The sequence below is a fragment of the Accipiter gentilis genome, chromosome 30 (genome assembly GCF_929443795.1).
Source record: "Accipiter gentilis chromosome 30, bAccGen1.1, whole genome shotgun sequence".
Lineage (NCBI taxonomy): Eukaryota > Metazoa > Chordata > Aves > Accipitriformes > Accipitridae > Astur > Astur gentilis.
The window spans coordinates 17,415,621-17,559,799 of record NC_064909.1 but is presented as its reverse complement, the minus strand read 5'-3'; the positions used below and the strand labels follow the sequence as shown (position 1 = coordinate 17,559,799).

The following is a 144,179-nucleotide window of genomic DNA, read 5'->3' as shown; positions in this document are numbered from 1 at the left end:
AATTAGTCAGTGGAGTAAGATAAAGTTCACTCTTGGATAAGAGCTTATAACTCTGCCTTCTGCTATTTCCACTAGTTCCAGTCTGCCCAACATTAGATACTAAAATAATTGTTGTCAAACATAGACCTCTCTCCTTTTGGCCCAGCATCTTGGCTCTCCCAGACCTAAGGAAAGGATTAACTTGCAAGCAGAAGCTGCTTTTATTCTCAACATATTGCTATAAGTGTTCGTACCATGATATCTACCTACCCCACAATCACAAAAGACTTCCTATTTTCAGTACCTTTTCAAGGTGAGGAACTGCTACTCTTCCTCTTTTACTAATAGGGAAATAAGGCACAGAGAGGGTGTTGAGAAGCTGGCTTTGCTAGGGCTTTTAATTGCACTATTTCAGGCACTTCTGCTCGTGAACATATGTGTGTTTTTCACCAATGCCAAAATTTTCACTCGGTGAGTGTCACTTCCTTTGTTAGCTCCAAATGTGCAGAGGTTGAAAGGGCATCTTTACTAGTGAAAAATCTTTCAAGGACTTCTATAAATCATTCAAACTTCTGGCTGAAAATATTTCCTTTCACACACATCTTAGTGCCAAATACAGGCCCATCTGGAATCATTATTAATTCTGTTGAACTGTTTAATTCCAAGTGTTGTTTTTTTTTTTTTTAAGAAAGACTTGATTCAGTATTTTATAACCATAATTGGAATAGCGCATTAAGACTCAACAGCTCATTTTTTTATTCTGGGAAATGGCAAGCAACACATCTTGTACTCTATCAGTTACATTAGTAGAGCAATGCTGAAAAATCTTGCACCATGTAGCTACCCCCAAGTTTAATTCTTCTTACACATCCATTTTTCCATACACACAGAAATTAAAATACTCTTTGGAGGCTTAAGAAAGCTTCTTAAACAGTTTGGAGGACTTTTCTATGCATGCCTCATTGAGCACATCAGCCACAGAATTAGAAGAATAGATGCCCTGCCACTGAAATGCATACTCCTCCACATACAAACTGACCTCAAAATGGTTGTTTCTGGTTCATCATCAAGAATGAACTATTAAATCGAGTTTGCAAGCAACCTCCCATTCACATTTAAAAAAAGAAAAAAGGCAAAACTTGTGAACAATTAGCTTTTTTGTGAAAATCTGCTTACACAGTTTATTCTTGCATTAAACATTGCCTTTAAACTTGTGAATTACCTTTAGGATTTGTATGCACACATTTAAGGGAGCGGAGCTGTGAAATCTTGCTGTCACTGATATCAGCAGCATAAGTCCCCTTGACTCAAACTCAGGTCAGCTTGGAACTTCTCTGCATACTTCTCCATATGCAAGTGACATGGGAGACACAGGTTGTATGTTTGGCTCTTTGACAGTTGTGCTGAAGAGCAGTCACTTGTCTTCATACATACGTGGGGTTGCGTAGCCTTCTCGGTGCAGTCAGGCAGGCTGCAAACACAGAGCCAGCATGTGTGGCTGGCCAGTGAAGGGCAGAGGTTGCATCCACTGCAACTTGTAGATTAAAGCACCAGAAGGTTTTCATCCCTAGAAGCAGGTGATTAATGTTCAGCTATAGAGATCTGTAGGTATGGAACCAGTCAGTTTTTTAGAGTGATACAATTATAAATTCATAGCCAGACTGCCATGATACAAATTAGTCTCAGCACTCATTTCTTTGGCAAAACTCCCATTCTTTGGATGCCTTTCTGGTAGAATTTACTGTGACATGAAAGATATCCAAAATACAGATAAAAGGAGTACTTTTCCAAGTGCAAAATTCACTACAAGTGTTCGCTATAAACTCAACATCAAATAAGCTGGAAGGGAGCTTTCATGTGTCTGGTCCATACCCCTGCTCAAAATAGGGTCGGCTTTGAAGTGAGATGAGGTTACTCAGGGCCTTATCCAGGTAGGTTTTGAATATATTCAAGCACAGAGAGTCTACAACCTCTTTGAGCACCTGTTCTAGTGCTTGATCACCTTTACTGTGAAGCTCTTCTCATATCTAATGGGGATTTATCTTGCTGCAGCTGGTATTCACTGCCACTTGCTCTTTTGCTGTGCGCCCCCAAGAGTCTGGCTCCATCTTCTCTATAACCACTTGTTAGGTAGTTACAGAGAACAACAGGATACCCCTTTAGCCATTTCTCCTCCAGGAAGAACAACCAGCTTTCTCAACCTGTCCTTTTCCAACATGTGCTCTAGCTGCTTGAGCGTCCTGGTGGCTGTTGCTGAACTTGTTCCAGTATAGAATCACAGAATCATAGACTGGTTTGGGTTGGAAGGGACCTTAAAGATCATCTAGTTCCAACCCCCCCGCCATGGGCAGGGACACCTTCCACTAGACCAGGGTGCTCCAAGCCCCATCCAACCTGGCCTTGAACACTTCCAGGGATGGGGCATCCACAGCCTCTCTGGGCAACCTGTTCCAGGGCCTCACCACCCTCACAGTAAAAATGTCCATGTCTTCCTTGGAGTGGGGAGCCCAAAACTGGCCGCAGCCCTGCAGACATGGCCTTACCATGTCTGTGCTGAGTAAGGGGGGAGTAATCACTTCCCCTGAATGCTCTTGCTAAGAAAGCCAGTATGTTGCTGGCCTTCTTGGCCATGAGGCCACACTGCTGACTCCTGTTCAACTTGTTGTCTACCAGGACCCCTGGGTCTTCCCTTCAAAGCTGCTTTCTAGCCAGCTGGACCCCAGCCTGTGTGGTTGCAGGGCATTATTCCTTAGTAAGTGCCGGACTTTGCACTTACCTTTGTTGAGCCTCAGGAAGCTTCTGTCAACCCATTCCTCCAGCCTGTTGAGATCCGTCTTCAATGCCCTGCCCTTCAGTGCATTGACTGTTCCCCCATTTTGGGTCATCAGTGAACTTGGTGGAGGTCCATCCTATTCCATTGTCCAGGTTTAATGAAGACATTAAATAGTATCAGACCCAGTAGTCACGCCTGAGGAACACCACTAGTAACCGCTCACTAGTTCAACTTTGACCTGCTGCATGCTATTCCTTGAGCCCTGTGGTCCAGTCAATTTTCCATTCATCTTGTCATTCTCCTGATCAGTCCTCACATATCCAGCTTAGCACCCAGGATACTACTGGAGACTGTCAAAAGCCTTGTTAAAGTTCAGGTAAACGACATCCACTGCTCTCCATTCCCTGCGGAGATAGGCATTGCCCACTGGCACTGCCCATTTCACTGCCCATTGGCATCATTGCCCATAGTGTTGTCCACAGTGTTCGCCACAGAGACCACGTGAAAGGATCCTAATGAAATTGGTTTCCTGGTACAGCTAATATAGCTATGAGGACTTGATTGAATACCAATGCCAAGAGACAACGGCAAAAAAAATTTTGTTTGAAAATATTGCTGCAGAGTCATCATATCCATGGGGAAGGGTTTGATGTATTAGTAATCAACTTCCCTGGAATATTCCTATGATTGTTACGGTTCTTTAGGCATAAGGAAATAATTTTCTGGATTTGGATCACTATGTTAGTTAGTCTGACAAGCCCAAAATAAAGTACATTTTCACACATCAATCATTAGCATACTTGCCTAAGAAACAGTGTGCAGAATTCATGCAAAATCAACAGCTTATTCAAGTAAATACATATTCATATTTATTCTATGTGAAATATTGCTTTCTGAGTTTATTCAGTGAATACTAACTACATTCCTAACAAATATACCAAAATAACAGTTCCCCTGTTACTATGGAGAGGGAGAGGAGAAAGTACTGTGCTTGAGGACTAATTGTAAAATCTTTGGAGTAAGAACAAGATAGTGTGATTTCCTCATATACAGTAATAATTATTTAGCAGCCCAAGGTTTTACATTCAAGGTTCTGGAGAGAGAAATGAAAAGTTGCTGATGAGTTGGTCTAGAGACGTATCAAATGTTTGTTTTATGGGAGGGACATTCTCTGTCATTCTGAGATACAAGAAGGGTAAGCGTAATCTCAGCTGAAGTGAAACAAACATGAGAACAGATTTGGCATTAGCAAATAGGCTACATCTTAAACTGATTCTAGCTCACTGGACACAACCGTGGCTATCATAACCAGCCCCCTTCACATCTCCTGCAGCCCAGCTAGCAAAGCCAAGCAAGGATACATATCCTTGAAGGAATCAGTATGCACGTGTGCACATACACACCTGCAGACACACGGCCATTTGATTCCTCATCTCCTTAATATGATTTGCTTGTAGCAAGCAAAATGCAATTGCTCCACTTCACTCCTCTGATGCATTGGAAAGGACTAGCATTATATGTTTTATTACCTTGGGTGTGAAAAGACTAGACTGCAAGTCACATTGATCAGAGAGCCAATAAGGCGAAGAACGCTCCCTGCAATATGGAGCCTGCAGAAGCATTGCCAAGTAGTGATTGCAGCACTGCCAAGTGTCACTGCAGCGAGGCACAGAGAGACTCAGTACTGTGTTAAATAAAGGACGGGGCATGCTGCATTTCATAATGCAGCTAAAAATAATATTTTATACTTTATCACCTTTTTGCCAAAGATTGCTAAGCACTTTGCACAAATTAATGACATTCAGGTTCCAAGCACTGTATGTGGTAGTTTTCCATATGGCAGAGGGGCTTTTTCATCCCTAATAATGCCCTGCACTCATTATTATGCAGTAGATTTTTTGTTTCTGTACACCAGGCCTGGGTTCTTACAAGGAAGTGATTATACTTGCCTAAATGGAGATTCTGGTGACAAGATAATTTACAACGCTCTGTTGCATAATCATTCAGCCAAGGTCAGGGAAACCATTGATGTAGCATTGTCAGGGCAGTTGTAAATAAAACACGCATCACGAAAGGGTTCACTCTCACTGAGAACAGACAGACAAGAAAGAACAGACAAGAAAGAACCTCCAGCACTCTTGCCATGGTAAAATCTTATTCCCCTCCCTTCTCTCCACAGATCCTGTGGTTGGCTAATTAAAGAAGGAGGTGTAACTATCAATCTAATCTCACTTGTTCTCAAATTTACCATAATTTCTACACTTGAGAGGCTGGTGAAATGAAACAGCACTGCTGCAGTTTTCCATTCATCCGCAGGAAGCAGAACAACTCAGGGAACTGTGCTAAAAATAATTAAGAAGCAGGATCAGGTGCTACGCACACACATCTGTGTCTGTACACGGGCATGCAGGCACACGAGCATTTACTGGAGGTAGCAGCAATTGCACAGGGGGAGATGAGCACCACCAGTAATTTTATCTCAACGTATGAATGCTTGCAGATGTACGTACAGCATACTTACTACAGAGGTAAAAACGCCCAAGAAAACTGCGATCAAATTATGCTATAAACAAAAGCAGGTTTTTAAACAAATAGAATCACCAGAATGATACCATCAGCAGTGCTGCAGGAGCCACTTGGGAGCTGCTGGGACAACCACGGCACACAGGGTGCTCAGCACCTGGCCCTCACCCCAGCGCACTGCAGGTACGTCAACTTTGAGCAGGAAGCTTGACATTTTCTGGCAGCATCGGTGTTATTTCACGTGTGTTGCCATTGCTTTGCACTTGTGCAGTAACACCAGAGCTTTTCAGAAAGTACTGGAGTGACTTTTGTACCTTTTCCATCCAGGCACGCTGGGAGTGAGGCGCAGGGCTGCTGGTGGGGGCTCTGCTTCGCACAGCACGGATGCAGCTGGTCCAGCACCTCTTTCGAAAGACAGGCTTGCCAGACACACAGATATCCTGGATCATCAGAGCTGTTCTTCAAAATCCACTCAGATGAGAGAGCTGAGAAGGAAGATGTACCTGAGGGGCAGGCCTAGGATGGAGGATTGAACTAAATAAGTAGCTCTTACCTGAGGAATCAGATATCCAGCAGAACAATTTCTGAGAAATATTCCCCAACATTACTACTAGTCAGTCTAAACATACGATTAGTTGCTGTGTTCCAGGAAAAGCCTTACCTAGTTTGCAGCTCCTCTAAAAAATGTATAAAGAAGCAATAACAGGCCAAATCCTCAAGCCAGTGTAAATCAATGCTATTTGCTTGCCTGTGCTGGAACATCCACTCTTTACTTCAGTTAAAGAGCTAACACGCAGTATTTTTTTATGCATTATGTTAATATTTGAACTTTGCAGGGCTAGGTAGGTTTCACGGCTGGCACATGTCAGAATAAATGTCACTTCCAAAAGCTAAGGGACCTAACTAGAAACTGCCATTCAGAGTGACTAGCTGACAACATGTGGAACCTCTCCAGAAAAGCCTTCCCACCTCAAGCACTTTCTTGTGATTAATCTTTCAGATAGGTAATACACATTACTATTTTAAAAAGCTGAATTTTTAAGGACAGAATACATTAATGAACAGAAGAAAATGTGAACAAATTAGCATCTTCAAGCACTGCGAGACACAGGGAAAGAATACGTAGATAGAGTAGCCAGGTCCCTTCCGAGACCACAGCTGCAGCCCCTCTCTGCAACTTTGTGTCCTGGCAACAAGACTGGATCCGGCCCCAGAATCCGGACTCTGTGCCAATCACTCCAGAGTGTTATTAAGATGCATGGCACCATGGCAGAATTCAAATCAACATTTCTTTCCCACACACTGGAGTGGGATAGGTAGCAAAGGTTGACAGGAAAAGTGACCGAGCTGCCCCGTAATGATGGGGTTTTGTATCATGCAAGCTTAGAAAATAGTCTGGAATAAAAAATGTGTGCATTATTGCCTTTCACACTGTATCTGATCTTGCACTGCTATACAATTTAAACTATGAGTATCTGGCAAAACTCGAGATGATTTTGCAAAGACTTGTCATCCTCCTTCACCAGATCACTCTCTGTAAGACATGATGGAGGGGGAGTTGGAATACATCATATTAGAATGAATATAAATGATAACGATCATGCTCCTCAACAACACTTCCACTCTAAGGAATCAGTTAATTAACCCTGAATCAAGCAGGCTTGCCGGTCCGGAATACAGCAGTTGAATTGATAACAGCTTCCTGACCTCTACTTCTCAAGGACAATACTCGGTAACCCTTATTCGGTAACATCCAGAGGGACCTTGACAGGCTTGAGAGGTGGGCCCATGCGAACCTTACGAAGTTCAACAAGGCCAAGTGCAAGGTTCTGCACATGGGTCAGGGCAACCCCAAGCACAAATACGGGCTGGGTGGAGAACGGATTGAGAGCAGCCCTGAGGAGGACTTGGGGGTGTTGGTTGACAAGAAGCTTAACGTGACTTGGCAATGTGCATTCGCAGCCCAAAAAGCCAACCGTATCCTGGGCTGCATCAAAAGCAGCGTGGCCAGCAGATTGAGGGAGGTGATTCTCCCCCTCTGCTCCGCTCTGGTGAGACCCCACCTGCAGTACTGCGTCCAGCTCTGGGGTCCTCGGCACAGGAAAGACATGGACCTGTTGGAGGGGGTCCAGAGGAGGGACACAAAGATGATCAGAGGGTTGGAGCACCTCTCCTGTGAGGACAGGCTGAGAGAGTTGAGGTTGACCAGCCTGGAGAGGAGAAGGCTCCAGGAGACCTTATAGCAGCCTTCCAGTACCTAAAGGGGGCCTACAGGAAAGCCAAACAGGGACTTTTTCCAAGGGCATGTAGTGATAGGACAAGGGGTAATGGCTTCAAACTGAAAGAGGGTAGATTTAGATTAGATATTAGGAAGAAATTCTTTACTGTGAGGGTGGTGAGGCACTGGAACAGGTTGCCCAGAGAGGCTGTGGCTGCCCCATCCCTGGAAGTGTTCAAGGCCAGGCTGGATGGGGCTTGGAGCAACCTGGTCTAGTGGAAGGTGTCCCTGCCCATGGCAGAGGGGTTGGAACTAGACGATCTTTAAGGTCCCTTCCAACCCAAACCCTTCTGTGATTCTATGATTATTTATGTTAAACATTAGCTTACCCTGTGAGGAACCTCCAGAAATCAATAGGGATTGTGCTACATGAGTAAGACTGGCAGAAGCTGATACCAATTATAAACTCAGATTGGCCCTCAGCTGGGTATTTCTGTCTGCTTTTTTCTTTTTTATTCTGCCTTTCCATATTCCTCCTCCCCCATGTCTGCACCCAAGAAAATACAGAACCTTCCCTCTTATAGAAGGCATTTGAATGGTTGCTTTCCCTCTTTCTCTTTAACCCAAAAATATGAATATTTCTTGTTAAAGGAAGGTAATGTTTGACAAAACTTGGCAGATTTTAGTGTATTTCTAAACCTGGAAGGAGCCCAGCCTTTGTGACAAAATGGAAGCAACAATTTGTGGCTTTTAAATGTGAAGTGGTTTATTTCTTCTTGAACAAAAAAGCATAGCTGAAATCACTAGAGAAAGCATTAAGGGAAGCAATCTGGGCTTAAAGAAAAGGAGATACAAGATCTGCATATTTTTTTTTAAACCAAAGTGTGTGGGGGAAGAGGTGGATAGAAACAAGGGGACGTATCTTCCATTTGCAATTCCTGTCCCCAAATTTTCCCAGAAGCAGAACAGACTGTAGTTGGGTAAAGAAACTGAAAGCCTAAAGATACTGGTATAGAGAAGAATACCAATGTGATGTAAAAGGGAGGTGGGAGAGAAAAATCCTTCAGCCTTTTATTTTGAGACAGCTCAAAGCTAAATTACATCTTGCTGCACAGGGAAACCATGTTCCCTGAGAGCTGCAGCTTGGGTTTCTGTGTTTCCTTTCTGGTCTGGCCCTCTGCATTGGACTCCTCCTAAAATGTCACTGCCACGCACCACCTACAGCAATCTCCTTGCCTCAGCCCAGCCAGAAAAGCACATTTTGCTGTTGGAGCAGTAGTTGGGCCAGGGAAGCTGGAGGCGAGGGAGGGGCAGTTTCCCACTGGTCTTGCAGGGAAGCAACTCAGCCTTCAACCTTTTGGGTTAGCTCAATGCACTGAAGTAAACTTAGGTTAGGCAACCCTAAAAGCAAGCCATTTTTTTACATCTCCCAATGAAAGACTTATTAGTGTGTCAGAGTCGTTCATGTGGCAGAAACTGCATTTTGGATCAAAAACACTGTTTTAATGGGAAATTTAGAAGCAGGCCTATTCTTGCTGAAAAGCAATAGTCAAAAAAACCCAAACCAAACCCACACAAAAAAACAACCCCACTGGGATCTCAGGAATGAAATCACGCAGAAATCATCCTTCCAATACTGATGTGCCAGCACAATAGATACCAATGTTTTCTGCTACTGAATGACTATTGTTCATTCTGCCTTTTTCAAAGCCAAGTGACAGATTGTGCTGGAATTAGATGGGAGGCATCACTACCTTGAAGCTATATAACTGTCTGTGACTTTGCAACAGCGATTAGTTTTAAGCCTCTATTTCCCCCCAGTTTAGTAGGTACTTTTCTGTATGAATTAGATGTTTCCAGATTTTTTGAGCTTGTTTTTCACACCAGACACTGTCTGACTGCCTGAAACTATTGGATACCTAGGAAGTTTAAAAAAAAAAAAAAAAAAAAAAAAAGAGCTGCGTCTGGCTCTGGTGTTGTTTTCTGCTTATGTCCTAAAGACATGTCAGGTTGAAATAAGGTACACAGCATCTCTCCCATCCTCCTTCTTCAGCAGTGTCCTGGTTTCCATGGAAAAGAAAACCTGAAGCATATGCTGAAAGGGAATTGCAGCATGGTCAAATAGGTCCCTGATGTAGATGAGGGGGGCAGCGGGTCTGCAGGCACCTGCCCGGCTGTAGAGACAGAGCTAGCAAGTCAGGAGTGTCTTAGTCTTTCTGTAGATACAGACAAGAAGATTTATTGCTTAGTGTAGTATTGCCTCTGGGGTTGGAATTGGATTTCTCCCCAAATTGTTACTTCATTTCATGTTCTTTTCAAGCTCCTCTGCTGTGCAGAAAATTTTAGAAGGAAATGCCACTGGATTACACAGCTGCTGTCTGCCTGGGCTTTAAATGTGCCAATTTGCATCAGTCTGTAGGCAGTGCTGAGAACAGGCTGGGAGTGCCTGCAGCCTTCCTATGTTACTAGTGGCATCTTACTTGCAAATCTGAAACAATTGAAGAATAAAGGTGCAGTAGAACTAGAGGCAGCCAGCTCTGAGCTACAAAAAAAAAATTTAAAAATCCTTCTTTTCTTCCGAAAAAAGGCATGTGTGAAACACAGTACTCTTGAGGGATGCCCTACAAAACGTCAGCATGAAGCTACAGTAATTGATGGAAGAAAAATGAGGTTCACAAAGTAAAAATGTCTCCATTTGTGTAACTGAACAGGCTGAGAATGAAAATTGTTGAGAACAAGCCTGTCACTAAACACACTGAAAACTTTTTAAAGATAAATGGAAACAGTATCAGTGTACTATGAGAAAGCTGATTCCTATCCTTGTTTTGCAGACACAAATAATTTGGATAAGAACCCAACTGCAGAAATGCTGGTCAAAAGTGAAGCTCTAAAGCTTTGCAGTTACCTTTTCTGTTAACAGATAAGCAGGCATATCGTTATGGGAAGCATCACCAGGTAGCATCACTACAAAATCTTCTAATGTTACCTTTACAGTGTACGAGCAGGTTTTCATCTCTTAGAGAGACCTGCTATCTTGCTGTTCAGTCTTCAGGTTATGCAAGGACTTTGTACCTTGGCAGACTCAGAAGAAGAGGAGGCAATGTGAACAGCCTCAAAATTGGCTGTCTGCCTTGCCTCTTGTTAAATCAATTCTGGTGTTAACAGTTGTCCCTCGGGAACCAGACAGAGATGTTGGTCTAGGATTCCTACATGAAGGAACTGCCTTGCATGTTGGCTGCACATCCTCATTTTGGGACTGATATATATGTGCGAATAAACCGATTCAAATTTAGAATGTCCTCAGACATTTTTTTATGCCCAAAAGCAAGGCATAAGCATCTGCTAGTGATGCATAGAGCACACAGATGTTAGAAGACAAGTCAACAAAACCTCAATTTTCTGCCATTTGCCCTTCTTCATATGAGAGATTTTTAAAGGGTAGAGTACAGGAAAAACACTGTACGTGCTCAGTGCTTCCTTAGAGGAAGGTAATAAACCGTTAAGACACATGGTCTGTTGAACCAAATTAGTAAAGCATAAGATTATTTAGTAATCACCATTCTAGAGATGCCAACCTTTGCTGAGCGGTAACTAATGTTATTTGAAAACATTTCTAAATATTTATATCAACAATATCATGATTGCAATATTGGCTACTCATGAGTGCTTCACTCCTCAAGGTTACGTGCTTCATTTCAGTTGGCACATTTCAGGAGCTCAGTGTTCAGTATCACAATCTGAGCCTCGGGTAAAGCACTTAAAAGGCCTTAACTAGTAAATTAACATCCCTGTTTTCAAACGGGTGCGTGAGAGGAAGAAAAAGGCAGACTCTCGAGTTAGCACTTAAAAACTTAAGTAAAGATCATACAGAATTATTTAGAGAAACTAACTTGGACAGCTGCTGCTATGATTATCTTGTGGGATTCATTAAGGCCCTGTTTGACATTCAAATAAGTTCTTGTTTCTGGTGGCAAGAAAGAAAGAGAATATGTACTTTAAAGAAATTACAGGATTTAGAAATGAAGATGAAAGATTCAGAACCATCTTGTAGTTACTTTCTGCTCCCTCTGCCCTCTTATAAACTGGAAATATTATGACAAGAGTTACAGTGGCCTCTGATGTATGGCACAGAAAGAAATGAGAAAGTTAATAGGGGAAGCACCAAATTAGACACCTAAAAGAAGAGGATTAAAAGATGAATAAGAATATTATATCGCTTGTCAGCATGGCATTACAGAGCCCAACCATTTTTTTTTCAGGTTTCATTAAGCAAATGACTGGATAGGGCTGCTTCTTTCACAGACCTGTGCAGCCTATTAAAAAGGCAGAATACTTTCACTCCAGTATTTGCATGCCAACAACATGCAAGGCCTAAAAATTATTCCATGAACAATGGAAGTTCCTATGGATTTGTATTTTACATCTCTCCCCCTCATCCTAACTGGACATAACTTTTCCATGGAGCCCATTCTGTGAGTGGGACTGAGCAGAGTCCCTCCCCTGCTGCTGAGCATCCCCTCATAGCTGCTTCACAGGCATTTCTGCAGCCAAGGCACAGATGCTCCTTGTGCTTACTTTATTAAATACATAAGTGAATGGGGTTTGTATCACCCTTCTTCCTCCTTGACTCTACCCACAGTCATCCCATGACAGCATGTAAGATCAGCTAGAAGTTTCTGCTATAGCTTTAAGGGAACTGAAAACGTGTGTGAATTTTGCTCCTTATTTATCATTCAGCAGCACTCAGGCTTAAGGTGTGGACCTTACTAATGCAAGATCAGAATTTGATGCATCTTGAGCAAATGTTTGCAAGTGTTAAAGTTGTCGTTAGCCATTCAGGCTTATTCCTCTTGGACTCCCATTTGTTCCTGAATATCTACCAGCCATATACAAGACTATTTCTTTCCATATGTGGGCTGTAGGAGGTAATGCTCAAATACCGTGATGATGAAGATAATCTAAAAATATATAAAATCTGAGTAGATTAGGCTAAAATAAACACAGACGAGGATGTGTTGGGAGATGATCTTTCTACTTGAAACTTTCACCTCAGTGTGGCAAGGATTGAGAATTTTTTGCTCTCTTGGTACATTATAAATCCTGCATTTTTCCCTAGGCAAAAAGATGTATTGAGAACAGCCTAAGTGGGTGAAAAATGTAAGAACTGGCAGATTGAAGGGTCACAGAAGATGTTCTGTTTTTTATCAGCTTATTATGTGAATTTTATATTTGGGTTTGTGCTGGTTGTATGCCTGGAAAAGATATATTTTATAAATAAAAAAAAAATAATCAGAAAAAACCCAGCATATTGCAATATATCTTCGCCTGTTGTATGTAGGCAAACTCTTCTTAGGAACAGGTTCTTGCATTCTGAGTGGTTTTTAAGAAGTTGATTTTGACCTTTAAAAATAATTTTAGTTGTATAGAAGTTTTGAAGCTACACACATTAAAGACTGAGAGGCTCAGATATTGTAGTAACTGGACTGACTGGTACAATATATAGCCATCAGAAACCAGTAGGATTTTCCTCTTTCTCTTCAGTTCATGCAGGTTTGTATTGCCTGGCATCTTGCTTTAAAATTTAGCTGGAAATAAAGCTTAGTCAAAAATCACTCTTATCAGAGTGAATTCCAAATGGTTTGGAAGATGGTTTTGTATCCAAGTGCCTCCATTCCCTCAAGCACTCCTTTCTAGAAGAAATTGAGTTTTAAGTTAATTAAAAACATTAGACAAGATTCCAATTGGTCTGATTTTCCTTCACAAGACTTGATCTGCACTTCACAATTTCTGGCACATCCCCCTAAATAAGCAATATGTCACATCCCTGTTGCCATGCTGCATCTGTGGGACTGAATAAGTAAAGCCTTTCAGTTACAAAGGGATGTTCAGCCTGCACCACTAATTTCTAGTTCTACCTATATGATCCTACTTGATTTACCAAAGGCTGCTCCCTTAGATATCTGCTCAACCTGTCTGAATTGGCTCACTGGAAACATAGTTTTTGTCATACATACTGAAAAAAATGAAAGGAAGAAGCAGCAGAGTGGAAGGAAAATGATGAGAGAAAAGGCAAAATAACTGTTCCGTACTAGTTAATCCCCGAAAGCTTTCTTTTATCTTGCATTTTGCCACTGTATACCCTCTCAAATACTTAATTACCCCAAATTTTTTTTTTTTTTTTTGTTGTTATTTTTACAGGGGCTGTGCAGATTGATCTGGAGGACCTCTATTTTGGATTCCATCAAGTAAGTATTATTATCTGCTCATTCTGACAGCTGATCTATGACAAAAAATCAGCTGTTATCATTCCTCTGTCTCTCTCAGTCTCAGGCTCAGAAGGAAACATTTCACTTGAAATATTCTCATTGCAAATTTCAGAATTTTTCTTTACACCTGACATTATCTCATGCATTCTGGCCCTCTGAAAAAAAACCCCAGGGTTGTCTTTAACATCTTTCATACAGCCTACGCTTCAAAAAAGATGGAAAGTTTATGTCTTCAACTTCTACGCCTGGAACACATCTATACGACAGGAGAGTGCAGTTACAGAGGTGCTACAGCAAGGAGGTTAAATGCCCACAGACACGTCATGTCACAGAGATTGATTTAGTTTGGTAAGGCATCCGACACTTTCTTTTTACGTGGGGATGTTCCTAAAGGAGTATCTCATACTTCAGGAACACCCTTATCTGCTATGTGATCTGAATTAATCGTCTCTTCCACTACATCCTCTAATTTGCCTTTCCATACTTTCTATTTCTTCTGCTGAAAGAATTTCCTTGACAATCATGGTAAGTCTTGTTTCTTTACTGCTTATCAAGGCCATTGTCTCTTTTAGAATCAAAATACCATAGTGGAAATCTCCAACTCATCCTCTTTTAGATCCAAGATCCACGTGGGCATCAATTTCCAATGATCAAACCCCCTTTCCCCATTAAAGCATGTTTCTTAACCACCTGCAATGACACCAGGAAATCATACGCTGCTCAGCACAGCCTCCTGGCTTCTCTCTAGCTTTTAGCTACATTTTGCAATTATAGTGGCTCCAGAGCAGCCACACTTCCATGCAGAGTCACATTCCTTGCCATCTCTAGCTCTGTGCAACAAACGCACTCCATCAGGTCCTCATTCACTTCAGGGTCACATCCCTCCCAGGACATTTTAATACCTCAAGCTTCATCTTTGCCTGTCAGGGAAGACTTCAAAGCAGTGGTGGGGTCAGGGTTCAGATCCTTCTCTGGAAAAACAACAGATTCTAACTCCGGCTTATGAGGAATGATGCAAAGCAATTGATTGCATTTTGTCAAGGAGAACAAACTACACACAGGCTGTCCAATAAACAAATCACTTAAAACAATTTGCAAGCCATATTGACTCCACGTTCTTTTAGGAGGTACCCTGAAGGATTTTAGAGAGACATTTATAGAGGAGTTGTATGTACCACGAAACAAAGCACTGACTGATACACTAGAAGGCTACCAGAGAAATCTAAGCAATTCCACATTGGAGGGAATTCCTTCCTTTTCTTGAAATACAGAAATTTCAAAGTGCAAAGGGATTTCTAAAGCACAAGCAAAGACAACAATAGTAGGATAGCCTAAATCACTACTTCAGGACTTCCAGACACAAACTATCATGGAAGGAGGTACTCTCACACAAAACAGCAAGGAAGAAAAATCTTGCAGAAAAGGAAGAGGAATGCATAGACCTAAATGCTAGTCATATACATTAGTCCATTGATGAGTTACGATAATTAACCCACAGTGACACCAGAGGGGATTATTACTCTGTAGCCAATCTTGAGAATATGAGGAGACCTGACCAAGTTCCCAGATAATGACCAGACCACACAATTTATCCCTTGTGCCTGGATGAGACAAAGCAAGAAGAATACAAAATACCCTAAAGGATGCTAAAATGTTTGAAGGATGTTTGCCACTTAGAATGGAAAGCAACACAGGCAAAAGGGCTGGTGATACAAGCCCGACCCAAGATAACTGGAAGAAAAGCTGGTATGGGTAAGTTTCTCAATGATCCTTCTGATGCCACGTGCTTACAAAAATAATTAAAGACAACCTTAATTCCTTGGACAAAATCCCTTGACTTCAGGCCAATTTGCTCTAATGACATTAAATCTTGTTTTGAAACTGATGAGGTTATATAGGGTAAGGGCAGAAACTGGATCTCTGTTCAAGGAGATGCTTACCATTCTCCAGAGGATGACAGGTAATAACACAAATGCAGCTTTTACCCTTTAAACTTGACATTAATAATGCCATGCTATTCCCCTTTCCACACTTATTACAACAAGCTGTTTTTGTTATTAATAGTAACAATTACTGATAGTGCAGTAGTACCTAGAGATTTTAACCCAGATCAGCCCTATTGTACTATGTACTTTGCAAACACCTAATGAGATGGAGCTTGCAGCCTCTCCCTGCCCGGGAGCTCAACTCTAAAAAGACAAAGCAATCAAATGGTAGGAGGAGACCAGAGCGCAGAGAGAAGGGAAGGGAATCAGCCAAAGGTCACATCTCAATGTCAGAAGGAAAAGCAAAATGAGGCGCTGGGCTGGATGATTGCCAGCACCAGCCTGTGCTAGCAGCAGCCTCTCGAGCCCCGGCTGATTTGTGCTGGTACCTTGGTGATACTTTTCCACTGATGAGGCTGGCTCTTTCAAAACAAACTTGCACAAAATCCCCGGATTTCTTGCCCACGCTTTCATTTTGTGATGCAGATGTTTATTGGCCTCTAATAGGTAGCGTAGGTTACCTAAACAACCTGATTGATTAAATTTTACACTGGTATCTGGTAAAACATTACTGAGCAAAATTTGAGCCCAGGGTACGGTTAACGAGAATAGCTTTGTCGCTTTTTTGATCCATGCATCCTCAGTTCTCTCCTGTTATAGCTTGTTATTTGACACAGGCAAACAACTGTTGGTCTCCTCTGCTCCAGCTGAAGGCAATGAATGTCCAGTGAGAAATACAAAGGCATGTTTGATAAGAACAACTACAGTCTGAACATCAGCCTCTCATCTGAAGGGATCACAGAGCACTTTCCAGGACCGATTAAAAGCTCCACTCAGTTGCAGGAGGCTGGGAGATGGCAGCCAGGCTGACAACTGGCACATCCTCACTGCAGAAGGATGGGGAGGTGGAAATTTCGGTCAACGATGTGAATGCAAATTCTTGTTGCTACCAAGAGTCATAAAATCTGTAATGGTGAATCAGGGGAGAACAAACAGGTTTTGTGCCTTTTTTTTTTTTTTAATCCCTTGAGAGAATTTCGGCTGTTTCTTGCCTGTAAAATACATGGAAAAAAACCTGAACACCCTGAAACAAGTTAAAATAGATATATTTCAGAGAATCTAAATGTTACAATGTTGTTAATCTCCCAAACCAGAAAAATCACTAAATTTTAAGAGAAGTCAATTATTTTTCTTTGGGTTTTTTTTGGCACACTGCACTCATGTTTTCCAACTTCTCAACTGCAGATACCAGAACTTACTTTTTTCCTAGAAAGCGGTATTTTAACATTATTGAATTATTGTTAAAGTGAGAAGCTTAGTAAAAACACCAACATAACATTTAATAAAAACACCAACAGTGAGACAAATGCCAATGCTGGTGATGCAAAAAACCACTAAGCCATTTCATCTGACTAAACAGTGCACGAAACAAAGGCCTTTGAATTGCTAACAAGTTAAATCACAAATTGTAGGTTTCGCCATTAAATATAATATACCACAAGAAACTTTATCACAGACGATTAGAGCTGGCATTAATTTGTGCTTAGCTTCCACCACCTAAAGCCCAAGTGCACCCCTGAGAGGGGAAATCCTTTTGCCTGTGGAAAACAACTGTGAACTTTGCCCTATGGTGAGTTTGCAAGAGGCTGACACAGGAAAAAAGGAGTGAGTGGAAAGGATCTGACTGGAAACACAATAGCAGACTTAAAAGGCTCTGATAAATGAAAAGTCATTCCAAGATTAGGGTCTCATTCAAAAAAATAACAAAGACATTTTCTGGTATGTGGTTGAAAATAGATTCCATATGAAAACGCTTAGTAGAGCATATCAATATTTTTCATTCTCAGCTCTCTTTGAATAAATGCAGCATTTTTAAAAAACTAAAATGGTATTTTTAAAACTTCCTGAAATTTAGATGCAGAAGCTACACAATTATGTTTTCATTTTTCAAACGAATAATGCAGTTTTAAAGATTTTGATGTTGCAATTCCTTCACACTTTTTCTTCCTTCCATCTGCCTGATCTTGTCCTCACTTCTCGTAAAAATACTATAACCGAGGAAAAAGAAAACAACTTTCCTTGCCTGAAAACCGAGCTGACTTAGAGTCAGTTAATTCAAATGTTCCAGAAGCTTTGTGGAAAATTTAGAGAAAGCACAGAGAAATGTTTAGCATTTTCAGACCATCTCTAGTATTCAATGAATCTTTAAATCTCTCTTTTCAGGACATACCTAAGATTCTGAACTCTGTAAAAGACTGTTGCAGACAGAATTTGTTTTCCTTTTCTATAAAAAAAAAACCCAACAAAACAAAACAAAAAAAACCACCCTTATGGAATGAATCTGAAATGCAATTTTAAAAAGACAAAGCAAATGAAAGAAAACTATATAAGTTTTCTCAGGTTGCCTAAGATCTGTTCATGGTACAGAATATACCAATCAATATAATAATTCAGTTGTTTAACAGTAAAAGCACACCTGGGGAAAAAACTATTATTCTGTTGATACATTAACTATTAAAGCCTTGCAGCACAGAGTTAAACTGCTTGTAAGTACAGGCTCAGCTCTACCAAGTTTCTTACAGGGTACCTTAACCTGGGAGCCGAGATAGTCATAAATGGCACACGGGCAATCTCTCATTTCAGGAATCTCAGCCCCCAAAATAATACCCAGTCTCCCTAGAGCAATTTTAGTCTAAAAATTCACTCCAGTCCAAACGGACGAGAGATGTTGCTGTCTAGCTTTGTAACTCCCTCACTTCCCTTCCAAAAGAAACTCCAGCAGAAAACTTGCAGCCTAGGCCACTCACGCCCTGGGAACAGGAATGCAGAAGACCATGTAGGAGAGCACCATCTAGTGACTAATACCACAATAATATCACTGCTGAAAACCGCAAGAGGAAGAAAAACACCAATCTTTTAATAGTAGTGTGCCATGTCCAGTTTCTTTCTACATTTGTTGTCTCTCTGTCCTTGGAGACGTCTCATTTTGACCAAATATTGTTGTAAGTCAAGAGGCACTTCAGTTGAAGTTCAAAACATTGCATTCTGGTAAAACATATCCTCTATGTTTTAAAACAGGCAGGTCGTCTATTAGAATTTGCACTTTAAACATCGTAAATAAGCAGTGTAGGAATCTGGGAATCCAAAACACCGAAAACTCAATTCTGCAACCACGACTCAAGTGAATAATCATGAGACATCTGTGGGACTACTTCCAGGAGTAGGAAAAGCAGCATATGTCTCTGAAAGTGCTTAGAGCAGTACAATTCTGCCAATTTTATCATGAATCTTCTATCTATCTGCTGGTTGAAGCCGCAGCTTCTGGAGTCAAGTGCTTCCATGTGAATCTGAATTTTAACCCAAAAAGAAAAATTACTTTCTAAATCTGAAGTTCAGAGAAAAAGCTCGGCGAAGTGTGAGACACATGAACCCCCAAAACTAGAAATTACTAGAATGAGTAATAAAGTAGCATATTTTAAAATCTGAATGCCACTGAGAGACCGTGGGCATGGGTGACTGGAGATGACAACACTGAGCAAACTCTCTGAACCTCACTCTTGGGTGCGGTGACTCAGGAAATCAGCCCTTCAGGAAAGACCACCGCACCCAAACTCCACAGGCTTGCTCTTCTGCCGCTGCCTTCTGCTATTTCCGAACAACCCCGTGCAAGAGGTTGGAAAACAGTTCTGCATTGCTTTGGGGAGGAAGGGGGAGGAGAGGGGATACTGACAAATCCTATTTGTTTTCACAGATGCAATGTGGCAACCGCGAGTAATTACAGTTGTGTTAACTCGTACAACTTGTAACTACAATGCATCTTCTTCAGCAGGGAAGTAGCCTAAATGCATATACAGCCGTGAGATCACCAGGTACTACTGTACTACTCCTCTTTGTGCTTCTATTAAAAATATAAACTAACAAACAAATCTAATTACATGGCTTGTTTCTTCCCATTTCCACAATGATCCCAGGTTTTCTGGGACAATAGAATGAAGCAACCTGAAGTAGCAAATGTTTCCTCTTCATCTGGCAGGTCATATGGTTATAATATGCTATAGGAAACTTATTTTACAGTGTTTCTGTTGGTGTTTTCACCATTACATGAATTTTTTATTGCTGTTCACGCCAGTTTGTATCCTTCAGTGAGAAGTCAGCATAGCATCTAGACTCCACATCTTCAAGCAAAGGACTTTTGCAAGGTGATGGCCACAGTGGCTCTGTTCAGATGTTTGCTCTTGTGGGGGAGCAGGCAGGTCTTCCTCCTAGTTGCTTCTGAAAGCATCTTTCTTCACTGCACTTTCGGTCTGCACTCTCTTTTGTTTACCATTAAAGTCAAGTCTGTGTGGTTTTCCCACTCTGCCTGTTGCATTAGTGGCACTCTGACATGAGACTTTCTCTGGATGGGAAATGTTTGGTGAATTTTTAAACACCATTATTGATTTCACATTAATTTTCTTTATGAACGAGGAAAAGCTCTTATGCGAGGCTGTAACAGCCAAGAAACACTTGACAAGCTGTTTAAAATCTACTGCCTGGAAGCAGCCTGATAGATCAACTAACTTATTTTCCTTATTTAAGTATATTCTTTAAACATACCTTATCTTCACTGATTAGTATTATCCACCCTGAAGTACATAGCACAAAAGTTGATTGGATATTACCTGCAGCAGAGGTGACTGCCTCTTGGACTTCTGCTACAAGAGGTATGGATATTTTGCCCAAAGCTGTTTTTTTTTCCTTTCCTTCAATGGCACATGATTAGAACATAACGATTTTGCCTCTGCACCAACCAACACCACTTCTGTGGCTTCTGTTTTAGGGCATCAAAGCTGTAAAGGGGCAGATTCTTTTATATAAGCAAACTTCTTGCCTGTTACGTCAGTTTATTTCACATCCTGTAAGTCTCCTTTTGGATACAGATTATTGACTGCTCTTCAGTGAGTAACTTTTTAGTCATTCTTTGGCCTCAGAAAATTACTTTTGAAATGTTTTATGCAAGAGTATTCATTATGAACAATTAATGTACTGAAAACGTCACCACCTCGAGAAGGCATTATATAAAAGATGAGTAAATTTGTGTTCACACATCATTCAAACTTCCTGCACTTTTCATTCTTTAAAATGTTTTACATTGTAGTACAATAGCTTCTACGAATTTGATGACCTGAATGAAATAATTTCAAAACCACCTTACTGTGTATTTTAGAAAAGGAAAGCAATCAATTAAGAGTTTTCTTTTCTGTACCATTATTTTTAGGTAAGACATCTGGCAGCTTGATAGTAATTCAAAGTACTTATCCTGGAACACCTCTTTGCATGTTTTTTAGCCAGAAGCAAAAAAAAAAAAAATATGGTTCAGAGGAAGCTAAAGTCCACATAGAGACATTAATGTAAAGTCAGAAAAGTCTTTTGTATCAACTGGGGGGTGAAAGGGTTGCTTGTACCCAGTTATTCTGATATTTATTAACTTTTAAAATGTAGAACTATCTGAATTTGAAACTCTTAAACTTTTCCCCTTGACATGTGGGAGGATCTCAGATTGTTTCACATCATTTAGTAAAGTTTAAGCCTTAAAAATGATGGGTGTTTCACACCACAGTCCAAACGCTCTAGAAAGTATTTTAAAGATACAGCCAGCTAATTAAACAAATCCAGGAGCAGCAGATTCTAATCTAATTTACAGTAACATGTGAAGTAACAGCATCGGTCACTGCAGTTGGTTTGCACTGCTGGAAGGGAGATCAGAGCATAGGTAACTACCTGACTAGCTGCAGTCATGGGTAGCACATACCTCTCTCATCATGTCACAGCACCACACCTAGGAGAAGATGAGCAGAGAAGTTCAATGGCTCGTTCCTCCTTGGCAAGAACAAAGTCCCCCAAAACCCAGGAGAACCTTCAGCTCTGAGCTCTCAAAGTCATTGATTGACTTCCTTCCCTGGTGACAACAGTTGCTCTTCCAGGACACAATACGAGCGCCGTCTTTTTACCTTTTTAAGGGGAGAGGCACAAGAAGGCTTGTGTTCATGAGAGAAAGGTTTCTTAAGTGGGCTTTATTAATTTTTTTGGCTGACAGAGTAATTGCTAAGTTTAATACTGAATTAATAGAAGCATGAATTTTAGACAGAAGTCATTAGATTGCAGACAGATTAGGGATAAATATAATGCCAGCTGTATATCTCTCATACACTACAATAAGGGAAATACTGTTGGAAATTCGGATGTATGTGGCAGGTAAATTAGAATTGCTTGCTAACTATAACACAAATACTTCCTCTTTGAGTGTGCTATAGTAATGAATGTTTTTCCCCTTTTATCTCACAATACGAGTGATGAACAGGATGATTCTAATTAAACCAATGCCAAACATTCCATTCCCCAACCTTCATCTTTTTACATTCCTTCACTGACTACTATTCCACACCTCCAAAAAATTTGCCTCATAAATCAGACTGCTACCTTCTTTCTCCCACACTTCACAGGCTGAGTATGGAAATACTACGCACACATAGTCCAACACAGTGTCTTGCAACAGAATGTAGTTAGCTGTCAAGACACTCATGCAGGCTGTGGAAACTCTATGATTGTGACAGCTGGACCTCCCCTATCCACCCAAACACATTCAGAGCTATGCAAAATGCGAGCAGTGGGCTGCCACAGCCCAGCACTGCCCAACATTTGACTATTTCAACTAATGTCATGGTGGAACAGAGTTTATATATAGAAAATTGTATTTGATGCTTTTCTTTTAGTTGTTTTCTGCATCACATATCACTGAAAAAAATGAAGTAAAACGCCCAACTCCATTTTTTGTTGCGAATAAATATTATGCTAGTCCATACTGAATGTGGTTCACAGAAGTAATGCTATCTACACAGATGTAAACCTAAAAAAACCCAACTCACATCAAAACATGCCTGATTTTGCCAAGTAACGTTACAAGACAAAGTCATCCATTTAATCACAGACAGTAGTAAGATCACCAGTTCAATAAAAAAGGAAGACAAAGATCAGCTGTTAAGAAATTAAGATTACAAAACAAACAATAAAGGTTGAACATTTATAAACTTCTAGAGCAACAGCTAGTCTATCTATCTTGAACATGCACTTGCAGTGACTGTCAATAACCTGTATACACAAAGCAGCATAGACACATCACTTCCCTTTATCCCTTTCCTAACAGGAAAATTCTCTAAAATATTAGACTAGTCTTGTCTTACTTAAGTTTTCTGTCTCATCTTGGCTAACTGAGACTTGAAAATACAGGATAATCTTGATTTTCCATTTTCCTCTTCTGATTTGCTGTGAAGAAAACAATAAAAACTTAAGCTGAGGAACAAGACGATTTACTGTGTCCCTGAAAGTTGTACATCTGAGTTTGTAGTACTGGACACAGAGAAGCTGAGGAAAAAGAGAATTTATTTAACATACTTAAACTAGCTGTTTTGTAAGCTGTCCTTACAGTGAATATGCATTTACCTACACTGTATAAATTTCTTCAAGGCCTAGATCACACTGATGCTCATCACCAGTAGTCAGTGGAGAGGATTTTACACGGCTATTTATCTCATTTACACACACATTCTTCTTAAGGGATGACCTCGTCTCCATCTCTGCTGGTCAGCATAAAACTGATGAGATCCTGAGACATCAGTCAGTTATAGGCAACCAAGACAGAGCATCTTCCATATACAGCACAGTTATTCTTTATCAGTTAATTTGGGTGAATTCCTGTTTTTATGTCCTTTGCATAATAAAAAGGTCACGTATCTTTTGGTATTTATGTTCACATGCTGGGTGATATGTAGTCAAGACTAGAGAATACACACCTATAAGGCATATACCACACACACTGCTAAAGAAGCAATGCAAGCACAAAGTTCCCTTCCACTGCAAAATCCTGGAGTCTTCCAGAGATGCAACCTACCACTCCACCACTCACCCTGGCAAGCATAAACACCCATCATCTCCAGATTAGCTAGTTAGTGGCAAATAAACATTCAAGACTCGTTACAAAGATTGTCACCCTGAAAGTGAAACGGATCAATATTCCACACAGAACAGCCTTTACTCAAAGTCCTGGAGTCTCAAGAGGGACAGAGATTAAACACTATGCTTCAGCCAGCAATGCCATAGTGAAAGGCATCGAGAATGGTATGACTGGAGAAGGTGAGAGCTGACCTACTGAGGACAAGAGAACAGAGTTCAGATCTTACCAGAGAAACAGGGTCACTGGGGATACAAAAAGATTACAACCAAGGCTTTGACTGATGTGATAAAGATGGGGTAGGAAAACCTTCTAGATCTAGAATAACCTAGGATGACAGCTACGCAATGATTCAAAGGAGATACTTGCAGCATGGTACCCTGAAAATCTATTGTATTTTGTCAGTTATCCTTAGCAAAATACTTTATGCTGTTGATTAGCTGACCCTGCTTAGGTGTAGGAATGTTTACATGTAAAATGGAGTACAAATAGGAGGAAAAATGTCCCCACCATGTGGGTAACTGCAAAAGCCATGCAGCACTAGAGAAAGTCATCCGTAGGTATTGACCTGTAAGACACTCCTTGCCAACCTATCTGCCACTTGCCCTCAGCAGTGGAAGTCCAAAGCTCCTGGAAGGCAACCACCACCATCACCACCACGTGGCAATGAAGAGAAATGAACTGCTTAAAGTCATTATGTAGCTTAAAGGCTATACTCACTGTGTGATCCCAAGTTGGTCATCTTTTAAGTCCATGCTGCCACCTGCTTAAATGAATAGCTCAATCAAGAAACATAATGTGGTGCTTTATCAGCAGCCCAAACAGATCCTACAGCAGAGCAGCTATGTCTGAGAGCGTTCCAGTAAAACATATCTAATTAAAGATGACATTCACCCAAAGGCCCAGGGAAATGCTAAAGGCATGCTTCCAGGATTACAGTAAGCCAATCTGTATGCAAGCTTCCCTCACCACATAGGGGCCATCCTTTCCCACCACCTCTCTGCACTAACATTTGCACATGTGCCTGAAAAATAGCTGTGCTTTCAGCAGGATTAGTTTTCACTTAGATTACCTCCTTGATCTGCCTAGCTGTGCTGCTGCTGCTGCGTAAATGCTAGTTGACAGAACAGGGGACAGGGTAGGGGCAGCAAAAAGATGCCTGTGAAGAGCACGATTGCTTCTTAATGGCAATCACGCTTTAGACCCTAACCGCAAAACACTCTTCAGGACATTCAAAAACCCTTTCTGGAGAAATATCTTTCGGTCACAAGGATAACTAAACCTTTTACCCCCACTCATCAGACAAGCCATGACTGAGAGACCCAATGAGACTGCGAGATGGATAAAAAGGACCTAGACTCCTCTTTTCTAGCTGCCCAACACAGAAAAAGAGTGTCATGGTTTAACCCCAGCCATCAACTAAGCACCACGCAGCCACTTGCTCACTTCCCACCCACCCAGTGGGATGGGGGAGAGAATCACGAAAAAAAAAGTAAACCTCATGATTGAGAGAAGAACAGTTTAATAGGACAGAAAGGAAGACAATAATAATGATAATAAAAACAATAATAAAATAACAATACTAATAAAGGATTGGAATACACAAAACAAGTGATGCACAATGCAATTGCTCACCACTCGCCAACCGATGCTCAGTTAGCTCCTGAGCAGCGATCCGTCCCCCCCAGCCAACTCCCTCCAGTTTATATACTGGGCATGATGTCACATGGTATGGAATACCCCTTTGGCCAGTTTGGGTCAGCTGTCCTGGCTGTGTCCCCTCCCAACTCTTGTGCCCCTCCGGCCTTCTTGCTGGTTGGGTATGAGAAGCAGAAAAATCCTTGACTTAGTAGAAACACTACTTAGCAACAACTGAAAAAATCAGCATTATCAACATTATTGTCATACTAAACCTAAAATGTAACACTGTACCAGCTACTAGGAAGAAAATTAACTCTATCCCAGCCAAAACCAGGACAAGGAGCAAACTGGCAAGACATACACATCTGACTTGCTATACCTTCTCCCCCCACCCCGCTCCCTGGTTGGGTTAATGGGAATTAATTTCACAACCTTTCTATATTTGAAGAACACCTCTATAGAAAAGGATACAGTTTTGGAGCAAGTCATTTAAAATGGCATTGGTCTACCAGGCAGCAAAGTGAAAAACTGTAAAATTCCTCATATTCTCCCTCTTTAGCATGAAGAACTTGTTCCCACCAGTAAACAAGATCAGTTGTTGGTAGGGTAAAATTGTCGGATAACAGTAACAGCACCCACACCCACCTGCTCTTAAGATTTGAAGTGAAGGTTAATTGTACCACATGTATTCCCGTGCTGATGGCAAGACTACAGACACTTTTGGTTTCTTGTCTCCAGGACCAAAAAGTACCACTTCTCACTGCTGAGCTGCTCTGCATGGAGATACTGAATCCCATTCAAGAAGCACCCTTTGGATGCTCCACAACGCCACCAACAGTTTGACACGTTGAAAACAAAGACTGGAATTTCTGGTACTCATTTCAGATTTGGCTGCTCATAATGGAGATAAAGCAAAGTGTCCTTAACCGCTCCTGCCACTCTAGGCCTGTCTTGGATAAGCACCAGGGAGCATGAGTGCTTTGTAAAAATGGGGAGCTCAGAATGCCACTGAGAGATCTGGGGGGAAGAACTATCCCCCAAACTAGCAAAATCTTCCCTAAAGCAGCTAATTTTTTCTTTGGTAGGTCTAAATCTGGAGACAGGCCCTCGTACAACTCCAGCCTCTTGGTATAAAATGATTGATTTTTCCAGTTGGTGGTACTGGAGGTACTTCTTGTAAGCCTTTCTTGTTTGGGGCCTAACTCTGACTCAATTCATTATGCTGAAAGAGTTGTTTAGTCTGTATCCTCTCCAAGGCAATATAAACAACAGATATACTGGCCATATTTGGGGGCAGGAAACCCCAGCTCTAAAGACAAAACTTGTCATATGGACACACTGTTGATGCAATGAGCAAAACAAAAGTAGACTCCAAGAAATAAAAATCAAGTCCAAGACAAATCTGAAACTAGAAACTAACTCCAAGATCTGGGGAAATTTCTTAAATCTGAGCCACTGACTTGAAAGGAACTACAAGTATATGGTGTAGCCCATGCTTTTTTTATCTCTGTACATATATGTTTGAAAAGGAGTAGCAAGAGGCACACCTTGAAGGAATGACAACCACCAAGTCAAAATATTATCTATCTCAGTATTATATGGTGTCTAGACAGATCATTCAGGAGAATCATGCTATTTTGACAGGTCACCCATAAAATTATGTGATTTATACCCAGTGTATCTTTATCTTAGCAATGAACCTTTGTAGCAGTTCAGACTATCTGAAACATCTGAATTCAGTACAATCCAGAGGACCAAGCTTGGGGACTTCAGTGGAGGGCAGTGGGTGTCACTGGGAAAACAAGGCTGAAAACATAGACTGGATGCTCAAGACAGCTCCACCTTCACATGCAACGGATGCCATCCACTCTACCTCCTCAGCATAAATTCCTGTCATTGACTGTAAGCTAGTCTGCACAGTGACATCTCTGCCCCAATGCTACCTTAAAATTGTCATTCAGGTTTCATCTCTAGTAGAAGCAGTTGCTCCTTTCACTCTGAGCTCCAGACCTTTTATGCTCCTGATTTATAGCCAGGACTGAACATACCATTTTCTCAATATTTCATTGACACAAAGGTAGCTATTGACCCCATTTCCCACATGCTCCCATATACAGCGCATCAAGCTGCACAAGCAAGCATGGTACCGAGGCCCACTGCAAGCCTGCTTCTGACTCACAGAGGCCAATGCGTCAGTCCCTGTCTGACAGCCCTGACAGAGGCCAGCACCCAGAGCTCTGTGGTAGCAGCCCACAGGACCACCCCCCCACTCCATGCCTCCCTCCTTGCTAGTGACCTAACGATATAAAACTGGGTGCTTTTCCCATCAGCTGGCATCCCTCAGATGAAAGAGCTTCATACCCCCTCTCCCTCCCCTGAAAATACTCCCAAAAAATCCAGCAGGCAGGTGACATGTACTTATCTACCTGGTTATGAAATTCCTACCAGGAGAGCCGATAATGCTTTAAAATTCAGACACCATCCCTCCAGGACTTTTTTCAGCAGTTATTTTTATTAAAAAAATTAATGAGAACTGAAGTACCATTCAGGCTTCTGGAGAGGTTTTGTTAGGGCAGAATCGAAATTAATGTGTTAGATAAACATGTTGAAACAGTCATGTAAGCTTATAGGAAACAAGACACATCTCCCCACCCCGAGGTCATTATTCTTTCTGCAGAAACCAGGTTGGTACAGCAACAGAAAACATCCTAGCCACAGACATTCACCCAGAAGGCAACCCACTAAGGTCAGCCAACATCAAGCTAGACTTCAGGAGACATGGATTCCAGGTAAATGAAGTAGAGATTTAAGAGTCTTTTTCTGTAGAGTGGGAAGATTTAGCTGCATTAGGTGGGATGTAAAACACAACTAGGAAAAACTGAGGGTCAGAGAAATTGCAACAAAATGGCATTAATATTTTTGAACTGCAGAGCAAGCAGGTTCAACCAGCTCTAGGTATTGCTAACTATTTCTGAAAGGCTCACTCCTTCCAAGCTTATGAGAAACAACCCCCTAGGTTTAAAGAATTTGAAGTCAGTAGTCCACATTGGGTCAGTCCCAAATCTTCAATGCAATATTTTTAGTCCAGGGATATATTAACAGCTTATGAGATGGTTAGAAATAATAGGCAAAAGTCTTATGCTTCTGAAAGCAGTAATGTGACACTGTGGAGAAAGCCTTAGATAAGAACTCCTGTACCCTAGGTTCTATTCCTGGCCCTGTTAATAGCCTATAAATGCTCCTGGGCAAGTCCTTTCAGCCCTTTTTGCTTCACTTTCATCTGTAAGGAGAAGAGGAGACACGTGGCTCCTTTACAAAGCCACTTGAAGCAATTAAAAAGCATGATAAAAACTGACTTGTATTTCTTGTTCAAATCCACAAGCTGTAGCTAAAGGCTCTGCAGTGAGCTTTGTGTAACAAACTGCAATAGTGCTCTCAGAATATTTCCTGTTCTCTCACAAATATTACGAAGCAAGAGCTAGTGAAAATACTGTGCATTTTCCACTTAATTGCAAGCCAGGAATTCAGCGTTTTTTCTTCAGTTTGCAGTTTCTGAACAATTTTTAAACAGAGCTTTAGGCCATCATATACAAGTTGAAGGCTGTTCTTACATATCTTTTGTGAACCCCTTAGAAGTAATCCACAGATCACCATTCACTGAAATCTACTATCCTAGGCTTGTTTTGATCAACTGTTAAAGCAATACTCACATCCTCAGGAAAAGTGAGGACTGTAGCGACTTACATGAGTTTGCCCCACATTCAAAGCATTTCTAACAGTCTCTGAAGTGAGGTTTTTCAGGTTGCTAGTAGATGTGTGCATTAAAGGGAACAAAATAGTGGTGATTCCTGCAGATCACCCTGGGCTGAATCAGCCTTGATGACTTTAACAGTTTACACTGCCCCACACCCATTTCCCAATCCTGCTTATTCTGTGGCCCCACCATCTCTAGTCTCTCAGCTATCCTCTACTGAGATTCTAGAAAAGAAATACTTAACTGTTCTATTATTTTGGCCAGTTCTTCAAGTTGTTTTAACTGCCATGTTCACTTTTGAGCAAGTCAGCTGAATCAAAGTTGCTCTTCTGTCTTTGCACATCATCCTAACAAATAGGAAGCCCTTTATCAGTATTTCCTTCACTACAACTTGCACTACTTCTTTCTATGAAGCTGCCTCATTAGCTACAAAGGTCTAACTATTCTACATTAACACATAATAAACAAGTTACTGTTATTATCAGTAAGTACTCTGTGGCATCCCTTCCTCCATGCAGGAAGGAAGGTGATCTCTTCAAAGCAGCAACCAACTCTTCATGTACATACAGAGAACCAAATATCATTAATGTTTAAATACATATACATTGGAAATTCAGTGCAGCTCAGACAATAGTCTCATATGATGAGCTAGCACTTGACAACTCTGCCCAAATTACTTATGCTGTAAACCGTCCAAGTAAACTCTTCACCCCGGCCCTATGCCTTTCTGTTCATAGTGTGAAGTTGTTCGTGGGTCACCAAAAGGTGATTTGTGGCCAACATAACCAGTCTAGCAAGCATTTATATCATAGACAATTATGAAAAAAATCACAGTATAGTTTAGTTCCACTTTTCATTCCCTCTCTTCCCAATTTAAATAAAGAGCTGTCTTGACAGAGGCAAAATTATCTTGCCAGTATAAATTGCACCCACATCCAGGAATGGTTTATTTAGCACATCACACAGGATGGCTTAAAGCATCTCCACAGTGGTCAATACAATGAAGCCTTAATATTAGTTTGGACTTTCATTGGCATTTTCATCTTTCATTGGCACAGAAGAGTGTTTTTCCTCGCAGAGGCTATACAGCAACAATGGAGACACAGGATGGCCAAGTATAACATTTCAAAGATTGACCTACAAAACCAAAGTTATCATGACCAAGTCCCAGTTGTCACCAGTCAGACAAAATAGATTTAATTTTGTTATGAGAAGAGATACAGAGTTCTAGGCAAAACTGTTTTGATGAGTTCTCAGGTTTTCTAATGTCTGGTCCTCTAAAGCACAGCCTAGAGTATCAGACAGGAGCACTGGTAACTATTTCTCTACTCCATGCCTTGTAGGCTACCAATTAATGCTTACAGGTATCACTTTTGCACCAGTAATTTATTAAGTTCATCAAGTTTCTCTTACTCAGTACATGAGGTTCTCATTCTATCCACTCAGAGCATTTTTCAAGAGCTTTTGCACAACCTTCTATAGGCTGCTCGCAGTGCATTTTGGCTAAGTCAGTGAGACCACATATTGGAACTGCTTAGACACAGACTCACATTCTTCCCATTTACACTAAGTTTTGCCAGACTCCCACCATCACATCCCTAACACAAGTTACCACCTTAAGAAGCCAATTACAAAAAGTGGGGTTTAAGCCAAGAGATCATTTGTTTTCAATCTAGTTCAAGACTTGAGATCATTTGTTTTCAATCTAGTTCAAGACTTTTTAAGAAAGTCTAAAGCCTGCTCTGATTCAAGTTTTCGATAAAGTTTTATTCTAATATCAGAAGCTTTAGATTCTTATACACTTTAGGTGAAAACTAGTTTGTCGTCCATCTTGGCCCTTGAACAGGTTTTCAAAGATTTAGAGTACTAGAAGTTTGGAGTACACCAATATTGAGCCATTTCAGGTAACCCTGCAACACTAAAAATTCATTGGCTATGTCTTGGTGAAGAGAACACAACTAGAACAGTTGAACAGAAATGCAGTTAAACTACTAAAATACTGTATTTTAAAAATTATACGTTTTTAATGATGTGAAAATCTTTAATCATGTCACAGCACGCTTGGCACAGTTCTTGGGTACGGTCATTCTTCCCATTCAAAAGTTAAAGCACATTTTCACAATGCTGCCATCAGAAGAAAAAATATTTTTTATGAAATGTACATGTAATTGTGTAGCTCTACTGAATGTTTAGTACACTAGCCTGGTAATAGTTATGACAGAAACTGGCCCCAGAGTGACATTTATTCTCTTTCCCCATGAAGTTCTTTCCACCAGAGCTTAACTTTATTATTTCTTCCCCTACTATTAGGGAAGGTGGCAAGAATTACTGTTTTCAGGCATGGAAAACAATCCTTCACTGTTGCTCCAGTCATTCCTCAAGGCAACAAAATGCTAAGTCTAAGAAATGCTCCTTAACAGCTACGGCAAGATTTCTGGTCTGATACGAACTTAAAAGTACAATTTTCACTTTACTTTAGAAGCACAAGTATAAACATTTTTAAAGCTGTCATTTCCTAAAGTTACTTTATACCTTCATTTGTCAGCTTTGAACAAGCTCCTGCCTAATGAGTTTTTAATTACAACCATTTATTTACATTTTATACCAGATAACACACTTCTGTTTTTCAGGCACTGACAAGGGCCCTGGTTCCGCAGACTCCAAGTGCTTAGTTTAACTAGGACTACGCACAAACCCACCTTTGCAGCATTAGAAGCAGACTCCTGACCGACCCTGAAAAGAGAAGATATCTTCCTTACTGCTTGGATTTTGCCATCCATTTTATTAAGTGATTTCTGAAAAGAAAAAAAAAGCACAACTAATTTCTTTTTTTTTTTTTTTCCTCCTCTCAGGCCACCGGCTGAGCACCAACATGACCAATATGATAAAGCAGGAGAGAAGCCTCACACGCTGTCTAAACTACCAGCCCAAGATAAACAGCATAGTGTTGTATTAGCAGAAGGCAACGCAAACGCGGGTGTCCACGCTGACCAAGGAACAGATCTATTCCCACCCCCCCCCGCGTGAAAAAGTTGTTAACAACCAGTCAGGAAATAAGCAAGCCGGTCCGTGGAAACCGAAACCAGACGGCACCCCCAGCCCAAGCCGCACCGCGGCTGATCCCACACCCAAGGCAGGTTACCAAGACACACGGCACACACAACAAGGCGCACTCGGCGGCAGCCTCCCTCCCTCCCCTGTCACCCACGGCCTCAGCGGAGGGCGCTCCGGCCCCTCCGCCCTCCCCCTCCTGCTGCCTCACCCGCGGGCAGGCTCCGCGGAGGGCCCGGCGGCCACCCGTGGGTGCGGACCGGCCGGTGACAAGACACCCGGGGCTGCCCTCACAGCACAGCCCGCTCTCCCACCGGCCCGCCCGCCCACTCTACCCTGGCCCACCGGCCTCAGGCGGATCCCGTAGGACGGAACGGGCCCGGCCGGCGCAGCGCGGGCCTGCCAGGCCCCGCGCCTGACGGCCGGCTCCCGCACCCTCTCCTCAAGAAGACGGCGATGGCGGCGATGGCGGCGGCCGCCATTACCGCGCGGCCCGGCCCCCGCGCGGCCACCCCCCCCGCGTGCGCGGGGCCCGGCCCCGACCCTTATATCCTGCTCCGCCACCCCACCCCACCCCGCGCAGCGCCGCTCGCTCGCTCGCTCGCCCGCCCCTCCCTCCCTCCCTCCCCACCCCGCTCCCCATAGAAGCGGCGCGGGGATTGGCCGCGCCGCCGCCGGCCGGCTGTGTGGGAAGCGTTGATTGGCCGGAGCGCGGCCGCCAACGACTGCCTCCCCGCGAGTGTGTCTCTGGCAGTGTCAATGGCTCCTCCTGCCACGGAGCAGCGACGGGCTTGAGACGGGCAGGACCGCGGGGCTCCTTTAAGAGAGGGATTTTCGGGGGGGGCCGGGGAGGGGGGCCGCGGCGCGAACGTCCCCCACAGCCAGCGCTCGGGAAGAGCCAGCGGCCGGCGGCTCCTCTGCCTCTCGAGCTGAGCCGGCGAGGAGGCGGCAGCGGCGGCGGGACCCCCGCCTGGAGAACTCCCCCCCCCCTCCCCTCTCCTTCCCTGCTGCCCGCTGCTGCGAGGCGGCCGCCCCGGGGCTCCCTCCTTTCCCCCCCCCTCCCCAACGAGGCACCGGTTGCCGGAGGATTCCCCCCCTCCCCTCCCGCCACCCACACGAGTCGGCAAATGAACTCGGTCCGAGCCGCCAACAGGAGACCCAGGCGAGTGTCCAGGCCGCGCCCGGTGCAGCAGCAGCAGGAGAGGAACAACGCCGCCGCCGCCGCCGGGGATCGGGGTAAGCCAGGCGCCGCCGCGCCGAGCTTGGGGGGGGTGTGTGTGTGTGTGTGTATGTATGTGGGGGGGCCGGCCTTGCGCGGGGTTCGCCGGCGGCGCCGGGCCCCGCCGCGCCCGGCCGGGCACCGGCAGGAAAAGCCCAGGCTGCTTCACCCTTGGCTCCCGCTCAGGCCGCGCTTTGTTTGGCTTGGGCTCTGCCCCGACTCGGGGCCGCTGGGCCCTGCCGCCGAGCGGGAGGGAGGCGGGGGCTCGGCCCCTTCCCCGGCCGCGCTCCCACGCCCGCTGGGGAGTGTGTGTGTGTGTGTGTGTGTGGGGGGGGGTTGGAGCCGATCGCCGCCGGCCCTAAGGGACGGAACGCGGCGAAGCCCCCCCCCCCCGAGCCCCCCGCCCCGTCCCCGGGGGCTGCGGGAAGGCGAGCCGGCGGAGCCGTTGCCTCCCCCCCGGGGGAACGGCGGCCTGGGCCCCCCGGGCCGGCGGAGGGGAGAGGTGACGCGGGGGGGGGGGGCGAAGCGGAGCCCGGGGCGGGGAGGCGGGGGGCTGCGGGGCCGGGGGTGGGGGGGAGAGGTGGCGGAGGTGGTGGTGGGGGGGGGTTCTCTGGTGTCGGGCAACTTGCGCCGACACCTTCCCCGCCGCCGTCGGCGAAATGGTGTCGGGAAGGGGGGGGGGCGGCGGCCCGGGTCTCGGCGGCGAGAGCCTCCGCGGCCCGCCGCGCCGCGCAATGTTTGCTGCGCAGTTCGGCGCCCGGGCTTCGGTTACAGCGCCCGGCGGGGGGGCGCGGGCCGCGGCCGATCGGCCATTTATTTACCTCAGCCACACCGCCCCCCCAACCGCCCAGCCGCCGCGGCAGCCGTCGGCCCCGAACCGGCCGGAACGGAACGGGGGGCTCCGACCGCCCCCCCCCCCAGCGCCTCAGCCCTGCCCGGCGGGTCCGCCCGCGCCGGTGGGGCCGGGGCCTAGCGTAAAAATGTTGACAATTTGGAGCTAATGGGGGAAAAGCACCATTGTCTGAGGGGGGATGAGGAAGCGGCGAGGTGGGATTCCTCCCCTTAATGGAGCCCGGAGCGGGGTGGCCAGTGCCGGGGTGCGGGGGCGAGGGGGGGTGGCGGTCCCTCAGCCCTGGCACCGTCGCCCCAGTGATGGCTCTTGGGGGTGCGAGTGTGCGTGTGCTCCGTATGTGCAGGGCTGGTGGTGGTTTTTTTTTTTTTTTTTTTTTTTTGAAGGCGAGATGGGGGTGGGATTGGAGGAGACATTTTGCATGTCTTATCTGGTGGATTGGATTTTAATTTTTTATGCATTGGCTGTCACAACTCTGGCATGATAAAGGAGGCTGATCGGTGGTGCAGTTTTAGATGTACAAATGTCTTTTTAAAAATAAAAAAAAAGCCTTCATTGTCATCTGAATGTCTTTTGTTTGAGTATCTAGGATATCACATCGAGAACGAGGTATTTTAACTACGGAGATGCATCGTGATAAATACTTCAGTGCGTTTTGTGCAATCAAAACGTTTTAAGCAAATGAAGTAAAGAAAATTTAATCTGAGGAAGTATTTTTAATTCTCCATTCCTCCCCCTTCCCCTCCCTCTCCTTCCTTCCCCCGCCCCCCCTCGCACACATTGGTCAGAGCAAAGAATGTTACCCAGACCAGATTGCTGTGTATATAACCAGAGGATGTGATGTCTTATGCCCAATTATGGGTCTTGTGTAAACCTTCCAAAATCTTCAGTAATTATATAATTAAAATGACTTCTCTGGTATACTGACATTTAAAGAAAAAAAAACAACAAACAAAACACAAAACCCAAACCCAAAAAATAATGAAAAGAACTTCCTCCTCTCAATGACATGCACTGAGGATTTTCATCATCGATGTTCCATATAGAGAAAATAGAATTTTTTCAACCCCACGGTTTACTTTGTCTTTTAAACAGATGAAAATGTAACTTCTAAAAGGCATCCGGAAAGGTGTGCTTATGGATTAAATGCTGTGATTATTCAGTTTTACATTGGACTGCCAGTCTCAAACTGTTCATATGTTATTAATTTGCTAAAGATACAGGCAGAAACTTTTTCTGTTAAAATATGAGGCTGCAGTTTATTTGTATTACTCTGATGTTTCGTGGAACTCTACATTCACCTAACTTTGGTGGGTTTTTTTTACATTGTTCGTTGCTCTTTTCTACTCCGTGATGATAAAATTGTAATAAAATCAAGTTCCACAGTTTGCCGAAATTACTGTTCCATATGGATCACTGCTAGCTTTTTCCTTGCATTTTTGAAGGTCAGTTGCGCTAGGTCTGACTTGCCCAAAAATATATCAGCAGCATTAGGGTCTTTTGTTGTTAGTGTTATATCTACATTTGGGGTGTCTCTAGTGCAGTTCCTGTTCCTGTCTTAGAACTTGCAAGGTCTGATCCACTATCTCTGGGAGCTAATGCCAGTTTTACCTGTGACTTTGATCGCTTTGTGCAGAGCTGTTACTTTAAAGGATGATGAATAATGCTACTAAATTATAAGCCAATGTACTAGGGTTAGACCATACCGCACACAGCAGTGGTGACTTTTTTCACCTTTATTCCCAAGCAATGTAGGTCATCTTAAAAAAGGCTGTACAAAAGAAGCAGTGTAAGTTATTAGGAAAGGGTTTCTGTTAAACTCAGATTTAAATTCGTTTAAAAAAATTGTTACTAGATAACGTGAGTGCAGCTGTGATTAAATGAAAATTATTATTTGTTGTTATTAATTTCCTCCTTCATATTACAGCACAGTACTTAATAGTACAAATATCATGGAACAGAGTTGATAACGTAGCACAGTTAATCTTTGGAACTTCTTGTTGCTTCATATCATTAAAGTAGATTGTTTAGTAAAACATGTTTTAGGTCTTGAGCTTTATTTATTATTTAATGCTGCGTAAGTAGGCAGTGTTTTGCAACTGTGTAACAGCTGTTACATTTTCACCACTGAGTAAAAATCAAGTTATGACTCCTGTTATTAATAAATAGATCACTAGGAAAAAAATGGTTTTATAAAAACCCTCCATCAAAGGTTCCTTGTAAGGGCTTAAAAATCATACAAAGCTGTGTTTTATACTGTGAAGCGATTCTTGGTTTAATGTATTTTATAGATGTAGTATGAACAGATCTAATGAATGCATAATCATGCTATCTTTATTATACATTGATAAACAGTGTTTGTGTACCTGTATTGTGATTAGTGGGGAAGGGAGATCATAAATGGTTGCAGATAAAAAATTTTTCTCCCCAAACTCACTGTGTTGTACAGCCAAGATAAGATGTCATCAGGATATACTTCCCAAGATGTTTTCCCTTATGTTCTGCTGTTCACACCTCCCTCCATCTAAATTAGCCACTCTGGCTACACTATGTTACTTCTGTTTTACCTTCTCCCTCCTGATCTCTCCCTAGTCACCAGTGGGGTTGCTAGTGGCTTATTCTGTGGGTTTGGAATTCTGCATGATAGATACAGAATAGATGGGTCCTTTCATTTTCTTTAGGACAATGGTCTACCCCAAAGGAAATCTGGACGGGGTGATGTCTGTGTTTAAATATTCCTGTGTTTGCTTGTAGTGCTTTTTTTGTTTGGGTTTCTCTCCCCCCCCCCCCCCTTCCAGGGTATAGGCTTGGCTACAGTTTTAGGAAGAAGGCAAGGTTAGACACTTATTTTTAAAATTAAAAAATCTTCTCCAGTATGCAGCTAAAACTGTCAAGCTCAGAGCTATCACGTGAATATTTTTTTCTTGTTTCTGTTCTTCTCAGAATAATAACTATATTAGTCCATATGTGCTTCATTATAACGTCAGCACAATACTGGATATGGTACTAAAGAGGTTCTGAGCTTTATGTCCAGCATGAAGTGCTTTTAGGATTGGATCCTGTATACTGTTAAGGACCAAATGTGTAGCACCATGGCAGCTGCGTCTGCCACAATCCTGTGCGTTCCTTTTACGTGGTAGCAGTGTCCATGTGACAAGGCAGTGAGCTGGCTCTGGAGCTGCCTGCGCCAAACGCTAACTGCCTTTTTTTTTCTTTCTTTTTTTTTTTTTTCCCCAGGTTGTTTTTTGGCACAAGTGCTGGTACAAGGGAAGGGATAGCACTGAATGCCTGTGGGTGTGGTGGGACTTTGGCAGCTCCGATTTAGATTGGGTTAAGCTGGATCAATACTTTTGGAGTTGGGACATGTTTAATACATACAGCCTGTAAACCTACCTTGCAAGTTTGCTGCTCTCCCTCCCACCAGTCTATTTTCCAAAGAAAACAAGACTTATACACCCGTACAGTCTGTCTGTCTGTCACTCTGCAACTTCTGAACTCATTAGCTCATTTCATCCAGATTTGTCAATGGGGTGTGAAGTTCTTAAGTTTTGTGGAAATTATTGGCTGTGCAGAGGAAGAAAACAATGAGGGAAAAACATTTATAACTTACCCTCTCTACCCTTGCCGAGAAGCAGCAACCAGCTGGCCTGTCAGCACACAAGGTAATTGAATTACTCATTTGTCTGTACAGGGGACATGAGGGCTTGAAGTACTACTGGGAGAAAGAGTAGGTTAGGCTGTGTAAGACACAAACATGTAGAAACTAAGCTCCAGTAGGTTTCTTGCTCACAAAGCCTGAATTTTGTAATGTTGAGATAAATATCTCAGGAAAGTTAAGGAGTCTTTATCTGGCCCTATTTCAAGTGCATGTGTGTAAGCATGCGCGTGATTATTTTTTTTAACTTTTTTTTTTTATATAATATATGCACCAAAAGGCTTATGTTGGTGTGTGCTGGGTTGTAACAGTAACTGAATTAAATGACTCTTATTCTGAAGCAAATGCCCAGACTTGCATCAAAATAACTAAATTGGTTTCAGTTTTTGTAGGATCATCCCTTATGGCAAGAAGTCAAGAAGTCAGGCATCAGTTGCTCCAGGTGGAGAGAAATCTAATTCAGGCTTTTCCATATTCCTTAGAAGAGAGTCCTAGGCCAGGAAAAGATACATTTGTATATGGATATGTAATCCTTGTTTCTGCAATGAAAAGTTTCCAAGGCATGCCTTACAGATAAAAGTTTAGAATCTATAAACTTGGTAATTCAAGTACAGCTTCTGTTTCCCAAAGCCTGATTCTGCACCACGCGTACAAAGGAGTGTCTGGGTACCTCTGTTGTCCTTTATGTAGGACAAGTGCCTAAATTTATGCTAAAGCTTTCTGTCTGATTTGGAGAGATCAAAATCAAGTGCAGTTGTTCTTGGTATACACAGTAATGTTCATTGCCCAGAGTTTTGGTATATTTTGGTCATTCATAAGGCTATTAATATCTGTTATAGTTTCCCAGAAATACCAAATCTTTTTCTATTTAGTTTCTCTCTTGCCTAAACCATTGAGCTCAAAGTTTTTATAAAGAAGTAATGAAATGTCCTACATCAGTCTATTTGATATCTTTCTGCTTTGGGGGAAGGTTATGGCCTGTGCCCAACTCCTGCTCTGGTGCTTCCTGGGAGAATCACAGTTATGGAGTAGACCAAAGCTGTCCAACGTGTGTCAGGCTCTTACTGCAGGTGTGCAGGGCATTAAACATAATAAACATTATGTGCACTGAACATGGAGGATTTAATGTATATGCATACTATTGGAGCACTGTGAGTGCTTTGTCAGCCCAGCAGCTGCCTGGGAACGTCAGGCTTGCAGCTTGCTCTACATCGGCAGTTTCCTCACCAGCATGGTAAATCTGGTGTGCCTAGCAAGTGCTGAATTTGCAGTGCCTGTGCAGACTGTCTGCTGTGCGTGTGTGTTTATTTATTCGGCATGTTAAGCACACTTACTCTGCACTTGCACAGTGGTATCATCCGGGGAGGCCAGGTGGCAGCCAGAGGGGGCTGCCACTGTAGGGAAGACAACTTGTTTGACACCCCCCCCCCACTCTAGTCTGGGTCACTTCTGTAAAGGGAGTGAGTATGCACCAGGTGTATTGTAATGTGGGTCACCTGTGGCAGTGCTGAAACTTCCCCTTAACAGCTCGTGGCTGTAAACTATTTGGTCTGCTAGGAAGAGGAGGTGCTTCCTTAAAATTCCCTAAAATTTCCACGTTAAATTAGATTAAATATATTTAGCCTTATATATTATAACAGGTGGTGTGGGAAAAATAAATCAGAACTGTGCAATGTGTGGACAATAAAAGCAAAGAAGAGAGGAAAACATGACTGAACTCACAGGAATTGAGAAAATTAAAGGTTTGTTCAGTTGACTTTGTCATTACCTAATCCTCTCGTGTTTTCTGGTTGTTAAGTACTTCTGTTTGTTTCTTGCTTATGTGGTGTTTCTCTGTTCAGCACTTGAATGGGGGGGAAGCGTACTTGGTGATTTTTGTTATTGTTCATGGTACTAAAATGTAGTATCTGAATATAGCCTAGGATTTTAGTTGAGTTCTTCAGTTCTTGATGAAATGGCAGGGGGGGAAGAAAGCAAACTAAAATATACAGTGCAATTACAGAACACCTATCAAAATTCTGCTTTTTCTAAATTCTTGTAAAAGAGGTAGAGCAAGTTCTAGATGTAGAAGTAGTAAAGAAGACAGTCTAGAGGAATCTCCTATCATTTAAAGTGTACTTCCTCCTAGAAAGTTTAGTGAACTTTTTTTGAGGTGATTAAAATCTCTGAATCTGGAATACTTCTTAAAAGTTAACTTGCATAGTGGTTATTGTGGTTTTTCTCAATAACTAAGTTTTGCTGGTTATACTGCTGCCTGTTCTTAAAATGGTGTTGTTTGTCCATACATAGAAGCTGGGAGGACACGGACAAGCAACAAATGAACACTTGTAAAACATACAGTTCTTCTAGCAGGCTTCTAGGGACTACTTTTTATGCTCTTCTCTGAGATACTTCCTGTAGTTGCGTTTTGACAAGATAACTAATTTTAGAGCCTGGTTGCTAAAGGAGAAGGGGTCATCCCGTTACTCCTGCTTCTAGCCCTGTGTTCTTATCTCCTGCCCCCAAAACACCCTGAATAGTTAGTTATCTGCTGGTTTAGCTGTTTGAACTAACTGCAGAGTTTGGTGAGTGTGAAAGAGGAGCGGTCCTCAGGCTTGCAGTTGGGAGTGGGAGGAATGAAGTGGGACTGCCCCTTGTCCTCACGGCTAACCCTCTGATCAGTTTAGCTGTCGTGTGAGACTAGAGCCTTGCACAGTGACTGGCGATGGTCCTGTCCATTTGAGAGGAGCTGTCGAAATGCTGCTGTGGCTCTGTTCTACCATACGTGCTACAATACGCACAATGAGATCTACTGTTTGTTGTAATGGAAACCTGCAGTTTCCACTCCATTGCCAGGTTTGTCAGGTCCCTCCTGATGTCTTAAATGTGAGAGTTCAGGCACTGCTTTGTTCTAGGAGGTTGAACTGCTGCATAGTTGTTTTCCGCTTAGAAGCGTTGTTGCTGAGGCTCCTAGGTTTGTTTCTGATAAACAGCTGTATTTTCTTGATTCTACTTAGTTTATTCAGCAAAAGTATATAGCAATACCATTCCGATACATACCATATATTACTGGTATTCCAATATTGAAATAACAGTGGTGTTTATCTTCTTGGGCAACTGGTTCTGTGTTCCAAAAAAACTGATTCAGCTACATAGCTCTACCATGTGAGTGCCAGTCTAGTGTTGATGCAGTATATATAGAGTTTTTCCTCAGTTTTTCTGTCCTGCTTGATTTGGTAGGCGTTTGGATTAGGGTTAGTTGTTTGGTGACTTTTTTTGCAATTATTAGTGAAAACTGATTTAAAAAATGAACTAAACCTCTTGGCAGACATTGCTCTTGGCTTGGGAAAGTACTGGGGATGAACAGTAAGAGTACACATGGGTTATTCCAGCTGTAGGCCACTGGAAGGGTAGTCCTTCGTATGTTTCAGAGAACTCTTCAGTTCCTAGCTCCTGAACACAGCATAGAGAAACAAGCAGTCCTGAGAATGAGGTTGGGAAGCAAAAGATTGGGGTTTGTGCTACTGTGAATTGCCATTACAAGGCAAAATTAACAACTATACTTGGAATTATTACGCTTGTTTTAAATAACCACTGTCCAGACCAGCAGAAGAGCTGAATTTGCAGTCTCATGGTCATCATGCTGTGTGCATGCTTTTATACCAAAGGGCTGGTTAGCATGAATAGGTCATGTTACAGTAACTATTTCCTTTTGGTAATCCCAGTTTGTAGTGTTTGGAAACAGCCTGTTTGCCTTAAGGGCTCTGATTTGTGGGTTCTCTTCTGTTGCTTGTTTTCAGCTTGCACATCTAGAAGCAAAGGTTCAAGGGTTTAGCCTTTTGCTTTCTGAATAGGGGTGAGTTGTAGCTCTATAGCCAGTCTGAATTTCAAGCTATCTTTGTATTTGGGCAGGTTATTGTAGGATGACAGGTTACCATATGTCAGCTGATCTGTGGTATCTGATTCACAGTAATTGTTCATGTGTATGCTCTTAGCCTGTGGCAAATGGAAGGTAATTTGAGTTAGCTTGACCCTCTTTCATTACACTCTTTCAAGGCACTCCCTTCTCCACGTGGATTGTTAGACCTGCTGGAGTGCCTTGGCTAAAACAGTAATGCAGTTTCTGTCCCCAAGCTAATTTGGGTGTATCTATACAACAGTAAGATGAGGACTTCACCACAGTTTCCTGTAATGCTGTTTTGAGACTATACCTTGCTGAAGGAGTGAATACTACAAAGATGCTACCCTGAAAATCAGTCAGATGCTATAATCACCAGGTGCATTTTTCTTTAGCAAAACTTATGAAAGCTTTATTAGTGCATTTTAAAACACCACAAGTAAGTAATTTATTTTGCAGTATCTTGGTATACTTCTAGTTTTTGAAGAAGTAGGTTTTACTTCGAGTTCTTTCAGAAGGTGCTTGGTAATTGAAATCATTCTAACATTGCAATAATGGTTTTGGATGTTCTGATTCCAAAGCTCACTGAAATCCTGGCTAGCTGAAAGATTCCCGTTGACCACAAATGGTGCTTGAATTTGATCTGAAACGACATGAAAGGTAAAACAATTGATTTTCTTTTTAGTGCTTAGTTGAAATTTGATTTTGCGACAGTAAATACATAGCTATCCAATCTGGTTCATCAATAATTATTAAAAATCTAAAATACTACTTAAATGCATGTGGAAAAATACTTTTCAGCAGTCAGATATTGCCATCCTGTCTTGCTGCCTTACTGAATTTCTAAGGCTCCCAAAGAGAAACTCAGAACTGCCTCTTGAATCTAACTCATTTCCCCCCTTTCCTGCAGATAAATCTGGTTAGTTAATTACTGCACTACTGATCCTATGTGTATATGACAAATAAATAAAGCTTCCTCCCAATTTTTCATTCTTATTTGGCCAATGAGAGGTTTTTTTTAGGAGGTATTTGGTAAAATTTACAGTTCCCAAGCTGCTTGTACTTGGGAAAGTGAGTGGAAAAGTGTGACTTTTTTTTTTCTTTACTTGGAATTCAGTCTCCTTAAGACATAGGTCTTGGTGCAGACTTGCTGTAGTCCTCTGATAAATAAATAGTTGTGAAAGTTTATCAGCATACCTTTAGAGAAGACTTTATGCTGCAGAAGCATAGGAAAACTTCCCATTGTAATCATTGTTCTAAGAGCTGAGGACAAAATGGATGCTTTTTGGCTAAATAAGCCTTTCCTGGCTGTTGGGAAAGCAAGAGACCAGAAAGATGACCCAAATACTGTTGGGTCATTAATTTAAATTGTGTGTAGTAGCTGTTCAAATTAATGTTTGGTATTTCCTTAAGTTGTTGCTGTCTTGAAGGAGGAAGGATGGCAACTTTGTTTAGACGGTTGTTATGTTAGTCTTTGGCAAGATGTCACACTTCACCTTTCTCTGAAGATGTAGGATCTGTGACCATCTTTTTTTGGAAGAAAGGTTCTGCCCCTTCACCTTCTTCAACAGTCATTGAAGATCAGTTACTCAAAGTAAACCAGAGTTTACTCTGGAATTTCACTTGCTCCGTTTTGACCTGTATTGACTGCAACTGCCCAAGTCGAGATCATGCACAGGCACAGGAGGTAGCTGAGCCTCCCATCATTTGTGACCTTGGAAGTTGCAAGACTGAAGGTCTAGGGTGGTTGCAGTATATGAAAATGAGTAGCGGGTTTTCCATCGCAGAACCATTTTATTCAGATCCATTTGGAGCTTCCTCTCTGGCTCCATTTTTAACTGTCTGCAAAGCTACCTCGTAATTGAGCCTCTAAGGCATATGCTTCAGATCATTGTTGGGAGAACCTCCTTCAACACAAGTTGTGCAGTTGTCTGTCTAGCCAAGCCTCAGAGGAAAGGCAGGAGATGAATGCTTTGGGCTACTGTTGCTGTCTGGATGATTAGAAGAAGAATGTGTGTGATTGTGATAATGGGTAGTATCTGAATACTTCAGGTGGCCTTTGATAATGAGTTTAGACCCTTTTATATCTTGCCAAATTTCTCAGCTGCAGCTGCTCATTGATCAGCAGCTTGTGATCAATAATCTGCTGATACACTTGACAGTATCAGTATGGATGCTTGCCATTGTCAAGTTTTATCATAATGTAAAAGGTTTAAGTAACTGAAAAAGGCATACCTGAGTAGGTTCAGTGGGTATCTAATGAAGCTCTGTTCTGAAGATAAAGTTGTTGTAGTACATGTCGATGTGATGCTGGCTTTCCCATTTTGTCTAAGTAACGTTTGAACGTCTGAGCTTGTTAATGTTAAAAGTGTTAACAGGAAACAATGCTTTCTGAGAACTCTGTCTCATCTATACCTATTTTTTTAAATGCCAAAAAAGAAGGGGATGTGAAATTATTCTGATTTTCAGTTATAGACAAAATAATATGTAATTTTAAAGTAAAATATGTTGGTCATGCTAATGTTGAAATAAGCACTTTATCTTTTAGGGGCTGCTTGCATTAGTATAGCCATTAGCTATAGTTTCCATAATTGGGCTGAAAATAAAAAGTAAGGATAAGGAAAGTGTTAACTTATTTGTAAAAATGTGGATAATGTGGCGAAAAAGAAGAATGGGAAATTAATTTTAAACAGAATTTTAATTGAAATTTTCAATATCAATATTATGTGGTAGTTCAGTTTAAGATCAGTTTTCACATTCACTTCATGAATTTTTCAGCCTATGTTTTTCTGGATAACTTTTTCAAGAAACTGAAGATCTGAGCGTGCACTCTGCTGTGGGTTGCTCTTATGCTGATTAATACAGTGGAAGTTAAAAATAGGTAGCGTATGGAAAAATCATGATTTTTAACTTCTCTATTTGAAAGGCCTACCAAGCAATACCTGCCATCCACTGGTGCTCTAAGTGGATTCATTATCAAGTTCTTGGGTAAATCCTAGCAGACTGACTTCTTAGTTTGTTTCATTTATTTCACTTGTCTTAATGACAAAGAGTGCTATGAGCTGCCAGTGTATTTTTTGTGTGTGTGTGTAAGACTTCTAGATGTTATACAATCATGTGAAAACAAGAACAGTAGCTGAAACACTGAGCATGCTGAAATCCTAGTGAGTTGGGCACAGTGATTTTCTGATGTGGGTGCCACACCAATATTTCTTCCTTAACAGCAAGGTTGGACCTCCAGCATTCCTCTGGACTACCACTGTTGGCAAACGGGTAGAGTCTGTTGAGTAGTACTGTAATGGCTAGGGAAGGCAGAAATTTTCAACTGTTTCTGTCACTTGAGTGGTGGAAATAATTACCACTTTCACAATGAGTAAGTTTAATGAACAAGTTTTAAATAGTAAGAAAAACTGAAGAAGTGGGCTGTTTTAGTATCTTTGTGTTGTTTTGATGCCAATCTAGTCACTAAAATTGTATGTATATGCTGTGTGTTAAACATTCGCTATAATTATTCTCAGTATTTATGTGTAGGGTCCTGTTGGCAGAAAGGTGATATTTTTCAGTAATATAAATACTGTGTGCGCATTATGGTGGCTGGGGGAACTGCTTGAGCCTGGTTAAGGTTTCTTTTTTAAGATTTCTGGGATATATATTTTGTCTTTCCCACAAATTCTTTAGTACTGCAGAAGTGGCCAAATGTATTACAGAAAATGAATTTTAATTCCTCTAGTTTGTGAAATTAAAATATAGTTTGAGAAAGGGGCAAAGAGGTGTAGATCAGAATAGCAAGCTTTGAGAACTTGGTATCCACAAATCCTGCTTGTGTTAGTTTTGGAGATTAGTTTAAAAAAATAAAAATCAACCTGCTCCTTTTTTATTAATACAGATAAGTGATATATTTCCTCCCAAGGCATGCCTCTCCCCCCCCCCCCCCCCCAATATTTTTTCATGTATGTGGAGACAAAATTCTTAAGTGTCCCTTTCTCCAAACTTAGCTGGCAAAGTCTCCCCACCCAGATAAAATTTCTGCTAGTGAGAGTCTCTGTAAAAGACTAAATGATCTTGGGGGTTTAAATTAACTAAGAAACCACTTCTTCAGTGACATTTTTTTAAGAATAGACTCATACATATGTGTGCATATTTAACTTTTTTTTTTCTTTAAAGTGAGAGGAGTAATTCAGTGGTTCTTTGTTTCCTCTTTCAGTATTTCTAGTAACAGTAACGCAGTGGGTGGAGTGACGCTAGGGAGCAGTTTCTAGTCCAGAAGGTTACTGACTTACTGATCTCTTCACAAAAATCATTATTTTTGTATATGCTAAGAGTTTACTTGGGAAAGAGCTGTTCAAGCATGCAGTGATGTAAAAAGATACTAATCAGTGCACTTCAATCCTTCCCTTCTGCCTGAAGGTCTTGCATCAGGGTTGTGCTAAACGTGGGGAAATGTCTCTTATCCCCCTATTTCTTACAGTGATTCTAGCGATGGCCTAGTTTCAGGTACTGGTAAAGGATCCCCTTTATTTTACTAATTTGGATATTTGTCTTGCAGTACTCTTCTCATGTAGGCTTTCAGTCATGTCTGTAGCTATCCTCATCGCACACCTGGGATGTAGTGAAGTACCATTGTTCTGACTTCAGCAGCGGGAAATGAAAGCGTAAAGAAATGACGTAACTTGCCCAAAGTCACCAGGGAAGTTTGTAGGCATGGTTTCACCACTGGTTTAAGCAGTGGAATTGCAGGTGGCCACCAAAAGGGATTTTCTTGGTGGTGCTTTACTTCTTCCTTCTGTTGTTGGTCTTGGTGACAGTGCACCTGTACAGTCACTGGCCATTGCGTGAGGTAGCTGGTGGAAAAAGGTCTGTACTCTCCTTTCTGGCAGTATTACACTCTTAAATTGCTTTAACTTTATCATGGAACCACATCTGTGGCAAAGCATAGAATCGAACATGATGCTCTTGGGTTCCTGTGGTTGGTAGTCTAGTTTTAAACTATACAGTCTCTCTTGGTACAATACCTGTCTTCTTTCTGGACTTATTTTAGTGCTCAGCTTGTCCCAGGATAAAAACTGGCTTGTTGAACTGGGAGTTGTTGCCCTCAGTTGTCATTTGTCCTGTGCTCCCAGCTGGTCCCTGTTCAAGGCAAGGATCACGGAATGGCTCAAAATATAGTTGCGGTGGTGCTTTAATCTTTCAGGGCAACATACTAAGGTAAACGAGAATTGCAGTTGGCTGGCTTAATTATGCTAGGCTGAAAACTGGAGCCGCTTTTGAATTGCCACGTGAGCTGTACAGCCATCTGTCATTGGGGCAACAAATTGTATTCTAAGGGGCAGCTGGCAGGGTTGAGACTTGCTTCAGCTGGCAATTTTTTTTTTTTTTTAATTTGCCACTGTGTGTCTGTCAGAACCCTTATTTGTGGGTAAGGAAGAGAGTAGGGCTTGCTTTAATTGTTTGTGCAATTAACTTAAAAAATCCCAAGAGGAACAGTGGGCATTTCTGTGAGAATAAATTATGTTCGTATAACTTGTGTTCTGTGTCCTTATAGACTATTTCTTGTGGGTTTGAGATATAACAGTAATGTGACAGTTGTGAAGCCATAGGTGTGCCTGTGGGTGCACTGAACCATACATACAGCACAAGAAAACTATACATTCTTACTAAAATGCAATGTTATATTGTGAAAGCACAAATACTGAAGGAAGTATGCTGAGAGACAACCTACAGAAAGGATTGTGTGGAAGATTCAAACATTTAGATTTTGCACTAGTTCTCCAGAAACTTTATCTTACAGGCTCCTGAGTAAGGATGTGGGAACTCTTAATGGTATTGATCATATGGACACATTGCTGTGAACAGAGAGAAGAAAAAAAAAAAACCCTAATAACATCATTTTATCTGACGAAGGCTACGTAGGTTTATGAAAGGTAATTGTTGGGAAAACAAGTAGTTGGAGAAAACACTACAGTTGGCAGTCAAACAATATATGGCTTTTAATTTGAAATGCTTTGAGTATTTTTATTGGAAGAGGGGGTGCTGTTCCCTCTCTTTTTGTTTGGTTGGTTGGCTTTTTGGGGTTTGTTTCTTCAAAACCAGGAATCAGTTGATAGCTTACTCATTTAGGGAAGTCTCAGGGAGCCCGGGATAGCATTTTACATTGGCTCTTGCATAAGTCTTAACTGCTATTACTTGTTCATCCCATACAGCCAGCTGATACTCTGGGGGTAGAGGGTAGGAAACAGTATAACTTTAGTAATGGATTCTTAGTCCTCAGTCATAATCTGGACTGGTGCAGATGATACTCTGCTCTAATTTAAACCAGCTGCTCGCTGCTCTAAAAGGACCTGTATAAAGATGACGATAGTTGGCATATATGTGCTCTGTCCACTTCTCCCCGCTTTTCTAGCACATCCAGTAGACCAGAGACCATTAAAGGGAGTACATGCAACATGCATTTATTGACTTTGTGCTGGTAAGGGACACTGGTTTGGTCTCAGAATCTGTCTCAGTGTTGATTGTACCTTTCCAATGTCCAGAAAGAATTGGCCAGGCCCCCAGGCTGTTAAGGTTGGAGTCTTATGAACATGCAGTAGGACATGTCTGAAGTATCTCCTCGTTGCTACATGTAGCTCAGAGAACAGTCTGGAATTAAAATTTTCTGTAGAGCTGTCCTACTAAATTATGTCACTGCTTAGATGAAAGTAAATTTTTGATGGGAAACTTTTTTCTTTCCAATGTGGTGGAAGCATTTGTCTTTAATAATTGCTTCAGATTCCCAGGAAATTTTATTTAGTTCTCTGTACTTCTCAATCTGAAAAATATAGTTGATTTGAAAAAAATAAATAATGACTTGGAATAAAAAGTTACGATTTTAAGTACCAGAAAGGGCACTGACAAACTATTGTACTCATTTATAGTGGCAAAAGAAGTTCAGTGGCACTTTAAAAATTACTCCCAGTGTAATTACTTCTGATAAAGGATTTGCCTGATATAATCTGAATTTTGAGATGTTCAAGTCCATGACTTAGTTGCCTTGATTTTGGTCTTTACTTTGGCACCATGCTTCCTAATAGATACATTAGAGACAGCTTTATGTTGGCAGCCATGCTGTCTTGTCTGAGGCTGTCCCATTGTGGGGGGGAGAGGCTGTGTAGTCCTGGTATTATTTATTTTTTTTAATGGTTTTTAACTTTGGTGTTTTAATACACATTGGTCTCCTGTCTCCAGTGTCATTTGTGGTGATGAGTCGGGAGAATGTGGTGGTGGTATGACTTTCTCTTCCCCTTGTTTTTATTTCAAGTCTCTTCTCTGGGAATCCAGAACTCTTCTGTGTTTACAGTGAGCAACTAGTTCACAGTGAGGTTTGGCTATATAGAAGAAGAAAATTAGTTTTGAACTTTGGTTTACTCAAGATGTCTGCAGCTCTGTATTTGTCCACTAAGGGACCAAACTGGATCTTTTTTGGTCTGTGTGATGTTCTTCCATTCCCAACACTGTCATAGCTGAAGGTTTGCGGATCTTCGGGCACAATCCATTACTTTTCATTAAAGGAAAGCTTCTGTCCTTTCCCATGTGTTTTCTGAAGAACACAAAAGATATTTTAATAAGGCTTTTTTCTTTTGCCTAAAAATCTAAGCTGAAGTAGCCAAACTGGATTTTGTCTTTTGAAATGCATGTGACTACTTTTATTTTACTTCTTGAGTTTGAGGGCGCTAGCTCTCAAGTGTGAAACATGGTTAACAAATTTTTCAAAACCTGTTACGTTATCTCAGAGCTCTTCACTTTCCAGGAATGCTGATGTTTTCTGACTAATAGATGGCACCATGTATAGCGTAAATGGTTCTCACCCTTGGAATGTAGAAGAGTGCTGCAGTGAAAGATGGTTTTACTCTTTTTACCTAACTGCTGCTCTTAAAGTCTTGTTAGCATAATACTGTTTTGTGTATGCTTAATTATATGTATTCAACAGTTTACTGCCTGGCAGTAAATCTAGTCTGAGTTCCAAATATGACTTTTACTCTCCCACTCTAGGTTGTTATAAATGTTTAATGTTTAATTTTTTTCATTCTGGTAACTGCATTTGACTAGTGCACTTGATCCAGAAACTATTTAATAGGTAATTGCTGTACACTTTGCTTATTACCAGATGGGAGCCCTAATATATGTGACTTGCTTCTCTATATGTTTAATTAAAAGTAAAAGGAGCTGTCAGCCTCTTGCCTGTATGCCAGACCTAGAGCTGTTTGTGGACTGTTTCTCATACATGGTGCCTACATATGTACTTTTTCTTGTTGAATAGTATGGGCTGCTGTATTGCCCACTTCTCAGTTAAGATACCAGTATGACATACAGCTGTTACCTAGCATGAGCAGAACTCTTTCTCTGAGATTAGGAGGGTTGGTGTGGGGATGAAAGTATGAATAGTAGTTTCTTCAGCTGAAACGACAGGAGAAGTTACTAGAAAATAGGAATTTATAAGTTTGTCTTGAGAAATTCTTCTTCCACCTCATGTTCAGGAGAATTGAACGGAGTACTGCACAAAGAAAAGTGATTTTTTTTTTAAATTTTTTTTTTTCCTTCCTTACAGAACTTTAATTTTTTTAATTGCAATAGGAGTAGAGGCCCAATGTAATTCTTTATTATAACTTAAACTCCGAATGGTTACTGTTAGGTTTTCTTTCTTTTCCATTTCCAACTTATGTCTGTTATTAGTCTTGCACAAGAATTTAGGTCTCGCTTCCTCCTCGGTAGGAGAAGAATTGCCATAGCACTTGTATTGATGCTGGATTCCCTTGACTGTGTTGGGTTGCTTACTTGGTTGGTGTCCCTCCTGTTTCATATTTCCCCCCATGCTATTGCATTTGGTTTTGTTGTCTTTATTGTTATAGCTGTCTTATTTTTAATGTACCATATGTGTACACTCAGATAATAAAAAGTAGGTGGATGAGGATATTTGGTAACTCAAAACTTTGAATGCTCCATGCAAGTGAGGCAGGTGATTTTTTTGCTGAAAAAAGACTTACAGCATCTATTTCCAGTTGTGCCTACAGAGACTAGTCAGCGACTGCAAGGGGGGAGAGGTTTATAATTTTGCAGTTAAGTTTGGTAGGAGTAGAGGAGAATTAAGTACAGGTAGGTGTCCTGATTCAGGGCAGTTGTCTTGTCCTGCAGCCTCTTTTAGTCCTTAAAACTAAATGACCAAATGTAGGAATCTTAGCTTTACCTGGAGAAGTCTGGTTTGTGGTCAGAAAGTAGAGGTAACTCAGTGGTTGGGTGCATCCTAGTGGGGGACAGAGATGCAAACAAAATTGATGAAAAGGCAGAGAAGATCTTAACAGTGTTTTATATTGTTGTTACTGATGCGTGGGTGAAGGCTAAATGTATCAAGCTTCCATGAGAAGGAATTGAACGGAGAGAATCTTAGAAATGGGTGGATGTATTCTGAAGTGTGTTTCTTTCTTCACTTGTTTTTATAATCATTTAGTCAATGTTTAAAGAGGTAGCATATACTGGAGAATTGTGCTGTGAAGGCTTCATCTCTTATTCATGCTTTATGCCTTAAACTTCCTGAAATATTTGGGAACCAGCCACAGCCACTGTGGCTTGTCACTTTGTGTACAGATTCATAGGTTTGGAATCCACCTTTGCTGCTTACCGTGGCTTTTTCTGCAACTGAAATTTGTAGTGCAAAACACTGAAATCTCAAATTTTACAAAAGCTTTGCATTACCTAATCTTATATATATTAATAATTTTGTACTGGTACATTATTTAAAGATCAGATGGAAAAACTATTTCGGATTTCTGAAACAAAAGACAGGTTGCTTCTCGCAGCTTTCTGTTAGGGTATGTGAGCAAAAGTAAGCAAAAAATGAAGAGGTGAGATGGTGGTGGAATTCTTTGTTTTTCATGTTGCAAAAAATGAAGAGCCTCCTGGTAAGGGATGTATGGTTCTCAGTAAATTAATACTAGCCTTCCCTCCTTAACAGAGGTAGAAAGTTCTTAGAAGAAATACTTGTTCTTCCCAATATACTAGTTTTTGAAGTCGGGAACAAAAATCCAGTAATCAGCTAAGCCCCAGAAAGCTAACACAAGTGGTATATTTACAGCATCTAGATATAGGATGGATATTGATACATGTAGAGGTAAAATAGCAAAGGTTGCTGTAGAAAACTTCTGCATTATCTTCAGAATGGTGAGACATGATGGATGCTAAAAGTTAATATTTTAAAGAATTATTCTTAAAGTCTGTATTCTGTATAAAGTAGTCATAGATACTAGGTGTGAACAAATTACTTCAATAAATATACTGGTATTTTTAATATAAAGTGTTAATTTGTTCAGTCTATAGAATATGAACAGTTTGGTCTTTAAATTGGCCATAGTTTGAGAATAAGCGTTTCAAGAATTCAATCTGACAGATGTTTAGAATACATCTTAAGACAATTCTTGTGGCTGTGTTGAGCATGAATGTAACAGAGATGGCTAATATTCCATGTGGTTAACCAAAGTACAGGGGGAAACACAGCAAAGCTCAATGCACTTGTAAAATATCCTTGAGCACTTAGAATATCTCAGTTTTGCCAGTGGTAAAGCAAACAGTGAACAGAGATCTAAGGATGCTGTTCTGGATGGAGCATAATTAATAGTTGACAAGTATTGTATATTTTAGTTCAGTGGAGTAAAACATCCACTTGTTCAGTAGGCTGGATTCGTGACCCGTGGCATACTTTGAGTGCACAAATTATATTTTACTTGCTAAAAATGTTTTGAATGTTCATGATTTAAGAACAATTCATGAAGGATTTTCTTTTGATTATTTAGTGATACTAAATCAGCTTGCGGGTATGCTTGTACTTCAAATATAACAGACTGGATGAATGTAGTTGTGTAATGGGTGCTTTTTATGCTTCCAAATGGACAGTGTCCTATACATTCTGCATGCATAGGACTTGAAACTTACTGTGATCTGTTGTACTGAGGTTGCACTCTATAGTCTCGCTATCCTATGATTGGCGTTGGTCTGCCAAGAAGGTGGAGGTGGCATATGGACTGGCTGTGTAGAAGATAATACCATCAGTCTGTAGATGCTTTGCATGCCAGGTTTTCTTCTAGGAAGACTTAGACACTCTAGAGAAGCTCTCTTTGAGGTAAAGGTGTTAGATGGTCAATACAAACCTGTTGTCTCTCGAAAAGATGGTTAATACTGGATTGGGGCTGAATTGTTGGCATTGACCAGTGTTACCTGAGGCACTGCAGTTCTCCAGGATCCAATTATGCAGGAAAGGTGAAAGGACAGGAGCAGAATGAAGCAGGCTCTGACTCTTCTTGGTATTTAAGATTCTGTTTTACTTAGTGTCAAGGTGAAAGGACAGGAGCAGAATGAAGCAGGCTTGACTCCTCTCAGTATTTAAGATTCTTTCTTTTTTATTATCTAGTATCTGTATGCACACATGCATAGCTCTTATTTTGTGACAGAGGTCTTGAACTCTCCTCCACCAAAGACAGAATCTCCTGTAAATCCTTTGAGAATCTGAGATACAAAGTGGAATGTTTTTTCTCTGGAAATGTTTCTGGGAAATATTTTGTTAAACTTTGAAAACATATCTGAGAGGTGTCTGTTAATGGAAATAAATCTCTATGGTGATGCCTCAGTTTTGTTTACTTGTTCATTTCTGGTTATAACTGGACACTTCCAACTACCATAACGCTTTCCCATAGTACCACTGCAGATAGTGCAGTCCATCTGTCTGCTACTAGTGTCCACTGTGCCTATCAACTGGAAAGAAAGATTAATTCCATCATAGTTCAGGCTCTGGCCTGTTTCTCTTCTTGTGCCAGTATCAGAAATCCACACAGCACTGACATGAAATAATTTACTGACTGTTAAGTATTACACTTAAAAGATAGCAGCCTGATTTCATGCCAGGCTTCGTAGTTTTTCAATCATGGTTTGACTGATGCACGAAAATTTCTTTGTGCTCCTTACTTGTTAGTCATCAATGGTGGCATATGCTCTGACATCTAGGGGAAAAAAAAGTCAGCCAGCTACTGTACAATGACAGGGTTCTTGAAGGTGTAATCTGTATTTCAAGGTAGCCTGCCTTCTAGCCTTGCTGGCTGGAGATGTCAGGTTTCACAGGGTTTGAATAATGCCCACTTGTCCAGCCCTTACTTGGGAGCATAGAGAAGCCACAGGCTGTATGTTTTCTTCACAAGTTTAACTGTTACCCAAAGACCTGTTGTGGGTGGTAGGTTTCTGAAACATATGCATGCTTGTATGGCATCAAGATGCTTTTGTTATCTTTGGGGTGAAGGTGGCCATTCTATGAAAATTTCAATTGCACAGTAATGTGCATGACTGTATAGTTTGCAAGTTCAGTAAAGAAAAATGCGGGATAAATGTGGTTAATGAAATTAAGGACTTTTGGTACTGAATGGATCTCCTAAATATTAGCACAAGGTAAAGTAATTCAGATCAAACACTGGAAACTGTAGTTCACTAGATACTCCTTTATTGTCACCAGTCAGTGACATTTAAATTCAAAGGATTTCATAGAAAATACTTATTCTATGCCTGCTGTATAGCAGTGATGACTGAAAGAAGCAGCAGCTGAAAGCATATAAGCAGCAATGTCTTTTAAACCCTCCCCGCCTTCTTTTAGAAGACATTAATCATTTATGTGCTCATGAATTGGGTAGAGTATCTTGAGATGGCAGCAGCCAGTTCTGAATTGGCTCCATCGGTTTCAAGCAAGTCTTTGAGGGCAGAGCTCTTAAACGATGTGGCCATCATCCCAGATGATCAAGTAGAAGAGATGGCCATAAGCAAGCCCCAGGGACAGAGATGTGAACGTTGTTCACATAACCCCGAAACACTGCACAGTCAATATGGAAGTATAAACCTGTGTGAAAACAAACTTAACGTGATGACTATTTGTGTCTTACTTTCTCCTGTTCTAGTCTTGCTTGCAGCCATGTTCACAAGCTCTTCAGGGTAAGTTTGGGTTTTCCCCCCCTGCTTTAAGTGTCTGAAGTGACTAACTTGGCTGTGTCTCCAGGTGCTACTGCAAATTAATAACAGTGGAACAACTGAGTAGTTTACAGGTGTGTCAGATTGGTAAGTTCAGAACAGGTGAAACTGACAGGATGACTCGATGAAGGAAACTGAAACTAAGACGATGATTACAAAGACTGACAGAAAATAGGGCCAGGAAAATAAATTCAATTTGCTGATGTTATATAACCATCTTAGTGCAGCCTGTAGATTCATTAGTTTGAGAACATACTTTGTAAGGGAGAGTGATTGCGTATGGCTTCACATTTAGCAAATTGACTGTAATTTAGAGTGAAGGTGTGGGAGGTTGAATATATTATTACTTTGGTTTTCTAGTTGGTGTGATCTTGTCTAGCAGGTGAGTTTTTCAGTGTGTTCAGCCAACATGTGTTCTAGCATACTTCAATTTACAGTTGCGAAGATCCTTGAAACCATGAATTGGCACAGCAGCACTTCTTGAATTTATTTTTTAATACTGAGAGCCTAAAACAATAATATGGAAAAAGAATGAATCACCTCTTTTTGTACCAGGAGGATATTTACAGATTTGTACAAAGATGGCATACGCTAGTGGTGTTAAGTATTTCATTCTAGATGAAGGATACAAGGGGAAGAAAAAGACACTATTTTGAAGATCACCCTTAAGTAGGTGGTACTTGTAAGTCAAGTATGTCATCCATCCTGGCACAGGTTTCCCACCTCAGTGCTTAATTTTGAGATCTTAATTCTTTTAAGGAGGATCTGTTGGATGTCTTGGACTCTGCCTCACTTTCTTTCTGAACTCTAGCGGTGTGGGATACGTCTTTTCCTATACCTCTGTAATCAAAGCTTTTATTTTTGTTATAATCAAGTTTGAGCAGTGTAAATGAGGTCACATGGTCAGGCAGCAGTTTCTTTATTTCTGCATGGCAGTCTTTATGCTCACCTTCCAGGGTAAACACAAATATCTCCTTACCTTTTGGAAAGTCTTTAATGTGGAAAGATGAGGGAAGCAGCTTGAGGCTTCCTGTTTAAAACTTCTGCAGATCACCTTTGAGATTGACCTCTTCTATTATTTTTTGTTCTCTGTAGATACAATTAAAGAAATTGAAAGTGATGTTTTGATCAGTTACTCATCAGCATTCAGTTTTGAACAAAGGTTGCTGTTACTCTAAAATAGCTATTTGTTACAAATACCTGATCAGTTGCTACCCCTTTAGCTGTTCGTTATAAAGGTAGTGTGTTTGGAAAGGCTTGGTGATGGTTCACTTGCCTGGTCAAGTGTGTAGAAGTACCCTATGATGTTTTACAATGTAACTCCTGGTCAAAATGCTTGGTAATTCTGTTTTTTCAGTTGGGAAGGAATGAGGTAATGTATGTCTTGTCGAAATCTAAGAAGGGAGTTTCTCTAACTGCAGAACGCTTTAACAACTTACATTTTACTACTTTTAATCAGATCTTTAAATGACTATGCTGAGATGTTTTGATTTAACCTAAAATATTCTTTTTATGCCTTCATAATAGGTTTCTTGCTGGCAAAATGTATTTCGATACAGATTCTTCAATTGCTTAACATAATGTTAACATAAGTGTTAACACTTGCCAGTGTAGAAAATATCCATGTTTACGTTGCAGTGTAAGCTATGTAAAGCTGTGTAGTTTTACATGTGTATGGTTGAAAATACTGTGGTCTGTCTTCCTATCCTAATGTCATGATGTCTGGGATGTGTGGAGTACTCAGAAGAGTGAAAATAAGCTCAGGTTTTTGAGATGCTAACGTACTACAAATATATGTTTTATAACAAAGCATTCCTTGGGTAAAAGCAGTTGGATTGGAGCTTTGGTGTAGTATCGAGGCCATGTAATAGGAAATCTAGAGGGTAGATACTTAAAGTCTCAACATGTTCAGCAGGAGTGGGAGAGCTGTTACCTGCCTGATGAGAGTGCTGGAGTCAAGCAATAAATGAATTGTTCTCTGTTGGCACCTTCTGCCTTTGACTGTGTGAGGAGTCTGGGCTCCTAACTTGGGTCATCCTTCAAAAATGGATGGAACACCCTTTTGAGCTGATCTTTTGCTTATTATGTTGTTTTAGCTCAAATAAACCATATTAGCAAAGCTATGGCTGCCTTGGAAAAGGCTCACAGAGTCTGGGGACTCTGCAAACTCCTCAGGCAACCTGTGCCAGTGCTCAGTCACCCCCACAGTAAAAAATAATAATAATAAAAAAAGTCTCCTTATGTTCAGATGGATTTTTTTTTTATGATGTCCCTCCAGTGCTTAAATGCTTTCTCACCTTATTTGTGTAGAGCTGTAAGCTAAGTGAACTTTCACAGTTCTTTGGGCCAAAGAAGTCTTTGTTTTTATTTTAAGTAATATTTGAGCAGTTTGTCCTCCAGAAGAGATAACTATCTATAAGATTATTTGTCATACAGAACTTATCTGAATGTTTGTTAGCCATCTGTCTTGTTTGTAATATGATGTTCCTTCTTAATGTTAATACTCTTTATTCCTGCAACCTTTTAAGGATATAGTCAGATGACCTAAAAACCACAATAAATTAATACTATGAAGTGGTAGACCTCCTCAACCGAGGTATTGTGACTGACCTAGTCTGTTGATGTACTAAGTAAAATTAGTTTGGCTGGATGAGAGGTGTTTATCTTTTCTGGTGGATCAGTGTGTTTGGAACTGTTCCAGGGCTGCACACCTGTGACTCTTCTCTTACTACCTATTTTTGTATATATATCAAAATTATCTGCAGAAGAATGCCTCGACAGCTATTCATATGCAAACAGCTGCATTTCTATTCTGTATGTATTTGTTTTACTTTTCATCAACTCTAAGAAGTACTAAAAGGGACAGGATCAAACTGCATAGGCTTGTTGAGAGTATGGGGATAGAGGGGGAGTCAGCACTAGTCATGGGATGGAGGGGAACCTCCCCATGGGGCAGCTGCCATGGGAAATCTTGTAGGAAGTGTGGTGGGTCAGGACTTCAAAATGGTTATGGAATAAATTACAAAGAGCCATTCTATCTGGTCTTAAAATGGGTGAGTATCCAGAACTACGGAAACTAAACAAAATGGGAGTTTAGGTGCGTGAGGAGGAGGACCTGTTTAAGAAAAGGAAAAGTTCCAGATTCCTGCTGTAGGTATACGGAAAGACTGGACATAAAAGGCAGCGGAGGGAAGAAAAAAACCCTGCTGAAGACTTTCAGCACTTCTGGATATTTTAAACAATATGAAAAAATAGTAGTTTGTCTCTGTTTTGTGCCTTATGCTTGCTCTCGGGTAACCAAGCTTACACTGCCTGCTTGAACTTTATTGTCTCTTAATGTTGTTAAGAGTAAACTTGAAATGCAAATAGGAAGATTTTTTTAGATAGTGTTTCTGTATTTAGTGTAACAGAGCTTTAGCCAAATTGGGACTATGAGAAAAACTGTTGAGAGATGCTGAGAAAAGAAGCTAGTTGGGTGTTTTGGGTTTTGTGGGTTTTTTTGGGTTTTGTTTTGTTTTGGTTTTTTTTTCTTCCTTTTTTTTTTTCTTATGAAATTGTCAGTAGTTGGAAATAGTTCATCAAGATACAGGGCATCATCTACAGAGTTTTAAACTTGAGAGCATTCACTGCAAACACATCTCAATTTGGAAACTCTTAAATTAAGCTGTCATTACATTTTACTTCACAATTTCTCAGGAAAAAAAAAAGTATCTGCAATTAGTGTAATTAGTTGCCAAAAGACATAATTAACAGCCAAATACACTGATTTTTGCCCTCTACCCCCCCCCCCCCTTAGCGGTTGCAGCTGCTGGTGTTTTAGTCTCTCAAGTTTTACTGAAAACTGAGTTCCTGTATCAAAATTAGTTGTATTATGTATAAAAAAAAATGTATTTTTTCTGATATTCAAATACACCTAAATACATACATAACCCATATGTAAAGACCTACTCATGATGTGAGATGACAGTGTTAATAGAAAATACTAATGGAAATTTAATAGCTACTTAGAAAAAGCTTTTAGAAGTTCATTGATGCAGCATTTCATGCATGATACTGCTTTTCATGGTAAAAATACATGATCAGTCTGCATCTGACAGGATGTTTCCATTGCAGTTGAAAATGGGGGAAAGTTAAAACTAGGTGAGCATTGTGGACTGGTTGGTTATGAAGTGCTGTGGAATGTGTTGGGTAAACTAATGTGTATAGATAGAATTTACACAGTGTTTAGGTTTAAAAAAAAGAAGTACGTGTCTTTAAAAATAAACATGGTTTTAAAAAAGTTCTGTTCAGGAGAGAAAACAAACAACAAAGGTAGAAACTTGAATCAATGTATCAAAACTATGCCATTTGGTTTTCTAATAAAAAATCGGTATGTAATTTTTTTCTGCCTCCAGATGTCCAAGAGCAGTAACTGCTGGATTGGGGTGCTTAGGAGATCCTTACTCTACAGGGCAAGGAAGAACAGAGTGTCCTCCTTGTGCTGCAATTTCCTTGAACATATAATACAAAACAGTGTTTCCAGCTTTCCTGATGTTTGTTTTGCAACACATTTTGGCAATGGAAAACAGTCAGTCATGTTCTTCCAATTTGTATTTATATAATGTATTAATATTGTAAAACTTTGTAGAAAACCTATTCAGTCTTATCTCCCAGAGCAGAAGGTTTGAATGTGCATAGTTGTTCTTTGTATAGGGTTTACTTTCCTTTCTTTCTCAGGGCAGCTTGGATTTAGGTAGGCTGTTGGCCCTTAGTACTATGGTATATGGGGTCAATAGCAGTTTTTTATTTTTACTGTAGCTCTTAACAAATTTTAGATTTGAATCGGAGGTTGCCTACTGCACTGGTGTTTTATAGTTTGATGAAGTTTTCTTAACCCATCTTAATAACATACATGCTGGCAAATAACTAATGAGTAACAAAGCATTTTCTTCCTGCGCCCTGATGATGCTTGGTTTTACTATAGTTCCGTACTCGGTTTTCTCACAGTCATTTCCCTGAAGCTAAACTGAGCCGTGCTTTCCTGCTCTTGTCAGGCATTTCTGAGTTTGTAATTCCAGTAATAGAATAATAGGAACAGTCATTTAGAAAAGTTTTCAGAGTAAGTAATGATCAGGTAAGTCTGACTTGGTGCATGCAAACCTTGCCACAGTTAGTCTTGTAAAATTCAGCCTTATTACGAAGTGCATTAGATACAACATACTTTTGGCTCATCCAAGGATAATAAATGCTTGCTCTCTTTTTTGTATGTGCGTGTTTCTGGCATAATTATCATTGAATAGCCTTGCTGAGAGGTTAAAAACAACTATGTACTGTAATAGGGGGTCTGTCTTTTTGGTGAATAAAACAACAACGATTTGGAGGGATGTAATATTCTTCCTTTTCTTTTTTTTTTTCCTCCCCAGTCTGTAGTGTATTTAAGTTTTCAGTATACTGTTGCTAGTCACATTGTTCATATGGTGGCATTTCATGAGTTTTTTTGGGTTTGGGGTTTTGCTTGTTTGTTTACATTTCGGCTGTAACATTTGAAATAGATGTGTAAGTGTTGGTTCTAATACTTGGGCAGGAGGAGAAAGTAGCATGTATGTTTAATATCATTGTAACAGTAAGTTGGGGAAAGAGCCAAAATAGGTAGTTGAATTCATATTTTACCTTTTGCAGTTCACACAGTTATCTTTTTCTAGTGACATGCAAGGATATCCAAAATTGTGAGTATTATTAGCTCAAGGTGTTTTTTTTCCTCCCAGCTGCCTGTCAAAAGTTACAAGGTCCAGGTTTTTGCCTCTGTACCGTTTGGTGTTCCTCTTCTTTCTGGACTGATGGCTGGTGTAAATTGCCACTGCAGCTGAACATGGCTTGGAAACTTTGCTTGGTACTTTGTTTGCCCATCTATACCAGTAGGGATTTTTGCAGAAAACTAAGCTTTGTAATCTGTTGTCTTGTGTTGTTTCTGAAGGCTGTGTCAAAGTGTTATCTGGGATCTATAAAAACTCAAGAATCAAACTAGGATTTTCTTGGTGACCCTCTGTTTTCCTAGTTGCATTAAATCATAAAGTGCTTAAGTTGATGATTCCTGGTTCTTGATTATTATTTTTTTTTCTTCCTCTGATGTAACATAATGGTAAGATACAGAAAGAGAAGAATGACAGCCAAGCCCAGTAAGTTTTAAAGTACTATTAATGTACTACTTCCTCCTCTTGCTTCTTTCTTGGAGGAAATAATACTCACTGTACCCCCCTCACCACCCAGCACAGAGAAAGGACTGTCTGGCCTTTCATCTTGGTTGCCTTTTTTTCCTTAGTTTTTTTGCCACTGCAAGACAGATCCATGACTGCCTTTCCTTGTCGTGATAGGCATTTCAGAAACTCTTTTTTAATTCTGAAGAAACTTAGGAAACCCTAGTTTAGTATATCAAAACTGCTCCCTGACACAACTAGGTTCCAGCTGGGCCAATGTATTGATAGATGTCAGTCACTTCCGATGTAGAGTCCATGTAAGGCAGATGGCTTTGCATGGCAAGTATCTACAAATCTGCTACTACTCTTTACTACTAGCAGGAGATACCTTTTTTTTTTTTTTTTTTTTTTTGCCTGTCATAGCCACATCTACAGAGCACTGTTGTTATGGCAGAGAAATCTGTGGGAGGCTTTCATTTCCTGAAAATTTGGTGAAGTGATTGTGCCCTGAGATTGTTTTATGGGAGTTATGCTTGAATAGTTGCAATAGTGTTTAGTCATAACGAGACTTGTAGCTATGTGGATTGTTTTATTACACATAAACTTTCCTGTCCTTTCAAGGGGAGCCATGTTTCTCTGAGCAAGGTTTTTCTTAGCTTCCCATGCATCACAGAAAATCTCTGCACATGGATCAGTTATGGGCCATAGAAAATATGAAGTGTAAACTGTAGATGCATTTAGTGAAACCTCTGCATTCTCACTGAGTTTACTCATTCCTATACTGTGGGTTTCCCCCCACTTTTTTTTTTTTTAAAGATACCTGAAACTCAGAGGGAGAAAATATTAATAGTGACATGCTCATTCTTTAGTTCCAGCACTGCTAAAGGCAGTTACTCATGCAGGATGAGATTAGGCTGGAAATAATTGCCACCGGAAGTTAATAAAACCAGGAATTTACAAACTTCTGATTCATTCTTTTTGGAGTTTATGGGTATCAAGAATATCCTGACTTACTGCAATTAGAGAACGTAAGGTTGCTGCTTCATAGCTCAGCTGCTCTGTGCTTATTAGAAATAATCTATCCTCACAAATATATCGTATTTATTTTACATATGCTAGCTATGACAAGTTTCTCAAAAAAATTGTTATCTAGCCTGAGCCAGGCTGTCAGACAAGATGTAAATACTAGTTTGCCTTAATTGCCATTCCATAAAACTAACTAACTTAATTGTCCCAGCTGACCCCAGCCAGAGTCTGCACTCTTCCCAATACATAAATTTTGGAGGCTGGTTTTCATCCTATCAACATCCAGCTGTTTTACTAACAGCAAAGTTCAGGGAAGCAAGTTCTCTGTGTGTGTTGTTTGTTGTTTTTTGTTGTTTATCTTTTTTAAAGTGCCAGTGACTACTTAGTTCAACTATTCCTCTGTGCCACCAAAGTACACGTGTTCTGGTCGCTTTGGTGTTGCTATTGGAGAACATTCATTTCTTCCTGTCTGAGATACCATCTCCTGGTAAGGTGGGATTTTTGTAGGGAGGAAGGAAGGGGTTTGTGTGTGTTTGGGTTTTTTGTTTGGTGATATTTTCCATCACAGTAGCTCCAAGGGTGTGGTCACAAAGTTGCATTCTTGCTTCTGTTCAGGCACCTTGAAGTACTGCCTGATGTTGAAGTATGGTGGTTGATCAGAAATATCTTTCTGGTCAATTGTGATGCAGACTAAAATGGGAATACTTGAATGTCTTTCAGTGTGTTTTTATTGTTGTCACTGGCTATGCTTTTCTAATGAGATGAAAGTGGCTGTATTTCAGCCAAAGAGGGGGATGACCTTCGAGACTGGTAACTTGACTGCTCTAACAAATGAAGTGGTATGACCACGTAGAAATTTTAATTAAATTGGTCCTAGTTGGAAACTGGAGTCAGTATTTGGAATAGACAGAAGGAAAAAATAAGCTTGTAGTAATAAAGTCTATTTTCCTTAGTATCACTCAGAAATGTAATGAGGAAAGGCTCTTAAGGACTACATGAGAAAGGCTCTTAAACACTGTATATTCCTGAAGCTTTAAAATCTACTTGGTCAGCGTTTTCACTGTAGCATCAAGGAACCATGCAGCAAGGCTACAGCTTTGAAAGTATTGCTTTATTAATGAGGAATGCACCCAAAAAGGGATCCTTGTCCCTTCTCAATGAAAGCTTGTCAGAGCAAGAGTCAAGCTGCTTATTAAGCAGGAAGGGAAGTTGTCTTAGTAAAATACTTGCAAAGCAGCCACCTGGAGATTTGTTTATTACTTTGCTAAATGTTATAGACGATGCTGTAATACAGTTATCAGTTTGGGAAGACAGGATAATTTAAAGAAAAATACCAAAGGAAAAATCTTATCTCTTTATTCTCGTTTGTTGGTACTATTGTTTGAAACATGCTAGTGCTGATTATTGGAGCTGCTTGTTCTAAGAAAAAGATTTTTTTTTTCTTCTCTCTCTAAAATGAGTTATCTAACAAGTAGCTCAAGAATGCAGGTACTTGCACAATTATTCTGTATGTCTAACAAAAATGTGCATGTTAATGTAAAATTTTATTTATTTATTTAAGAAATTCAGTCTTTAACCTGGTGTTAAATACCTCTTTTGGGGGTGTGGTGCTTGTGGAAAGAAACTAGAATTTTTCATCAAATCCTAGTTAGCACATTCTGCTCCTGGCTTTTTGAAAGGAAAATATTCTTCATAGCACCTGGAGGGGTTTTTAAACTAGTGTTCACACATGGGTTTTATGCTAGATGGTTTTAGACTACAAACTCCCTGGTGAATGAGGTTCAGAGATGTGAGTAACTGTTTATGATGGTTGATAATTTTTAACAAAATATAGCTGGGGACAAGTTTTGGGCTTGCAGCCAGTTTATCTTTCCCAGTTGTCTCCTTTCACTTTGCTTTGTGTGAGCTCTAAGAACTTATGTTTTTGCCTTGTGTATATAAGCTGTATTTTAATATGCAGCATTTTGAGGGTGCTAGTTACCTAACAGACCTCTGAGGGAGTGTTTTCTCTCCTGTCTGATTTGAGTGACCTATGTCAGGACTGCTGTATTGGGCTGCACAATGTGTTGAGGAGAAAAGATCAGATTCTTAGATAAAAGCTAATTTCCATTAGAACTTAAGAATAGCACAAAAAATAATGTGAGTGTTAAGAAAATCTCTATGTAGATAGAAGTAGGTAGTTACTTTTTTCCTTGTAGAAAATACATTTAAATGAGTTGTAAAACCTAATGTGAGCTTTTGAGCAAATACGGGTAGAGTTGAGTCTGATCTATTCTTACTCTTTTTAGGCCATCATGACTGCACGACCTATTTCCAAAGAGTAATAAGCTGTCTCATTTGAGTATCGATGTTGAAAAGCTTAAAATGTAAAGTCCAAAAAGGTGCGGTTTGATTCCTGGGGTTGGAGGTGGTGTGATGCATGTTTTTATTTTGCGCTATACAAGTACCAAGACTTCTAGCTTAAAGCATAATTTTTTTTTTCCCCTCCCCTCTCTCAATTTAAGAAATAATTTATATACAGGAAAAATTCTAGGTATTGCACATACTTTTTGTTTATCAAATAAACTGTTACAAATTACAATAAGCTTGTGTATTGTTACATAATGTGTCTTTTGTTTAGTATCAGTAAGAAACTGTATGTATATTTAAAATATTCTAGTAGTCAGTAATGGTTATTGTGTCTAGTTGTTGGTTCCCAGAAGGCAGAATCTCTTTATTCCGCATGGTGTTCAGTAAGTCTGATCTTTCTGTGGCCTTTAAGAAAGCATACATTTTTAATGTTAGGTCTGTCCCTTTTCCAAACTGAAAGCCTGCTACTCTGAGTGGAGATCTGTCTCTGAATCTTTTTTGTGCCTGGGTCTCTTCCAGTTCCAGACAGCCTTGACTCCTGTCAGAGATTAATCCTTCTTGTTGACCTGTGCTATCGTAACCTTACAAAAATACCACCTTTTAGATTTTATCTTTATGTGAGTCAAGCTGCTTTGGATATTGTTTGGAAAATACTGCAGGGTTTCTTTCCATAATGATAATTAAAATCTATTACAGTATTTATTAAAGTCTCTTTTGTGTTAGTGGATGAATTTGCAGCTACTTCCTACTTTAGTATCAATTTTTTTTAACATTAAACATAAAATGAAGGGAGTTGCTGTATACATGCCTCCTGTTTATTTTGGGGGTTGTTCTTTGTTTTTTGAAGTCCACTTTGGAGAAGTGGAACTTGACAGTGAAAGACCACTAAAATGCTCTTGCCTTTAGAACATGTTGGATCTGGGCTCAGTGTACTTTGCAGTTCATCTTAGTTTTTGAGTTGGTTTTTTCTTTGTTTTTTTATGGGTGTTCTTTTTTGTTTGGTTTTGGGGTGGGGGGGTGTTTTGTTTTTTTGGTTTGGTTTGGTTTTGGTTTTTTTGAGGTGGTATTCCTAGCTAGTGGCTTTCTCTTCAGAGAGATATTCAGATAGCTCTCAAAAGAAAATGGTCTCCATTTCAAAAGCAACTGGCCAGCCATAATTTAAACTAATCCTTAAATGCTGCCTTGAATCAATGGAAAAGCTTCCACTGGTGTGAGAAAATTTTGCTCTGAGATAGAGGAGAATGTACCATTTCTGTACTCGGTATCTTTCAGGTTTTAGTACTGTATCTGCTTTTAAGTGTCAGCCACTTGTTAGGAATGTTTGCAAGGACATAGGATGAGTGTCAGTCACACTGTTGATACGTACATTTATTTAACAGCTAATTCCCAGAGATTTTGCTGCTTAAAGAAGAATGGTGGATGGGTGTGTTCTCCTTGGTTTTTGGGTTGACAATTTGTAACAGAGATGTTCATGTTTTTGCAAGTATTGTATGTGCAAATACAGAACTCCTGTCTTGTATTTCTGTTCTGTAAGTTATTTTGCCTTTGTTGCTATCTCTTTTGCGTGTACTTTTCTACTTCCTTGAACTTGTGTCGTCTTTTCTTCTCTGTTGCAATTTTAGTGTAATCCAGCAGTGAGGTAGTTGGAGCTGTCATCTCACAGGTTGGTAGTGTGCCTTGCCCACATTTTGCTAAATATATGGCAAGATTCGCTCTGCCCAAAGCAACTGACCTGTATCAGTTCACATTTTAGTTGCCTTTCTCAGATTTTCTTCTAATTATGAAGATGGACAGCGTTGGGATTTTTTGTCTTAATAGTTCATTATTTAATTCCAAAATTGCACCAGTTTTACATAAGACACTGTACGACGAATTCTTGTTACTGTTAAAATTTGCTTGATAGGCAAGATTGAATCATCACTTCATTCAAATAGGTTCAATATGGGTTAACTTTATTTTTCAGAGGTGTTCTTCTAGGACCTACTCCCAATTTGATATGGATTTCTGTTTAAAACTAGTTGGTTACATTTTTCTCACCGTTTTCTTCCCCCAGTCTGCAGGAACAATTTAAATGCTGTGTCTGTTGGGGAATACCTGCCACCCCCAGCATTTTGCCCCTCTTGACTACAAATCTGTTTTGTTTTGTGTCCCCCCCCTGTTTTGGGAAGATACAGAAAAACAGCACAAAGAAGTAAAATTGCAGTGTTAAAACTAAATGATTAAACCCTACAGATTGGTGTGTGAGCTTTCTCCCTTGAACCCTCTTTTATTCTCTTTTTCTGGTAAGAGTGTATTTGAGGGGGTTTAAATAGTGGGTTTTTTTAAAGCTTTTATCAGCCCTACTGTCTTCATGACACTCGTTAATATTTAAGATGACTCTTGGAAATATTATCTGACTACATGTAAGGTAGAAGTAAAACCACATGCACATGTTTTTGCAAAGAAGATGGCATGGATATGATGAACTTTCTCAATAAGTTATCTGTATATTTTTATTTTTTTAAAAAAAATTGTTTTTACAATGTCCTAATGAAACAAAAGTTAATTGTATACTCTTTAACGTACTTAAAAGTACACACCTCCATAGCATTTGTGGAAATGCAAGACAGTCTTGACTGATTATAGCAGTTGGCAGAGTGGCAGATTAATTTTATTTTTCTTTCCCACTGGAAAGTATTTTTGCTTGCACTGGTCTTTTGTGGGTGTTAAAGCTTGTAGTGTTATGGTTCAGGTTTCATGACCTCTTTTGAACTATCAGATAAGATACTTTTTAATTTAAATTCAGGTTTTGACTTGTCAGTGTCACTAAATTTTTAATTTTCAATAAACATGATTTTGGTTGAAATTATTTTCTTTTATATACAATATAATTGGTGCAAAATATTCAGGTAAATGTTTATTTGAGAGCAGACTCAGCTTAATTTAACCTCATAAAAACTGCAAATGTATTGACTTGCGTAAAACCGTGACAGCATCTGGCAGTCATTTCAGCAGGTGTTTGTATTGAGAGTATTAATATTACACACTCCCCAAAATTTGTTTATTGACTTTTATACTTCAACCATCAACAAAGGTGATTATAGTGCCTTTTATTTACATTATTAGATGCAGTAGCTAATACTGTTATGCTTTAAAATGGGGTTTTTCAAAATATTTTGGAGGCACTGAGGTTCTGTATTTTAAAATTGATTTTTCTGCTTTAAAGCAGGCATATGTCTGTTATGTGAGTGTGTTTCTTAGAGAAGGACTTTCAAAATACAGCTCTTGGAGTTCTCTAGTCTGCATTATGAGCGTTGTCATGTTGCTTGCTCAGGGAAGGGTAATGTGCAGTCTTCAGGAAATACTACTTTCTGGGAAGAATTCATCTGAAAGCTAGCACTGTAGCTGGTTTAGTCTGTTCAGAGCTTACGGTGGAGCATTTGGAAGGCTAAAAACAAGCACCGAGGCTACTTCTGTAACAGATCACTTAAGACTTTCAGGTTTCCTGATAGCGTTTCACTTGACGGTAACTACACAGGCTGCATTTTGAGAAGTATTATCAGTTGTTATTGTTCCTGAAATGTTAGAAATCTATGCAGAAGCTGGTCAGCCCCTCAGAAGTGTGACAAAAACTGCTGGCGAGAAAGAAGTCATCTAGCTCACCTGACTCTCGTTATCCTTCTATAGCCAGCAAATTACCTGTGTGCAATTAGCAGGTTCATTGCAGGGCCAGGCCGGAGGCTCTCGGTGGTTCCTGAAGCGTTCCTCCCCGTGAGCAGCTCTCGCAATACGTCCGTCGCCGTCGCTGTCACAATACGTTCCATGTGTTGTGCTGCCGGGTGGACTGGTGCCTCCAGGCCGGCGTTGCTCAGCAGTGACGGGCACCTTGGCGTGTGTGTGCCCTGGGCACCCGTCTGCTTCCCATGGGTTCGTGCTTTCCCCTGGTGCCCTTCTCTCATCTTCCTTGCCGCTCGGATGGAAAAAAGGAAGATTTTAATTCCTCTGATAACCTGCTGTGAATCCGAGTGAATGTGTGCATATCCCTTAATGTCATCTGTGCTAGGAAAGCGATCTTCGAGCAGGACTCCTGCCATCCTCCTAAATCCACTGCAAGAAAATGAATACATTTCTTTTCTGCTTAGCCAGTCCTTCAGTGTTTCAGCCAAACTGACCTTTACTTCCATTTTTCCCCACAGGCTTCTGCCTTCCCTTTCCAGCAGTAATATGTTTTGTCCTTAGTGGCCTCCACGGGTTTACTTCTGAGGACCTGATTGGGGTTTGTCTCTGCCCTTTTCGTCGCCTACAGAGAGATCAAAATTCTGTGTTTTGATTTTTTTATTTTTATTTTTCCCCGTTTTCTTTGCTTATTATGCTTTTGCTGTGTTTCATGTGGTGATTTTGTGCTATTGTACTGACCATCCAGAACAGGGGGGAGGAATTTAGCCATTCTGACAGTCATTTTGTGTCTTCAGTGTGAAACACAGGGGAACGGGCTTAAGGCAAGACACTCAAAATCCCCGAGTAGCATGCTTCTGGGGGATATTAGCAACAGAAATTACGATTACTGTATCAGATCTTAAATAGAAACAAGGGGTGCAAAGTAGATGTGTGCTGCAGTGTTTGAGCCACATTTGGGTGTCTTTGCTATGAGAGAGCCCAGCCGCTGGTGGTGGCTGCCCAAATTCCTCCTGGTGAGGGAAGGCTGGGAACTCTCCTGTAGCTGCTTCTCTCTTCCGCCCGCTGATATCTTGTTAAATTGGTAGGGTATTTTTGATCAGAGAGGAAAAGAAATGGGTAAAATCAGGTGACTGAGTTGTGAGTATGCAATGGGTCTGCTCTGGGGTCAGTAACCTCCCGCAGGTGCACGATGCTAACACTGGGCCAGACACTCCTTCGCAGGAAAATGCACTGCAGTTCATCTCTCAATGTCCTTAAGTTTTTTGCATAATGCAGAAATACCTAGCCTTTGCAGGTAGAGAAGTGCTCAGATGCTAGTGAGGTGTGTCATGTAAGTAGCAGGCAGGGAGAGGGAGAGTGAGCTAGCTTCTAGCTGAGTTACGGAGGTTACCCTGTTGTTTTAAAAAGTGGTGGGGGTTTGGCAGAAGTTCACTTCTGTCCTTAAAAACCTGTGCTGTTGCTGCAGAAGGGGTGGTGGTTCTTCCCAGTCGTGTGGTCTTGTCCCATCTTTGGGGCTGTGCTGAGCTGGAGCAGCTTCTGGGCTGGCCTAAGGCTCATCATGGAGGTGCTTCTTGCAGGGTTAGTTTTCAGGTGGGTTAACGAGCTGATGACACTCTCTTAGACTGCCCTGAGCTGACTGCGTGAAGTTGCACACGTACCACCAGCTAACTTCATCTTTTTACCAGCTTCTGTCCTCTATTTAGATGTCATGGCAGTGCTGTGATCTGTTTATGATACGTGGCAAAGTTTGCAGTTAATAAATAATCTGCTACGGTAGAGGAAAAATCAGGACCAGGAAAGAGCAGGAGGGCACTGAAATAGCTTTTTCTTCAGAATTTTATTGGTTAGTTGTCGCTGATGTAGCATCTTGGGCTATGATGGCATGCATAATCCTATATAAATGCAATGTTTTGTAATTTATGTCAAACCCCCCCCCCCCCCCCCCCCCCCAAAAAAAAAACCCAAAAAAAACCAACCACCCAGAAAACCCACAAGTAACCCTTAGGAAAATCATGAGATTAAGATCTTGAAATATAAGGCAATTTTTAGAACTTTTAAAATTGCTTTTTTTTGTGTTTTAAACAGACTGGTTTAATATTTGAGGGGGGCAGGGGTGTTTATGGTGGGAGGGGGGGGTTGACATCAGTCTCTATTCACCCTAACGTATTCAGGAAAACTGCTTACTCTACAGTCTTGCTTTTCTGGCTATCACTTTTACATCATGTTTTACCCAGTTTAAAAACAAAAAAAGCAGTTAAAAGGAAATCCAAAATTCTTTTCTCACAGTTAAGCATCTGCAGAAGGTATACCTTTTACTTAAGTGGAGCTGGGCTTTAATTTATTTTCTAGACAGTTTTTGTTCTGGCTTTTTTAAAATTCTTGTAACTTTATTAACTGATGCTACTTGTAGGGCATGCAGGGATAAGTAATTATTCCTTGCTTGTTTCGAGTATGTTCCATAAATGTACGAACACGGAAAATTGAAACTAATGAATCAAAAACTTTTAAAATTGTACTCATCGTACTTTCTGCACTCTTTTTTAAAGGGCAGGAAGGAAATATACACTTACTTTTTAAAGTATAATTCAGGCAAACAGAATGTATGTATTTAAAACTACCTCCATTTTACAGAAAGACTTCTATGCTGGCCTGGGCTATTCCTGAAACATTTGGGGAAAATTCTGCCTTGAGTTTTGTACTAAATGCCATATTTATTAAAGGATTTCTTGATAACATCTGGTTAATAATTCAAACTCCAGTGTTCCTCATTGTGCTGATAGTGTTAGGTGAAAAATTTGAGGTAATGAGATGATGGAATTAGCACAGTGAATTACATGCTTGAAGAGAAAGCAAAAACCTAGGCTTTTGTTTTTTGTTGTGGTGGGTTTTGGGGGGTTTTGGTTTTGTTTTTTTTTAAGCAGCTTTTGGTATAGCTGCTGTGTACATATGGAGAACATAAGTTCATTCTTTGTACTTTCTCATGTAATTTTATGTATGCTGTGTATAATTCTGATTTTTTTCACTAAAAATTCTGTGTGCTCTAGCATTTCCTCCCCACCTTCCTGACTGGATGTATTTGAAAATTGCTATAGTGTTTTTCTGTTATAAAACAAAAACTACAATTCTAATTAGCAAATTTCCTTTTTTTGTTCACAGATGATGATGTACCTGCAGATATGGTTGCAGAAGAATCAGGTCCTGGTGCACAAAATAGTCCATACCAACTTCGCAGAAAAACTCTTCTACCTAAAAGAACAGCTTGCCCTACAAAGAGCAGTATGGAGGTAGCTTCTGTTTGTTTTTAATTGTAAAGTAAATCTTACTGTTTCAAGAATAGGAAGTTAATTAGTACTTTTCATAAGTCACCTAATGACTGAACTAATTCTTATTTATTTCATTAAAGGGTGCCTCCACTTCAGCTACTGAAAACTTTGGTCACCGAGCTAAACGTGCTAGAGTATCTGGAAAATCCCAGGATTTATCAGGTAATAACTTTTTGTACAAAAAAGGGGGTGGGGGAGAAGGGGTGGAGACATTTTGACTTCAAACCCACACGCACACCCACACACATGCAAACACACACCCCACCACCACCTCTGAACTTACTTTTCCTGTCTGTTCTCCAACTAAGAAACAGCAGTGAAAAAACAGCTACAAACTTGTTCTGAACTTCAAATTTGGAAGCATGATTTTAATCTGATTTTCAGAATCTGGTCCCTTAGTCTGCCTGCTTCACTGCAGGCATGTTGGTTTGGTTTGGTTTTTTTGTTTTGGTTTGGTGTGGTTTTTATTCTCTTCGAAGTGCTGTGTAGCTGTATCCAAGCTACTGTTAGAAGCAGTAATGCTGCAATGGTGCAGCACTCTGACTAGGTTTATGTACCATTTCTCATATTGATGTATTGTTCCAGTATATTATTTAAAGGTAGTTTGGGTATGTCATTATAGCACTTCATTGTGGAGAGAGGGAGTGAGTTTGTGTGTGTTTATAAATAAAAATACACATATACCTACATACATATTAGTACAGTATATGTACATATATTTCACATACTTATACAATATATGTACATTGTATAATAAACACATACATGTGAATGTAATTATATTGTATGTGTGTGTATTTTTTATTTGTTTGCACATACATATGTAGGCACATATATCCTACTTGTTCTTTTTTCTACGTCATTTTTCAGTCTCTCTCCTACCCCTTTTTGTCTCCAGACACACTCTTTAGTTCCAGGAGATCTGTCACTTTTCCCTGGAAAATCAACATCAGTGCTTGCCAACTCCCATTGCTGTGGTTTCTGTTGCCTTTCTTGGTTTTTTGGGTTTTTATTTATTTATATTTTTTTTTAGTCCATGTCTCCCTTAACACTGTGAATTAAACTGAGCAGCTGGCACAAGGCTTTGGTCCATTTTCATTGCTTCTGTTGAAGTCTGCTCTTTCTGGCTTCTCACCTTCTCCATAGTGTAGATTTTATCTTTCTCTGTCTCTTTCTGCCTCTGTATTATTGCCGCCACCTCCCTCCCCCCCAACCCCCCCCCGCCCCCCCCCCCCCAACTTTTAATTTCAGCAGCTGGTTAAGAATCATTTAACCTCAAGATTTATATCCTTGAAATAGCCAGAACCAACTGAACATCAACCTGTGTTATTCTACTTCAGTTTCATTTCCTGATTTAGTATCTGAAGCCTTGTACAAAGTCATCTTGTCATAGATTTGGTTTCTCTTGCCAGTTCTTAGTTTTTCCTCAAGCTCATTGACTTCTGATGTGTTCTTCATTATGCGATGTGTTCTTCATTATGCTTTTACTCATCTTCTTGCTTTAGTGAAGGTATGTAACTTTATATGAGTCCTGTGGTACAAATTACAGCATGAATGACACTAATTTCCAAAGGAATTCTCCACACTTTTGCTGCACATTCCTTTTGTTACATTCTTGAGCTCATGTGGGGAAAGTACCAGGGTTGTGGAGACTTCTGCAACATGGAATTAGCAGAAGAATTGTAAACAATGATTTTTATAATTGTACTTTTAAGATTGTATTCAGACCAGTTGCAATCTAACAAGGGAGTGTTCTTCTCAACCCGTTTTCTATTAATCTCTTTCCCAGTATGGATGATGGTTATTTTTTTTATTTTCCCCATTGAGTTTTTGAGATATTGCTCTAAATTTGAACAAGTAGTACAAGTATTGATTGCAGTAAGAATTGCTTCCCCCCCTCCCCCCCCCATTTTCTTGTTATCATAGGTAATGATAGCTGTTGTGACTGGGTTGTTAAGCATGAGACTTTCTGGATTGCCATCAGTGGAGACTGTATATTGTCATCTGGAACATATAGCTGTTTATTTTAGAACTGTAGATGAATGTGTGGGACTAGAAATATAGGAAGATGTCTTGGTGGAGAACCATTCCTTCTTGTATGGACTCTGAGCTGAGGAAAATTTGGCAGAGATGAAAGGAGAAATGCCAGTCAATTAGAGCTTCCAACTGGAGTGGAGCCAGCAGTTGGAAAAACAGAAGACTATTCCTTATTTTAATACTAATTTCAGAATTAGTGCTGCTGAAAGAGACTTGCTATTTCAAATGGTAAGGAGAGGAAAAAAAAAAGTCGGTCTCAGATACTGTCAAGAAGAACACATTAGAATTTTGAAATATTGACATGGGGTTTTTTTATTAGTTGTAACCCTGTCCTCCAGTGGTCTCCGCAGTGGACAATGAGTTCTTCAATCCTGAGACAGAAAGATCAATGAATATACAAGAATCTTGAAGAGAAAGCAACACGTTGTAGAAAATACGTAAATAATTTTTCACTTAAACTCTTTAAGTAGAATACAAAAAATGAAGAAACCAAAAATTTAGATAAGAGCTGTGCTTCTTACATCACAAATGACTGGTGAACCTACAAATTCAGCAGTTGTTTGACGTCTGTAGAAAGTACTTACATATTTTAGATCTCATTGATCCAAATATTTGTATCATATGTGAATATAATATTTCTTGATTTACAGAAAGATTTAAATTCAGTGTATTCTGACTGTTTCTTTCTGTTACCTCAACTGTAAATGTATGCCTCTGCTTACTGGGATATTTCACAGTCTTCAGTATCAGTTGTCTTGTCGTGTCACTTAAATCCAGGGTTTTAATCATTTGACATACTCTTCCTTTCTGTTTATTACTGTGTAGGTTTTCTCCTCTCTTGCTTTAAGATCATTTGCATATCCATTTTATACTGGGCAGTTCTTGCTGACTTTTAACCATCTTTGGAAGACTTCAGTTTACAGACTAGTAATCTCTTTCTTTTCACTGAACTACAGAGTTATAGTAGATATTGAGACTCTGGGTAACTGGAGTACTCATTGATTATTCCATGCATTAGGTACACGTACAGCTCATAGTTTGCAGAACTTACTGCCTTTTAGAATTTATTTTTTATTTTTCCAATTTATTTATAAGAAATTTTTCCAAGGACACTGCATGCTGTGTTTTCTGACATATTTCTACTTAGCAAGAAAATTTTTTTACTAAATGCCTCATTTTGGAATAAAAGCTATTTGTCTCTATCTTCTCCACTAAAATGGACAAAGAAGGTATCCATACAAGACACACAATTTACAATTCAGGATTCATGGGATGGCACTCTTTGTCTTTGTACAAAGAAGGTAATTCACTTTCAGGCAGCTTTCCCTGTCTTTTGTCTTGGTATTACTGTACTAGTTTCTATCTACTAAATGATCAGAACTGAAACTGAAATAGCTTCATGCATATCCTGTGGAAACAGAATGACATAACCAGCTGTGTTTCTAATTTTCAGTTGTCTAATGTATTATCACTTTATTAACACTTTATTAAAATCGTAAATAGTTCAACTGCCAACTTATGTTTAGGGCAAAGATGAAGATTGGTGATGACCTCTTGCACTTTGTTTTATTTTTCTTCTTGTCTATTTTTAACACTTATTTGGAAAACTATCTTTTGGTTTTTTTTTTAAGAGTATGCATTTCGTACTTAATCTTCACTTTGTCAATAGGCATAAAACTGTCAGGAGTAGCAGCACATTAATGTTTCTGATTGGGTGGCCAGACAAATTTTTAAACTGTATTGGCTTATTTTTGTAAACTGGGAGGAAGAACATGTTGAATGCATCCTTGCTTTGACAGATTACTAAAAGATCCCCAAAATGTGAAGCATGAATTTATAAAACGTAAGCATGGAGTTGTCTTTTGGACCCTGAGGATATTTAAGTCTTCACATCAAGAAGTAAATTAGCTTTTTTCAAATTATACTGGAGAATTTCACCTAGTAATCAGTATATTAGTGATTTGAGTGAAGAAATCTTAGATCAACCCCTTCTTAATTGAGCAGAAGGGCAATTTAAATTAAATCTCTCACTTCTACAGGATTTTGTATAAAGGTGGGTAAAATCATCATCTTCATTTTGCAGTCAGTGCCTAAGTTGCCAAGTAAATAAAACTTGAGAAATTGAGGGGGGAAGGGGGATATTGTGGCTTTTTTTATTGTAATTTTTTTTTTATTGCAAGAAGCTTTTTTGACACTTTCAAAGTTAGTCCCTGCCCCTTGCAATAAGGAAATGCATCTGGATTTCAATTTTCACTTTGAGATAGGGCCTAGGGAGGAAAATGGGAGTGTGAGCTGTTGAGCAATGGGGGGCACTACACTAGTGAACTTCCCTGTTCAGTAAAGAATTAATCAAGGTCCTAACATACATAAACTTAAAGGAAGAAAAAATTCTACATGTTGTTTAGGGAAGTAACTGATTGTCTTGGGAAGAAGATTAAATTGTATGCCTTAGGGATTTGTGTGTTAAAAGGAGGACACGGGTTGTGGAAGGCATGTGAGGATTTACTGCCTTGCATTCACAACATTGCATTTCAGCTTGTAAGACAGTAGAAGACTCTCTCCACATCTAACTGGAAAGCTACCAGAAAAAGATGAATTCAGAAATGATGTCCTGTGATGCATTTCAAGGGTAATTAGGACCGTAGAATGAATTGCTGCTGCCTATTTGACACAGGAAAGAACCTTTATATCTCCAGTGGAAAAAGACCTTTTTAAAAACTAGCAGTGATTGTGCATGTAATGTTTTTTGGTGGTGCCCAACCTTATGGACTGCTGGTACATGCTCCCCAGACTTTGGGCTCCCCAAGTGCCTCTTAAGCATAAGTCCTTTCCAGACCACTTGCTTTTTATTAGGTTTGCTAACTTACTGGCTTCAGCCTGGCTCTTAAGTTGGGGTTTTTTGTTTGTTTGTGGTTGTTTTTTTGTTTTGTTTTGTTGAATGAAAAGAACTTTTTAATCTGGCATTAATAATACTGCTGCTGAAGGGAACCGTCTTGGCCAGTTTCTGGACATTCATTCCTGTCTCCTTCCTTGTGGCCATGTTAGCACTTCTGTAGCTTGCAATGAACTACAACAAGGAGCTGATCCATAAAAAAATTAGTTCGGAGGAGGATGGGTAAAGATGAGGTAAAAAATTCTGGTTTATTCTGTCCATGATCAGTAGTACCAACCTAAAGGATACTTTGGGAGCAAATAGCTATAGGCATGTGGAATGGTGAGACTCATCCCTTCTGTACAGCATAGATTTTTGTTGGATTAAAGTGGCATGTACCTATAGCTGATGACTGTATGCTGTGTTACTGTTGCAAGCAGCCATCAGTCGATTGGATAAATGCCCTTGTAGCATCTTAGAGGAAATCGGTATTTGTGAATCACCAAGGTGACATTAATACAATGGTGCAACAAGGAACAGGTTCAGGGAAAGTCACTGCAAAGTCAGTAATAGTTCATAATTTCTACTAACTGGTCTGACCACAGATGTAAGCACGACACCCTGGAAAAACAGCTTTAATCAGTTCTCTCATAGTACACAGGTTCTGGTGATGTGGTCTGTAGACCACAGTTTAGCTTCTTTGTAAAAGGCACAGTTCTGGTCCTTGCAGTTCATGTCTTCTCTCTCTTCTAGCTGGAAATAATGTAATTATTTGTGCTGCTTTACCCAGGGAAGTCTTGGGGCTTATCTATCTTTCTTTCTTTTTTTTTTTTGTGTGTGTGTGTGTCTAATTTCACATGGAAACTATTTTTCAGAATGTTATTCCATCAAATTTAGTAGGTTGTGTTTCTGAGGGTCACTTTAGCGGTCTTCCTGTAGTAGCCAGAATCATGATCCTATTGCTCCCTAGGTTCAGATGCTCTAGAAAAAAAATGAATAATGCAAGGGGCATTACATGGATGTAATTGCATTATGAATGTAGCAGGAGCTTTTAATGCCTTGCATACAAATCCTCTTGGAAGCTGCTGTGTACAGTTCTGCCTGAGAAGGGATCCTAAAGACAATAACCAAAAAAGGGACCTGTGCAAACAGAACCCCCCTGCTCTGAGGATACCTGCCACAGAAGGGTCTTGTGAGAAAGCAAACTACAGATGGGGCTTTCCTACATGAACTGTCCTATGTAGAGTGCACGCCTGCCCAAGAGTAGCAGTTTTAATGAAGTGCATTCACGTCTCCACAGAGATGCAGAAATGCCACTTTCTCAAACTTCTGAAGAAATACAACATCTGGCAAGGCTAACGCTTCTTCTGGCTTAGATTTTTCATTTTAAAAGAAACAGCATATATGGGAGTTAGTGGAAGGAGGAGACTTTGGAATTATTGGTGGCTACTGGTTTCCTGCATCCCAGACGTTCTTTTTCCTAATGTGATTGTTGTGGGAGAACATGGAAGTTTTACTAGTAGTTTTTCCAGACAGTGACTAATTCTGAGTAAATTCTTTTGTGTTTGAAACCATTTGCAGAGATTTTGACTTTGGGACCAGATTATTATTATTATTATATAGATAATGTGGGTTAATTGAACCTCAGTGAAGCTAATAGCAGTGAGGAGCCAGTATATCTGGAACGTGCACAGTAGCCTGCTTAATGCCTGCAATTGTATGCAGATTGATTCCTCCAATAGAAAAGGTGAACTAAAAAGTTTTGAAAGAGGTCTTGAAGTCTATAACTTCTACCTGATTCCAGAGTCAACCATTTACCTCTTTTTTTTGCCTTTAGATTTAGATGAAATGAACTTAAAACCCCAACCCAAAACCCCCAAACTACTTTGAGATCATTGGCATTTTAAATGGGAATCTTTCAAATGGCAAGTTGGTGATCTATTTTGGTCAGAATTTGGGCTGGTTAAAAATGTCAATAATCTTACATAGATTACTGTTTAATAGCAGCACCTGCAGAACAGTATCTTCAGGAGAAGCTGCCAGATGAAGTGGTTCTAAAGATCTTCTCCTACCTGCTGGAGCAGGATCTCTGTAGAGCAGCTTGTGTGTGTAAACGCTTCAGTGAGCTGGCTAATGATCCAATTTTGTGGTAAGTGAAAAGCTATTCCTCATTATCTTGAGAAATATTAGATGTGCTGCACGAGATGCTAGTACAATAGAAAAATTGAAATGTTTGTTGCAATTAGTTGAATTAAAATGAATTTTATTTTAATGTCTGGTTTACTTAAGCATTATTTGTTACTTATGAATATCTGATTATATGTGTTAAGCAGTAAAACTTTTGATTCACTAGTAGTGTAGATACTACTTAAATAATGGCTGTTTTAAAAAATCAGTGACGTATTCCTTCCGTAGCCACTCCTTTCCTTCTTCCCGTCTTTAACCTTTTCCAGGCTTCTGTGGGGATTGTGTTACTTGACACAAAAGAAACAACACATTTCTTAATGTTAGATGCAAGTTTTGTCTAGTGTTACTCCAGGTTTTTTGGTTTTATTTCATTTGGTTTGGTTTTTGTTCAGTGGTTGGATACTCAGGCTGGTTTTCCCTGTATGAATCCACCCTGCCCCTGGGTTATTGAGAGCTTGGATAAATGGGATCTAAATTTGTAATTGTTTTATAAGGAAAAAAATTATATATGTTTCTTAATCTTTACATTAAAAAAACCCAGCTTAAGACTAAAAGAAAAATAATAACGTTTGAGTGTAACATCACAAAAATGCTCTTCTTCCCTTCCTCCCCCACTTCTGTGTTAAAGACTGTTTTGGGGATGTCTTGTCAGATGAATTACAACTTCTGAGATTCAGTGTCATCCTGTAAGTCTGGGCTTAATATCAGCAGGCTCAGACACTGCAATTATTTGTGTTCTGGCATTAATCAAAAGAATCCAATTGTTGTGTGCTATTTTCTTCTTCTTAAGCCATTGTAATCTGTCTACTGATGAACTCTTTTTGAAATACAGTGCATCATTTGTTCTCTGTGAATGCATTTTTTTCAACTTTTTTTTTTTTTGGCAAGGTGAGGAAGAGGTGGTGGCACACTTCATCTGAAGTTCCTGTTATTCTTGTGCTACTAGCTTTCATAAGTGTTAAAGCAATGGTGTAGTTAATATACAATTAGACTCTGATTCCACAAACAGTGTAACTAAGTGCTTAAATTTCTTCATGGAAATTACATGTTGAGAACTGTTTCACTTGGATCATGAAATGCATGTCAAAATTCTTCTTAGAAAAACACAGAAGTCAGTCCAACAGAAAAATTGTTTTGGAAGTCTTTTAAAGGAGTTGATACTGATCTTGGTCAAATTCACTGTCACAGACTGGCAAATGCTGTTGGAAGAAAAACAGGTTTTAACATTTGGTGTGTTACATTAAAATGGAAGAGTAATCAGAAATACATTAATTTCCTCTTCTGCTTGACACTTCTGCTCAGGAAAAGATTGTATATGGAAGTATTTGAGTACACTCGTCCAATGATGCATCCTGAACCTGGTAAATTTTATCAGATTAATCCAGAAGAATATGAACATCCAAATCCCTGGAAAGAAAGCTTTCAGCAACTGGTAACTGTAGTATTCATTTATATTCCAATTTAAAGATGGTTTATAGAAGTAAAAACTCCAACTTCTGAAATGTGGCTAACAATAGTAATTATTTTGGGTTTAGACTTTAAGTGAGATGATGGGACTGAGCAGGTGGGGAGAGATCCTTGTATTGCATTATGCAATAGGAGGATATCTGAAGTTATTTCCTCTTTTGAGGCACACTTCGGGGAGACACATCATGATAAAGTGGAGCGCTTGAGCATCCAGCTTTTCTATCTTGGGTTTTCCTCATGTTTTGTATCACTGAAATTCCGTGCAAGAGATTCTCATGGTCTGTGGCTTGCAATAAACTTCAAGTGTATTGTTGTCATATTAAACCAGCGTGCCTGCTGGTTATCAGATTCATATGCGTTTTTCTCTAGTAAACCAGACAGTATATTGATAATATCACTTGGGCATAAATAGTGATTTACAGCTGACATGACTGGAGCTAAACAAGTTAACCTTTAAGCCATGTGATTGAACCTCTAATCCAAAGTGTCAAAGGTATTGTAAGAATGGCTGGGCATGATATTTGAAAAACATAAGTAAGGGAAATAAGTATCAAGGTGAGTGTGTTATACAACACTATGTGTAATTGGTTAATGAAACTCTAAAGCTTGTTGAGGACAAATACTTCACTGGGCTGCTTTTGTTCAGTACTCAATCAAAAGTGAAGGTATAGGATTCTTTTTTCCTCACCATATAAATGCAGTTTGTTTTGTGGCAAGCTGCTAGAAAAATCAAAAGATGGAAATAAGAACATCTGTTGTGGAGTGGATAAGGTACATAAAGATTTTCAGTCACTTTAGAGGCTTTTGGCTGTGTAAGTAGGTTAGCTTCTTGGCTTAGTTGGTCACTTTCTTAGGCTCAGACTTTTTTGGGGTTGCCATTTCAAACTGGGTGCCTGATATGGGAGGTCAGAATATGATCCTTAGTTCCCAGAACAAACTGATATCAGCAAATGGCTTGTTAATTAGGGGATTAGTAGATCTCTTGTCTGTGCATTCATATCCACCCATCTGCAAGCTTATTATAAGCCATTTTCCTTGTTTTAGTACAAAGGAGCACATGTAAAGCCGGGTTTTGCTGAACACTTCTACAGTAATCCTGCAAGATACAAAGGAAGAGAAAATATGTTGGTATGTTTCTAAAGCAGTTTTTAAGAATATTTCTATATCTTTGCATGGATATTTCTCTCTAAACTTGTCCCTTTTCTTCTAGTATTACGATACCATTGAGGATGCTCTTGGTGGAGTTCAAGAAGCTCATTTTGATGGACTTATATTTGTTCACTCTGGTATATATACTGATGAATGGATATATATAGAATCTCCAATCACCATGATCGGTGCAGGTATTTAAACTGAGAGCATCTTTGTCTCAAAGTATGACTTGTGTTAATTACGACCTTAATTACAAAGATATTCTGGTGTATTAAATATCCACTATAAATGCCTGTCTTTCTTCATCAGCCCAGTAAATAAGTATTTTCTGTACAAGTGTCACTAACTAAAAAGTAGCTGATGCTTCAGACTAAAGTACCGTTGTCTGCTTGTTAGTTCTTGGAATAACTTATCTTTTTATTTCATTAGGATTAAAAAATTGAATTTTTCAGAAGTATACTCAGTTATATTACTGTAGTTGAAATTTTCAGGTGGTTCTTATGAAATTTGTTTATATATAACTTATCTCCAGAGTAGAATCCAGCAGTGGGAGCAAGCCCAAATTAGTATCTGTCCCATTTTCTTCAGCATTGTAATTCCATCTCAAGGAAGGAAATGAGAGCATTCAGCAGAAAGATTCTGAGACTGGAGGTTCTTTCTCTGTTCGTCTCCCAACTGTACCTCTAAAGGAGAACTTCTATGGAGAAGGAAATAAGACTCTCAGAATAGGATAGGTTTAGGAAGTTAATATAATACACCTAGCTGCAAACTGTGATGCTTGTGGAGCTGTTTGCTTTTCCTGTCCCTACTGTGAGCATGCTAATCCCCAGCAACGTGATCGTGTAGTAAGAATTCAGTCTTAATGGCTGGTAGAGATCTTGGTTAAGAGGTCTTGGACCTCTTGCTCCTGTGGTGACCCAGAAGTGAATTGCCTGCTTCTTCTGAGATTCCATCTGTCTGGGTTGGTTTTTTTTGTTGGTTGGATGGGTTTTTTAGGGTAGTGTTTTGGGGGTGTGTGGGGGATTTTTGGGGTGGTGGTGGTGCTTGTTTTGGGGGTTTCGTTTGTTGTTGTGGTGTTTGTTGTTGTATGGTTTTGTTTGGGGGGGGTGGGTGGTTGTTGTTTGGGTTTTGTTTGTTTTGAAAAGCCCCCTCTTTTCAGGTATCTATCTGTTCTGCATACCAACCATTTTGTTCTCGAGTGAGCCTATTCTGGCACTTCTTGCCTGGGTTTTGCAGCCCTGGCAGTGAGAACAGTTTTGAGCAATGCAGTTAGATTGTTCCAGTGTTAGTCTTAAAACTTGTCCCTGCAGATCTGTGAGATGCAGCTGCATTAGTATGTTAGTTTGTCAGTTCATGAGTACACTTCTGAAGCTAACATCCTGAACATCCCCTCTTACAGTGCTTTGGTTTGTGTTGTGGAGAGGTTTTGGAGTGCAAACTAGATTCCTTTTGGATGAGACTAATCTAAGAGACATGTTCCTGGAATACTGTTATTGCACTCTAGTAGTCAGTGTACGTTCAGTCAGAGGGACCACGCTAGGACTAGTCCAAAAGTCACAGTCTCTTCTGCCCTCCCTGTCCTGCAACGCAGGTGGTGTGGATGTCTGATCCTCAGCACTATTTCACTCTAGTGCCGCTTTTATGCTGCAGTGCTTGTTAATGCAGATGTGGCCTTAGACAAATAACAAAATACCCTGGCTTCTGTTTCAGATATGGGATGACAGTAATAGATGCCAGTACAAATAGGGCAAGTCATATTCGTGAAGTGTTTAAAATCCAGAAGAAACTGGATCAGCACTGTCCTAAGATATGAAATTTCTCAATTACTTCATGAAACTTGAAACGACATCTTTGATATCTGGTTAAACTTCTGCATGTTCTCTGGCTCCTTTTAAGTTTTGAAAGGCCCTCTGCGTTCCCTTCCACTGGAATTAACCCAAGTTATTCAGAAAAACAGTTATCTTAACTACAGTTCTTTAAAAGCAAGGGATCTGCATTGTGTATTTTTGTAACAGAATAGCTGTCTTGGGGAACAAAACCTCCAAGAGGAATCCAGAAATGCTAGATGTATTTATATTTCAGTTTCTGGCACTGCTGACTCTTCACTTCCTCAGACTTTCTCCACTGAATGGTGAGTGGCATTGTAGAGGGAGTCAGTTTTCATTTGTCTGGAAAAGAAAACAAATTAAAGTGAACCACTAAGCCTTGGAGAACTACCTCTTCTCTGTTCAGTCTGGCATGCTTTTCAGAATGGTAGGATTAAGGCAGCACCAAATCTCTCTGCAGTTCTACTCAAATTTCTTTAATGGTTTCTTCTGCTGACTTCTGAAGAAGCACAACATTATTAGAAAGGCAGTTTTACATACCTCGAGCTTTCAAGAAGCATCTGCTTTCTCATATAAGCAAAATGTTCTTACAGAATAATGCCTGGTATTCTAGATTTGTTGTTCTGTTTAATTTGGGGGTTATTTATTTCCTTAAAGCTAGGGAAAGGAGTCGGGTTCAGAAGGAAGCTTTTGGAGGTATTACTAGTACTGTGGATTATCTGAACTGTCAAGTAGGAAGTAAGAGTAGAGGTCCTGTAAGGAGATTGATGCATCTGGTTCAGTGGACAGAAATACCTATGAATTTCTTAAGACTTCTATTTTCCAAGGGTTGGGGAGGGGGTGTCAGATGACTGCAGGAATGCAAGCCTTCCGTGGAGCGCTCATCTTACTCAAGACACAAAGTTTCTCATCTTAATAGCTGAGTTTCAGCAGTTGTACAGACATGTGTCCTGACCTGAGAATCTTCACTGAATATGTGTGTTTTCTGTATTTTAGGAGATACAGCTTTTGGTTTTTCCCTTTTATTTTTCATTTGACTTAAATAATGTGCAAGTACGTGAAAAAAGGATTATCAAAGGATTTTTCCAATCAAGAAGAAAATTAGTAAAAACAATATGTAGAAAAATCTAAAACGGTTAAGACTGTCATAATAAGGTATTTTTTACTTTTGAGTGCAAGAGAACCTTCACATGCCTGAATTCTTCTTTAAATACCTGTTCTGCATCTTTGAATTGAAAATTATATTTTAGACTAGTTTAGAGCTGTGTTCTTTGCTGTAGGTTTTACAGACTGCAAGATCTAAAAGGACCTCTGCATTTTTTGCCTGATACAGTTGAACAGGGTCACAGTTATTTCCTGCAGGATCTAGTTATTTTTCTAATAATGCACTGAAAAATGAAATTGTTTTATTCCTTTTGAAGAATGAAAGAGTTCTGAGGCAACATTCAGTTAATTTTTAATTCTTTAGGCAGTCCCTTATCGTAGGCTTTCTGTTAAATTATTTCTCAATGGTTTCATCTTGGTTCTTACACTGAGTGTGAATTCTGATCCCCTGGAACATGACTCCCTTAGACTTCAGCAAATAGACTTCTTGGGAGTTAGCGTTTGCTTGATTATGAAATTAGTGGCCCTTTTCTTTCTTTTCCCTTTCTTATACTGGTTCCTCTCTTATAAAGTGGTCTAAGCCAAAAGCTACAATGTAGATATTCCTCTGAATAATTCTTTTGCAAAGATTCAGTAGGATGTTGCAGAGAATTTCTTTGATGCATTTAGAATTAAGCCAGTGCTTGAGCAAGTCCCCTTCCCTCTTCGGCCTTTTCCTGGGGGGGATCTAAATGCAGTGGTCTTACTAATTGGCATGTTCCATAATAGGCGTTCTGGGACCTTTGAAACTCAGAGACCTGTAAAGTAACTCGTGCTAAGAGAAAGGACTTGTCTGTAGAAAACATCATCCAGGTGCATGGCAAACACCTCCAAGCACAGTTCCACAAATCTGTCTGCTTTGTTTGACAGTCTTTAAGAACATCCAATGTAAAGTGCCATTTTTCCTTGCCCCCTAAGAGGGAACACAATTCTGTTAATTTATGGCTCTCTTATTTCCTTTTAAGGGCTCCATTTATTTTCTAGTTTTGGTTCACCTGCAATACTGTGGTGCCATTCTTTCTCAGATGCTGAAGTATACTGATGTGTATATGCCAGTGCATTTGCACCATGGTGAACGTATAGAAATGTTACCAGGCCACAGAAAGATATTTTGTTGGACAACACAAATCCTCATCAAAGCCTCTCTTACTTGTTATCTAGTACTAAGTGGATAGTGGTATGAAGAAAAGCTAGACTACCTTAAAATATTTGCACCTCTGCAGTAATGAAAGCAGAGATCTTGCTTTTAGATAGTGAGAACAAGCTGCATAATGATGTAAATGTTGCTTCATTCTGCCTGGCACCTTTCTGCCTGAGTGATAAAGAACAAGACATACCACTTGTCTGTACTAGTGTCAACAGACAACAGAAAAAGATCCGCTTGTGAGAAATCCTGGGCGTAGGCTCTTCAATAAAATACAGAATTTAGGGCAAATATCTGGTCACGTTTGTGTGTCTTGAGTTGGGAATGGTTTGAAATTGCTATCAGATAAGTTACCTGCTATAATATGTGAAACTTCCACATTTACATTTTTTGTATTGAGGAAGGCTTCTTTTGGCTTGCATATTTAATGTGCAGTTTTGAATCGGACAAACTATTTTGCTTGTGAATGAGTATCATCGAATTTATACCGGTGTAAGACTGTTGTTAACTTGTGCTCCCTCTGCTGGCTGTTGCCATACCGATGTAAACATTTCCTTCCTTTGGATTAAGGATAAAGAGTAGAGGTAGCCTTGCTGGTAACACAGGAAATCAAATTGCAGATTATCGGAACTTGCAAATGAACCATTTTGAAGCCTTCTGTACATACTTTCAGAAGTACAGTTCAATCTAATTTTATAAAATTTTCTTCTAAAGAATGATGAAGGTAGCAATTCAAAACTGAATCTTACACTTGAGAAGTGTGGGGAGGTCACTCGTAGTTCATAAGCAGATTACTAAGTCATTTAAATTGGTTCATATTAGTGATGGAATGTATGTATTTACCTTTAATAAAAGGGTTTAGAATACCAAAATAAATTGTACTTAGTAACAGAATTACAGTGCCTCTGGACTGGTATCCATGTTTAAACTGTTAATTCAGTTTGTAATAAGTAGTAGTCAAAAACTAGCTCTGTACAAGAGAAGATTTTTTCTTCTGGTACTAGATATTAAATTGGTGCAAGATTGTCTTGGTTAAAGACTAGTTTCTCTGTTGTCTTTGAAACTTTCTGTTTTAAGATTCTTCTGACATGAAGACTATTTATTTGCCAAGAATGGTGTTTCTTTTCCTTTGTTGCTTTGAACAGAATTCTGTAAGTTTTCTGAGGATGTGTTTTTTTTTTCAGTAGCATAAACTAAGAGTTAATAAATGTCTTCTTTACAGCACCTGGAAAAGTAGCAGATAAAGTTATAATAGAAAACACTAGAGATTCCACCTTCGTTTTTATGGAGGGTTCTGAAGATGCCTATGTTGGATATATGACAATCAGGGTAAGAATCTCAAACTTCAGCAGAGCTTTTAATAATTTCATTTTAATGCCTGAGCAATTAAATAAATACTACGTTTCTGTGTTGTCTTCCTTTTTCAGTTCAACCCTGATGACAAATCTGCTCAGCACCACAATGCGCACCACTGCTTAGAGATTACCGTGAACTGCAGTCCAATTATAGATCACTGTATTATTCGAAGTACTTGTACGGGTTAGTGGGCTTTTTATTGTTTGAAATTAAACCTGTGTTTAAAGTTACTAAACTAAGCAGGGCACATGGAAGCAGCCAGCACACAAATTGATGATGATTGCTATTGGCATATTTCAATTTCTGATGCAGGTGTTTAATACAGGCCTGCAAGCCTTATTTGCCTTGAAATGGCATTATTACAGTGACTTCTTTGTGTCCAAGACCTTTGTGATAATGTATACTTGGTCCTCCGTTTGAATCAGTTTGAATTCTCGGGGCAGTTAGTTTAAAACCTGAAAAGTGGTACTTTATATAAACTTACCTGGTTTTGGTATATATAGTTGTAGCTGGCAGGAGATGGCATTTGAAGGGGGCACACATGGGATTTTTACATTAGGTTTGTTGCAACATGCAGTATTGGGATTGGCATTAAAACAGTCATGAGCTGTAACTGCTAAGCTAAGTTCACTTTCCTGTCAAGAGTGGAATGATTTGACATACTCAGTGTACGAGTTCCTAGCTATACAGGCAGAAGAAACGCATAGTGTGGAAAGTTAGACTCATTTCACAATCAGAGTTAATGAGGAATTTATACTGCCTGATTTGGGAAACATTGGTAGTCTAGACTCAAGAAAGAAAGGGTCAGAGGCAGTGGAAGTGAGAGGCTGGATGGCAGTTCACAGTCATGGGCAGGAGGACATGGCAGTTTGCCATCACTAGACACAAGAAATGGCAAGTTTAACATGTTCGAACACAGATGAATTAGAGTGTCAGAAGAGGTACAGGAGAATTAAGATACAGAGTCTTCGCATGGAAATGGCAATGTGAACTTTATATACCTAAGCTCAGCTAGTGAAATAGAATGGATCTACACAGCAGGCTGTGCATAAAGGTTGCCTAGCTCAAAATAAAGGCAAGGAAACGAGGAGATCTTCAACTAAATATAAAAACTACATTTTTCTGGTACAAACTATGGAGGAGGGAATTCTGCAGGGAACTGTAATAAGAACAGTGGAAGGATTCCTTGTCTGTGCCTTGTAAAGGAAGATATGCTCTTTCTTGGAGGTTTCAGGCTGTAAAACACTACCTCACTTTTGGTCAAGGCAGCTCAATGCTTCACATCACCATCTGTTTTATTGGAGACATATCAGCTAATATGTGGAAGTGTTAAAAATGAAAAAAGAGGAACAAAGGACTGCTAGCTGCTCTCAGTATCTTGATTTCTTTGTTTAATGCTAAATACTAGGAAATTGAAGTATACGAAGAAAATTTGTTCTGGACCCTTATAACAAATGAGAGGAATTGGATTTGTTTCTTGGACCACATTCAGCTTGGTTATAAAAGTAGTTTGAAGAGCTGCATGGCTTCATGTTGAAACGTGTTTATAGATAGGCTAGTAGGTCTTGATGTTGTTGTGAAAATTTGTGTATTAAAATTAAGCTTTGTTAATTTTTTTCATGACCAGTTTTCATTATGGAAGACTATTTCTGAGAATTTTGGACTTTTGCCCTCTTCAATACCCTGGATTTCTGAATATTTGCTGCACTGAATTGTTGCTTCTCTTCTCTAAAGTTAAAATTTCTGGTGAATTTTGGAGGCTGTGTGTAGGCTGTACTACCATGACTTACTGATTATTAATTTTTTATTCACTTTTTTAATCCTACCAAGCCTTGCTATAACCTACTCAGGAAGCACTGAGTGTGTGTAAAAAGGGAGGAGGAATGGCAGTCTGCCAGAAAAGGCATTTAGTGTTTCCAAGTCAGTGACATCTCTGAAATATTGATCCATAAGCATTCAAAATCTTTCCTAGCACATTTTTGATACCCTTTCTGTAGGTCTCCTAATTGCATTAAAGCATATTTCTACATTATGTCATGTGTGAAGTTCTTAATGTATGTAATATGTAAAGATGGGAGCTATGTAAGTGTGAGTGATTGAAGCTGGAGGTATTTTGCTGCCGGTCCAAAGCATCTTTGAAATATTTTTAAATAAAGCTTAAATGAGTGGCAAGATCCCGAGTCTAGAGGTTCTATTGCATTCATTGTAGAGGAAACGTGTGTTAGTCCTCACCTTGATAGATAAAAGTAGTGGATGGCAATGTGCCTTTTTTTTTAAGTATTGCTTAAGTGTGTGTAATCATTATAGTCTGAATAAACAAAATAAAGCCTAAACCAGTGATACATGGGCTTGGTACTCTGAAAGGACCAATTTCACACAATCAATAATGAAGTCCAGTGAAATGAGTCAGAATAAAGACTGCTTTCATTTAAATAAGCAAAATGTGATAGAGGTATGCTTTTAGAACATCACACTGGGTTCCCAAAAATCCACAGTTCCTCAGTGTCACTAAAAGAGGTAGAGGGAAGGGAAGTGAAAGCAATTATGAAATACAAGAACTGAGAAGTTATTAGCAATTAATATAAATAGGAGACTAGAAATTGCAGGATACTGTGGCGGACCCCCTTCGAAAATACAAACACCCCAAGAAAATAGCCCCTTACCTCCCCAAAAGAACTTGATAAACAAGACAAGATATAACATCTGTCTGGAAGAGACAGTGCTTGTGTCTTAACTTGGGGAGCAAAAGGAGTTTTAGCCGTGATGCTGATCCATCATAGAATGGAAGAATTTGAATAGCAAAGTGTTGTGTAATTTTTGTTCCATATTTAATGAGAATAGGCAAGAATGATAAATGTGCTCATACCCTAAAGGGATAATGAAATACATTCCACTCTTGACGGTAACTGTGGATGAGGTTAAACAGCTGTAAAAATAGACATTCTAAAATCATGTAGGAGTTTAAAAAGAACTGGCCAAGAAATCTTCTGCACTCCTATTATGTATCAATAGTAACTTGAAACCTGGGTGAGATGGTATATGTCCCGGGGGGGGGGCAGCATTGGGGAGACTAAACAGGATGAAGTATAGCAAGTAGTAATGCCTATTGATCCTGGGTAGAATAATGACATAGTAAATGCAGGGTCAATCAAGAATTTAAAATTTATGGTTGAAGCAAATTAATGTGTATTTACAGAAAGTTATAATGGTTGCATCACACTGTTAGCATTTTTGATGACTTTGACAAAAAGAAGGTAGCAGTCCCAGTATAATTACACAGATCCTTGAAAAATATTTGACTTCAACATGTAGTGCCTTAAAAGATTAGAATTTTACAGATTCACCAGTGCATACATTAAATAGATGAAAAATAACTTTCAGGGTAATTATAAATGGCTTTTTTTTGTGGCTATTTCAAAGATGACTTCTTGACTTTAAGCCACTTTATCAATGACTTGCAGAGAAGAAATTAAATGCGTATAGATGAGACTTGTAGATGACAGACTTAAGATATTATAAATAACAAGGAGGATGGGTTGCTCTGTCCTTTTTGGAAGGTAGGCTCTCGAACAACATTCATATAGGGTGGACAAGTATGAATTTATACACACAACTTGTTTTTGTTCCTAGTTTGAAGTGATTAAACCTCTCTCCTGGGAAGCTTGATTGCTGGGAAAAGCATAAAGAGTCATTGTGGATAAACAGCTAAATATGAGCCCTCCTGTAGTTGAGTGGCCAAAAGAACTGATGTGATCCTTTGTTACACCTGTGGGAATATTGAGCAGAAGTAGAGAAACTGTATTATGCCTCTGCTTAGTCCTGCTTCAGAATAAAGTGCTCTTTCCTGGTGTCCATAGCAACATGTTGAAAATTTAGAAACAGTTCAGTGAAAAGTCCTGCAAGATAAGGCAGAAAAATTCAGTTGTGGTGAAAAACATACTGACTGCAATTCGTCGCTTTATCAAGGAGAAGGCTGAAGGAGTCAATTGCTTGCGCTAAATACGTGCATGCGTTGGGTATGGCATACACTGGTATAAAGAGCACCAGTAACTGGGTGCTAAAGCTGGAGGAATTCAGATGAGCAATTAAAGTGTAAATTAACAGGGTAACAACTCTGTAACCAGCTAACAAGCTGCCTGTGGTTTCTCAGTTGTTGAAAATATTCAAATCAAAATTAAATGTGTTTCTAAAAGATATATGCTGAAGTTGCTGCTACTAGAATTGAAGCAGGAATTAATTCAGGGAATTATTATAGCTTGTATTATTCATAAGGTCAGACTAGACAATCAAAATAATTTCTTTAGGACTTTTTTTAAAAAAAAGGCTCTGTAAATGAGTCTGTGAATTATTAAAGTATAGTCTTTGTGGTACTCTGCTAGAAGCTAATATGAGTACTTGCAGAGCATGTACTGGCTTGCTTATTTAGTGGTGTTTAATTGCAGGGAAGGTGTGCATTATGTAGGCCAGATACCCTGAGATGAGGTCTTACCTTTCTGAAATCACTGTGAATCTGCCATTGATTTTTAGTGGCCGCAGAATTTCATGTTTTCATACTTTATGGAGTTCAGGGAATTGAGCTGATTTGACAAAGTCCTGAGCAGTTTGAGTCCTAGTTGCCTGAGAAGAGTTTGGGGTTTGGGTAATGGTATGGTAGCTGAAATCATCCAAGGAGCTGTGGCAGGGAGCTTTGCAATTCAGCTGGGAAGAGACCTGTTGGTTTCTCATGTGTAGTTCTGTACTTGAGATTGTGCTGTTTGTCTCCTGCTCATCTTTAGTTAGACATGTGTCTTGGTATGCTACAAAATTATTATTTGTTTGGGCTCTTTGAAGTACTGGGTTATGAAAGTTTAAAGGGGAGTAAAATAAGGCAGTAATTAACATAGAATTTTATTATATTTCTGTTATCCTTTGTTATAAACAGTCAGTATACAGTCGGCCTAACATAGGAAAATAAATGAGTGAGAACTTTCTTAAGCATGAATTATTATATAAACTATTGTCTATTCTGGCAATCATATGCAGCTGCGTAACCTTGGCAGAGTGATTTTTAAAGCAACTCCTACCTCAGTTTTTTGCATCTGCAAAATGATGACATTAGTGTTTTTCTGCCTGTGGCTTGCAGTGCTTTGGCACTGTGCACGCCAGATCTTTTTTAAATATCAGTTCATGCTAACTTTTCTTGCAAAAGCACTGCCAGACTATTTATAAATACTCTCTGCTTTGAAGCTATGGTAACTGTACTGTTTTCTTCCAGTTGGCTCTGCAGTATGTGTTAGTGGCCAGGGAGCTTGTCCTACTATTAAACACTGTAACATCAGCGACTGTGAAAATGTTGGACTTTATATTACAGACCATGCACAGGTATTTTTCGATATCAATTTCTTTACTTTGATAAAATTTTTCACTGTTCTTGATTCCTGTCTTAATTTACATTTTTGTTTACCAGGGAATATATGAGGACAATGAGATCTCCAATAATGCGTTAGCAGGGATTTGGGTTAAAAACCATGGAAATCCCATTATCAGACGGAATCACATTCACCATGGACGTGATGTTGGCGTTTTCACTTTTGACCATGGCATGGTAACGTATATGTTTTCTATTGAAGAAAGAAAAATAGATGTTTCAAAGCTGAAGTCTTCAAATTTTGCCTACCATTGAAGAAATGTTTAAAAAACCCCATGCTTTTACATGTGAACAGGTATCTTAAAACATGCCTACTGTTCTTCTCTTGCCCTTTCGTGGGCAACTTTGCATTAGAGACAATTTTAGCTGAAAGAGGTTTAAGCAAGCTTTTTACAGTTGATTGGCAGCCTGTTATATTGAATTATGTTGCAGTGACAAAATACCTCTTGAAATAGGATGCAAATGGTAGGCTTACATTTACGCTATCACTTCGTTCTTTTTCCTTTGAAACAGAACAAAAAAATAAGGTGCTGGAAGGTGTAAGAATGAAATAAAATGCTCTGTGGAGACCTAATCAGTCTTATTTTAATGTTAAATCTCTGAAACAGGGTACATCCCTATCTTCTCTAGGAAGAGGACTTTTCTAGCATGGAGTTAGTTGTGGTTTTTTAACACAGAATTTAATTTCAGAATTCAGGCCTTCTTTCATAAAAATGTTTGTTTCTGTGGATGAAGGTGGTAACTTCCATGTACGTGTAAAGTAGCAAGTAATGAGCTTGCATAGCCCTTGAAATAAACAGAATGGATTTTTGCCACTGAAATAAAAGATGATTATTTGCTGATTTGTTTTAGCAAAAATATTCTGCATGTCTTCCAAACAGTTCCACATCATTGTTTTTCCTGTTTGAATTACGAAGTCCCAATTCCCCCCACCCAGCTGGCAAAATGCGCACTTTTCTTCTAGTCACTTTTAAAATGGCAGGTCTTTAAGGATGCTTTCCACAGTGCAGGATCTCTTGATCCCCGGGTGTAAGAAATCAGGAAGGGAAGGCAAGAGACCAGCATGGCTGAGTTGAGACCTGCTGGTCAAACTAAAGGGCAAGAAGGAAATGCACAGGCGGTGGAAGGAGGGACAGGTATCCTGGGAAGAGAATCGGGACACTGCCCGGTTCTGTAGGGATGGGGTCAGGAAGGCCAAGGCGCAGATGGAGCTGAATTTGGCAAGGGATGCAAAGAAGAGTAAGAAGGGCTTCTACGGGCATGTCAGACAGAAACAGAAGGTCAAAGAAAGTGTACTCCCCCAATGAGCAAGACTGGCAAACGGGTAACAGCAGATGAGGAGAAGGCTGAGGTACTCAAGTTTTCTTTTCTCAGTCCTCACTGGCAGTCAGTCTCTCTTCCCATACCTCTCGAGCGGATGGCCGGCAAGACAGGGACTGGAAGAGCAAAGTCCCTCCCACCGTAAGAGAAGATCGGGTTCATGACCACCTGAGGCACCTGAACATACAGAAGTCTATGGGACCTGACAAGGTGCATCCCAAGCCCTGAGGGAATTGGCTGATATAGTTGCCAAGCGACTCTCCGTGATACTTGAAAAGTCATGGCACTCAGGTGGAGACCCTGGTGACTGGAGGAAGGGAAACATTGCACCCATTTTTAAAAAGGTAGAAGGGAGGACCCTGGGAGCTACCAACCTGTCAGCCTCACCTCTGTGCCTGGGAAGATCATGGAACAGATCCTCCTAGAAGCTATGCTAAGGCACGCGGAGGAGAGGGAGGTGATTCGAGACAGCCAGCATGGCTTCACCAATGGCAAGTCCTGCCTGGCCCGCCTAGTGGCCTTCTGTGTGTGACTATGTCAGTGGACAAGGGAAGAGCCATGGATGGCATATGTCTGGACTTCTGTAATGCCTTTGACATGGTTCCCCGCAACATCCTTCTCTCTAAATTGAAGAGATACAGATTTGATGGATGGACTGTTTGGTGGATAAGGAATTGGCTGGATGGTCGCATCCAGAGGGTAGTGGTTCATGGCTCAATGTCCAGATGGAGGTTGCTGACATATGGATTGCCTATAACTTTGGTGACAGGGAGTAATGAACTATATAGTCAGTTGCTTTGGGGGTTGCATTTTTAAAGGTGCTGGAGATAAATAGGAACCTCTTCTGTGGTGCTGTGCTGCTGCTGTAATGAAAACCTCACTGTAACAGGCTTGATTTCAGAATGCTGCTGAAGAATGAGGTCAGCCAAACCAGTGCACGTTTCACATACTCCGGGATACTAGTGCATTCCCCTCCATATGTTTTGTTCCTAGCCTTACTACCTGATGCACTTCTTGCCTACCTATGGCTAAATATATGCTAGGCCTGTTCTTTGGCAAGAAACCATAATTAGACCTGGTATGTTATATCCACCATGGTCTTCATAAGTAAATGTCTTTTATTACCTAAGTAGTAGTTTTGCTGGTAGATCTTACTTAGTCCCACAGAAAGACAAATAATACTTGTAAAAAAGACTTGTAAAAACGCAAGCATTAGACACTAATGGCTTTGACTAGCTGAGAAAGATGAGTCCCAAGTCACACCTTTGCAGACATTGCTTGAGTGTAGACTGGACCTCTGTTATTTCATTTCAATTTTCTCACTTTATCTTCTGACCTTTGGATCCACTGTTCCTTCTGTATCCCTCATGTGTTTCACCTCGCTGTCACCTTCCCCCCCCGCCCCCCCCAATTGAGTATGTTCAGAGATCTAACTACAGTAGACATTCATTTTTATCTTAGACTCATTCGATGCTTGCTTGAAGGAAACTATAGTCCACCATTTAAAAATAATCTTATTCCTAAATAAAATGTTTATCAATTCAGGTACTAAATTGCTTTAGCTTTGCTACTGAAGTTCTACGTGAGGATTTTCTTCACTGTGTGTTATGTGTTGGGGGACTGTTGGCTAGGTATCAGATGCCTATTGAATAAAATAATAATCTCTTGTAATATGACATTCCTTTGGGGAAATAAATTTCCATAATTTTGATGAATGATTAATGCAATTATAGCTAATACATAACATAGCAAGCTTTCAGAAAAAAACACCATGTAGTTTTATCATGGGTAAGAGGAAGAAGAGAAGCAGCTGGTTTTTGCAAATTGATAGTTTGATCCCTGACTGGGTGTTTTTAGGCTCACTGAATTGTGGATCTCTTTTCCCTTTGTTAGGGTATCTTCCTTCCCTTGTAAATACTTATTGCTTATTGCTTTAGTTCTAACCCTGACCTGGTCAGGTTCTTGATGAGTGTTGGCAGTCTGGAAATAGTATTAGCAGAAAATACACTGTGGATAGAAATTAGGGAGGCCTTTCTCCTTTCCACCCAAGTTGCTGGGGAGGTAGGGGTAAAGGAGCAATGTAGTACTAGTTGTAGCTGTTTGAGTTGCAGCTTCCTGGTCTCAGTGGAAGGTAAACAGGTCACAGAGTGCTTTTATTTTTGCTGCTGGCATAAAATCTTCTTGCCAGTGGAAGGTCAAACATGGTAGGATTCTGCTGTTAGGTGCCTCTTCTCCACTCTTAGTTACGTCCTAAGGAGCATATTTGTTCTGTGTTGAGCAAGATTATACCAGCCCAGAAGAATGCCCTTCTAGCAGCCTTCTGACAGATTTCTTTACATAATTTTATATTCTCTAGAGATGTAGTTTTTTGGCCATTTTGTAAAGAGTGGTGGCAAACTTAAGATGTTATGTCTTTGTTTTATATTATCTCATTGTTTGGATGCTGCCACTGCCTCCTTTAAGCTGTATTAACATGTTGTATAAGCACTCCTAATCCACCTCAGTGAATACATATATCCATATATCCCTTCACGACTTAAACAGGCTTGGAAACCCATAATAAAGTGATTTCAGCTATAGAAAAGCTGGTAAAGGAGAGTGCTTCAATAACTCCTGGAGGGGAGATGTCTGTATGTAGGCTTGAGGGTTAATTGGAAAGTCTGGCTAGGAGCTGCTTTTTGTTTAGGCACTGAAGTATAAATATTAAATATATTAGTATTGAAACATTTAAAAAATTAAAAAGCCAGACTGAATTCACTTGATTCATGTTAAATAAAAATGTATTTGATCTGTTTTCTTACCAGCAGAATGCTTGTTCCAATGCTGTGATCAGTGTGATATCACAAGCAAAATGGAATAGAAATAATTTGTTTGTTTGTTTAAAGGAAACACTAGCACATTAAAGAGAACTTGAATAATATTTATCTCAGCTGCAAATATTATTGAAATCTTTCATAGTCATAAACTCCTTTGAAAGATGTCCCCCCCCCATCTCAAAGTCCTCTTTTCTGTATCATGCTAGTGATAGAGTTGATGAAATGACTGCATTGGCAATATTTACATATTCTTTTAGTGACATGGTATCTTTCAGATACAAATCCTACATATCTAAACAAATTAATGGATTTGCTATGTTAACTTCTTGCTTCCCTTCTGTTGTTTTTGGGTGTGGGGCTTTTTTTTTGTTGTTTGGTTGCTTGGTTGTTTTTTTTTTTTCTTAATTGCTTGTGACTGAAGTGGGATAAGTACATTCCAGTCCTGAATTCCTACCCTACACATTATTTTCCCGTGGGTTTCTGTGCTGGAGTACTGGCTCTGAAAGGTTCAAGAGTGCTTTGTTTTTTTGTTTCATGCTCTCAGACTGTTCTTTGTGTTTTGATACTTGTAGAAATTTAACCTCTTATTTCTAAACTGGCAATATTCTGATACTGGTCTTAGTGCTTGTGCCAAATGTTTAACAAGCTGGCATTAAAAATGCAGCATGGCATTGGCAGCCCTCAGTGCCTTACGCTGACCTCTCTTGCCAGTTGCCTGAGATAAATTACTAGACATTTGTCATAAATTATATTTAGTAGTTGTATGCAAACAACAGAGAAGTTCTGATTTACTGTAAGAATAAGCATAATTTTATCATTTAAAGCTGAGATCTAGGCATAACAGTCTTCATTTTCATTGCACCCAAATGAGAAACGTAGCACTATCGCTTGTTTTTTTCTTTTCGATGGAAGAAGAGCATAGTACTGTGTATCTAATTTGGGTGATTGTGACTAGTTGGCGGCTCAGTCTTTTAAATACTACAAATTGGATAATTTTGAAGAAGTGTGTATATAAAGTCCAAAAAAATATAAATTAAACTTATGCCAGTTTCTATACAGACTACACAAAAACTCAGTTGGCCTTTTGCTGCAATAGCAAATTTTTCCTATGCACTAAAAATAAAGGGTTTGTTTTGCATCTTGAATGTGGTTTTCTTTATGCTGCATTTCGATTTTTATAAAATCCACCAACACTCAAATAAAGACCATTCCAGGCTTCGGGAGGCAAATTTTCATAAACATATTTATTATGCTGTCAGTCACACTTATTATTGCTATTTAATTAAGTTGATAGAGTCAGATACTCTTTAGCAGTTTGTTTCTTTCTATCTTGGTCTCCTGGGTTGTTTGGGTTTGTTTTGGTTTGGGTTGGGTTTTTTACCCTGTTGGGAATACAAGTGTCAGTAAATATTTAGGAAGTGTTAAAGCTTGCACAGTTAAACAATAACATGAAATACCTCTGCGTTTCTGTAATATTTGTGATATTTGAGACAGAGAAAGAAAAAAGGCCATTTTAGAAATACCTGGGGAAAAAATTCCTCTGAGAAGAAAAGCAGTGAACAAAATCCCCTCAGTTACAAGTTTTAACTCTAATGCATTTCAAAGCAGTATTTGTTAGACTAGATAAAATGCAGAAAACAAAAACAATCCAAGTTCAATTACTGAGTTATTCTTGATGTAAAAAGTCAATCTGAGCTTGTCCAGCTGCACAGGAACCGTTCTTTGTCATCACATCAGCTTTTTCTGTACACCAAGTAGCATGTGGAAACATCAACGTTACCATTACTGTGGTGTCTGTCTGTTTGTGATAACCTTCTCTGCTCAGATCTTAACAGACTGCAGCGGTGTGTTCTCGCCCATGCTTTCTGTCACTGTAGCTGTCATCTTGTGCCCACAGCTAATGTTTTGCGTGGTATTTTAAATGAATTTGGTGTACAGAGCTACTTTTTAATATTTAGGATTTTTCAAGCAGAAAGCTATTGCTAAGGTATTTAGAGTCTCCTTACACTTCGTATTTTTGTGTAAGATTTAAATTTTGTTTTCCACATGCATCCTTTATTCCTTCTTCCTTACTAATCAGAGGGGCCTCTTTTTCTTCCTAAGCAATCCTGGCACTGCCAGGTGCTGCATCCTCCAGGTTCTTCTACTGCTAGTCAATGAATTACACCCAGAAACCATCACGAAACACACATAAAATACTCAGCACACTTGAAAATCATTCTTAGAAGGAGGCGGAGGCAATATAATGCTTGCAATCCCTCTATGCGGAGGCGGAGTATTGACCTTCCTGACCTTAATAGCCGCCTGGCAGAGTCTCCGTAAAGGATCTGGGGCTTGAGCTGCCCGACAGCTGGACGGAGCTTAAGAGCTGCAGGTTGGGCAGCCCGTGTCTGCTGTTAGACAGAAGTGGTAAGAAAGGAGCAGGCTGTTTCTAATGGTATTACTGGTTATACTGGGAGCTGGCAGTAAGCTTTGGGTTTGCAAACAGTGTTAGTGGGCCCTATGGATAATAGCGTTTCTAAGTATGGAGTTAAATGATCTGTTTCCTTGTTAACAAAATATTTGTTAACTTCCCAAGAAGAAAATGTTGTCTGATTCCATATGTGATTTCTTGGGATCCAGAAGTTCATCGCTTCAAAAAAAAAAAAAAAAAAAGGGGAAGGCATCTTTGAGGGGATATAATTCAAAGGCACAACAATGCCTTTTGAAGGGGAGCGGCTGTGGTAGCTGGAAAAGATAGAAGAGCTTGCCTGGGGCCATCTTAAAGACTTGAGAGAAGTTTAGCCCTTCTCCCTAGGGGGTGAATTTGGGCTAAAGAAGTTGTTGGTTTCAACAGAGAACCGCATAGAAAATAGGGAGTTTGGGAATGAGGTGGTTGCTCAGGACTGTGGAAGAACACATGTTTCTGACAAACAGCAATTTAAGCAATTTGATTTAACTGAATTCAGTTTAATAATTGTGCACACAGGTGGTGTTCAGACACAGTCTCAAGTGCAGAAATACACTGGGTTTAACTGCATCGGCTCAAAGTCAGCAGTTCAGCTTAAGCTAACTCTGCTTGAGGTAGACTGGGCTTTTTAATACAGTTTCTCTTTATGAATATTGAATGATAGGGGATCTTACCTAGCGGAAAGCCTTGACTTTCTGACCTAGCAGTCATCCTTATAAAGGAATCTGAGATATAATTTTTTTTTCTTCTCCCCGTTTTTAGGGAGCACTTCCTTCACATTGGCTTACAGCAAAATCTTAGTTTCTTCTGAATCATTGGTCCTACTTTTTTCAAGAAGGTAGAAGAGCAATCATTTTGAAGGCTCTTACTTTTTTAAGAAATTACACTTCTATTCTGCTGTCAAGTGATGTTATGGTATTCTAGGACATAGTAGGCACAGTACAATTAATCTACAGGTACCTCTTCTGTTCCTCTCTGAAGTTGCATATTATGTAGATACACTGGGACACGAGCAGAAGTGAAGGAGCCTTCTCTTTCACTTCATTTCCTAGCAAGTTAAAAGTTACACAGTATATGGTACTGTTTTCAAGAATTAAAAGTATTTGTACCAGAATTGCCTTACTATTAAATAACAGTGCTTGCTGAAGCTCGCAAAGATATTGCTGACCACATAAAGGCTCTGCTTGTTTGCAACTTCTACATGGCATCTGAATGGCTGCGATGAAGCGCCTCTGAAATGCCTCTTTTCCTTCATCTTGCTGTAGTTGCAACATATTTGGCACTCAACGGGAAGGTGATGTGTGAAGTAAATAAGATACCAGAACATGTATAGTAATATTTAAATTGAAATTATGTATTCCGTTAAGAGGATTAAGTTTTACTTTATACCAAATCGTCATCTTATTTAAGTTTTTCTGCGGGCTTCATTTTAAGTGAAAATGAGGGAAAAAGGTGGTTCCTTTGGGGATAAGAAGTCCCAAAGACTGCCTGTTGGCATGAAAGTGTATTTCTGAGGAGATCTCCTTTAGATTTCCCTGTCTGTTAGTGTGTAGCTTCCTTGAGAACTCTGAAAACATCTTGGCTCACTCTGAAGAAATCCAATTCTAAATCCTTGAAAAAATATATTCTGAATATTGACAGAAAGTAGGCTTTTTCCATTTAACTTAATTGTCACCCAGAGGGGCCTAGGGACCCAAGCTGTGCACACTGATAGTACTTTTTCGGAGATGTTTAATCAATGCAGTGCCTTTCCTGGCTGCAGTCGTCAAACTAGGGAGAAGTGCATGCTGTCTTGAGTTCCTTATTGAACCATATGTATTTCTACTTTTTTGTAATCAAACTATGTTTGATGAAGTCCCTTGGCAATTCATAGCACATAAGTAATACAACAGTAAAACAGAGTGCTTTGTACATAGGTTGGCAGTAACTTGAGTAATTTCCATGTGGTAGGTAGTAGAAACTCTAGGACTGAGGTGCTCGTGGTAGTAGGTCATGTGAGTACAAACACTGGAATCCAGTTACACTGAGCAGTAGGAGGAATTGTGCTTTTTTGTAGTTCACAAGTCAGACAAGTCTCACGATTAGTGAGACTAATGTGAGACTAGTGTGGCTACAGGAAAAACAGTATTTGGATGAGGTGCCTGCGACGGTGACAAAGATCAGCGAAGGTCCGGCCTCTTTCCTTTTGGGTCGGATGTTTTACCTATATACATGTTATCGGTTCATTAAAGAGGTAAACATTTGCATGATGAGGACTGATACTCCTAAAACCATAGCTGGAGTCATATAGATTGTTTATACTATTGATGGCTTTGCAGAGCAGAGAGACAGAGACATCTAGGAGAAAAGACAGAACTAAGATTGGTTCACGTTATCTTTTGACCATGTGTTCTTGGCTGTTATGGACAGTGCAATTTTGGTTGTTTGTCAGCAGCAGAGTACTGATCTGAATGTCATGTGCTCTGGTTTTAGTCTTGCCCTCTGCAGCTGCCCACTGGAGATAGTCTTGAGCTTTCACGAGCTTGCATCCAAGCCATCCACAAACTAAAAGAAATCACTGGGCGATTATCTACCATCTCCAATAAGAGATGCTTCCTCTGTTTCAGTTCTTTTGTTTCTGTTCTTTTAGTTGGGCAAAATGGGCATATAATACCATTAAAGTTCACCTCAAAGAATAGGTTGAATTTTAGTATCAAAATGTTCTAAAAAATGCTCTGAAAGGACTGACACAGTTACTTCGCATGGCCCTGGAATGAACTAGAATCAGAGAAGTCGTTGGGCCGAAAACAACCATTTTGCCAGATGAATTTTCAGATGGACCAGTTCCTTGTGCTGCTACACGAGTGCTTGTTGGCACAGCAGAAGGAGCATACCTGGGATGGCTTTGTGGAATGTCTGGTGTCTTTTTTTCTTTTTTTTTCTTCCCATAGTTGTGCTGCTTATAAAGCATTTGTTTAAATACAGTTTTGTTGTAGGCCTACTACTACTATTGCTGTGTCTGAATGGAAGTGTACACCATTTAAAAAACGGGGGGGAGGGGAAGTTTACCACTTGGCCACTCAAACCAATCCAGCCCTGGAAAAATTACGCATCTCCCACATCCATATGTATTTATTCTGCCCACTTATTTCAAAGAAATTTAGGACGCTTCTTCCGAAATAGATCATATTCTTACCAAATATATATGGTTCTGGGTCTCAAAATAAGTAGGTAGTCTTCTCCATAGCATTGTCCTTTTTATATTAGATAGACCGGTCACCTTCACGGTCTTGAAAGGAGTCTGAGCCTTAGTTGCTGCTAAGGAAACCTGATTTTCAGTCCTCTTTGAGCTGCTATACCCAGAGTTGCCATTTTTTCTTGGCATTTCATGGGCAGTAATAAATTATCAATGCAAACACAGTGTCTTTGAAACAGTATTTTATTTGGGGAAAAAAATGATATAGTGGCAATAGCTGTTTTAATTTAACTATATAAGTACTTACATATTGTCAATTTTGGTCCTGTTTCCATTTAAATGAGGATTGTATTTAGAGGGGCGGGAGAGTAAGGAATAGCCTTCATCTTAAAAAGGACCCTTACAGGAAACTGCATGTTTTTTGTCTTAAGGGTTATTTTGAAAGCTGCAACATACATAGGAACAGGATAGCAGGTTTTGAAGTGAAAGCATATGCCAATCCTACAGTAGTTCGGTGTGAAATCCATCACGGCCAGACTGGAGGAATCTATGTTCATGAAAAAGGAAGAGGACAATTCATAGAGAACAAAATCTATGCAAACAATTTTGCAGGTGTTTGGATTACCTCAAACAGCGACCCAACAATAAGGTATCGTTTTCCTCATTGATGTTTTACTACTTAGAAGAAGAGTTTTGATGGGGATGGCAAAATTGCAATTTTATTTCATTTATTTATGATGAACTGTAAATACTCCTGTATATGTGAAAATGAAATTGCTGTCTGTGTTCGGTTGAACTGCATTTTTAACTTGCATGTATACTTGGAAGTATGTGTTTCTCAAAGTGACAGAACATAAATTCACTATTTTGAATCTGAATATTTTACAGTCCTAGACACTACATACATTTATAGTGTTGTACAGTGTATTATAATAATTTCATAATGTGGATATTTTTGTTTCTTAGGGGCAATGCAATTTTTAATGGGAATCAAGGTGGTGTTTATATCTTTGGTGATGGAAGAGGCCTTATTGAAGGAAATGACATTTATGGTAAGCTAATTTGCTTATTGCATCTTGAATTCTGAGAAAAATGAGTATGTAGGTTGTAATAAATAACACTTTTTGTTAACAGGTAACGCGTTAGCAGGAATACAGATTCGAACAAACAGCTGTCCCATAGTTCGACACAACAAGATCCATGATGGTCAACATGGTGGAATTTATGTAGTAAGTATTAGCTACAAACAGGCGTACAGACTTGTTTTCTGTTCTTATAAACGTTGGAAAAGGGTACTCTGCAAAATGTTTGATTGTACTTACAATGACTGAATTTCTTACGTTATGAACTAGGTTAATTGTAATAGACTGAACCTGGTGCTGGTATTTGAAAGATAAAGGCTCTTACGAATGTCACTAAATTATTTCTATTACAGAGTAAAAAATTTAAGATGGGATAGATGACAGAATTTCACCGTTTCTTGGTTAAAAGCTTTTTAAAGGCTTAGTTTTCATAGCAGTTTGTCATTATATAAAAAAAAAAAAAACCAACTAGAAGTCTGTTCAGCTTTTTTTGAGTGTAATGTGTTTACCACTAACCTCAGAAAATTTTTTTTTTTTTTTTTTTTTTGCCTTCAGGATGATATACATTGCAATTGCTGTACGGTCGTGTATTGTAAAAGTGAGGAATAAAGCGCAATTTCCAGCGTATGCAAGGGCTCTGCTAATTGAACTGAAAGAGCTGTCAGGTTCCCTTAAGCAATACCAGATTTTGAGAAATATTTGTGTATTTTTTCTGCCAAAAGTTACTTAAGGTTCAGTTAATGCTGCAAGTGTGCAGCTTCATCTATTCATTCTGTAAATGCAATCAGAACAGCTTACCTGACTGAGAATACGGTTGCTTTACTTTCAAGCCCAAACACTTGGTAAAGATAGTTACCTTAAGAGACATGCCATTTTTTTGTCAGTCTGGTGGACAGGGCTGGGGTGTAGGTTTAAGTGCCAGGTACCACAACTTTCATCTGATTGCATGGCACTGGGGAGGTACCTTTTCTACCTACAGCTAGCAGACATTTGCAAATACTACTGCAGAGCCTTGAAATATAATGATTTGCATGCAGAGTGTTCTTCATTTCCTGGCAAACATTCAAAATCATCATGTACTGTTATTTGGAGGAAAAAAAAAGTGAAAACATGTACTCAAATAGAAAAGAATTACTTTGCTACAGTAAAGAAGCCATGTTGGGGGGGGATGGGTACAGCCGGAAGAACAGTATTGGCAGTTAGCAGGTTTTCTCAACTCTTAAATTGTCTTGCATTTAGCATGAAAAAGGACAAGGTGTGATTGAGGAAAATGAAGTTTACAGCAATACCTTGGCTGGAGTCTGGGTGACAACAGGGAGCACTCCAGTCTTGAGGAGAAACAGAATACACAGTGGGAAACAGGTGAGTTTTGCTCTGTGGTTACAAGAGGGCTGTAGAGTTAAAAGTTCTGTGGTTTTAAACTTCATTACTTTGGAACTAATAATTAATTCTTGATGTACTAGGTTGGAGTTTATTTTTATGACAATGGACATGGCGTGTTAGAAGACAATGACATCTATAATCACATGTACTCAGGGGTTCAAATAAGGTAAAACATATTCTCATTTTATGTCAAAACAGAGGTAGCTTGGTTTGTGCTCTTTTGTGTCTTTTTAACTGCTCTTGTAAATTTGTTTCTAAAAATAACTCTTTTTGAAATCCAGTATGTCTGAATATCCTCTGCTTCAACTTACAAGAGCGTTATTACCAATATAGCCTGGATATTGACTAGAAGTCTGTAAAGCTAAAATATGTTTGCAAGTTTGGAAATAACTGTATTTAGTAAGATTCTTAAGCAGTGAGATCTATGGGGCGCTTCTGCAGAGGTGTTTTAAGCGTTTGGCCTTGGGAGATAGTAAAATGTTTTAGATTACTTCTTTGCTTGTGTTTCTTTCTAGAACTGGAAGCAACCCCAAAATTAGACGCAACAAGATCTGGGGTGGTCAGAATGGTGGTATTCTTGTCTATAATTCTGGTAGGTTTGCTTTTCACATTTATCCAGAATTGTTTATATTCTGCAATGTTATCTCTTCCCATTTATTATCCTTTTTGATTTTATTTTTTTCCACCCTTCCTTCAATTTTAGGGCTTGGATTTATAGAAGACAATGAAATTTTTGATAATGCAATGGCTGGTGTATGGATTAAAACAGACAGTAATCCTACACTAAGAAGAAATAAAATCCATGATGGAAGAGATGGAGGCATCTGTATATTTAATGGGGGAAGAGGTAGTTTTTTCCCTTACTGGCATATACTGAATATTCTGGATAAGAGTTTAATTTCAGATTAAGCAGTGTCCTTTTTAAAGTGCTCTTTAGAAACCTAGCTCTTGTCTTCTGAAGTAATAAAATAGTTATAACGAACGTACACTGATGCTTTTTAGCCTTAATTACATCAGTAATACTGAAATCTGTGGGAGGCAGAGAGGTTATTAATCTCATCCAAGACGACTGTTAGATTGCTGCTTAAGACAGTCCTTTTATCCCATCAGCTTTTGTAAGCTTTGCCATTTGACTGAAAGATGGTATTGAATTCAAGTCATGTAGCCAAAATCATACATCTAAACAGTTCAGGTTCTGCTTGTGTCAAAGGTTTAGGGGGAAAAAATGACAGATCTTTAAGGAATCTCTGTTATACTTGTAAATTTAGAAGTGGTCCTCCTCTGAAATCCCCTGACTGTTCTGTGTCCTGGTATCAGCTTCTGATATTTTGTAGATAATCACTTGCAGTGAATGAGCTTTAATTTTAAGTTAAGCATTTTAAAGTAATCCTGTCCTGCAATAACAAAAATGCAAGTTAAGCTTTGCTTTGGCAGGCTGCTGGTTTTAGAAGACAAGAACAGAAAGATGTTAGAAAAATTGAAGAAAAATTTGGAAAGTGAAAAGACTTAGCGTTTCCTCAAAAACAAAATGGAGTTTTCTGTAATGGTGTATGCGATCCCAAATTCTATTCTGTACACTGAAAAAATACATGATTATATACTGAGAATTACTTTAAACTTTTATCACTAACTTCAGTGCTATTGGTGGGTATTCCTCAAATGAAGGGAATTAGCAGGATGATGATACGTGAGATGTTTTGAAAATATTTCACAGAATGGTTACAGGTGAGGAAATGTTAACAAGCTTGAATGTCATGTTTGTTGGTCTGTCATAGGTCTTCTGGAAGAGAATGATATCTTCAGGAATGCTCAAGCCGGTGTTCTTATCAGCACTAATAGCCACCCTGTGCTAAGGAAAAACAGAATATTCGATGGATTTGCTGCAGGTTTGTGGTGTTTAAATCAAAACAAAAATCAAATTTTGAAGTGTTGGAGCTTAGAGTAAGCTCTTCACAAAGCTACCTCTTAAGTTTCTCTACCCCACGGTATTTAGACATTTTAACAGAGATTGGGATATCCTTCAGTATATTCTAGAAATCATCTGAGAATTCAGAATTGTAGCCAAAATTATCTTTACAGCAGTCTCTGGAATTGAAGATATGTGTTGAGAAACAGCTCATATTCTGCCTTCTCATTTTTCTGTGAAATACTTTTTCATTATTTTAGAAGTAATTGATAAAGTTGTCTAGGACATATTTATAGTGATCTGCTGGATGCTGGTTTGAATATTTTATCACTGCTTTAAAACCTAGAAGACAGAGCAAATGTATACTTTAAAGAGGTTTCTATTGCATCTCAAGTTGAACAAACTTGAAAAGTTACTAAAATGAGCATTTCCTACTCCAGAAGACATGAAGAATAATTGCTAGTGATTTTTGTGCAACTTACTGTTTTAATGATCACAGTTCCATACATCTTGCATTCCATTCCATTTCAAGTAAAATTACATTCTTGAGTTTTCTCCCATCTTTCTTTCAGAAGAAGCAAGTTTTCTGAGAAGAGCCTCTAAAGGTGGTGTTTCAGTGTGGTGGGGGGGAAGGATAGGTTGCTGTCAAGAGCAGTCCTGGACAAATGACTTGGAAGACATGGGTTACTGATAAAAGCTAAGATTTAAAGAAATGAATTTTAGGTCCCCATCTTGAGAACTTTCTTAAAAAGCTATTTTAAAAAGGGTAAGGTATGTGCACAAGAACTTCACATATGTGAAGATGACAGCTTTAAGCACCCAAAAATCATATCCCCCCTGAAAATACAGGATCATAGCACCATTTTATTACCAGATAAACTAGTACTGTATTGTTACTACCAGAAGCCATGCATGTCAGCTGTAGCTCTTTGAAAGGATTCAACAGAAGTATTTGAACCTCAGTTTTATAGCAAATTACAGTGCAATTTCTAGCTGTGTCATTTTCCTTCCCCCCCCTCCCCCCCGCGTTTATGATGGTTTAAAAAGAATGAACAAACTATGGATCGTGAGAGAGGTACAAATGCACAATCACTAAGGATTTAACTTTCCCACTTTCTTTTCTCGTCTTTGTTCCCCTGTCCCAATAAAGGTATTGAAATAACAAATCATGCAACTGCAACATTAGAAGGCAATCAGATTTTCAACAACCGCTTTGGAGGTTTATTTCTAGCGTCTGGTGTCAATGTCACGATGAAAGGTGAGCCTGAGCCCTCCTTGGTTGTGTTTGTTCACTTCTGCGTTTTTTATTTGGTGCTGAGGTTTTTTACCATTTTTTTCCATTTTTGGCTCAGATTTGGTATTGCCTTAGGCTGAGTTGCAATGAAGAGTTTCAGGTGAAGGTAATAAGCCAAGCTAAGCTATCTTAGATTTTTAGACAGCCAGACACTTTCAAAGGTAACTTAAGGTTTTCCTATCATATTAAAACTCTGTTATTAGCTCATCTGTGTCAAAATTGTTTCCAAACTGGTTACTGGTCTTTGGCCCACCTCAAATTCCTGTTCTAAGTTAGTATAGTGAAAAGTCTTTTGTCACATATCTGAAAACAAGTGTCCAGTAAAGAAACATGCCTCATGTGTCTTTGAGGATCTAAAAGCATGAATATTCATAATCTGAAATCACTTTTTTCAGAAATTAGGAACAGCATACATACATAGAATTCCCGTGTATAGTGGGAAAGTGCGCATGAGACAAGATCCTCTTGGAGGAGATTGGAGTGATGGTTTGAATGCCAGACAGCTCCACAGGAGGTTATTTTAGAAGAAAAAGGTTCAGTTTGCAGTTTTTACCTGCTTGGCTGTACTTGTTATGGCTTTTCCTGTATATTCTTTACACCACTTAAAACACAAGCTCTGGCTCCCTGCTTCACAGCTCCTGGGCTTACTGACTGTATCAGTCCTTGCTGTGATGCTACTGAGAGCGGACAGAACTAGTTTGAGGTGCACTTTGGGACTTGACAGAAAACGTAGTAGCTGAGTAACAAGAGAGGATTATCAACTTCACTGTGCCTTGGACACATCTTTTAAATGCTGGAGGTGGGCAGACCTAATTCCCACTTCCACTGTGGTGGAAAGTGCCTTATTTGTAAACTCCCCTGGGGGAAAAGCCATGCTTTTCTGCTTTCTAAGGGCTGGGTAAAAGTCCTTGTGGTAGACAAGAGGCTTTCCAACATTTGGGTTTCAGACTTCTCAACAGAAAACTTAAGCCTGATACCAAGGCTTGTTTCTCTAACCATGTATTCACAAAGCAGTTCACAAAGAGTATTTAAATGAACATTTATCAGGTACGTGTGCATGCAAAGAGGAACAGTCTTTCTGGTCTGAGGACTGCACTGCACTGTCTGGGCATCTGCCTTCATCATCTGGCACTGAGATTTGATAGGCTTGAATGCCAAGACTGAAATGCAGGCATAGAACTAACTGTTCCTAATGGGTTTAGCTCTTAAGGGGAGGGGGCTCTGATTTAACACCTCAAGAAAAAAAAAAAGTTCATTGATACAGGTGTGATTAGTTCTCGGCTTTTTTGTGTGTCCCCCCCAACAGATAACAAAATAATGAACAATCAAGATGCCATAGAAAAAGCGGTCAGTAGAGGCCAGTGTCTATATAAGATTTCAAGTTACACCAGCTATCCGATGCATGACTTCTACAGGTAACGGGTTTTCTGTCACCTACAGTAAGGTTTTCAAATAGACGCAGTTTCTCTTCTAGCAAGACCCCTAAAAAAGTTGCCATCTGTTAACACACAAATGTGTACGCTTCCTCAACTGTAACAGAAGAGGATTAAACAAGTTCCCATTGTCTTGAATTTACTGTTACTGTGAACCTGAGCCTAAGGGATTAAACAGCAGAACTGCTTTTTCAAAACAAGCAACAGAAGTATGCCACGAAATCCAAGCTCATGTAAAATTCTCAGGTTTTAGGCCAATGCACAACCTTTTAGCGCTGTTCTGCCCCTACGCCCTCCCCCAGCCCTTTACTCAGCTCATCAGTTTTTGGTTCCTGCCTAACATGATGCATTTTACTTCAGATGTCACACCTGTAACACCACAGACCGTAACGCCATATGTGTGAACTGCATTAAGAAGTGCCATCAAGGACATGATGTAGAATTCATTAGACATGATAGGTACGTTTCAAACGAGTATGTTCAGCAATTACGACAACGCGAGTAAAGTAGAAACTAAAGAGCTCTCTTTTTTTGTAGGTTTTTCTGTGACTGTGGTGCTGGAACACTGTCTAATCCCTGTACGCTTGCTGGAGAGCCTACACATGATACAGATACACTATATGACTCTGCTCCACCTATAGAATCTAATACATTGCAGCACAACTGAATTCCTTTCAGAAAGAAAGTCCTGCCATTCTAATATCATAACTGTTAAAACTTTTTTTTTGGAGGAAGTTATACTTGCCCATTTCTGCAGAAAGAGACTGTATTAAAGCGGATGTGTGAGGTGTTGACACTATGGAGCTCAACCTACCAAAAAAGAAAGTGGCAATATGTTGACTCAGGATAACAGAACTGGGCGTTTTAGCATTACTGTGTAAACAAAGACTTTGAAGGGACAGAAGTGAAGAAAAATAAGCTGCAATTTTGTACAGATACCAACTTCTGAAAGCTGGTGTTTTTACAAGTAGCATTGAAACGCAGTCCAATTTGCAGTAGTACTATTCTGTAGACAAGCAGCATTCTTTGTTGCTGCCTTTATGGACATGGGTACCAATTGCTTTTGTAACATGGTAAAAAATGTGAGCTAGCACTTCTGCATTTCTTTTGATTTTTTAACATTTATTCAGATTGAGAAATATGATTTTAATGCTTTAATCTCATGTAGTTTGTTTCTAATTTCAAGCAAAAAAATCTTATTGTACTTGAATGTGTCCTGTTTTGTTAGCACACCTAGACTTGCTGTAACTGTACTCATGTCCCAGTATGTACGTTCTTTCTATGAAAGAGAAAACACTAATCTTAAATTATATCCAGCAATTTTTCTGGTGTCCTCTGAAGTTAGAATAATCTCCTTCCCTGCCCCAGCAATAGTCTGTACTCAAACCACCCTAACAAAAAAAGCGAGTGTTTTAATGAGACTTCCTAGACTATAATGCACTATAAAACAAAGTACCCATGTAACTAAGTTTTGTGAAAGAAATTTTACTATGTTTTAAAGTACACAGTAGAAAGTCTCCTCAAAACAGTCTTGTACTTTACTCTGTTCATAGTTTTTTTTGAACAGTCTGGACATTACTTACATAACCTGCTGGAAATCACAGTAATTTCCTGCTCTAATGAAGCTGAGACAAGTATATATACAGCCCTATACAGTTTCATAGCTTTTTTCCATTTATGTGTATTGGTGACAGTGGGTAATCAACAGCCTGAAAGTGTATGCATGTACCATAACATCTAGACTTAATATATTGTGGAGTACTCAATAACCATTATGTAGAGGGTAGGTAAGAATTAAAGGGTTTAATTTCCTAGGAAAGACAATGGAAAAATGGTCATTTTTAAAAAATAAAGTTTATTAGATCATAACGTTTGTCTGATACCACCTTTTTGGGAAACCACCAGTACCAAAAACACTTGTGTTCTTAAAGATGATTGATCATAGCGGTAAGTTTCTGAACAGCATTTGCATCGCTTGTTGCATCATCCACCACCAGGCAGAGATACCTAAGGGAAATAATGAAATAAGCTTTACCCAGCATGGACACAGAGCCTCAGCTTCCTCTTACTTGCACAGCTTTAGACGAGGGAGATGCCATTTCATGCCTGGTGTAAAGGCTGCCAGCAGCTGTCACTACCTGCTGCAGAGGCAGTCACCAGCAGCTCCAGTACTACTGTAACAGCCCCCAGTGCCCCCCCAGCACTGCGCAGCAGCCGTCAGCGCTGGGCTGGTTCAGGCATTCCTTCGGTTTGGCTCGGCTCACAGCCAGCCCTGCACCTCTATGGAAATTAAGCTCTTTGCCCTAGAGACTAGCAGGGTGATCCAAGGCTTAAAATACTGCATTACTCATTGTATCTGCCCTCTTGTAGTCAGGTTTTAGTACTTCCCTCCCTCATGGCTTGTGAGGTACATTTGATAGTCACAAAAATACTTTTAACGGCCCCCCCCCCCGCCCCGCTGTGAGACTATGAGCAAAAGCCACTGCCCAATTTTTAAAATGGATGTCTCCAAGCAATGTGCAACTTAAAAAGGGAAAACAAGGCCTTACCTAAATACTCTCAGGGAAAGGGTCATTTTTTCAAACTCTTTTGCTTTTCTGTGCCCCTTCTGAATAACTTCCTCTGGAATATTAGCAAGTCTTGCTGCATTGAAGCCATAGCTCTTCGGACATGCTCCTTCGATGAACTTATACAGGAATGTAATTGTTTCCTGGCTTGGATCCTCACTCTCATTTTCAACCATACATGCCTAGAAAGAGTAAGTTATAAGTCAGTGTATGTAATACTTACTTACCTACAGACTAATCAACACATGAGACATGACATCCTTTTCTCAGGACACATCTATGACTCTGGGTAGAAGAGTGCAGAAAAGCACGCACAGCATGAGATCTATCAGCCAGAAGGAAAAATGCCATACTTCAGTGCTCACAACTTGTGCATTACGCTTACACATACCATGTGGCCAAGCCGCACAGCCACGTTGTGTGAATGATCCTCTACCAGCGAATGGTAGTGTGTGGAGAACAGCGTCCGACACTTGATTTTCTCTGCAAGTTCTTTCACAACTGCACTCGCTATAGCTGTTCCATCAAAAGTAGCTGTGCCTCTGCCTGGAGAAGAAATGGAAAAAAAGTGGCAAAGTAAATTCAATCCATAGTTTACTTGCTACTGAGGATAGACACACACACACACCCCACCCCCCCCATCTTTAATGGCCAAGATTAAAAAACAGAAGCGAAGATGCTTTTCTAAAGGCAAATGCAATGCATTGTTTACCATCTATCAATTTGTATTGTTTGTTTTTCTCCCTCTTCACTGTGTGGAAGATTGACAAACAGTGGCGAGTAGTGACCCAAGTATTTGCCCTGTAACAATCCCACTCTCTTCTGCACTGCAGAAAAAGACACTTCTGCTCTCTCGAGCCTTGCTACCGGCTTGCTCAAGGTTTGCTGCAAGTAATCATGCAAATGAAAGCAGGAAAACTCGGCTAGAAACAGGCTGGTAACAATTGGGGGGTAGCAGGTGTTGTATTAGTTCCCAGGGCACCTAAGAAGTACACATTTTAAGAGAGACTTGCAAAGATACTGACCAGTTAAAACATTAGGAGCATTATGATGAAACTGCCCCTGTGTACTTGGTTGCGATTTAAACAGCCCAACAACCTTACAGCTAGTCTTCAATCTTGGATTTAATTTCCATCTATTACTAAATAGACTAATTACCCAGTTCATCCACAAGGACAAGGGAATGCTCTGTTGCATGCTGGAGAATGCTGGAAGTCTCACTCAATTCAACGAAGAAGGTACTTTCACCTTTAAAAGAAATGACAAAAAAAAAAGAAGCCATGAAGTAGTCAAAGATCTGAAAACCACAACTAAACCCCCATTTAATCTGCACTAGAGTCTTGGTCAAGCTAAAATGAAACTTGACAGCAAACTGAAGATGAACAAAAACATAAATCTTTTTTTCCAGCACGAAAATGTTAGGTCTCCATTTGCCAGAAAAAGCAGGGTTTGGCTCCTTAAGAGTACAGGCATGGGCACAAGTACAGTTAATTGAGTAAGTTTTAGGCCACCTTATCTGTCTACTTTTAATAGTGCAGGTCAGGTGTGCCAGCTGGACAAAAAGAGGGGCACAAAGGATACAAGATGGGGAGAATCTTTTGCCCCTTCTTGCTCTTAAATGCAAGAGGCAGGCCTAAGGTGTGTGGCTTTTCAGTGTACAAAAGCAAGCAGAAAATCTTAAAAAGACTAAGAGACTAGCCTTACTGGTTTGGTTGTTGATGTCATAAGGTAATGAATTAAATTCAGATAATTAAGGCTGTACTCATATGCACTCTACTTGAGTGAGATATGACAAAAGAAATATACTGCTGCTAAGGACTGAACATCTTACAGGAGTTCTAACAACCCAGATAATACAAGGCCTGAAATCTAGAGGTGAAGTTGTATTTTAGCAGGTTACAGGCAGAAGTACACAATCATTCAGACCCTTACTAGTTCTTTGCAGGGTTCATTCCTAATAATCACATGCAGCAGCAATTAATGTATTTTCAGAGCAGGCAAGCATTTACTTCCTGTACTCATGCTGCATGAGCACTGCTGTGCTCTTAACATAAGTTTTTCAACATTAATTATTAAGCAGTGTCCAGCAATCCTGATATTCTCCATTTATTTAAAGAAATTTCCAGGGTTTAATATGGTTTTAACAATGTTTAGGAAGAACCATTTATTCGCTGTAGAAAATAAACCCCTAAAATTACACAGGCAATTTTTAAATGATACTACTTAAAATTTACTTCATAAAAGTCCTGTTGACAGCCATTACAAAATGACTGCCATGAGACAACTTTCACTGTGCTTTCATTTTTACACAGTGTGGAAACTAATGTGACAAGAACAGATTTCAAAGCTAGTTCCACTGCACAGCATTCAGCCTCATGATGTGAAAAAACATTTGTGCATGTATTTGGAAAAGAATTAGCTCTCAGTTGACAGAAAAATAAGTTGAAAATGTTACATTTTTCTAGACTACCTCTCTCTTGCAGAAGGGGCAGTTTTTATTTCTACCATAAGCACTTAAGTATTCTTCCATTCTTACAATTTCTTTTTGTACTGAAATTAAACAAAACTGAAAATAGCTGGGCAAAGAAACCCTTAATAAAATTCCCTAGCTGCAAAGAAAAGCCTTGATTTGGGAAGGGTAAATATTTTTTTTAATTAAGAACTCAGAATGATTCATTTCCAAATTCCTTATGTGCAACAAGTTCAGTAGGCTTAATTCCTTTCATATTCACTGACCCACATTTTTCAGCAGAAAGATCACAGAAAATCTGCACCCTCCTTAAATGAGTTGTGATACTACTCTTCTTACCACAAAAAATACTTTGTTCTTCCAGCCCCGTGACACTTTGCCTACCACCACAGGCAGACTTTCCCATTCCAGTTGTTGGGTCATCCTCCACTTCCGTCTTCCTCTCCACGGGAAGAAACAAAATACTCCCAAGAACTGTCAACTACCGCTTCCAAGAAGGAACCCTGCCTCTCTCTTCATTGTCTGAAGAAATCGGATTTCAGACATAAGGCAGGCATTCTGATTGAAACAAGGGATCTCTAGGTAGGCCTTGCAAGAAGGTAAAAAACAACTCCTCTACCACAGCTACCTGAACATCACTGTCCTATTCCAGAACACTTAGAAAAAGATACCCATGTAAGTAGAACACAATCAGCTGTACCATATCCAAAAAGATATTCCTCAGACTTGCATCCAGATGGAAGGCAGGCTTTTAATATTAGAATTCATTAAAAAGTGATTCTATGTGTCTGTCAAAAATAATGGGAGGACAAGCATATCAAACAAATCAAGCATAACTACAATCCTGTTTCTACTCTGAACGATGAGAGACAACGAGTCGCCCAGCTCTCCCCCCAAAGTCAACAGACCATCCCTTTCCAACTTGCCACTCAAAGCAAGAAAAGAAACTCACTCGGTGGCAAAAGCACTTTGGATTTCAGAAACTCACCTGCCATAATTCTGTCTGAGGCGCCAAGCCTCGTAAATACTCTGTCAATCGGTGTAAGCCTGCAGACTTCAGCAGGTACGTAGCATCCCAGTTGAGCCATTATAACCAGGAGACCCGCCTGCAGAACAAACATTAAAACATTTTAATTTTTACTATGTGCTTGGAGCTTCAGTTCCACACAGAGAACGAGGGAATGAAACTGTATTTCCCCTAAAACAAAGACTAGAGTGCATAAAGCTTCCCACTGTTTTAACAGCTCCAGGCTGCAGCGTCATAATCTCAAGTAGGACTAAAGTACGCTGAAAGCCTTCAAAACACAAGTTATCACCGCAAGCAGTGTTAATAAAGCAAACTCCCTGTTGCTTTCCCAGTGGCCGCTGAAGTCTATTTTCATCTTGTTTAACCTGCAGAAGCATCTTTTACCAGATGATGCCAAATCCTGGATAAGGCCACTTGAAAAAGATTTTTCCCAACCATCTCTCAAAAGAGAAATAAAACTTATTCCTCACTAAAGTAAGCAAAAGTAGAAAATATACTATCTAAACATGGGCATTTTCTACCAGATTATATTTTGTCTTTACAGTGTAACTGCTGTACTGTGCTGCACACCCTGAAGACCACTCCTGGGACCTCCTTTGACATTTATAAACAGTCATGTAATTATGCAAAAAACAGAGGTACGCTGGAACATTCAGTCTTATGCAGATAGTCAATCACCTGTCTCATGAGCGTAGATTTGCCACCCATATTCGGGCCAGTTACTAACACACAGGAAGCTTCGCTACTGCTATCTTCATCTTTGCTGCCTATCACAATGTCATTAGGAATAAAATCATCCCCAAAGAAAGTTTTTGTAATACACGGATGGCGTGAATTTTTAAGTTCCAGGAAGGGAGGAGCGCTATCCACAGGCAGTAGAATTACAGGTCGGCACAGCGGTCCACCACCATCTTGACTGTAGTTAGCAAGGGACATCAAGACATCTATAAGATTAAGAGAAATTCCAGTAAGTCACGCTTTCAACCTTTATTCATTCACTGGAATGCATTTACTCATTGAATAGCATTTTTGTAAACACAATTTTCCATTTCCATTCCATTTTCCTGTTAAGGAAAACACCCAAGAAGCACTCCAGAAGAACAAGTAAAAGATGGGAATGTTGGGAATGTTCACAATGTCTTTCCTCATTCCTTCCAGGTTTCTATGATGCCAGATTAAAAACTCTCCCCTCTAGCTTTTAGTTTAAGTCTTTAAAATCCACATCATTTCACTTCAAAAGCTATTTTTTTAATGTACATGTTTAAAATATTATTTTCTTGTATTGGTTTTTAATTTGGAACAGGGTAAGTAAAGAGGAAATCAGCTTCTGTGACAGTGAATTACTTTGTTAAGAATCATAATGCTGCTTGAAAGTTGCCAGAATAAATTTATATAAATACTAAAATTCTGTTGGCCTAGCAGAAAAGCAGCAGCACAACCCCCCTCAATTAGCCTAGCTCTAAGGTTCTAAAAGCTGATTACCTACAAAATTAGACCATGTTACGTGATATTAGAGACTTTATGTACACATATTACAGCTGAGCCCGAAAGCCGTCTCTCTTTCTACTGAAAATCAATTCAGTACTTGCCCTGGTACTGCAGCATAGCTAATGTGACTGCTTCCCAGCTCTCTAGTCCGCTCAGAGAATCCGTTCCTAGACAACGCTCGCTGCCTGCCTGTCCTCCCCTTTCTGCCCCAGTGGCATTCAGAGAGTGCTTTCATTTTTCCCTGGAACAAAGACATCCCAGAGTGCCTCAGGCTAGCAGAAAATTCACAGTACAAGAGTACGCCAGTCCCGAGAAGGAAATTCAGGAGACTGTTCTACCCTAGAAATTTAAGGAAGATTTGGGGAAGTCTTCCTACTAGACTACCTTCTTCGAAGCAGTGACAATGACCACTTCTTTTATTTTTGAAGGCTGCTGAGAAAGCAGCCTACTCAGACGGAAAGATGACTAGCAGGTTAAAATTTTATACCTCCATCCGCATCACTGCCTTCATTTAATAAGAAGCAACTAATCCTCACACGAGAATCCTAGAAGCAGCAAGAGACCCACCAGGCTATGCTGAACAGCGAGAAATACTCAGCTGCATACCTACAGTCACACAACAGGAACGAAGAAAGAGCTTGCAAACATCAGGACCCAACAACTGTTCTGCCATTTACTGACAGGAAGGAAACAGGTGATCACTGTTAATTATCAACCCTGTTACCACAATCGGAGTTTTTAAACTACAAATTAAGAGCTGGCAACAAGCCTTTTTTGCTTATCTAGATCAGATTTCATCATTTACTATAGAAGAGTATTTTTTCTATATGTAAAAATGAAGAAAATCTCTTACCTAACACAGCAATGCATTCCACAGCTGTCTGCCAGTCTTTGCTATTTTTATCAAAGTTGTAAAACAAACGCCTCATACAGTCTTTTAGTGCTGCATCTCTGCGCTCTTCAGCATTAACCATGGCAGCCAGCATCTTCTCTATCTCCTTGGTCCAGTAACGCTTATATCCTTTCCTGGTTGACTTCAACTCGTATTCCTCAGGTAAATTACGTGATACTACACTTTCCGGTATTTCCATTTGGTATCGGTTTTTGCCTGCCCCCCAGTAGAGCATGGATTTGAATCCAAGCAGTTTGCGTTGCTTATCCAGGTACTTGTGAAGATCTTCCTCAACAGCTTTAATATCCTGTAGTGCTTTATCGTAGTCAGGGTCAAAACCTGCCTTTGGAGTAATCACTCCTGTCTTTCGAGCTTGGTTATGATCAAAAGCAGTATCCCATCTTTTAAGCTCTGCACTCAAGTCTGGGAAGCGGCCATCTGGATTTTTGGCTTTGCGGGTGACCAGCTGCTTAAGGATTTTAGATTTGAAGTCACTGGCAAGTTCTTCCATGACATCAACAATTTCATTCATTACTTTAAACCCCTCCAGTGCAGACAAAAAGTCAGCAATTTTTTTTTTGCTGTATTTGATTTCTTCATAAAAGATGGCCCTGCTGTCAGGATGGTTCTGACTTTTAAGTGGCGATCCAATACTGTGAATTTTGCTGAGCAGCCTTTCAAGGTCAGGCAGTTTCTTCAGGTGCTCGCTAACTTCAGACATTTTATCTGGCACTGCCAGAAGGTCCTCAACAGCATCTAATCGATCATTGATGGATTTAGGATTACAAAGCGGAGCACAGAGCCACTGTTTCAGGAGTCGCTTCCCAAATGGCGTACAACAAGAATCAATCCTTTCCAACAAAGTACCTTCTGTGGTCCCGTTGGTTCCATTCTGCAGGACTTCCAAGTTCATCAGGGTGACTCCATCCAGCACCATCCGCTGGTCAGTTTTGGCAAAGAAACTACTTGGACTCGTAGTTTTTGCAGTATCAATATCCACGGGGACATACTCCTCAAAGTTTGCCAGCGATAACAGCTCCTGATCAATCAAGCATTTTTTGAGATAGAAGACACATCCCCCAAGAGCTGACAAAGCTAATTCACTGTTTTCACCAGGAGTTAATCCCAGCGAGTCGCTCTCTGAAGTCAAAGATTTGATTACAGAGGGCAGAGAACATCCATTTTCAGAGTTCTGTTTCTCCTTGAAATATCCTTCTTCAAGAAGGACTTTTAGTGTTTTAGAGGCATTCCAGAACTGGGAACCAGAGATCAGCCCTTCCTGAATGCAAGAAACAAGTGAGCCCTTCAGTATCTTTTGTGTGTCCACAGACAGGTTCCCCTTCTCATACAGTACCTGCACAGGAGTGTAATGCGCTACTAAAGTCCTAAACCTCGAACAGTGCCGGTCATCTGAGAACTGGCCTACATAAAACTTCCCCACCGACGTGTCAACAAAGCAGACCCCATAAACACGTTGTCCAGACGAGTCGTCTTTTTCCTTAACACACAGAAGGTATTTGTTATGGTTCTCAGAGGGATCACAGTCCAGAACGCTGTAAGTCTGAGTTCCTTTAGTGATGATTCTGCATATTTCTCGGCGTACAACCTTGTCAAATTTTGTTGGGTGGGCCATTGACTTGTAGCGCGTTTCCATCATTTCGGGAGTTTCTGTTTGCTCAACACGGGCTACCTTGTAGCCTTTCTGCACTAGAACATCAGAGAATCTGCCAAATGCAGTTTCTGGAAAACCTGAATGGGCCCAAGCACCTTTCATAAAGATCAGGCCCAACTCATTTACACCAGTGACTGCATCCATATGATACAACTCATAGAATTTTCCAACTTTGTAGAAAATCACAGCATCGAAGTTTTGACTTTTCAGCTGCCACCACCTCCGCATTCCTGGCGTACACTTGTTGAGATAGTCCTCAGGTACATACAGAGTACATGGATCATAACCAGGGTCACTCTGCCGTCTCCTGTGCGCATCTTTCTTTTTCCCTTCCTGCAGCCAATCAAGCTTTTCATGTTCCCATACTGCAAAGCCACTGGTGCCTCCACTGCAAGCATTTGCTTGAGATTCAAAAGTTTCAGGTGCTGCAAATGATGTCAGCTTAGACTTGGCTTCTAAAGAAACCGTTGCTGCTCTTTTGGGCGTTTCAGAAGGTTCATTTTCTAAGCTACTCCTTTTAGCAGGCTTGTTTATCTCTCTTCTCTTTCGTTTAGAAGGGACTTTTATGGGGCTTTCTGCGACACTCTCTGCGTCTGTCTCTGTGTCAGTAGATTCATTTTCATCTACCCCACTACTACCTTCCTCACTGCTTGCCACTTCTTTCACATCAGGCTTGAACTCTACGTCAGAACCATCATGATCACTGTCAGAATCCAACACTCTTCTTCTTTTGGCTTTTATGGCACTTTCCCTGCTCATTACTCGCTTATTACTCTTCACATCCTCCTCGCTATTGCAGTCATCACTGCTGCCTGATGCACTTTCACTCATCTGCTGGAAAAATAAATTATTTTACCTCCAGAAAATTCTGGCTACAAAGTAACGTATCGCTGCTGCAAAAATAAGCACAAAAACCTGCAATAATGCAGTAGCTATACTACTTCAAGCAAGAAACAGCAGAGCCACAGCCAATTCCATTTACCTTCACAGAATTAAATTTTTTTCTGGATAATGAACTGCTATCAACCAGTGGCATAATTACTCCTCCTTGCATTCTTAACATCCTCATTCTTTGCATAAGTGATGCTGATGAACAAAATATGCCTTCTGTCCAGTTTAAATATGGTATATGAAATTCAGCACAAAGGAGAAATGCCTCGATAAGCTAACTCTGTGTTGTAATTTTTTCCTACCGACCTATGTCAGAAATGTCACTGGGTTTTGCAGCCTTTCAGTACTGGCCTATGTGAGTTTTGCCCATGTGGTTTTGGGTTTTGGTTTTTTTGTGGGTTTTGGGTTTGTTTTGGGTTGGGGTTTTCTTTTGTTTGTTTGTTTTTTTAACTACCTATTTCCACCTACAAACATACTACCTTATAGTAACCTTCAAGAAGATTGTACATGTCTAGGAGAAAGAAAAGAAGCTCCATTATTTGCCTTTCCAGCCTGAAACTTTAAGAACTCCAGCACCAGTGCTGGAGAAAAACAGCAGTGGAGGGACTGTAATAAGTACCAAGTGCCAGTGCCCACCACACTGTTGCCACAAACATAACACAATGCTTGGAGTGGCATCTGTCCCTTGGGGCAATGTCACACTGGAGAAAGAGTAGATGGGCCATGCTGACAGAGGAGGTACAGAAAACCACTATGCCATTGACAGTTTCCTCATACCATTCCTTTCCAAAGAAATTTATTCCAACACATATGGTGGTACTGAAATAATATTTGAATCATTCACAATACAACTTGAATACAATACAATAAAAGATCTCTTTCTAGTTACCCCACCAACAGATTGGTGTTAACAGTACAAGAATTTGTACTTTAGTGCTACTCTACAACATGAGAGCAGGCTCCAAAAATCCAATTTAAAGCCTTACGATGAATACTCAAGAAGTTAGAAATTTCTACATTATGACAAACTAAAACTTCAGATCAAACTTAGGGGAACTTGGAATATGACTAGCAGGTAGAGAAGATAAGAAGATGCATCAGAAAAAAGGTTCTTTATGAGTGAGAAAGTGGGTCACCTGTGTTACCCAGGGAGTGACCAATAAAGAGAGTTAGAGAAGTTAAGTAACTTCTGAGGTCAGTCTTTACCGTACAGAACACCAAGAAGAGGTATCAGATTTGTCTTTCCAACCATAAAAGGTGAGAGACCAGTGTATGGCCTGACAACACAGAAGCAGTGCAAAAAAAGACATATGGATATATATGCATGCATGATTAAAGAGCAGATTAAGCTACTATTACAGTACTAGAGAATTGCAGGATAGTCCACACTTAGTTCCAAGAGACAGCTTCTAAGTTCTAGCACTATTTCTGAAAATGACAGCAAGTAAGAAAAATTTTACCTCCATTTCCTCCTCTTCCTCCTCCTCCTCTGTGTCTGAAGGTTCACTGCATACTGCCAGTTCAAGCCGCTTAGTTTTATCTTTACTCATTGCATCATCTGCTAGCACCATTGCTCTCTTAATTTCAGGCTTTGTACTATAAAACATACCTCCCTTCTGTGTTTCCCCATCTGATGAACCTTTAAAACCACAAATAATTAATCAGAAACTGAAGTTAGTCTAGTATTTAGCCAGTCATTTAGTTACTGTTCACACTTCACTTTTAAATGTATTCAGACAACTAGTATAATTATCTAACATTGTGTTGTTACCGGTCATTCCCACCACATCTTAAATATAGCAACCTGTCACTCATTCAGCCTGATAAACTATCCCTAGAGAAAGTCTAAACACTCACAAATGAAATGCCTACCTAGTACATGAACACTTGAAGAATTGCTTCTATTTCTGTAACTCATTACCACATCTGAACACTTCTAAGCTAAGCTCTAAACACCCTCACGCTAACTATAGTTACTACTGAAAAGCAACACTTCATACTAGCAGTGCAGCAGACCTGACTGAGACCACACGGCTACTTTAGCAACGATAGGCAAGTTCAATCATAAAGTTATTTTCAAGTTATGGGCATCAGTCATCTATGACATAGATTTCTTGGGTAAAGCTCTGCTGGTCGTTCAAACTGCTCCCATAAGTGCAGCAAGGCAGCCAGACCCAACACCAACGTATTAGCCAGATTAGCTGATCATCAATCATGCTGGCAATTCACCCTGACATTGCAGGGTATCAAGCAAAGCCTACTATTAATAACTGCACCATCCCTCTTCCTCTTTCATATCCTATGAGCACCACAGTTCCTCCTTCCACTACCTGTACATAAACACAAAGCCCAGCCAATCTACAGACTGATTTCTAGAAAGGGTCCCCAAAGATGCTGAGATCCATCTTGATGCCATGCTCAAGAAATGAATCATGTATGTAACATATTATGTATTCACCTTGCTGAAAGAAAGAAAGGGGACATAAGAGTACACTATAGATGGGAAAGGGCAATTCCTTTTTCTGTTCCTAGAAGTTTAGATTCACCCGCTCTTGTGAATCCCTTCATATGCTGCTGTGAACTGAAGCTTCAGCTCTAAGTCAATGGTAGACAAAAGGCAGCTGAGTTGTAGGAGGCCAACTATCTCAGAAATAAGACAAATGGAATTCTTTCTCACATTCATTTCTTTGAGCTTGCAGTAGCAAAGGATGGAGTTACAAGTAGCTGCTTCTACAGCACAACGCAACACATTAACAAACCAGATCTCCATTTTAATTTTGCAAACACAGTGAGACAATCCAAAAATATTTTGCGTTTAACGTTGACAATTTAACAATGGCAGGAGAAAAATCTCATCACGTAATTTAACTGCATACTCAAGTGTGCAACACCTGCATATTCACTTAACCAGCTTGTATGTAACTCCACTTCTTGCATGCCCAACTGTTAGAAGCCTAGCCCTGTCGTGTCTGTATTTACAAGCAACACCACAACATAAGACACTTCTCCATTTTCTTACCCAAAGATTCCAACACTCTTACTTTGTATACAGAGATGCTTTTGTCTGAATTTAAAAGCAAAGCATGTATCTTAAATATTTTTACTGTGTTCTGTATTAACCACATTTCTTGTAGACAGACCAGTGTTTCTATGTTTAAACATTTTGAACACGTCTTACTTTTCTGCAATTTTCTTTTGGTACACAGATCAATTCTGCTTACCTGTATTTGCTTCTAAATGCAACTGCAAGCTGTTAAAATATATTTGATTATTTTAAAATACCTTCAGGAAAGATACATATAAAGTACCAACCAATTCACTTGCCTTAAATTACGCTAACATTTATAGTAATAACATTACCGTTTTAATTTAAAACTACCTATGGCTTAAATGCAGTACATATAAGTATAAACAAGCCCCAAAAAAATCACAGGAGATGGAACTCTGACTTGTAAAAAGTAAGAAACTGTTTAAATTCAGTTGTTTCACTGACATCACAAGCAAATTCTACAGTGTATCAAAAATACTGTATTATACCCAAAGTACTTGTTTGACTAACAACAGAACAGTTTAGAACAACATGATTTATACATGACTGTTTACAGCCAGTGATTTACAGTTTTCCGCAACAGTAAAATTATAAAACCAGGGGAAAATAGATCATGATTACTAATGTGAGTTTTATTATGCAAAACGTTGAAATAACACAACAGTAGAATTAATTTTAGTTCCCTAACATCCTATGCCTAGTCTTTTGATGCTGGACAAACTGCAGTTCCCAAATAGCTAATAAAAACTGGGTTTGGCATTCCTAATATTGTAAGGATTTCAGGGCTAGAAATTGAAATAGTGGACTTATCTTTTAGATCTTGTTTTATATTGATGGGAGAAATAAAGGAAAAAACTTCAAAACATAAGCAAGCTTCAAGTTTGCATTCTAATCTAATAAACAAGAGAGCTTAGTGGTTTATGTTTAAAGAACCATATAACCATAAACGCACCTGTAACCTTCAAAAACTTGCTATGTCTGACTTAAAAAGTACAAAACATGCTTTCCCACTCAATACTGATCTTGGTTTTGCTGCTCTCTTCTCTATGGAGAATGCCATACCCTATATTCCATGCCTATTTTTCAAAAACAAAAAGTGGCATACTTCCATTTCAAAAAGTTTTATTTGCAGCTCTTACCTTTATATGGCCTCAGATATTTAATACTGACCCAGCCCCTTGTAGGGCTGTCATCAAAAAACTGTACGTGGACACGAGTGGATTTCCCTTTTCCTCTGACTATTGTTCTTTCAGTCGGATGGTTGTATATGAGACACGGCCACCAAGGATAACCTTCCATCTTCGCCCAGACCAAGTCACCAGGTGAATACTCACAGGAGCCACTGCAAAGACAACAGATGTGTAATTTAAGGAGCATAAACATTTAAAAGAGCTCTCTTCATAAACGTAACTGCACACTGCTTCTGAGCAGCTTGCCCATTGAAGGTCTTGGGTGGCACCCAGGTGGTGCAACCCGGATTATACAGTCCTTCTACACCACCGCCAATACTTCTCTTCAACGACTTTTTGGATTTGCTCCTTCAAGTTCTACTGGATCCCTCCAGAGATAGAGCTTTATAGCCACAGAAGATGGGCTGAGGTCGGGAGAGACCTCTGGAGCTCATCTTGTCCAACGCACCTGCTCAAGCAGGGCCACCTAGAGCCATGTGTAACCAGACTCTTAGCGGATTTCTTAAGGGAGGGGGAGAAAGTAACTGGGTCCAACAGTCACATTAAGTTAAAGAAAAAGGTTGCAGACTACCTATTGCGAATCGCCAACCTACGTAACCAAGACGAGTTTTCCTGTAGAGACTAATTCTCAACAGGGAACCTGAAGGAAACGAGTAAGATTTCAAAAAAAACCCTCAAGCTACAAAAACTAAAGCAATAAATAAAAACCCCGTCTCCACCACAAACCACCTGGTGCGCCTTTCGTTCGCTCTCTCCTTCTCCCCCAAGATTTCAACCCAACCGCTGATGACCGGGGGCGGGGGGGGGGGGGGGGGGGGGGGGGGTATCCCCGCAGGCTATAGCCAAACCATCAGCCAGCCGAGACACTTAAACCACCAAGACGCGGAACAGAAAGGCAATTGAGACACCAGGGAAAAAAACCAAAAAATAAGATTCCCCTCCGGGTGGATGCCGGCGTTACCCCCAAACCCCGGCTGAGGCAGAAGGCCGCCGGCCTCCCATCACCCCACGCCGCTGCCGCCAGCGCCTCCCCCGCGCCAAGGCGCCGCAGGCCCGCACCCCCCCACGCACACACAATCCCCCCCCCCCCCCACACACACACTCCCCACACGGCTCCCGCCACCCCCCACACCGTGAGGCGGCGGCCAAAAGCCCGGGGGGGGGGGGGGGAGGCTCGCTGAAAACCGCTCAGCACACACACACACACACACACACCCCTCCCGCCCCGTGCCGGGAAGGCCCCGGTGGGCCCAAGCAGCCGCTGTAACTCCCGGGTGGGTGAATGGGACGGACGGACACAGACACACAGACGGACACCGGCGCCTCCGCGCCCCGAGGGGTCCCGCTCCAACGGCCACAGGCGACAGCACGCGCCCCCCCCCCTCAACGGTCCGCGCGCGCTGCATCACGCACACCCCCCCCTCCCCTCCCCTCTCCTCTCCTCACACAGACCGCGCTCCCGCGGCCTCCTCTCCCCGCCGCCGGTTACCTGGGGGCCTTGGCGGCCGCGCCGTCCCCTCCGCCCTTCTCCCCCGCCTCCTTACGCCGGGCCGCCGCTCTGCCCGGTACACCGTTGCTCGCCGCGGCGGTAGGGCTGGTAGTGGTGGTGGTGGTGGTGGCGGCGGCGGCGGCCTGGCGGCCATTCTGCTCCCCTGAAACGCGGCGGCGGGTCCCGGCGCCGGCCTGCGGAGGGACGGGAGCAGGTGCGGGTGCGGGTGCCGGTACGGCCGGGCGAGGCGGTGCCGGGGAGGCCTTGGGGAAGAAGCGGAGCAGGGTGCTCTGGCGAGACATGGTCCACGGCGGGAAGCGCGGCCCGCCGCCAGCGCGCGCGCCAAACCCGCCGCCCGCCCCGCCCGGGGGAGGCGTGGCCTATCCGTGCCCCGCCCCTTCCCCACCCGCGGCGCGCGGGAACCGCTGTGGAGGCCGTGAGGTGATTCCGCCCGGCCGGGGTCTTCGGTCCGCTTCGCCGTCCTTGCCCACCCTGGCAGCCTGAACCCCGGTCCCCGGACGTGCTCCTCGGGCTCTCCCTGCCGGGGCCTCCGTGTTATGCCCCGCTTTCCCTCTCCCCGCCGCTGGCAGAGGGTCTGGGGCGCCTCGGGGCCTACCGCCTGCAGCGCCGTGGTGTCCCAGGCGGGCGTCGCCCGAGTTCAGTAGCTCACGGCAAGGTCTGTCCTCGTTAACTTAACAGCCTTTCAAACCCTGCCTCTCGTCTGCAGTGAGGCCGCAGCGGTTGTTAGGATTAATGTTGGTAGGAGTAATGGGATGAGCTGGGGCCTTCCCACAAAAAAAAAAAACTCCTCAGGGAAGGAGAAGCTGTGGCACCTGCACTGGAGAACTTCTTTCCCACCCCTGCAGTAGAGGGCAAGAGCAGCGGTGCAGTGGGAAGAGGAGAAGCTGGTACGTGGCCAGAGGAGGAGCTTGCACAGCTGCCGGTCCCACTGCCAGGCTGCAAAATGGTACTTCTCAGCTGGCTTTACCGGCAGATGCACAAGAGGCCTAAGAAATGGCAGCTAAAATAATACGATCTTTTCCTCTGCTCTTCCTACATGTTTTTTTCATATTCACAGCTGAGGCTATGTCCTTAAAAAGCAACTTTCTGATGCATTAGAATACAGTCCATTTTACGGTTCTTAACTGTTGTGCTTAAGCTACAGTATTACAGAGCGAAACCAAGAACTTATTTTTAGCAGCATAAGTTCAGAGAATTGTTATTCACTGTCTGTTAGCATAGCTTTTTGTTATTCACTGTCTGTTAGCATAGCTTTTTGTTTCACTAAAATTGCCGTTTAATACTGCGAGCCAAAACCTCTCCTACCGCTCAGCATAACTGTAGCCAGAAATGTCACAGAAGCGCTCCCACCGCGAATAAAAAAGTGGAACTGCAAGGTAAGGATGTGACCACAAGAGGTCACGCAAACCCAAACGATACTGAAGGATTTTAAACGCGTGTTCCTTCTAAAAGAATTATTTCTGTTTAATTTCAAAACATAATTTCCGTTTCATGAATTGCTTTCATAAACAATCTGATGTGTCCTCAACTACACACACCTCAAAATGAAATAGAAAAACAACTGCATTTAGTTTCCTGAGAATAGTCCAGGGGATTCCAAAGCACATGGACTGTGAAGTGTTTGGAAGTGGAACACGCTGCAGGACAACCCCTTCGGCAGATATTGCTGTTCCTATCAAAAACGCTCGCCAGAACTGGTACCTGCAGAGATGTTTAGGTAGCACATTTTTTGTCAGTTGTTTACAGGAAATAGGCCACCCTATTTAAATTTGTTACTGTCTGGAAAATTACACTCCGATTATCCACCTGGCAGGTAGAAGCAGGGAGATGGGGTGAGGCAGGGAGGGGAAAAACTTGGGAGAATGCTGAAAGCAAGTCTTTAAAGATGAAGCCTGTTTTGAGCAGATTCTTGGTAGAACCTGGTAGCTTCTCCCTGGCCTCCTGAGCCAGCATGGTATGAGCACCACAGAAGTCAGTATGATGTTGGGGTCGGTTTTGGTAGCCCTGGGATTTCTCCAGAATGGCAGGAGCACGTGAGTCAGTCCTGCTGGTGGCTCTGCTAAAAGAGGGACATGCTGTCAATTTGGTACAACTATGGAGGTCTTGAGAAGAGACCGTGGTCCTTGGAATTTACAGACCACGTGGTCCGGAAGCTTGACCAAGGGGCCTGGAGTATGCACCTGTCCTGGTTTCAGCTGGGATAGAGTTAATTGTCTTCCTAACAGCTGGTGCAGTGCTATGTTTTGAGTTCAGTATCTGAAGAATGTTGATAACACTGATGTTTTCAGTTGTTGCTAAGTAGTGTTTAGTCTAAAGTCAAGGAGTTTTCAGCTTCTCATGCCCAGACAGCGAGAAAGCTGGAGGGGCGCAAGAAGTTGGCACAGGACAGAGCCAGGACAGTTGACCCAAACTGGCCAAGGGGGTATTCCATACTGTGTGACGTCCCATCTAGTATAGGAACTGGGGGGAGTGGGGGCGGGGGATCACCACTGGGGAACTAACTGGGTGTCGATCGGCAGGTGATGAGCATTTGCACTGCACATCATTTGTACATTCCAATCCTTTTATTATTACTGTTGTAATTTTATTAGTGTTATAATTATTAGTTTCTTCTTCTGTTCTATTAAGCTGTTCTTATCTCAACCCACGAGTTTTACTTCTTTTACCGATTTTCTCCCCCATCCCACTGGGTAGGGGGGGAGTCAGTGAGCACCTGCATAGTGCTTAGTTGCTAGCTGGGGTTAAACCACGACACACCTCTGAGAAGATTAACACTTTGTTTTGTGGCTTTTTAGTTTGTCCCATGCAATGATACCAGTTCTCCTGTTCTGTGGTGTCCCCGTGTCTGGGTCTGGGCATTCCTCCATTTAGGGTGACAGCCACTTAAGTATGCCACATTGGAAACATACCTAAGTCTGTATTTTAGAAAGGCTGGATCCAATGTCAGGTGCCCTCCCCAAGGTGGGGTAGCTCCACACTTTGGTATCCACAAAAATGTAGGAGGTAAACTTTGCAGTACTGGATTATTGTACATCCCCTTTCCTCTGGTGGGATCAGGCTGGGGGAAACACAGATCACACCAGTATTTATCAGATAGTGTTTTATTATGCTGTTATTAATCACAAGGGACTCATCGCACACTGCATTCACTTATTACCTCACACAGTTCAAAAACATGCACACTAACTGGTACCCAAGTGGAGGAGCAAGAGCTGGGAGACCAACCCCAGCTGTGTACTTAAAAGCAGAGGCATGTCTTGATGTGCCAGGGGCTTTGAGGTGGGTGTTCAGGAAGTCCCTCCAGATGATTTGTTTCATCATATATCTATGTGTGTGTGTTATATACATAGATAGATAGGTAATCTTGTAGTTTTGCAGATAGCAGCCTTCTTGGATGTAGCCTGGGTTGTATAACCTGTGGTTGATGCTAGTGGATTTGGACAGATTTGGCAGAGTCTCTGTTCAGAGTTTATCAGGTTTTGTGGATTCAGCAGGACTGCTAGTCTCTGGAGTTTATCAGTGCTTGGCAGACTTTCACATGCTACCGCTTGGCACATGCTTTCCCTCTCTTCAGCCTGATGTTTTCTGGTACCTATTTCTCCATCCACACACACACCTGTAGAGCCATTCACACAAACTCACACAGAGGGGGCTTTTATGACATGCTTTTCAGTTTCTCTCTAGTAAAATATGTAATTCTACTTGTTTTTCTACCAGTCTTAGCAGGGTAGGCTATAGAATAATTAAAACAGGAAAGTCTTTGAAGTTGTTTCATAGGAGGCTGTAAAAGGTGACATTACTGAAAACGTTATAAACAACTCTGCCCTTCCCCCTTTTTTTGAATATTCTGTTTTGAAGAGAAAACGTTAGGGAATTGTTAAGTTGCTGTAGTGCAGACTTTACACCAAGCTCAGCGGAACACTGAAAAGTGCTGTATTTATCTTAATTCTTTTCCTCCCTCTCCCCCTGCCAATGCATACGCAAATACTCCCACACAGCCTTCAGCTGTGCTTTTTAGCTCTCTAAATGGTTCTGAACAATTTCCATTTTAGGAACATTGGAAATGGCAAGGATTTGGCTTTTTTCAAGATAATACCTCAACACTTTTGAAACTGAAACAACTTTGGATATACCTTGCTTTACTAGATTATACAGTACCTTCTCTACAGCTGATACAGAAAAGGATGATGGACTGTTGTTAATAGTGAGGCAGAATCCAAGACCTAGCTTGCAGTGCAATGACCCTCTGCTATACCTTGGCTTTCCTCTGGAGTTTGGAATTAATAATTTCTATCTTGTTAGATGCTGGAATAAGGAAAATGCTAACCAGGTAATTTTGAGGTCTTTCTGGAAAAATGAAATAATGTAAATCAAGAAGGATACCTACAACAATAACCACAACAGAAAAGCAAAGTACACTTGCGGCCAGGTGCCTGGTTGTTTATCTTCTGTAGTGTTTGCTATCTCTGATATTCTTTGGAACAAACATTTGACAGGAAGGAAAGGTCATTCCTCAGGTGAGGGATCTTGTTCTTGAAGTTGCCAGGTACAGCCAAGAGCAAACTGCTGAGGCTTAGGATGCAGCAGGAGCAAGGGTGCTCCTGGCACAGGTAGTGCCCTCACTGACCATGATGCAGACCCACAGCATCTGAATCATAGAATCCTAGAATCACAGAATAGTTTGAGTTGGAAGGGACCTTTAAAGATCAGCTAGTCCAACCACCCTGCCATGGGCAGGGACATGTTCCACTAAATCAGGTTGCTCAAAGCCCCATCTAACCTTGCACGCTTCCAATGATGGAGCATCCACAACTTCTCAGGGCAATCTGTTCCAGTGTCTCACCAGCACCATAGTAAAAAATTTCTTCCTTAAGTCCAATCTAAATGTACCCTCTTTCAGTTTAAAACTGTTGCCCCTTGTCCTGTCACTACAGATCCTGGTAAAAAGTTTCTCTCCATCTTATAAGCCCCCTAAATATATTGAAAGGCCTCAAGAAGGTCTCCCCGGAGCCTTCTTTTCTCCAGGCTGAACAAACCCAACTCTCTCAGCCTTTCCTCACAGGAGAGGTGTTCCAGCCCTCTGATAGTTTTTGTGGCCCTCGTCTGGAACCGCTCCAATAGGTCCATGTCTCTCCTGTGCTAAAGACTCAAGAGCTGGACGTAGTACTGCAGGTGGGGTCTCACCAGAGCAGAGAAGGAGAATCACCTCGACCTGCTGACCATGCTGCTTTTTCTGCAGCCCAGGATACAATTGGCTTTCCAGGCTGCAAACACACATTGCTGGCTCATGTCCAATTTTTTGTCCACCAGTACCCCCAGGTCCTTCTCTGCAGGGTTGCTCTCAATCGCTTCATCCCCCAGCCTGTATTGATACCGGGGGTTGCCCTGACCCATATGCAGGACCTTGCACTTGGCCTTGTTGAACCTCATGAGATTCGCATGGGCTCACTCATCAAGCCTGTCCAGGTCGCTCTGATGGCATCCCATCCCTCAGGCGTGTCAGCTGCACCACTGGGCTTGGTGGTGTCTGCAAATTTGCTGAGGGTGCACTCAATCCCACTGTCTGTGTCATTGATGAAGATATTAAATACTACTGGTCCCAGTCCAGACCCTTGAGGGACAGCGCTCATTACTGGTTTCCACTTGGACATTGAATTGTGTGGGCAGAGCAGGGTACTGATAACACCAACAGCCCCAGACAAGGCAAGGGGGTGGATCGGATCCAGGGTCCGTCCAGAAGGCAGGGCTGCAGGCAGGCACACCTGCAGCGAGCATTGCTCAGGCAGGGGCCGGGTGCCCAGGGCAAACAAATTGTTGATAACAAACTTTTGAAAGCTCTTCAGGCAAAATTTGCCAAACCGTTAGCAAAAGAGCTGTATCTGCAGTAGTTAATGTCAAGAGCAGGCTAGGAAAGTTTGCTTTGGTGGGTGTTTGAAGTACAAGATAAGTGCACTACCCCTCTTTGTGTGCCTTCTGAACAAAGTAACAAATTTGTCTACCAGAGCTAACAGAAAGCTCTTAAAGCGAGAAAAAAAACTCTGGCTATTATAGGTAGGATTTTTTCATTTTGAACAAAACTGTAAGATTTTCTCATTCCAATATTCTGCAGTTATCCCACTGGGACAAATGTAACAATTTTCACCTTTCCCCTTTAGTATGAACACATTTTTCTGAAATTTTTTTTAATATCTTTTATTTTCATTTTTTGGCACAAGACATGATAATGGAGGAAGATTGTGAGTCTTAACTGTTTTTTTATAGGGCTGCTGCAAATACACAGTAACTCTGTCAAAACCAAGTGAAATCAAATAGCTTAATGGGGAGTGGAAAGAAGAGTCCACTGCTTCTTTCGATTAATGTGTGTCCTTTCTCTGAGGTTTACTTGAGGTGCTTTTATACCCATAGAGGTGAGATGATCAGAAGTAACCTTAAGGCAGTGCTAAATGCTTTATGGGCCTTACCTTGGTGACAAAGAGTGCCAGACCAACCTTAGATTTTGAGGTGGAACGATTTACAGAAACAGTTTCATCATGCCAATATAGACAGGACTGAAGACCATGTTGACCTTTCTCAGGAATTCCCCCAAAGGAGAATTTAAGCATGAGATAGGCGCTGTAAATAAGGTAACCAGTGAAAGGTTAAGTTTTAAGAAAAACTTAAAACGATCATGACAAAATGTTAATGAGTACTGAGGTCATTCTGACCTAAATATAATTGATCTGGTAGGCTGGTAAGTATCAGATATCCTAATATACTAATTTTGTGCAGGCTTGGAAAAATGAATATGTAAGGGTGTTGTAAAAGTGTGTTTAAAAGGCATTTTTTCCCCAGTGCAAAGTTTACTACTTCTCAGTTTCCTCCTCAGCATCCAGCATACTTAAAGGGCTAAGCATGAGTATGAAAATAAGTTAGAGACTGTTTATTCAGCAGCTCATTGCTCTGTAATTGGGTTGAGAAACCACCTTTATTTTAGTAACAGAAGATAATTAATTTCCTTTTTGCTTGCTGTTTGCATGTCTGCAGACATGCAGCTTCCTTGTACCAGTTTTAGAGGAACTTGTATAGCAGCAAGAAATGAAGCAAGAAACGCATGTTTATTTAGGGTGCCTTTAATTACACAGTCTATGACTAAAACCTTTTTACTGTTTTTCTTACATGACAAAGCAGCAAAAAGAAGAAACTGTAAGATTTCTGAATAAATGACATTTTAGGATGTTTTGTTTACAATGTGCCTTCTTTTAGATGCAGGTCTGAAGCGAGATGAGAGCTGCTGGAATGGCATGTAGCAGAACTACCAGAAAGGAGAGTTCAAAAATGAAGAAAAGTCTAAACATAACCCATGAAATTGATTCGCAACCAAACCGCAGACAGACTGCATCTCCAATTCAGGTGTTTCTCATGTGATACAGTACAGATCCGTGCATAACAATAGTTAAGTCTTAAAAAAATAGAAATTTTAAAAAAGCATGAAACAAAAGAAAAATGGGCCAGGGCTGAAGACCATCAAACTCTTCTACATGGTTCCATCCGGCTCCCACAGAGCAGGAGTATTCATCTGCTGATTTTGTTGGGTTCAAGATGCTCCTGCTTTTTGAAAGTGTAGTAGCCACCCACAGTTATCCTGCTTCCTGCCTTCTGTTTTATTGTGCTTCTATTAATAGTATGAGCGCTTGTGGGTTTTTTGATGATACAATTTAATAATTTCAATTTGCAAAGAAAAAATTACTCATAAATCCAGAATAAAACAACTGTAATCAAACAGTCTGACCTGCATAACGCAGGGCATTGGATTTCCCTGAATCAATCCCTGTTTAAATCAGATAATCTCTTGTGGAAAACAAGCAGTTTTGATTTAAAGGTTTGCAAAGACAGACCATAATAATGGTCTGTTAATTAAGTACGATGAGATATTTGCAGCTGTTGAGGCACGGAACATAAATTTGAGCTGGATGGATAGGGTTAAGCAAGTTCCACATTTTTTTCCCAGCACTGAATTAGCAAATTGGTGTTGCAAAAAGAAAGTATTTGTATTTTGCATGACTGATGTTCTCTTACTTCAGAGATATCACCTGTCAACATTGATGATAGGTGAGAGAGGCAAAGGGAAAGCAGCCTGGTGATGACGAACAAGTACGGTCACTGCTTGGAGAATTAAATGTTTCAGTTCTGCATCCCTGCCAGATACTGCTTGGAGAGCCAAAGGAAGATTGGTTCCTACTAATTAAAATGCAGGGGGAAAAAGAAGAGGCTTCTTGATTTCCTTCTTAAATCTATAACTTTGTTCCTTATGGGGAGCTAATCTCCTGCCAAGTGACATTGGCAGTAAATCTGGGAAATGTCTTCCAAAAGTTGTTTCTCTGATGAAAGTGCAGATTGGGACAAGGATGAGGTGACATGGGGCAAGGAGGTCTGTTCTGCTACGACACGATGCTTTGAGTTTCACACTGGAGGAGTGTTGTGCCCACTGAGCCCTGTCCATGCTGGATCCATCCCCTGACTCAGACCTCAGCTGCCAACTGATTTTCATAGCGAGAGAGATATAGTTTAACTATGAACCTTTGCTGAACATGTATGCCTTTACTAGGAAATAATAACCAGTCAGTTTACTGGGAATTAATAGCTTATTATAACTACTACTCTGAGCCCTTTTTTGCAGACTTCTTAACGCAGATGCTCTGAGAGGTCTCTTTCCTGAAGTTTCTGTTTTGTTAGCAGCTTTATATTTATGTGGATTTATTTTTAAAGTATATATACGCTGAGTTTGTGACAGTCAACAGTTTATTGATTGAAGTGAGTCTAGAAATTAATTTTCCCCATGATGGCCAGGTTAGTGCTTGTAAAGTAGCACAAAGGGCAAAAGGTCTGAGGTACTCAGGACATGAATTCAAATGTTTAACAAGAGTTCGTTTTCTTGAAAATCACTGCCTATGTGCTTGTGGCTGCACTAGAGAGCTGGTTCAATACACATTTCTCTAACCTAGTAGTTCCCACTGTAAAATGCTTCAGTTTTAGAATGCTGCTTTTTTAATGTAGCTTGGTTTTCACTATCACTTTATATTTCAGCAGCCAGACTTGGGAGCCACATAACATGAAGCTTCTAGGGAGACAGGGGCTTGAAATCTCTGAGATGGCAGTAATGACCTCTCCTTAAACTCAGAGAAACAACTTGTGCTTGTCCCAGGGTAGAGCAGGGATCACTCCCTGGCCTGTGTGGTGGAATATAAACCTGAGGAAACAGGGAGGTTGAGACCTCTCGATGGAGTTACCAGGACTCTCACCCTGCTCACGCCCATGATGGCAAACACTCTCTGTGCCATGCTGTTCCCCTTCCCGTACATGACAGTGGCTCTGTGTGTCATCTCACTTGCTCCTCTCCATACCATTTTTGCCATCCCTCACAAGCTCAGGACCCTCTCTGTTATCTCCTTTTTTTTGCTGTGTGTACCGTATCTCTCTTCACATGCTGGGGACACAATGTTTCCCATTTTTTTTTTTTTTTTTTTTCCATAAGCCTTTCTTTTCTTTACAGGCATCTCCAATCCCTGCCAAGAGCTCCACTTGGTGCTGTTTTTCTTTTCTTTCTCTTTGAGAAGGAACTCATGCACAGTGCTAATATTATATGCTCCACCAAGCTGCTGTTCAAAACTGACATACGTGAGGGCAATGTTATGCTGTAAGGTGTTGATCTGTAGGCGGTTATCAATCTGTCCTCATTCTCTTCCTAGTTTTTACAAAGTTTTGACCACCATAGCTGAACAGAAACAGCAGCAAACCCTGCAGACAAATACCACCATGTTTGGGTATAAAGTCCAGCTCATTATTTTTTTATACTGCTTTAAATTTAGGGCAAAATATTGTCAAAGCACCAAATAATACAACTGGTACTGGTCTTCTAGTGGGTACCTAATAGTTATCATTGAAATCAGTTGCTAGTATAATTGTTTTGGTACACAGTTTATTTGCTGATAAGTTATATTATAACCTGCAATCAGTTTAGCAATCTATTGTAGTTGTTAAAAGAAAATAAAAATACATTAAATGTATCTGGATGGCATGCTATTTCATGATACAGTATGGCAATTAAGCAGGCTGGGAAACCAGTGAGGCAAGGAGTGATATAGGGGCAATTTGCCTACAGTACAGAATTATCAGATATATTTGTGCAGCTGGCATTCACACCTTGAAGAGGCAGGGGCTTTAAAACTAAATGCATTTCAGGTAGGGACAAAGGTATATCTTCACAAATTAGAGATAGTGCCAAATACATTAATTCTTTCCATAGATCAAGGTCTAAAAATTATTTCCTTTCTCAAGTAAGTTTCTATTTGAATTTTTAAACCCCTAAGAGTTATTGATATCTAAAATAGGCTACTATATAAAGGTGTCCTTCTCCACCCCTTCCTTTAATTGCCTGCTAAAGCCAACAATTCAATCATGATCCAGTGACAATTGTATTGCCATGGAACCACGCAGTCCTGCACCGCCGATTGCAGTTGGGACTTGATGCAACCCTGGTGGTCTGCACTGACCAAGAACGTTATTTGAAGCTTTGTTTTTAGGATCACTGCAATATTTCCTTCTCTGTTTTCCTGTGGAGAATTTGGAAGAGGTGTGCGTAAGGCTTTTTGCCAGGACAGAGCAGGTAGCCTGCTACATGGAGTTATGGGAAGGTTGTGCAGCCAGCCCTCGCATGCTCAACATGAGACTGACGTTCAGTCACCCCCTTTGTGTGATCCAGAGCACATGCAGGGGGGCCGTAGCTGGTCCCCCTCCTCAAATACTGGATGACCCTGGTGGTACTCTTCCTTATCCAAGGGCTTCTTACGCTGCCTATGGGCTTCCGACATTGCTCTGCAGAACCAGATCCAACTAACCCTTACATTAGAACACTGATGGGTCTTAAAAAATGATGGGCACCACCTATATTCATTATACGTGTAACACAGGTGTCAAAAACGTATAAAGTAAATGGTTCTGATTTTAAAGGGACACTGACAAAGTGCACAGTTTTAGAGGTTTTTGCCAAATTGTAGTGGGTTAATTACCCATCTCTGAACAGAACTGCTATAGCCATGAATGATAAGTATCTTGCCTATGTGACTCTATAACCTGCGAACAGCAATTTTCATCAGAAATGTGAGTTGATGTGCCTGTGCCAGACAGAAAATATCTGTATTGCTCATTCTGTAGGCACTGGCATTTTCACACATTTGACACTGAGCAGTTGAGAGGTTAGACTAGTTGCACGGCAAGTCTGCTATCAGTGCTGCCTGAACTTAAGAAGTCTAAGCCTCTAGCTGTGACATTCATTCATGCATAATTTAAGGTATAATCTCTATCACTAAATTTGACTTTTCCACAGGGTTACCAGGAGACAGGGTCTCCTTTTACGCACTACATTTTCATTACTGTTTTTTTGTTTCACATTTAATGGTCTTGTGTTTGACACGTTCTCTTTTCTTCATAGTTTCAGGAAGGTAACTTCAGCAGGAAGACTCCCACATCACAGCTTGACTTGTCTATTACCGTGTGTCTTGAATATCCTGCGTTCAAAGTAATAATACAGTGCAGCTTTTGTACTAATAGAAGTACACCTAAATAATTTTCACTTGTCTTGGAGCATCTGCTATGTCCTCCCACATTCTTCCTTAAATCTTAACACAGGGTCTCTCAAAGAAAACCCTGCTTCATAGTTAAACTAGCTCATTGAATTGGTGCACTTTTTAAACACATTTTTTTTTCTGTGAATGGAAAATGTACTTCATTAGTTTGAAACACTTTTGTATTGAAAAAAATTACTAGATAGTTGAAGTATAATTTGTTAATTAATTTTCTGGGTAAAGTTTCTGTTTGCTGTCTTTTCCTCTCCCCTCAGGTGGTGGCTTGCTTACCTCTCAGCCAATTACAGCTGGGCAGTACTTGCAACGGGGATTCATAATTTTAGAAGAAACTCTTGGAAACAGATGGCCCCATATTTTTTTGGTGAGGACTGCTGAACTCCTTTAGTATCTAATTTAAGTAAAATCTATGAGATGACAGCAGGATAGGACTTATGCTATATTGCCAGCTTCAAGCATTAAAAAATAACAAGTTTTTAAAATGTAATGAACTTTAAAATTTGTCTTGTGATTTTTCAAGTTCCAAGTGGTCTAATTTTCAAATATTTATCTGGAAGGATGAAAGCTAAGAACCTGTCTTCCTTTCAAATAAAAATTCTCATGTAAACCTGGAGATTTGGAAATTGGCATTTCACAAAAGGTATTGTATGTTGTGGATTTCATGGAAAAAAACCCTGGGACCTGCAACTGAGCACCTGATGGTACTCAAGAGGGCAGTTCTGCACCCTCACTATAGTGCATCTAGTTTGTGTGCCCATGGGTATGGGTATGCACATGCACGTAGACGTGGTGCTAAATTCAGAAAATTGTCTTTCTTCAAGTGATCGTCTTTCCAGTGGTGTATGAAGGGTAGTTCATTTTCATGAATTGTCCACTGAGAAGGAGAAAAGTACCTATCAGTAGGCAGGGAGAATCTAAGGGGGTAGCCATACATCTTTTAATAGACCTAGCTGGAGTGGTTGAAAATGGCACAAGGTACTCGCAGTCGTCTACCAGCTGGACATTACCTTCTGCATCTGCTTCAGATGGAGGCAATCATGTGGAAACTTCAGTGCCAATTAATTCCACTTCAAAATTAGACATGAGCTCAAAACACAGATGTTCACTGATATTGCAAAGATACAAAGCAGTAACATTTACGGATGTTACTCTGCTGCTGAGAGACCAGGTAGTGATCTCCTGCACAAGCACCACTGTCATTCCAGGTGTCTGCAAAGTAGATGTAAATTTACATCTTGATTTCAAATAAGTGATTTGCTTGATTTCTGCTTATAATAAGTGCAAACCATTTTCCACATCAGTTCTAACTGTAATCCCCAGTCCTCAGCAATTTGTTTCTACTTGATTAATTGAGAGCAGGCCAGCTTTGTGTAGCACGGGGATGACAGGTCACACTGTTGTCATACCACACTGAGACAGGGCACATGTAGAAACGTAGATCTGCCCCATAGTCCCCAGCATACTTCCTCTCATGGTTGCGTGGGTGGCAGAAGGTGGTTAACACTTAGTTTTCGTGGTGTTGGTGCACTGTAGTAACTGCAGCATCAGGACACCGAACCAATTGCTTTTTGGGCTGCCAGTGCATTTTTCTTCACTTTAAGGATTTTGTGACAATGGCCAAAGCTTTTGTCAGAAAAGGCAACAACTCTTTCCAAGTGTTTTGCCTTATAAAGAAGTGGTGAGACAAAGAACAAAAAGGGCAAATAAGCCCAGAACAATAAGGGGGAAAAAAAAGCAAAAGAGATAACAAGGATCAGGGCACAGGAAAGAAAAAGAAAAAGAAAAATACTTGAAAAGGGGGAATAGTAATCTGTGGAAGCAGGAGGAAAAGGAACCTTAAGAGACATGAGACTGTATCTGGCCCCTTCTGGAGGAACACCCACCTCCTTAAGGCACCTCCCTGCTTTAAAAGGAGCTATAAGGCTCCAACTGCACCTGAATCTCTTTTGGTGTTTTGTCTTTCTGCCAGCTCTACTATCTGAAATGAGGTATATCTTCGTGACTTACTCTAGACAATCGTGAAGCTATTTCTTAGTGAGCCAAATTTATTAATGTGATCTTTGGCATTGGTTGGTTGGTTGTTTTTTATTTAAAAGGTCTGTTTCTTTTTTCTCATAGCCAAGCCAGAGAACCCTGACAGAGACTAGCAACACCATCTAGGATACTGCAGTAGAGGGAGCCACATCATCACCATCCATAATCGATAATGTAAGTACATTGCACTTACCTTGCTCCTCAGTGAACATCTGTCAGCCAAGTGAACTCTCACTTGCTTGGCTAGAAAATGATCTACAGAAAGAAACATGTGTATTGAATGCTCAGGCCTCCTCCATCACTACAAAGGACCAATTTATTTAACCAATACAAAATCAGAGCTGTCCCAATAAGAAACATAATCAAAGAGGAAAGTCCGTACACAGAACCCCACCCAAAAGTGTTTCTTCTGCTAGGTGGTTGTGGGTCACTTTGCCTCAACTAACAGGTTAGATACATTTTTCAACTACTTTCCAGCAATGTTGTGTTTACCTAAATATGCATGTCTCTTGCAATGACCAAAGCTCTAAAGAAAAAGGTGTAATTGCAAGAGTACATAACATGCTTTGTATTGTTTTTATGATAGCAATTTTTCTGTTAATCTCTTATCTTCCAGAAATATGATGTTCTGCATGTTAGGACACTGGATACCTCCATGTGCTTCATGCAGTAAGATAAATTGAAAGAAATAACCTAATTAGAAAAACAATTCCTAACTCCAGGTGCTAAAGGTTTAGCGTCATGACTGGGCATTATTGTCTTTGAATGCAACTGTGACAGGTTAATACAATATTAATCATGGCTTTGTTACAACAGACAGAGCAGATAAAGTTTAACATAGTTACCTGCTAGGAGTTTCAGGGAAAAGGTTTGGTTTGTTTGTTGGTTTTTTTTTAATGGTAAAGAGCCAGACTTCTAAAGGCATTTAAAGATTAAAGAATACAAACACGAGGATCAAATGGTGCTTTCTCCTATCTGTATATACATTTCTTAAAGGACTTCTGTTAAGGCTGCCCACTTGCTTCTGGAAGTCGGATTAGGCTTACATGTCACTCACATGTTTTTAAATTGTACTTGAAGTGCTTTTGCTAGGGTTTGTTTTTATTGCCTGGAAATAAGCATCTTTCAAAAACAGGTTGCAGAATGCTAGTGCTTCAAGACTTTCTAATTTTTTTTATGTTGCTTTCATAATATTTTATGTCATTGCTGTTTAATTTTCACTTTTGCTTGATGCATAGTATGGACTAATTTGTTTCAATATCAAAGGGATGGAGGAAGTATATTTTCCTAACATTAAAAGTATAATTGAGTTCAGATTACTTCAACTTTCTGGGTTTTATGCTTGAAAGTTAGATAAACTGGATCCAGGATGCTTATTTTACTTTCAAAGGGAAGAGAAAATTATTGCGTTTTAAAATTTAAATGAAAACAACAGATTATAACTGTATCCTAGGTGGTTTATCAGATATGTAAACAAAAAGCTTAAGTCACTGGGAGTCACACTGCAGATTCAGGATGTAGTGAGTTTGTTTATATTCTGATGACATTGTTATCATTTAGAAATAGTTACTAGCTATATGTTGAACATAACTTTTACAATAAATTACTGCTAGAAAGGTGTGAACAATTTTGAGATCCTTTACATGATTTTATAAATGGTACTTTGTTATACCCCTACATAATACGCTGAGACTATGGAATCTGCTTAGCCTGATTGCCTGTTATTTCCCCTCTTCCAGAGCTTTTGTTAAGTTTAAAAAAAAAAATAATCCATTAATATTGCAGATTTTGTAACCTTTGGGGTCATTTGTAATGTTGAACAAAGCTCTAATATGAGATCGCTTTTTAGGAAAATTCCAAGTTTACGTAGTATTGTAAAGAAATATGTAGGGGAGGCATCTCTGTTGTAGTTGGTAGTATTTTCAAATCTTGCCAGTAAGTACAGTCAGTAACAGGTTCTTATAAGTGTTTTTCATTTTTGCTATGCTGAAATTGTCTTTTTCCCTGCTTACACATTTTGACACCCTTAACTTTTTGTCCCCACTTTCCCTAGTCTTATTGCTCTTGCTAAAAGGCAGGCCCATTAATATTTGTACTGTTTAACATTATCTCCCAAATCCTGTGTGATAAACAAAAGCTCCCCTACCAACACCAAAGATCTTTTTTAAATACATTTTTATTAAGTAAAAAAAAGTTAGATGATTATTCATTTTGAATTGTAGAGCAAAGTAACAGGGAAAAAATGAAGCTAGGAGAAATTCTGCCTGACTGATAAATGATATTCCCTAGGTTTGCTAAGTAGCACATTAACAAAGCATATGCATTATTAAATTCTGAAGAGTACATCACTGGCATGTAAATTTCCCTGAGGCATGTGGTTAGATCACCAAGTACCTGCATTTGTCTTTTGAAAGAGTGATTCATACACAGTTGATCATGATTTCATACCAAATTTACACCCTATGCAAACCCCCCTTCTGACTGACTTTTTGGTCTGCATGTTGACCTTTTGTAACTTAGACACCTCAGAGGTTGTAAGTAAAAATTATCAAAAGATGGATGTAATATGAGGCATATTCAGAGGTGACACCTTAGGCATTTTCAGATGCAAGGACAGGAGAAAAGGTATGGCACAAAACAATTCTGCTTTTAAGAGGATTGATTCTCTAAAAGAGAATTACCACAAATTACCAAGTTAGACTCTAGTTTAGTTAAGTTTAATAGTATGGAAACCACATGAGCGATATGTCAGTACATATGCAAGACAAGCAGTTTGAAAGTCTGACTTTATGCAGTTTAAAGAGGAAGACATGTGAGTTACTCTCAAATTAGACTTCTCTGTGCATTAATTACAACATTCTACTTTGATATACAGTCAAGTAATAGAACACATGATACTGTAGTATATATTTTGTTTACAATTGTAAATTGAGAGATTTGTATATAAAGGTGGCTGAAATTTTTCATACAAAAAAATTCTTTTGCTGCTAATGCTGGTTTGGATCAACTGGAACTACTTGCAAATTCATACCAGAATTTGGCCTGTAAGCTTCAGCCAACGAATACAGAAAACCCCCCAAAATATGAAAGTTTGTTTAATATAATGTTTTATAATGAAGTGTGACACTTTTTCATTTTAAAATAATGTTTTATTTCAAAATTGAGTTAACTATTTAACATGGCACGAGAGTATATTACAATCTAATGAAATAATAATATTGGATTTTAAAACTATTTAGTTTGACCTAGCAATCTTTGTTACTTTCTATTTTGATCAGGATGAAACCCCAGACTTTTCTTTTGAGTAGACCTTAAACAACCAGCTTTTAAAAATCACATATTTATTCAGCTTCTATATAAATAAAGAATATATTTCTTTCTTCAGATCTCATTTTAGAGAATGCTCTGAGCTACCAATATACAAAATGCAGCTTGAATTAGGCTCTATCACTTACCTGCTGCTAGCACGTACATCACATAGGAGGGGAACCTTGACTATTCCTTGCACAATGCAATTGAGGAATAAAAGCGTACAACTTAAAGGTGCTTCTAATTCTGAAGCCAAATGATAAGTGCACTTAGTTCTCATGTGGTAACTGTATATGTTGATGATTTACAAGGACAAGGAGGATTTTGTGAATTATGGAAAAGATTGCTAGTGGACATAATACGCTTAGATTTTCAAAAAGCCTTTGACAAGACTCCTCATGAAAAGCTATTAAAGAAATTAAATTTCTATGGGACTGGAAGAAAGGTACTTTCATAGTCTGAAATCTGATGGCAGGCTAAGAAGCAAAAGGAAAGGCAAAACTCACTTTTCAGCACAGAGAAGGGTCAACAGTAGTGTCTCTCAGGGCTTGGATGTGAGGCTGGTTTCACTCAACATCTTCATCAGTGACCTGGAGAGGGCGGCAGACAGCAAAATCCCCAAATTTATGGAGACTAGCAGTCAAATGGTGCACTGATGATGGGGAACTGAGTGAGGAGTCAAAAAAGGCTTCGGTGCAGATAGAAGTATAGTTAGTATATCTAAGTCACACTTACACCATACTGAGCTCAAAACAGGCAGTTAGAGCACTCAAGAAAGGACTTCTGCAGCCCTCACCAGCAGGTCACTGAAATCACCGTCTTCAGTGCACAGGAGCAGCTGGAAAAGCAACAAAACACCATCAGGGCATCATCAGAAAGGGTCCTGGCAACAAGACAGATGGCATCTCGGGGCTACCGCAGAGGACCGCGACAAAGCCACAGCTTGTGCCCTGCATGCAGGCAGATCTGGTCCTGTGCACCTCAACACGGGCAGGGAGACGTTAGACGTGGCAATGCAATTTTCAAAGGATGGAGCCATCGCCTTGCACAGAAAGGCCAAAAAGACTGGGACTGTTTGGTGGGGAGAGGAGAAGGCAGGGTGGGATATAACTGAGATTTACAAAGTCACTGTAAGCTGAATGGGGAACTGTTGTTCACCAAGTCTTGCAATGTGAGAGCTGAGGGTCACTCAGTGAAAATAGTAGGAGATGAGTTTAAAAGAGATGAAAGCTGTACTGCTCTAGATTGCAAGGTCTGAACTTATGAAACTTGCTGCCCTAGGACATTGAGGTTCTGATGTTCTCAGAAAGCTCAAAAAAGGCACAGGCAAACTGTCTTCAGCTCCACCAGCAGACACTAAAGGGACATACCCTCTAACATCCCCAGTTCAACAGTTGTGGATACTGAGGGAACGCGCTGCAGAAAGTGCCCAGGCTCAGGTGCTCTCCTTACACAACCTCTGCTACTGCCAGTGCTGGAGACAAAGCATTTGGTCTGGATCGTCCAGCAGTTGGACCCAGCAGGGATGTTTTCTATTCTTATATGCCTAATTTTCAGAAAAGTATGGGCTGTTCAATTCCTACAGTACTAAAGACAGCTTAGTAGGGCCACTACCCCAGCACAGAGCGGGTTTGGTACCAGACTAAGAGGTTTTACAAGTAGGGAGGAGAATAGAGTTGGT

General features: G+C 40.3%; 2 protein-coding genes across 4 annotated transcripts; one reads left to right on the top strand and one right to left on the bottom strand.

Annotated features, from left to right (window-relative positions):
• The first annotated feature begins 32,931 nt into the window (after positions 1–32,931).
• On the top strand, positions 32,932–110,650 carry FBXO11 (F-box protein 11). Of its 2 annotated transcripts, none has more exons than XM_049833377.1 (23): positions 32,932–33,413; positions 71,166–71,293; positions 71,413–71,494; positions 78,249–78,390; positions 79,731–79,860; positions 80,940–81,023; positions 81,106–81,238; positions 86,383–86,489; positions 86,588–86,699; positions 91,771–91,877; positions 91,963–92,100; positions 102,115–102,332; positions 102,650–102,735; positions 102,818–102,912; positions 104,005–104,127; positions 104,229–104,314; positions 104,664–104,740; positions 104,852–104,995; positions 105,924–106,034; positions 107,205–107,312; positions 108,655–108,763; positions 109,142–109,240; positions 109,319–110,650. In XM_049833377.1, the coding sequence occupies exons 1-23, from the start codon at positions 33,305–33,307 to the stop codon at positions 109,446–109,448; spliced, it is 2,658 nt and encodes an 885-aa protein (XP_049689334.1). In that variant the 5' UTR covers positions 32,932–33,304; the 3' UTR covers positions 109,449–110,650. The 2 variants fall into 2 exon arrangements, with proteins under 2 accessions (XP_049689334.1, XP_049689332.1); XM_049833375.1 differs by having other exon boundaries at positions 78,246–78,390.
• MSH6 (mutS homolog 6) lies at positions 110,617–125,872 on the bottom strand. Of its 2 annotated transcripts, none has more exons than XM_049833373.1 (10): positions 125,517–125,872; positions 123,977–124,179; positions 121,249–121,427; positions 117,187–119,731; positions 115,524–115,789; positions 114,807–114,924; positions 112,507–112,596; positions 111,740–111,894; positions 111,331–111,530; positions 110,617–110,788 (listed from the first exon to the last, which is right to left on the bottom strand). In XM_049833373.1, exons 1-10 carry the CDS (start codon positions 125,816–125,818, stop codon positions 110,707–110,709), a joined length of 4,140 nt encoding a protein of 1,379 aa, XP_049689330.1. In that variant the 5' UTR covers positions 125,819–125,872; the 3' UTR covers positions 110,617–110,706. The 2 variants fall into 2 exon arrangements, with proteins under 2 accessions (XP_049689330.1, XP_049689331.1); XM_049833374.1 differs by having other exon boundaries at positions 117,187–119,728.
• Positions 125,873–144,179: the final 18,307 nt, after the last annotated feature.

Bases quoted from the DNA above. Each gene is read 5' to 3' on its own strand.
- FBXO11 (XM_049833375.1), top strand. From the start codon at position 33,305: ATGAACTCGGTCCGAGCCGCCAACAGGAGACCCAGGCGAGTGTCCAGG. The intron at 71,495-78,245 runs GTAATAACTTTT...ACTGTTTAATAG, and splicing joins AAAATCCCAGGATTTATCAG to CAGCACCTGCAGAACAGTAT. The intron at 86,490-86,587 runs GTAAGAATCTCA...TTCCTTTTTCAG, and splicing joins TTGGATATATGACAATCAGG to TTCAACCCTGATGACAAATC.
- MSH6 (XM_049833373.1), bottom strand. From the start codon at position 125,818: ATGTCTCGCCAGAGCACCCTGCTCCGCTTCTTCCCCAAGGCCTCCCCG. The intron at 121,428-123,976 runs GTAAGAGCTGCA...GTGGTTTTAAAG, and splicing joins ATATCTGAGGCCATATAAAG to GTTCATCAGATGGGGAAACA. The intron at 112,597-114,806 runs GTGAGTTTCTGA...TTTCTTTTAAAG, and splicing joins CTCAGACAGAATTATGGCAG to GTGAAAGTACCTTCTTCGTT.